General features: G+C 35.7%; 1 pseudogene across 1 annotated transcript; it reads right to left on the reverse strand.

The window, feature by feature from the left end:
* Positions 1 to 41384: 41384 nt before the first annotated feature.
* On the reverse strand, positions 41385 to 44764 carry LOC128563532 (U2 snRNP-associated SURP motif-containing protein-like; annotated as a pseudogene). Its single transcript, XR_008373811.1, has one exon. The product of XR_008373811.1 is annotated as a U2 snRNP-associated SURP motif-containing protein-like (transcript).
* Positions 44765 to 144179: the final 99415 nt, after the last annotated feature.

Below are 144179 nucleotides of genomic sequence, written 5' to 3' on the forward strand. Positions count from 1 at the left end.
GTCAATTCCAAGTTTGAATGTAACATCTCTCTTTTCTTGTTGTCTGTCAAACACAGGCTATGGTCACTAGTTGTGGCTGGGGCACAGAGCCAATTTTAACCCACAGGGCAGCCGCTGAGAATTTCTCAGCCCCTGGTGAAAGATCGACTCTGTCCCCCTGCCTCACCCTGCCAACTAGCCTGTTTACCCTCTCTCTTATATCCCCTATGTCTCCCACTGCCCTTGACATCGCTTTTGGGGCGGGAGTTGAAAATAGCCCACTTGTGGTTGAAAACCCCTTCTTTCTGCCAGGGGGGCCTGGCAAGGGCATCTAGCAGAGCTGGGGTCCCCGGGCTCCATCCAGAGGAAGAGAGAGGCTGCGCTAGCCGGCAGTCAGAGAGGATGGGTTGCTCCAGAAGTAGGGCAGACTCACCATGTCGGTGACTGCACCATCCAGGCCCATCTCGCCTGGCCACAGGTGCCCTGCATGAGGCCGCCCTGTGTGCTCAGACTGACAAATCTGGGAATGGCACCCACCCAGACCTCCGGAAGAACTGTGCCAGGAACTGCAACCAGCGATCGGTGCCCAACCGGACCTCCAGTAGAGCTGGGCCAGGAACCGTGACCCACGATTGGTACCCACATGGACCTACAGAAGAGCTGTGCCAGGACCTGAGACCCGTGATTGGCACCCTCCCAGACCTCTGAAAGAGCTGTGCTGTGTGACCTGCTACCCGCCATCTGCGCCCACCTGGACCACTGGAAGAGTTCCACCGCAACCCGCGACCGGCGTCCACCTGGACCTCTGTAAGAGCTGCGCCACGATCCGTGACTGGCGCCCACCCAGACTTCCAGAAGAGCTGTGCCACCACCAGTGACCCATGACCGACGCCCAGCCAGATCTCCATAAAAGATGCGCACGACCTGTGACCCGTGACCAGCAACCACCCAGACCTATGTAAGAGCTGCACCGTGACCAGCAACATGTGCCTGCCCAGACATAAATCCAAGGGGCTCCATGACCCACTACCCGGCCCGCTGGGTCTCTGCACACCCTGACCAGGCACTCTGAGAGCAGCACAACCCCGTATCCTGCCCCTGTACTCTCCATGCCTTCACACTGGCCTGCTCATCTGAACAGGGACTCTGGTAGCCATGTGCCCTCTGGAGCCCTACCTGCCTCTGTGCAGAGTCCTGCTCCTGGCCAGAGACTGCTGGAGCCTTGGGCCCTCTGTGACAAAGTCACTGGGTGCCAGGCACCCCCAGAACCATGTGCAGCACCCCCAGGCCTGTTGCTGGATCCAGGTGTGTCACACTCAGGTGCTTCTCCCACAACCAGAACACCCTGGCCGGGGCAGCCCCAGAGGAGCTACACAGGGTCACTCCCTACAAAGATCCAGCAACAATAGAGTGATTCCGCTGGAGTCTAATCTTGGAGAGACACCTCCCTAACTAAGAGAACGGCCAGAGGCAATGGTGAAAAACAATCACGAGGCTAAATCAATGAAAAAACTCTGGCAATACAAATAATCAGAGTAGATCAACTCTCCTAAGGAACAATGGGGCAGACACAGCACAGATTCCATGCAAAAATAGCTGAGATGTCAGAAATCGAATTCAGAGTCTGGATAGCAAATAAGATTGAATTAGAATTCCAAGCAGTAACCAAAAGATGTCTCAAGAATTCAAAGTCCAAATAACCAAATATTTTGACATAATGATACAAGAAGTTGCAGCCCTCAAAGATCTGAGAAACACAGTTGAATCCCTCAGTAACAGAATGGAGCAAGCAGAAGAAAGGATTTCTAACATTGAAGACAAAGGTTTCAAATACTCCCAATCTCTCAAATAGGACGAGAAATGGAGGACAAAAACAGATCACACTCTCAGAGAGCTCTGGGATAATTAGAAGAAAACCAATATTCATCTTATAGGGATCCCCAAAAGCGAAGAAGTGGATTCACAAAGCACAGAGTCTCTTCTCCATAAGATTAAGAAAGAGAACTTTCCAGACATGCCAAGAGATTCTGAAATTCTGATAGAAGATAGTTTCAGAACTCCAGCATGACTCAACTTGAATAAGACATCCCCCAGACACGTCAAAATCAATTTCAATAAAGTTAATATAAAGGAGAAAATTCTGAAAGCAGCCAGATGAAAGAAAACCAGTACCTACAAGGGGAAGAATATTAGAATAACTGTAGATCTCTCTGTTGAAACCTTTCAAGCTGGAAGAGGATGGTCATAGACTTTTAATCTCCTAAAACAAAATAACTTTCAACCCAGGATCCTGTACCCAGCTAAACTGAGTTTCATTTATGATGGAGAAATAAACACTTTAATGACATTCTTATGTTGAAGAAATTTGCCATAACTAAACCAGCTCTCCAGGATATTATCAGACCCATCCTCCATAAAGACCAGCATAATCCTCCACCACAAAAGTAAACCCACCCAGAAAATTTTGATCAAATTCCAACTTCCACAGTGCAAAAGGAATAAAAATATCCACCGGATTCTCAAATATTCTCAATTAATGTGAATGGTTTAAATTGTCCTCTACAGAGGCACAGGTTGGCTGACTGGATCTCAAAAACTCAAGCCAGATATCTTCTGCATACAAGAATCTCATTTACATTAAAAGACAAGAATAGACACAAGGTGAAGGAACGGTCATCTATTCTTCAGGCACATGGAAAGCAGAAAAAAGCAGGCATTGCAATCCTATTTACAGATGCAATATGCTTTAAACCAACCAAAATAAGGAAGCATAAGGATGGACACTTCATATTTGTTAAAGGTAATACTCAATATGATGAGATTTCAATTATTAATATTTATGCACCCAACCAGAACGCACATCAATTTATAAGAGAAACTCTAACAGACATGAGCAACTTGATTTCCTCCAGTTCCATAGTAGTTGGAGATTTTAACACCCCTTCAGCAGTGCTGGATAAATCCTCCAAAAAGAAGCTAAGCAAAGAAATTTTAGATTTAAACTTAACCATTCCACATCTGGTCTTAACAGACATCTACAGAACATATCAGCCCAAAAAAACTGAATACACATCCTCTCATCAGCCCACAGAACATACTCAAAAATCGACCACATCCTTGGCCACAAATCTAACCTCAGGAAATTTTAAAAAATAGAAACTATTCCTTGCATCTTCTCAGACCATCATGGAATAAAAATTGAACTCAATAACAACAGGAATCTGCATACCCATACAAAAACATGGAAGCTAAATAATCTTATGCTAAAGGACAGTTGGGTTACAGATGAGATTAAGAAGGAAATCACCTAATTTTTGTAATAAAACAACAATGAAGAAATGAATTATCAGAACCTCTGAGATACTGCAAAGTAGTCCTAAGATGGAAATTTATAGCACTACAAGCCTTCCTCAAGAGAACAGAAAGAGAGGAAGTTAATAACTTAATGGGACATCTGAAGCAACTGGAGAAGGAAGAACATTCCAACCCCAAACCCAGTAGAAGAAAAGAAATAACCAAAATCAGAGCAGAATTAAATGAAATTGAAAACAAAAGAATTATACAACAGATCGATAAATCCAAAAGTTGGTTTTTTGAAAAGGTCAGTAAAATAGATAAAACTTTGGGCAAACTAATCAGGAAAAAAAGAGTAAAATCTCTAATTTCATCAATCAGAAATGGTAAAGATGAAATAACAACAGACCCCTCAGAAATTCAAAAATCCTTAACAAATATTACAAGAAACTTTACTCTCAGAAATATGAAAATCTGAAAGAAATTGACCAAAACTTGAAAGTACGCCACCTACCAAGACTTAGCCAGAACGAAGTGGAAATGTTGAACAGGTCTTTATCAACTTCTAAAGTAGCATAAACTATACAAAATCTCCCTAAAAAGAAAAGCCCCAGACCAGATGGCTTTACATCAGAATTCTACCAAACCTTTAAAGAAGAACTAGTACCTATATTACTAAACCTCTTCCAAAATATAGAAAAAGAAGGAATAGTATCCAACACATTCTACGAAGCAAACATCACCTTGATCCCTAAACCAGGGAAAGACCCAACAAGAACAGAAAATTATAGACCACCACCACTAATGAATATTGATGCAAAAATACTCAATAATATCCTAACACACAGAATCCAACAACACATCAAAAAAATTATACATCATGACCAAGTGGGATTTATCCCATGGTCTCAAGGCTGGTTCAATATACGTAAATCCATAAATGTAATTTAGCACATAAACAAACTAAAAAATAAAAACCATATGATTCTCTTAATTGATGCAGAAAAAGCTTTTGACAATACCCACCATCCTTTCATGATCAGAACACTTAAGAAAATCGGTATAGAAGGGACATTTCTTAAACTGATAGAGGCCATCTACAGCAAACCCACAGCCAATGTCATATTGAATGGAGTTAAATTGAAATCATTTCCACTTAGATCAGGAACCAGGCATGGTTGCCCATTGTCTCCATTGCTCTTTAGCATTGTAATGGAAGTGTTAGCCATTGCAATTAGGGAAGAAAAGGCGATCAAGGGTATCCACACAGGGTCAGAAGAGATCAAACTTTCACTCTTTGCAGATGACATGATCGTATAACTGAAAAACACTAGGGATCCTACAAAACTTTAGCAAGTGATCAAGAAATACAGCAATGTCTCAGGCTACAAAATCAACACCCATAAATCTGTAGCCTTTATATATACCAAGCCAAAAAACAGTCATGGAGTCTATTCCTTTCACAATAGTGCCAAAGAAGATGAAATATTTGGGAGTTTATCTAACAAAGGACGTGAAAGATCTCTATAAAGAGAACTATGAAACTTTAAGAAAAGAAATAGCTGGAAGATGTTAACAAATAGCTGAGATGTTACCATGCTCAAGGTTGGGAAAAATCAACATAGTTAAAATGTGTATACTACCCAAAGCAATATATAATTTTACTGCAATTCCTATTAAAGCTCCATTGTCATATTTTAAAGATCTTAAAAAAAAATAATACTTCGTTTTATATGGAATCATAAAAAATCTCGAATAGCCAAAACATTACTCAAAAATAAAAACAAAGCACAAAGAATCACGCTACCAGACCTGAGACTGTACTATAAATTGATAGTGATCAAAACAGCATGTTACTGGCATAAAAATAGAGAAGTAGATATCTGGAACAGAATAGAGAACCAAGAGATGAATCCAGCTACTTACCATTATTTGATCTTTGACCAGCCAATTAAAAACATTCAGTGGGGAGAAGATTCCCTATTTAACAAATGGTTCTGTGTGCACTGGCTGGCGATCTGTAAAAGACTGAAACTGGACCCATACCTTTCACCACTAACCAAGACAGACTCTCACTGGATAAAAGATTTAAACTTAAGACATGAAAGTATAAAAATACTTGAAGAAAGTGCAGGGAAAACTCTTGAAGGAATCGGCCTGGGTGAATATTTTATGAGGAGGACTCCCCAGGCAATTGAAGCAGTATCAAAAATACATTACTGGGACCTGATCAAACCTCTGCACAGCCAAGAACATAGTAAGTAAAGCAAGCAGATAGCCCTCATAATGGGAAAAAATATTTGCAGGTTATTCCTCCAATAAAGGTTTAATAACCAGAATCCACAGAGAACTTAAACCTATTAGCAAGAAATGAACAAGTGATTTCATCTCAGGGTGGGCAAAGGACTTGAAGAGAAACTTCTCTAAAGAAGACAGATGCACGATCTACATGAAAAGAAAAAAGCTCATCATCCTTAATCATCAGAGAAATGCAAATCAAAACTACTTTGAGATATCACCTAACCCCAGTAAGAGTAGCCCACATAACATAATCCCCAAAGCACAAATGTTGGCATGGATATGGATAAAAGGGCACACTGCTGGTGGGAATGCACACTAATACGTTCCTTTTGGAAGGATGTTTGGAGAATACTTAGAAATCTAAAAATTGACCTGCCATTTGATCCTATAATTCCTTTACTAGGTATATACCCAGAAGACCAAAAATCACAATATAACAAAGACATCTGTACCAGAATGTTTATTGCAGCCCAATTCATAATTGTTAAGTCATGGAAGAAGCCCAAGTGCCCATCGACCCACGAATGGACTAGCAAATTGTGGTACATGTATACCGTGGAATATTATGCAGTCTTAAAGAAAGATAGAGACTTTACCTCTTTCATGTTTACATGGATGGAGCTGGAACATATTCTTCTTAGCAAAGCATCTCAGGATGGAAGAAAAAGTATCCAATGTACTCAGCCCTACTCTGAAGCTAATTTATAGCTTTCATATGAAGGCTATAACCCAACTATAGCACAAGAGCATGGGGAAAGGGCCAAGGGAAAGGAAGGGAGTGGGGAGGTTAGGGTGGAGGGAGGGTAATGGGTGGAGCCACACCTATGGTGCATCTTAGAATGGGTAAAGGCAAAACCTACTCAATGCAGAATACAAATGTCTACATACAATAACTAAGCAAATGCCATGAAGGCTACATTTAACAGTTTGATGAGAATATTTCAGATTGTATATGAAACCAGCACATTGTACCCCTTGATTGCACTAATGTACACAGCTATGATTTAACAATAAAAAAATAAAATAAAAATATAAAAGACAAAAAAAAAAAACGTTACTACAAAGTTTGTTAAAGCTGCTCCTCTCTTTGACTGCTAAAAACTGTGGTTGCTATGTTACAAATAGTCTTGACATAAGGTGCTGGCATTCAGCTGAAAACCCAAGGTTAATTACTCATTTAGAACTAAAGAAAAAAAATGGTCCTCTTTACTTTAAAAACAACAACAACAACAACAAAAACAAAACAAAACAAAAAAAAAACAGCAGCCGCTTGACATTCTGCTGATCCTCAGGCAATCTCCAAGGTGGAGGCAGGCTGAGTCCCTCTGAGGGGAGGCACCCCTGGAAATATTGCGGGGTCCCCAGAGAACCTGGAGCCCCCCAGGTGACTGGTTGACTATCACTCCTAAATTCACCTGTAAGTCCTCCACTGGAGGTAAGCCACTTTTACATCTAATTTTGGCTAATGTCAGCAGACATTAATATGATTATTCATGGTATTTTTGCTATGCTTATTTGTTATGAATTATCAGAAAAATATGTAACTGTTTGTTAAATTCAATTGTTGTAATTTGTGTAGAGCCTCTGAGGGAAGGCCAAAGAGACCGGGACATCAGGTCGTGGGACTATTGGCCTGTCAGAAATTTTTAGAAGCATGAGAAGCCTCAACCCTACTGGTCAGTCAGAGGCTCCTAAATATGTGTTTACACCCATCAACAAAAACACCATTAAAATGAAAGTAGGCATCCAATCAACCCCCAGGGTGTTAAATAATCCACAGGCCTATTAAAAACTATATGAGAAAGTGTTCTAGTTTTAGTTTTGAGAATATAAGAATGTAAAGGTAAATATAAACTGAAAAAGAAAAAAAAAAGAAAAACAAATATAAAAGAGTTTAAAAAGATTCCCTAGAACTCAGTATTCCATGCCTTGAGACACCTAAGTTCTAGTTCTTGTCAGCAATTAGAGGTTTCTTCCTCTATATTGTTAGTATAAATGTTTATCTGTTTTAATTCACTGTTTTCCTTCAACATTCTAGTTCCTTAATGAGAGTGTTCCCCAGCACTCACCTTGACTGACACCATTCCCTAAGAGCCCTCCTGTACTAAGTACACGAAGAGGAGGGCCCCAGCAGGATGACAGAAAGGTCCCAAGGTGGTCCTTTGTGACAGCAGTCCACCAATAGAGGAATGAACATTAACTCCATCTCTGAAGTAAAAAGCAAAATACAACCCCCTGTGTATTCCATAACTTCCTCGCCTCTAGATAGAACCTTAAGGTCAAGTTAACTCCTTTAACATCACAGACTTTTAGAGAAACTTCACTAAAACTTTGTATCTTGTCATAAATTTGTCCTGAAACAAAATAGTTGTATAAAAAAGTAAAAGGCAAGACAAAGATTGAAAAGATCTAAAATATAAAATATCTGTGCAGGTTAAATGAAACTTATAAAGAAGTTTTCATGTACTCCAGTTAACTATATATTTCCTTTAACTTTAATTGGAAAGATAACATATCTATGAGTATTGCTAACCTAACTTCAAACAGAACAGAAATCAGTCATGTGAAACTGAGCTAGTTTGTTATGGCTTTTTGTTTAAAATATTGTTGATTCTTTCTGTGTTCTGTTTTCCAGAAGTCAAGAAAATAATTTTCTGTCTTTTGAGCTATTTATAGCTTTTCAAATATGTACTTGAATGAATCTGCAGAATCTAAAACATGTATTTTTTTCTTTTTCCTTAATTTCTCTGAAATTTAAAAGCCATTTATAAGTATTCTTAATTCCTGACAGTTATTTGCATAAGTTCAGTAAGAATCTGTTTTGTTCTATAGAGCATGATAAAAGCACTGGTCATTTTACCAAGGCTTTAGCTGGAATAGCATTTCCAGAAGTATCCAGACTGCATTAAGGAATCGAATTTGACTTTATAAAGCCAATAAAAAACCCTTTGAAAGCCTGACCAGATACCCATCAGTAATATTTCCTGATCTGTGGTAAGTAATGTAGGTCACTTACTGACAGGTTCAGGAATTGAAATATCCTTGGGAACCTCAAGAGAAGAAAAATTTACCCAATGCATATAGGTATCAAATGGCATAGATGAAACCTGGGCTTATGAAAGGCTTCAAGTCCAACTGAGATTCCTTATAAAAGATTCCAGCAAAGCCAACTTTAAAAGAAAGCCTAAATAAGTAATAATTAATTATTTTACTGTACTCTATGTAAATAGTCAGATCCAGTATACTGAAAGTACACTTTATTTTGGCAATTAAGTTAGTTTTGCTATACTTTGTTTTTAATAAAAAAAAAAATTAGAGAGAGAAAAATAGTTCAAAAAAACGCTGTGACCCACCTGTATTAAATCCCAGCCTTGTCTATAATGTCAACTCATAAAATGAGACATAACTGTTTTTACTAAACTAATCTGTTAAATAAAGCTAAGAAACTAGTCAAAGAATATAGAATTATATACAGTAGTTATATTTACTCTTAGGTCTTAAAACTCAACTAAGATCATCTGTTGACCACACTAGAGAATTTGTGCAGTATCAAATTTTAATGATATAACTGTAATACTACATTCTACTGTGCCTAATCTGTATACTCTGCTGAGTTTGCTGCTAGCAAAAGCCAAGTGGCCCACTTACCTGGACTCAAAGAATGACATCTAAAGATAGTCAACATGCTCTGCTCCAGCCACATACTGAGAGCTGGCTGGTCAACGCATGGCTGAAGCCTGAGGAAACACCTCAAGGGACTTGTCTTATTTGGACTTTTGAACTTTCGGAAAAAGGGGAAAAAATGTCACAAGGAAAAGTATATTAGCCCACCACCATGGTATTGTTAAGGCCTGAGTAGAGAACCAAAGAAGAGTCACGGTCCCTAAAATCTCAGTGCTAAAATATCAGCACTTCCAGAAATAAGCTGATATTGAAACCCTAAATCAGCTCCTTAAACATTAGATCACTGGCAAGTCTATTGAAAAGTATATAAGAGTATAGTAGTGTAATGCGACTGAAAAACTCTGAGGGTAGAGTTAGGCCTCCCTTTTTAGGGTCTAAGGGAGTATTAGTTTGCCTCCTATGACAAAGTGAGAACTAGAGTAAAAATCAAGGCTGCCCTAGTTAAAAAATGAGTTAGAATTGTATACATGTGAGTACTTATCAAATAACTGAGAAGTTCCTGTGAAAGTTTTTTTACCTAATTGTTGTGCAGCCTTAGCTGCTGTGTTCCAGACAGCACTCCTATCTGACCTCCCAACTCAGTGCAGGAGTCCACACTTCACAAATCTTTCCACTCTGCTCCCGCCTTCTCCTGCAAACTGGCAATTGCAATCGGCTGTGGGGGAGGGTGCTGGCTGTTGCCAGGTCGCTGACGCTGCGGTGCACGTGTGAAAACCTTAGGCTCAGTTTTGTGGCTCGAGCCTACAGATATATGAAAAAATGCTCATCATCTTTAATCATCAGAGAAATGCAAATCAAAACTACCTTGATATACCATCTAACCCCAGTAAGATTAACCCATATCACAAAATCCCAAGACCAGAGATGTTGGCATGGATGTGGAGAAAAGGGAACACTTCTACACTGCTGGTGGGAATGCAAAGTAATACATTCCTTTTGGAAATATATTTGGAGAACACTTAGAGATCTAAAAATAGATCTGCCATTCAATCCTATAATTCCTCTACTAGGTATATACCCAGAACACCAAAAATCACATTATAACAAAGATATTTGTACCAGAATGTTTATTGCAGCCCAATTCATAATTGCTAAGTCATGGAAAAAGCCCAAGTGCCCATTGATCCACGAATGGATTAATAAATGGTGGTATATGTACACCATGGAATATTATGCAGCCTTAAAGAAAGATGGAGACTTACCTCTTTCATGCTTACATGGATGGAGCTAGAACATAGTCTTCTTAGTAAAGTATCTCAAGAATGGAAGAAAAAGTATCCAATGTACTCAGCCCTACTATGAAACTAATTTATGGCTTTCACATGAAAGCTATACCCAGTTATAACCTAAGAATATAGGGAAGGGAGAGATGGATGGGAGGGAGGGGGGAGGATGGGCAGAGAAAGGGTGATTGGTGGGATTACACCTGCAGTGCATCTTACAAGGGTACATGTGAAACTTATTAAATGTAGAACATAATTGTCTTAATACAATAACTAAGAAAATTCCAGGAAGGCTATGTTAACCAGTGTGATGAAAATGTGCCAAACTGTTTATAAAACTAGTGTATGGTGTCCCATGATGGCATTAATGCACACAGCTGTGATTTAATATTAATAAAAAAAAAGAAAGAAAATAACTGAGACAGATGACAATAGGTGGGGCTTCGCCACCCCCCACATTCATGAGGTGAAACGAATGTATAAGTGGCCCCTTCTTCCCTGTTCCAACTTTGTCCCTTGGCTATTAGGTCTTTGCTGCAATTTTTGTCTAGGGAGGGGATTACAGTATACACTCTTTAATCAAGGTAGAGTCATCCAAAATGTTTAGAATTTCTTTGTTCCTAACCTTGCTGAGACTCAGAGAATTTATACTTGAAAATAGAAGAATGATACATACCAATTTTCAGCCCCTTCCCAGCAACACAGATGAATCAAGGATTTGATTCTCCATAAGACCAGTGGGGAATGTCTTACCCAGCAAAAGAACCCCTAACAGCCCTAACTGTCTCAGCCTCAGTCCCCGCACATCTCAAACCCCGCCTTGGGTTAATTCCTCAAACAGGTTTCAGAATAGAACAAGGAAGTTCTCTGAGTTCCCAAGAACTCCTAGCAACAGGTAACAATGGTAGAACTTAAACAATGGTGGAAAACTTACCTAAGCAATATTTCCCATAGCCAAGTTTGTCCCCATGCCAGCTGCCATGACACAACCTCCTGACTCACTGTAACCAGTGCCAAGTACTCCCCGAGCCAACTCTGTAACCCCGCCCCTCAGCCATGGAGCCATGTTCTGCTTCTGTTTTTGCTTGGCTTGCCACATAGCACAAAAATGGTGTAAAAATCAGCTTGCTCTTCACCTTGGGGCTGTTCGCCTTTGGGTGGTGGCCTGCCTGTGCAGGTATAATAATAAATCACCATCTGATTTATGACTGAAGTGTGATCTGAGTTTTTCCTCCAGGTGGCAAATAATTAAAACACTAGTACTGGCACAAGAATAGAGACATGGACCAATGGATCAGAACAGAAAACCCATATGTAAAACCATTCTCATATTGCCATCCGATCTTTGACAAGGCAGACAATAATACACACTAGGGAAAAGAATCCCATGTTGATGAAATGGGAAATGATGTTGGGAAAACTGGTAGCCATGTGTAGAAGATTGAAATAGGACTGCACTTCTTACCACTCATTAAAATTAATTCATGCTGGATAATAGATTTAAACCTGAAGTATGAAACTGTAAGAAATCTAGAAGAAACTTTTGGAAAAACTCTTGTAGACACTGGCCTAGGGAAATAATTATGAAGAACTTAACAAAGGCAATCTCAGCAACAATAAAAATTAACAAACAGGACCTGATTAATTGACAAAGTTTCTGCCTATACATCCAATAAAGTGTTGATAATCAGAATTTATGAAGAACTTAAGGAAATAAGCAAGAAAAAGTTAAACAACTTCATACAAAAGTAGGCAATAGACATGAACAGAAGCTTTTCAAAAAGAAGTGAGACTAATGGCCAATAAACATATTAAAAATGCTCAACATCTCTAATCATATCATGGAAAAGCAAATCAAAACCGTGATGAGGTAGAACCTAACTCCAGTGAGAATGGCTTTTATCAGAAAATCCCAGATTTTCTGATGCTTATGTAGAAAGGAACACTCACACTGTTAGTAGGACTTCAAACTAGTACACTCTCTTTGGAAAGTAACGTGGAGATACCAAAAAAAGCAAAACTAGACCTACCATTTGATTCAGGAACCCCACTATTGGGTATTAAGTCAAGGGGGAAAAAGTAATTTTATCAAAACACATGTGCACTCAAATGTTTGTGGCCACACAATACACAATTGCAAATATGTAGAACCAATTCAACTGCCCATCTGTATGTGAGTGAGTTTTAAAATGTGGTATATGTATACCAGGGAGGACTACTCACCCATAAAAAATGGTGAACTAATACCTTTTTTAATGACCTGGAAGAGACTCAAGGTCATTCTTCTATCTAAGTGAAGTTTTGCAACAGTGGAAAAACAACCACCACAGGTACTCACTATTAATTTGGAACTATTCATTAGAACTAATCAATCAATACCCATACGTACATTAGGTTGTAAAAACTCAAGGAAAATCAAGCTGGTGGGAGGGGGCAATGTAGGGGGAGGTGCATGAACTGGGTACAATGCACACTATTCAGATGAGGAGCACACTTATAACTTTGACTAAAATTGTATAAAAGCAATTCATGTAACCAAAATCTATGCACCCCAATACTATCTTGATAGTAAAGAAGGAAAAAAGCAAAGGAGTAAATCAAGCAGGTTGATCTGCTTTTGGTCCCACTTCTCTCTGAGTTGCTATGACCTTGATGAAGGTGGTTGACCTCTTCTAGTATTTTCCTTTCCTTATGTGTCAAATAAGTGTCAAATAAGTGTAAAAATAAAATTTATCACACAAGGCATGGTGAGTATTAAAAGAAATAAATATATACAACTTTTACCACATTGCTTGACATATTAAGTCTTTAATATATGCTAGTATTATTACTATTGCTAACATTCTTAATAATAAAGATAGTGTATTTAACTTCTTAGGAAGTTAACTGTATTGTTGATTTTAAGACCTTTATTTTAAAAAGCTTTTTTAGATTATCACCTCTAAATTATAAACACAAAGAAACATTTACTTAATATAATTTTATCCTCTTATGTTAGATTTTTTTATGCTCTCCACTCCTTTCCCTTTTACTTTTCTTAAGGACCTATTTCCTTGTCAATAGCCATTAAGATGTCAATACACCTGCACAACCTTGTTTTGACTCTTTCAAATAAGGTAGATACTAGTACTAAGTGCTTGACAATTGAAATGACTTTTTTTTAATGCAGTTTGTTTGCTTTAAAAAATGTACAAGTAATGGAAATCAATTTGAAAAGCTGAGAGCAGAATGTTAAAATATTACCTTTATACTGAAGGATATTTAACAAGAGAGTGCATTTATTTATTGTGTCTGGAGTTCTCTATATAATTGCATTGTATTTCCCATTTGCCATTTGTGTATGAATAAAAGTCTCATCCTCACTACAGAGCACCTCCTCTCTCCTATTAGATATTGGGCTTGAGTTACAATGGAAGATTAAGTTTTGACTGCAGACATAAAGCTGCCTCTCTATCTGAAAGTGTGGCTTTGTGTACCCACAGTTTCACTATGCAACTTTCAGCATTCCTTTATGTTCCAGTTTCCTTTTTTCTCCAGAATTCTCCAGCTGCTTGAATGTGATTGTTTATAGGAGGTCTATTTGGTCAGTGAGGGATGTAATACATTTATAAATTACATAGTCAAGATTTTGTACAGGAGAATTCTAGACTTTATAGCACTTTTAAAAAAATCATACTTTTTCTTTAAAAATAAGGATTAAATTATATATTAAAAGCCTTGGATCTCTGAAAACCATGGGTCTTTGTGTTTATAATATGTCTCTAATAATAGTAGCTAACCTTAAGACTGACTTGCTACATTTTTGTACCATTGAGAAAAATACATAAAATCCATAAAGGATTTTCATGTGGTTAGGGAAAGGGAATGATCATAACACAGAATTTTAAGTATTTCATTTAATTCTTATAACCACCCAATGAGGTAAATTGTGTCCTCCATCTTATAAATAAGAAAGGTGACTTTCGACAGAGTTTAAGAAGTTTGGTAAGTGGCTGTCTAGGTATAAGCTTAGGTAGTCAGGCTCTCCAGTGCACACACTTTAAGCAGTAGGTGCAATGCCAAATTCAGAAGTAATGATAAAACTTATGACATTTCAGATCCTACTATGGGCAGGCATTTTTAATATACCATCTTACTCAACCATTATAATAATTCAAGAGTGGATTGCTTTTCTACATTAAGATCCTTAGAGAGGTTAACTCACCGCATTGTTACAAACAGACAGAAGTGCAACTTAAGTCTTAATATTTTTGACTTCAAGGAAAGCAGCCTATTTACACCCTTTGAAGTGAGTGAAAAATCCTTGAATATGTGTGTATTTCACAGGTCAAGGAGACCTCTTTGAGAAATGTGGTCAAAAGAAGGAAAGGAGGCAAAGATGTGAAGATCACAAAAGAGTGCTTTCAGTTCTGTTCAGCTGTTCTAATTTGTTTTTAATTGTTTAATTGGCCATGACTTTTTTTTACCTATTATACCTAGGGTGCAGATACTTTTCCTTGTCTTCTATGCATGGCTGGTTCAGGGTTAAGTTCTTGAAAATACATTGATTTTATGTTAAGCCATCTCAGATAAAATGACTGAGTTTGAGGAAGGAGTTTCTTTGTTTCAGAGCATTAAAGATTCTTATCTTATCCAGGAGAGTATAGATGATTATTAGATAATAAAATTTGCAATAAGAAACAAAAATATATTTAATGTATACAATCAAAGTAATGTAAGTAGAAAATTCTCTCAATTAAGCTCAAAAACTTGCCACAGTGCATTTATATTGGCAGGACTGTACAAACAAGTGGGTAAGATTTTATAACCTTGATAATTCAGTGTCTCACAGTTGTGTCTCAGGAGACGTTGGGCAGTGTCTTGCTGAGTGTCATTCATTATTTTTGTTGCGTGTTTTTGTGTGCCATCACAAGAGTATAGAAGCTTCGTTAGAACAACAAAGAAACATCACATTTCTTTTTACACTTGGTAAGACTGGAAGTGAAATCGGGGACATGTTAGTCCAAGTTTATGAAGATATTGCTATGAGGAAAATGGCAGTGCAAAAATGGATTGAACATTTTTCTGAGAAGAGAGAAAGCATCACTGATGAAGAGAGCTCAGGGCAGCCAGTAACAAGCAGAACTGATGAAAACATTGCAAACATTTGTTGAACTGCATGTCAAATTCGTTAGATGACTGTGAGAAGCCTAGTAGAACAAGTAAACATTGATAGATAAACAGGAAAATCATTTTTTTTTTTTTTAAACAGAGTCTCACTCTGTCACCCTCAGTAGAGTGCTGTGGCATTAAGCAATTCTCTTGCCTCAGCCTCCCAAGTAGGGGACTACTTGCACCTGGGACTACAGGCACCTGCCACAATGCCCAGCTATTTTTTGTTGCAGTTGCTACTGCCACCCTCAGTATATAGGGCCGGTGCTCTACCCACTGAGCCACAGACGCCGCCCAACAGAAAAATCTTAATTGAACATTTGGCATGAGAAAGATATATGCCAAAATGTCCCGAAGGATATCACCAATAAACAAAAGCAAAGGAGCATCAATCTTTATGAATTCTTTTAGAGAGGCAAGATGATATTTTGGGCCAGGTTATCACTGGTGATGAAACGGGGGTGCACCAGTAAGACCCTGAAACAATGCATCACATGCACAATGGAAGTCTGCCGGTTCTCCACAATGAAAAACATTCCACCCATCCGAAACAAGAATCAAAGTGGTGTTGCTAACATTTTTAATTTCAGAAAGTTTATTCATTTTGAATTTGTACCAACTAGAGTAACAGTTAACCAAGTTAACTGTTTGGAGGTTCTGAAAAGGTTGCATGAAAAGTTAGATGAAAACAACCTAAATTTTCATCAGAAATATATGACTGTCACGTCTTAACAATGTACCAGATTGCAAGCACTTGCTATGATGAAATTTTTAGACAGTAAACAAAGACAACCTCCCAACTCACCTGATCTGGCCCCCAGTGAATTTTTTCTTTAATCAGAGATAAAGGAAATATTCAAAGCAACACATTTTGATGACATCCAGGACATCAAGGGCAATACAACAACAGCTCTCATGGCCATTCCAGAAAAAGAGCTCCAAAATTGCATTGAAGGGTGGACAAGGTGCTGGTGTCAGTGTATAGGTATGCAGCATCCTATATCCTTTATCTAGGATGAGTTTGCAAACTTAATTGTTAGTCCTGCTGAGAATTACAGGTCTTGCTGTACCTTTCAACAACTGTGTAAATGGAGAAAGATGGAGAGGGAAACTGAAACTCTCATGTATACAATTGGTGTAATAGAATTTTGGTCTTTAAGATAGCTAACAATCTGTGAAATCATTGAAACAGTTGGAATAAACATACTAATTTATGTTTAAGGAAACATTGAATATGGATAGCATTAGACCTAAGAATCATACTAATGGATATAGTTGTTAAATGTTGCCAGCAACATTTCTTCAACTGATGCTCATGCTTGTCACAATCCATAGGTGAAAAATGTTTGGGGCTCAGCATAATAAAATACATAAAAAGAAGACAAAAATCCAAGTCTTCACTTGGGAGCATTTATCTGGAAAATAAATTCTCTGTCAGACAATCAGAAGATTTCAGCCTGAAAACACATTGAAATGAATGACATGTGTAAAAAAAGATGCTGCCCTGTATAACCTTTCCACGGCATGCCTTCAATATTTATTCTCCAACAGGCACAAAGTCTAAGATTTTATATTATATCTTCACAGACATATATAGTCAATTCTGCTACAATCCTTGTTTTGAAAAAAATATCATTCCATGCATTTGATATATTAGTCAACAATTTGAATGTAATGGAAATTTCATATTGGTTTATACGTGATTTTGTTTTTGAGAAATACAATGTGAATGCAAATAACTGCAGCTAGCTGAATTGTGCTGTGTAGAAATACACAAAAGGCATACATGCACAGACCTTAGACACCTCCACCTACTTTGGTCTTGGATCACGTGTGTGATATTCAGCTGGGTTGTGTTTTGTGATTCATTCACATTTGTGAATAGAGACATGTATCACTCAACAGTCCAACATGTATCATCCTTCTGGTCCAAGAACACCAAACAGTGCATGAAAAAGGATATCTTTAAATGGTGAGAAGATTAATAAAGTGTTGCAGGAGAAAGTACATTACATTTTTTTATCTCTAGGTTTAAGGACAAAGAAATCTACGTGGTAGAACATCAGAGGCAATGCCAGAAAAATAAAAGATCTTCAAGTGATGCAGTCATCAGAACATGTTCTAGAAAGCAGAAAGAAATAACAAGACCATTTGGAGCAAAAGAATTGAAGAACAAATAGCAGTAATTCTGAAACAACCTTTTGTACAATCAAAACAAAAGGACTATCTGTATGTGGAGACTTTAAATCATCAAACTTAATTGTAGATGTGGCTACAATTTTGTGTGTAAAGTGGCTAGTTTAGTGATTTCAAACAGTGCTATAATTTCCAAAGTCTTCAGTTATTGGGCCAAACTCTAGTACATAGGAGATATGGGGGGGAGGGGCGGCGATTCCCAGCCATTATAAGTAGTTTAAAGTCTAAAGCTATACATTAGATGAACTTCAATATTAATGAAACAGGTGCCTCTTAGAGATGCATGACTCCAAGGATCTACATCCAAAGGGAGATAGACAGGCTCCAGGATTATGAATAAAAAACTATTTGTAATTGTGATGTTTGGTACTGAAAAGGAAACCATAAAAAGCCACACACATCCACATCTAGTGTTCTGACTTTACACATCTAATTTCAAATAATGCCCCTGCCAACACCAACACTTCACCAAAACAAGCTTAGTGTCAGCACTTCCTAAAGTAAGTGTCAAGTCTTCTTTAAGACAATCTATTTATTGTAGTATTTATGTATCAGTGTCATTTTTATTAAGTTTCTGACTTTTAAAATACACAGCACAATTCAACATGCTCTTTTTTTCCTGTCTTTCTACTTCTATTCCTTCTTCTTCCTTAATGATATGATAAATATGCTTGTTTGAAAATCTGTTCATGATAAAGAATTGTGTAAAATTTTACTAAAGATAAAAATTGAAAGAAATCCATAACCATAAGCATTCTACCATTTAACCTTCGTCAGATTTTTACATTGTTATCAACAAACAGTTTCAAAAGAGTGTGTTAGGCAAGAAATTGATGGCCAGGAAGTTGGCACCAGATGCATTCAGGTGGAAGAACTTAGGCACTGAGGGCAGGTCTGATGCACGTTTATTCAGCTAGTGGAGGCAGGTGAGCAAGCTTGGGAAGTCTGTGCAAGTGGAAAGTTCCCTAGTACACTTATATCTCCAAGGGAACAACATGGCAGAATGCCAAGAAGCAGCTCTATAATTACATCATTGTGCGCAGTTATGGGTATATAAGGAAAATGTGGCGCCTCCAGCAGAATTTCGCAGAGGAAGCCCAGACAGCTTTATCTTGTCCCACAGAATGTTTTAAAGTCACAGTATATGGATTGTTAATCCAGGTTCACCTTCATTTTTCACATGCAGACAATATCAATTGTAGCATCTAAGCAACTAAAGAAATTCAGTAGAATATCTGTTTATTTTGCCAGGGGGAATACAAACAATTAGTCTAAACCAGTAGATAATTGATTCAACTACATCACACCCAGATATATTGGGAGGATCTTTGCAGTATTGTTTAAACTAGTGACTCTGATAGCATGTTCCCAGAATAACAACATCAACACTGCCTAAGAACTTGTTAGAAATATAAATTATCTGGCAACACCCCCAATTTACTAATTGGAAATCTCTGGGAGTGGGGCCCAGAAATCAGTGTTTTAACAAGAAACCCATGAGATTCCAATGCATGCACGTGCTCATGTGTGAGAATCACTGGATTGAACCTCCAAATTAACCTAAAAACAGATTCTGAGGTCAAATTACCGGGGATCCAAAAGATAGGTGCCGGTACCTTCTGTGGCCGTATAACTTTGTTCAAGTTAATTTAAATGCCAAATTCTCTTTCTTCGGCTGTTTTCAGAATTACATAAAATAATTGATACCAACAGAATACTTAGAACAAAGCCTGGCACTTAGTATGTACTCTATGAATATAACATTTTAATTTCATTTTAAGCAGTTTCTCTTGTGAGGATATACTAGCTTAAATGATCATTTTCCATACTCTTAATCATAATTAAAAGAATTGAGTCAATATATGCTCTTGAGTAATAAAAGAGCAAACAGGGATTGAGAACGTGAAAGGAATATAAAAAAATGTCTTACCACATGTCACAGGGTCTATGACGAAAACTGAGATAGAGTCTGAGATTCTTTAACACCTGTGGAAAAGAGAGGCAGGAAGCAAGATCTGGGTGTGGGAGTAGATGAGTTTCGATGCTGGACGGATGGCAACCTCAACTGATCCCATAGAAAGTTGTCTAGTCCTTAAATGGGCTGAAAGGGGTGGTATTTACATAACTCCCCCATATCAGTCATTTGATGTGGACTATTCCCAGAAGGGTGTGATCCTAGGATTGAAAGTAAGTTTTCTGCAGCTGAAGCCATTGCTGAAAGTGCTGTCAGCTTAACCTTGTTTGCCAGCAGCACCTGTCACAGATGACACAAACTTTTCTTGAAGTGGGATTTGAGTAGCAAATACTTTTTAAAGGAGGAAAATGGACATGGCATTCCTATGTCCAAAACAACTTCCCTTTATGATGAACTAATGCTTTGTCAGGTAGAAAAAAGGTACATATTAAAGTGGGTCTCTGCCCATAAAATTAAGTAAATTTTACCTTAATTTCCATGGGAGAGGAAAAGGGATGTAAAGTAAATGATGACAATAAAATAGATCATGGCAATTAAGTCCTAAGTGTGCCCAAACAAGATTTATTTAATAGAGTGACCATATTTAAGAATAATTTATTGTATACATACACTTTCAAAATAACTAGGGGAGCTGATTTGGAATGTTCTCAACACAAAGAAATGGTAAATGTTTGAGACGATGGATATTCCAATATCAAAATATCACACGTACCTCACAAATATAAACAACTGTTATGTACCCATATAAAGTAAAACTGAAAAAAGAAATAAAAAATAAAAGGACCTATAATTCCTTCTGTAGGTGAAGTAGGAGCTTGGGTGTAGGAGAATTACATTTTTGTTGTTGTTCTGCTGTATTCTGGCATGGATTAAATGTGGTAGAAGCTGTATTTTTCTTGTGATCTGTATTTTTATTGTGTGTCAGTAGTGAAAACCTATCCCATAGGAATATTGGAACCCTGCCTATCCTCAATAAATCAAACTAAATATTATGATTAGCCAGGCATAGTGGCTCATGCCTGTCGTCCCAGATACTCAGGAGGCTGAGGCGAGAAGATTGTTCTTGAGGTTACTGTGAGCTATGATGCCACAGCAATCTACCCAGGGCAACAGAGTGAGACTCTGCCTAAAAAAAACCTAAATATTATGGTAAAGACATATATATTCTCTATCTATAGCAAATAAGTTATTTTACAGATGTGGCATTTTGAAGAGGAAAATCATGATAATTTTCTACTGGGTATTAAATAGTATAAAATTCAGAAAAAGAACTTTTTTCGCAAGATGGAATACATTAATAGAAATTCTAAATTCAAGTTGATATAATAAAATTAAAAGTTAGGAAAAAACACATTTCTGTATTCTACTAACACAGCTGTCTATTGCCTCACAGCTGAGAGTCTTTATCAACATCCTGAACAGAGCCTAAAGATTGGGAGGCTACCTATAGCATTTCTATTCCCAATTCCCCTGCCCATTATACCTGGACCCAAGTAGAATCTAGACCTGGATTTCTGAATAATACCACTGTATGTGAAACTTGATGCTTTTGATTAGATGCTGCTGTGAAAGGTTATCTTATCAAACTAATAAATGAGCTGCTCAGCAAGCTGCCAGACTCTGGCTGGAAATGGCTTTTGCCCCATGGCTCAATTATAAACCACCCAATAGAAGGCAGAAAGGAAAGCTAAAGGTGATTCATTGATTGCAATGTCACTGCCAGCAAGTTAACTCTCAGGGTCCTAAATGTAAGTTGACACTGTAAATGAGAATGGGGAGAAACAAAACAGTATGAAAGCTATCAGAGGGCAACAGAGAACAATTGAGAAAGAAGTAGGGCCTCAATTAAAAAGAACAGGACGTGCTTCCAGAGGAATACAGCATCACCATTTGACTTGATAACAGCTTCTGCCTTGGCCCACCCTTTTCTCTTTATTCTCTAACATAGAAATTCTAGCATATGGAAAAATAGATTTCCCAAAGAAAAGTACTTGAAAAATACATGTAGAAAGATTTGAGTTTCATTAACACTTTTTAAAAGTCTTAAATTCTGTGAAGTACAAAATAATAAACCATCAGGATCTGAAGAGAGAGAGAGATCTTTCCCCACTCCCCCCCAAATAAAGTAGAGTAAACAGGCAGACGACTAGAGTTTTGTTCTACAAAGGCGGTCCTTCTTCATGCATTTCCATTTATCTACTTAAAATGAAATCTGTTTTCCAAACAGCAGTCAGATCAATGAGATCTGCCTACTGAGTAATTTGGTTATCAATATAAGGAGACATTTAGAACGAAACCAAAAGACAAAAAAGAGGAGAAATGAGAAGACAGGGGAAGAAAAGGGTTCAAAACAAGGTTAGAATTCTGTGAAAAGTAGAACTATAGAAGGGATGTGTTAAAAGCCATTTATAACAGGAGATTTTTTTTTTTTTACAATCTTGACATAATGTTGAGGAAGCTGCCAAGAAACTGCAAAAGATAGCGACAATGACAAAAAGGGGAAAGAAAAAGATTCAAAGCCTGTTCAAAATACAAAGATGAGGTAGAAATCCTGAGAACAAAAATTAAAACTCCTCTTATAGGTATTACTAGGAACTAAGGTTGCCGCATAATTCTGATGTCCATATATCAGCTCAAATTTTGACAAGTGAAGCAGAACAAAAACAAACAAACAAAAAAGGAAATAAGCTCTGCATATCCTGATTAATATATTCAGATCTAATTACCCCAGAGTATAAGGCTGTCTGTGAACATTTATCAGACACCAGGTTTGTTAGGGAATGAAAGAGAATTAAACCACTTCTTTAATCCCAAGCCAATGAAAAGTTAGGGACACTCCTGGGAAAGAAAGACTCAGAAGAAGGAAATCTGGCTCAGATATACTTCAGTTAGAGGTTTTCAGTGGAGAAAAAACCTTTCCCATCATTAATACTACAGTTTTTTCTGCCATTCTTGAGACACTTTACTGAGAAGAATATGTTCCAGCTCCATCCATGTAAACATGAAAAAGGTAAAGTCTCCATCTTTCTTCAAGGCTGCATAGTATTCCATGGTGTACATATACCACAATTTGTTAATCCATTTGTGGATCGATGGGCACTTGGGTTTTTTCCATGACTTAGTAATTATGAATAGGGCTGCAATAAAGATTCTGGTACAAATATCTTTGTTATGATGTGGTTTTTGGTCTTCTGGGTATATGCCCAGCAGAAGAATTACAGGATTGAATGGCAGATCTATTTTTAGATCTCTAAGTGTTCTCCATATATCTTTCCAAAAGGAATGTCTTAGTTTGCATTCCCACCAGCAGTGCAAAAGTGTTCCCTTTTCTCCACATCCACGCCAACATCTCTGGTCTTGAGATTTTGTAAAATAGGCTAGTCTCACTGGAGTTAGATGATATCTCAAAGTAGTTTTGATTTGCATTTCTCTGACGATTAAAGATGATGAGCATTTTTTCGTATGTCTGAAGGCCGCTCGCCTGTCTTCTTCTCAGTAAAGTGTCTCAAGAATGGAAGAAAAAATATCCAATGTATTCACCCCTACTATGAAACTAACTTAAGACCTTCAGTTACAACCTAAGAACAGTGGGAAGGGGGACAGTGTGGGGAGGGAAGGGGGAAGGTGGGTAGAGGGAGGAGGATTGAAAGGATCACACCTGTGGTGCATCTTACAAGGGTACATGTGAGCCTTGGCAAATGTGGCATGTAAATGTCTTGGCAAAGTAACTAAGAAAATGCCAGGAGGGCTATGTCAACTAATGAGATGAAAATGTGTCAAATATTCTATGAACCAAGTGTGTGGTGCCCCATGATCATATTGATGTACACAGCTATTATTTAATAAAAAAAAAAATACTACAGTTACTTTAAATATTTTTGGGGCCTAGAGTTGGTTATCCCTTTTTAACACCAAATAATTTAAGTAAGCAACCTGATTTCATATTAATATGAGGTATATAAAAAAACAAATAGGAAAAAGTTAAAATAATAGCATAATATATTTCTTATCTAATGTTATGGGTTATTGCATATAATATGAACATCAGCATTTCATCTTGACTGTCTACTATTCAATTAGTATATAATTATGACTTTGCACAAAAGTCATTTACAAACCAATCTGTCATCTCATTGCAATGTGGTTATTAGTAAGTTCTGACTTTTACCATATAAGCCATGACTAAAACTGTTCTAAATATTGAGGAATGGGATAATTAATCCTTTACCATATGTATTATACTAGGGTTTTATTGTAAATATTTATTCGTTTTTTGTTTTTTTAATTATGCTTTTTATTTTTTTCTTAACAAGTGTTTTATTAAACCATGGCTGTGTACATTAATGCATTTATGGGGTACAATGTGCTGATTTTATATACTATTTAGAATGCTTACATCAGACTGACATAGCCTTCACCTCACTTGCTTATATATTGTGTTAAGACATTTATACTCTACTCTTAATAGATTTGACATATACCCTTGCAATATGCACCATAGGTGAGGTCCCACCAATTACCCTTCCTCTACCCACCCTCTTTCTTCCCCTCCTCCCTCCCCCTTCTCTTCCCTCTTTCACCCTAGGCTATAGTTGTGTTTTATCTTTTGTATGAAAGTGTGGGTGATTATATATTGGTTTCATAATAGTACTGAGTACATTGGATACTTTTCCTCCAAGTCTTGAAGTACTTTACTAAGAAGAATATGTTCCAGATCCATCCATGTAAATATAAAAGAGGTAAATATTTAAATAAATATTTTTATAGTTTCTTTATACAAACTCTTGCAGACATAGAAGGTAAAATTTTGTGTTAGGCAAATAAATTAAACACTGTATCTCAGAAACCTTGTATTTAATAAATTAGTAACAATGACCTCTCTAAAATTTATTTATACTATTGCTTTATGAGAGCCCATTTTTCAAGAAAAATAATCTATTCGTTGTATATTTCACACCAGGGGAAGAAACTTTGAATATAGATTCATTAATGATTTTTTTCATAGTATGTTGCACACATAAGATTTATATTTACCAAAAAAAAATTCATTGAATATGTCATCTATAAAAGCATTTAACAATGTTCTGACAAACAGATATTAAGATGACTATCAGATGACTTTAAGATTACTGTTAGAGTTGTTTGGTATTCATTAAAATCTGGTTTGCATAAAAATATTGGTATATCTGAAAGTAAAAAAACAGTCTTAATTTGCTTCTTTTTTGTAGCAAATCTTTTTAAAAATTTGTTGTATGTCAGTGACATATGGGTGTTACACCAAAGAAAGAAAATATAGAAGAGACAAATATTACAAAAGAGTTATAATTATTAAAATTTTATAATTTAGTTTGCAAATGTTCTAGTCCTAATATGCACATATATACATATGTGTGTTACACATTTAAAATAATATCATTACATGGTATAAAAAGAATAAAATTGGATTTTTTAAAATGAAATAGATAGTGAAAGAAACTAAGGAACTTCTCATGATCATATATATACAAATTGTAAAAATAGTTTTTCATATGTTTTCACCTAAGTCTATCCAATTCCTATTTAATTACATGATATATGTACTTCATATATTTGAATATTATGTTGATTTTATTTTAAGTGAATTTATATGCATTATTACTTTTAATCATGACAGAAACAATTTTACTAGTCATATTCAAATAAATAATATAATATTTTTATCACCATAACTCTTCACATTGTCAATGCATTTTTGATAAAGACCAAATGTAAAATTTAGCTTATTTAATTTGGTATGATCCAGTAACATCAAAATAAAAAGAAAAATTGAGAAAAAAAAAAAGCCACTTCTTTGAAAATGACATCAGAAACAGGTTTGACAATGATTCTCTTTCTTCTTTTATTTTTAACTGACAGATAATAATTGTACATATTTGTGGGATAAAGAGTGATAGTTCAATGCATGTATCCAATGTATAATAATCAAATCAGGGTAATTAGCAAATCAATCACCTCAAACATTTATCATTTCTTTGCATTGTTAACATTCAAAATCCTTCTAATGTTTTGAAAATACACAATAAATTATAATTAATTGTATTCACCCTGCAGTGCTGCAGAGCATCAGACGTCATTTTTCATATCTACCAGTAATTTTGTATCTGTTAACCAACCTCTTCCCATCCTCCCTTCCCCTCTACCTTTTCTAGCCTCTAATACCCACAATTCTATTCTCTACTTCCATGAACTCCATTTATTTATTTATTTAGCTTTTACATAGAAGAACATGAGGTGTTTACCTTCTGTGCTTGACTTACTTCATTTGGCATAATGTCTTCCAATCCCATCCATAGAGCAGATTCTTAAACTAAGTATTAGTTTTTGTGTCATTCAGAAACATTTAACCCTCAAAATTAAATAAAAATATTCTACACCCTTTATTTCCCAAATACTTTTGTAAGCACAAGAGTAGACCCCAAAATACATATAAATCTCATACCATAAAGATAGCCAACTCAATTTAAAAAAAAAAATATATATATATATGTATATATATTTAACACTATAGTGGAGTAAGCATCAGATATTTTTAAGATACCTATGTGTATACCCCATACTCAGTTTTTTATGGTTAGGATACTTTTCCAGAAGAAGTAATATTTCTTTTTAAAGTAAGAATTCATTTATGTATGCAAATAAGTATTTTACACTGGATAATTGCAGAGCGGGTGGAAAGGAAGAGGTGAGTAAGTAGTTAAGTAGATAGGTAGCAAGATGTAGATAAGGAGTAATTTGTATGAAAACAAAATAAACTTTGAGTTCAAAGACCAGCAACAGCAGAGTGTGATGCATTCTAGGAAATGAAAGACCTCTTCCCACCACAAGCTAAATTGCCACTTAGAGCATCAATTCCATGAGGCAGGATTTTTTCTGTACTGCCAGATATCAAGTATCTAGTTAATACCTAATACACATTTATTAAGTAATGTTTGAATTGAGGTATGGTTAGAGAGTAGACATATTGTTTAGAAATAGAAGATAGCTATTAATCCTGTAATTGTAGACCAAAATATAGCCCACTTGCTTTTAAATTCATGAGAGTTTTTATTCCCTTTCTCCACATAATGAATGGTAGGTCTACAGGCAATGTTGAAATTGTTAGCTGTCAAAAAAAAAAAAGTTGTTATATATTAAAACAAAACAAAACAAAACTACTGGGAGAGTTTTTCTCTATTCTTGTTCCTTGGAGATTTATTTTTCATTTTAACCGAATGAATTCTTATTTAATGAATGAAATGATTGAGAGCTTCTGTTAACAGTACAGGGAGCAAGGTGGAATCACATCTGCTGGATGTTTGTTCTTTCTTTCTTTTTTTGTAGAGACAGAGTCTCACTTTACTGCCTTCAGTAGAGTGCCATGATGTCACAGGACTCACAGTAACCTCTAGCTCTTGGGCTTCTGCGATTCTCCTGCCTCAGCCTCCCGAGCAGCTGGGACTACAGACGCCCACCACAACGCCCGGCTATTTTTTGGTTGCAGTTCAGCTGGGGCTGGGTTTGAACCCGCCACCCTCGGTATATGGGGCCGGCACCCTGCTCACTGAGCCACAGGCGCCTGTACTATCTCTTGTCAGTAACTGAGTTTTCCATTTAGTGTTTCATATCTGGGATTATGTACCAAAAATTATGTATTTCTTTTCTGAATTATCCTTTGTTTCTTAACTCAGAGTTACAACAAGACTTTATCTTTTTCCCGTTTTAAGTATTTTATGTTATCTAGATAGCCTGCCTATGGAATGCAGTGGTGAAAACATTAGCTAAAGTAAATACCCTTATGAATTTGTATTTTAGATGTGTTCTATGAGTGTGCTGCCATGGACATAAAAACATTAAACAATTTTTATTGGTAATATAGGGGTAGTTACAAAGCACTTATAAGGGATAAAATGATATTATTTACCATCGTCAAAGTCATTTATCCATCCAATATAATCTAACTCTCTAAAGCAATTTCTAACCGATAACTCTTGAGCATAGAGCTGAAATGCCAGTGCTGCTTTATAACTTCTAACTCTAGAGGTGACCCTACAAAGTAGAGGCTGCTGTAGTGAGCAGGTCAATTTTTCACTGTGTCATTGTCATTGCCTTGATGTGAGACTGATCAGAACATCAAAGATGTGATAGGTGTGATCTCAAATTATGTTATAAGGCAGGGTATGAGATTTAACTTTTTGATGACTGTACATATACTGGGGTGCCCAAATATGTATACATTTTTTAAGCAATCTTGCTAGAAGTAAAATGGATCATTCCCAAGAAGTGTATGAATTGCAAGTAAAATGGATGTATGTAGCCTGTTTAGGTACACTTGACCAGTAGTGAAACCTTTAATGTATCTTCAAAAGGTAACACATAGATAACATCTCTTAACATGTGCTTACATTTTTTGGCATCCTCTGTAAACACACTCCCCCCTCACACACACATATATAAAAAGAGGGGGAGAGAGAGAGACATCTACTACTTGCCTTCTGTATCTCTGGGTTTCTCATTTGTGAATTCAACCAACCATTGTTTTAATATATTTTGTCAAAATGGGTGATTGTGTATATATTGAACATGTACAGGTATTTTCTCCTTGTCATTAATCCCTAAACAATACAGTAAGACAGCTATTTATATAGAATTTACATTGTGTAAGGTAGTATAAGTGATCTAGATATTATTTAAGTACATTAGAGTGTCAGCATAGATTATCTACAAATGTTACATCATTTTATATGAAAACATTTAAGGAGCCAAGGACTTGGTATCTAACAGGAGGACCTGGAATCAATCCCTCACAGATACTGAGATACTGGAGAATGCCACCCACTCTCTCTCTCTCTCTGCATATATATGTATATAGACATATATACATACATTTTTATGTTTATACGCATACATAATACCTCATAACTATATGTTTATCTTATTAAAATTGTGGATGGTCATCATATATTCTCAGTCAGCTTATACTGCTTACATGCCAATGTTTAGCCCCTCTTGGAGTTTATTTATGGCTTTAATTTGCTTTCTCAAACTCTCAAATTCTAGGAAGAATTAGGCCTATATGTAAATATAGGATTTCCAGCTTATTGGCCATAATTGGATTAGGGATAAGGTACATCAATGTGATTTAAAGGAAAAGTTTGACTCAAGTTAATTAATTGTAGTTATACGTAATTATACATATTTTTTTCTGTTTTCATTGCACTTGAATTGAGCAAATACCAACAAAGTGTGAAGAAAAAAAAAAAACACTGCATGGTCTGAACTTCAGATTTTGCCTCCTTGATCATTGTATACTTGGACCATTTTTTTTTTTTTTTAATTTGGATCAACTGCAGCTTATAAAGAAAAGGCAACAAATTATCAGTAATTAACAGATTACTGAAGTCGTTATTCTATTTCAAGCCAAATTAATTACTAAGTTTCAAGCAGATACCTAGATAGAGGTAGCTTCGCTTTTCTAATAATTCCTTTCACATTTGAATCTGAAATCATATATACAGATCGTATTGTTATATTCTATGAGTATATTATTACAAGTATATAAATCTAAGGAAAATGTACTTCCCTACAAACCTCTTTTTGCTTTATTGAAATGCTGCTTAAAATTATCTTACTCTTCTAAATATGGGAGTTTTTTGTAATACAGAGAGATAAATCACATATGATTATAATATACAGAAAAATAAACACAGCACATTTTATGATTTTGAAATTACCAAATCCCTGTAGGACTCATGCATATCTTTGTGTATCACTCAAAATAATAGAAATAGATACTGATTTGAACAATAAATACAGTGATTGGCTAGTTTAATAAAATGAGCTACAGAATGGTGAACCAGTCATTCTATAGTGTTATTAAATACTCTTTTATTTTTTATTTCTATGTGCATTCTGCCATAAACAGTTTTAACTCTTTATTTTTTTTATTAAATCATAACTGTATACATTGATATGATCATTTAACTCTTTCAACAGAGAATGACGTCCAGTGTCAGTTACGTCCTTTCTCATTCACAGGAGAGAGAGGTAGCTTTCCAATTGTTTATTGTTAACATAAAATCTCTACCAGGATCTAACACAAAGATTTACCTATAATCTGTGGGCTTTAATTTAATGACATTGTTCTCTTCTTTTTTAGTCAATTACTGAAAACAGACCAATGGGGATCATTCCTGAAACTGAGGGTGGGACAACATCCCTTGATATACATGAATGACGCCAAGGAAGAGATTCTATTAGAAAAGAGGTAAAGGATCTTGGGTAAGAAACAAACAATCTCTAATATTGTTTGATATATCCAGCAATATATATCATGTGTCTTTTATTTTAGCATTGAAAGTAGTTCATCCAGATGTCTAGGATTACATCTAAATTCACTATAATTATTTTAGTTAGGTGATGTAGAAAATTTAAATACTTACTGATTATGGAAGGCTGAAGTATAAATACTATATCTATCAGTAGGCTATTTAGTGATAAATGTGAAGGAAATTGCTCTGTAAACATTTTATTATATCAAAATTAACATATCAAGGGCGGCGCCTGTGGCTTAAAGGAGTAGGGCGCTGGCCCTATATACCAGAGGTAGCAGGTTCAAACCCAGCCACAACCAAAAACTGCCAAAAAAAATAAATAACATATCACTATTAACCATTTTATAGCATATTTTAAATAAACTTTATTTTATATGTGGTATCATGTATTTTTCTGGAGATAAAGATATTTTCAAAAGAAATTATTATTTAAGAGATTCATAAGATTAATTATTTCAGCAGAAGGTACCAAAAATAATTACATTCTTGCATTTATAAGCCAGAATGGCTAACAGAGAGATAATTTATTAAAATGTTAGAAAATTTATCATCAGTATAGCACATTTGAATAATTTTAGAATAAAAGCTATTGTGTTTTTACTAGTTTTACTAAAGAGAGAGGTTTATAAGGACACTGCATCTAAACATTGAAAATTCTGGCACTGTTTAAGAAATAAAATTTGATATTCTGAAGCTACGCTAAACCCAAAACATTGTTTAGCTGTTTACAAAAAGGATGCATTTAAATGGATATATATAATTGACACATTTCAGATATATTTCCTTCAATTCAAAATCAACAATAAAAGTAACAGAGAATGAGGAATTCAGTGCAAACAGAAAATTGTTCTTTTCAATTAAAATCTAGGAGGCAATTGATTAAAACTGGAACCTTTTAATAAGTAAATAGGAGGTTGTTTAAAAGCAGCTAAATACCATCTATACTAACAAATTATATTAGCTTAAATTTTAGAGACAGTATGGTAGATAACTGTATCTAGACTCCCAAACATTGGTTTTGGTTTTGATACATATGTTTCTATCCTATAAGTTCATTGTGCATAGTATGTTCTCACTGACACTTGTTCCTATGTATGTAGACCTAATTCTTTCACTGCAAGCACTTGCAACTTTGGTTAAGGTCTTTCTCTGACTGCCTGACCCTACTTAGCCCTCCTACCAACCAAATGGAATGCTAGGGAATTATCACCCTTTTGAAGTAGTCATCAACTAGTGATTAATAGGTCTTTCTTCCAAAACTTTCTAGTGATTGATCACCAGTTGCTTGCATGGAAACTTGAAACTTCACCTTTTATAGGCTTGCTTCTTCATTCACCTATGTGAGATCACATTATCATAGAGTCCACTTATGGGGAAACCCAACCAATGACATTTTTCTTTGGGCCATTTACCTCTTTGCACTCTGGGCAGTGATTTAGGTGTAGGTCCTGAATCATTTGAGCTAACAGAAGCAGCATATTTTTCTGCTCACAGTAATTGGTGTAGGAATTACCAAGTGATAATTTTGGATAATAAATAAAGTAAACCCAAAGATGACTATAAAGACACCATAAGTAGCTGTGATTGTGATTTTTTTTTTTTTTTTTTTGTCACAAAGAGAGAAAAAGTGCAAAAACACATTTGTAACTTCAAAACAAAAGCCTAGAGCCAGGCCTCCTCAAACTGCGGTCTGCGGGCCACATGAAGTGGTGTGAATTGTATTTGTTCCCGTTTTGTTTTTTACTTCCAAATAAGATACGTGCAGTGTGCATAGGAATTTGTTCATAGTTTTTTTTCGTAAACTATAGTCCGGCTCTTCAACGGTCTGAGGGACAGTGAATTGGCCCCCTGTTTAAAAAGTTTGAGGATGCCTGGCCTAGAGACATTAGAAGGGTAAATACTCCACTTATAATAATTAATAAAATTTCTAGATGTGAGATCAAAATGGCTATAGAGGTCTTAAAAAAAAACTCTAAAGCAACTGGACCTAAAAGGTTTATGCAGAACACTCCACCCCAAAACAGCAGAATTCATGTTCTTCTAAAGTAATCATAGAGAAGTCTCCAGAATACATAGTTAGGCAACAAAATAATTCTCGATATATTTTTAAAAGATTGAATTCATGTGAGATATTGTCTCCAGCCACAATGGGATCAATTAGAAATCAATACAAGAATGAAAACTGAAATGTTTGAAGAAAACAGGGTAAAATGGTTATTTGTACATTTTCAAATTTATACACTGCTCTGAAGGGTGAGGAAAGGAATAAAAAAGAATCAAAATCAGCATTTTAAAAAGAAGATGGAAAAAGAAAGATTTTGGAGAAATTTTCAAAGTTAAAGAAGTACAACTCTGTTATTAAAGGGTTATAGGCAGTAAGAAAATAGGATAGCCAAAATAAAGTTTCTTTTTATCACTGAAAAAATTAGGTAGCTAACAACAAAGACAGTTAATACAGAAAAAAAAGGATCTTATAAATAATTTGGTAATATCTTATTAAATTCTAAGTATTCATAAAATATTTATGAAAATATGTACATGCAAATATGTATATATATAAGTTTATATATACATATATAAACAAAATTATATATGTACATGCAAATATATATTTATATATGTTTATATATATACATATATAAACAAAATTTATATATATATATATAAACTAAATTATGGCCAAGACTCTGTGGCTTCCTCATTGATTCACAGGAGAGAAAACAACAACAAATGTAGTAGCTTCTTTTCTTTATGTTATCAATGTCTTGCTTCCCATTGCTAGATCTAGCATCTTTCACTCTAGAGTGAACAATCCTCAAGTCCAACTAAGCCTTAATTTATTTAAATGTTTCTGTTGTTGGCCATTCTTCTCAGTGAGAGATACCTACTTCATAATGTCTCCTAAGTGAAGTTCTGGCTATATCACCACAATTATGGTGGATTTGTAGAGTAAGAAAGAAAAAGTGGGAACATGAATATTAAGAAATCAAGTCAAGGAATGAAGTTTGATGATGGAGATTCAGAAGTATTACCTGGAAAATAAGAGAAAACACAGGCAAGAGTCATGTATGTTGTAAAGTGAGAGATGATTGGAATAATGATATCATATCAAACAATCCCTCTAGCAATGGCACAAGTAAATTAAGGATCAGAATGTGTCCTTTTATTTAATAGCTCTGAAGCCATTGTTACCTTTGGGCAGAGTTGACATTGTTAATTTTAGATAGAAAGCCCTGGCATTAGCACAGGTCTGATTACAGAGTATAGACAGTTAAGGTGAGCAGCTTCTCAGATTGTACCTGATGCAGAGGTTCCTATTGCCCAATGGTGCCCTAGCACATATGGGAGCTTCTCCATCTGGCAAGACTCTAGAGTCACCCAAGTTAAAGCATGCTGGAGGGTATCCTGTTTCCTTTCACCCTTTGCGGTCTTTTAGCACCTTGTTCTTAGTCCCAAAATGGATGTAAGGAATTATGCGCAAACATAGATTAGGGAAATTTTAAGTCTTTGACCACACTTCATTGCTAATAGATTTTACAATAAAGCTCTCTGTATTTGTGGAAAGTTTAAGAATCCTAGTTAGGATTTCAAAATTCAAACTTAGGATGGACTCAGGATACCAGTCAAGGAGATAGGCCTTCAACTAGTTTGGTATGCAAGCAGCTGAATCTAGTCCCATGAACTGATAAAAGTTCTGGGGAAAGAAGATAGGTAATGATACAACACAGTTTTCAGTCTATTAAGAAAAAATTAATGCTGTATAATTGGACACTGGATGTATTGCTTTATGTAGTGGCAGCTCCAATAATTTGATATAGGAGTTAATTATGTCAGACATTCCAATTCACAATTGAATAATGTCTGAAATCTTAACACAAGCCCATTGTTCTCATTTAGAGGGTGAATCTATTTGATATTAATTCAGTCAATATTAAGATTTGTTCTAAACCCCAACAAATGACAAGCCTGATGAAGGAATCCCTCTGGCATTATACACTGGTTATGAATTGACATAAATATGATCCTGTACATATTGCTTATCATTCAACCAAAGGGCATTAGAAATGGCAAGGACATACACGGAAGGTTCAACATATGCAAATATATAAATGTGATTCACCACATAAACAGAAGCAAAAGAAAAGACCACATTATCCTTTCAGTAGATGCAAAGAAAGCATTTAACAAAATTCAGCATCAATTTATAATAAGAATTCTTTAAAAAATAGGCATAGATAGAATATACTTCAAAATTATAAAAGACATATATAAAAAACTCACAGCCAACATCATACTGAACAGGGAAAAACTGAAATCATTCCCTGCCTGGAACTGGAGCTAGACAAGGTTGCCCACTGTTACCACTTCTATTCAAAATAGTGCTAGAAGTCTTAACTGAAGCAATCAGACAAGAAAAGGAAATTGAGAGTATTCAAATGGGGTAAAAGAGGTCATACTCTTACTCTAGGCTGACAATATTGTTCTATATGTAGAAAATCACAAAATTCTGCCAAGAGACCATTGGAGTTGATAAATAAATACAGCAGAGTCTCAGAATGCAAAATCAATGTATACAAATCAATAGCATTCCTATACACCAACAACAGTTAAGTTGATAAATCAAATCATAGACTCAATACCTTTCACAATAGCAACAAAGAAAATGAAATACCTAGAAACATATTTAACCATGGAGGTAAAAGACCTCTGCAGGAAGAACTATGATTTATTAAGAAAGGAAGTCACGGTGGATAGAAGCAAAGGGAAAAATATATCATGCTCATACATCAGCAGAAGAAACATTGTTAAAATGTCTACTCCATCCAAAGTGATATGCAAATTTAATTAAACCTCATTAAAATGCCAATGTCGTTTTTCACAAATCTAGAAAAAAATAATTCTATACTTCATATGGAACCAGTAAAGAGTCTGAATAGTCAAAGCAATCTTACACAAGAAAAGCAAAATGGGAGGCATCAATGTATTAGACTTTAAGACAGCATTGATCTGGCATAAGAAAAGCGGCATAGACCAATGCATCAGAACAGAAAATTTATATATAAAACCATTCTTGTATTACTATCTGATCTTTGACAAAGCAGACAGTAGCATTCATTGGGGAAAATAATCCCCATTCAATAAATGGTGCCAGGAAAACTGGACAGCCACATGTAGATTAAGACAGGATATGCACATCTCGCCACCCATAAAAATTAATTCATGATGGATAACACACTTACACCTAAGACATGAAACTATAAGAATTCTAGAAGAATATTATGGAGACACTCTTATAGACCTTGGCCTATGCAAAGAATTTATGAGGAGGACCCAAAGACAATCACAGCAACAATAAAAATTAACAAATGAGACATGTTTAAATTACAAAGCTTCTGCACAGCCAAGGAAACAACCACTAGAGAGAACAGACAACCTACAGAATGAAAGAAAATATTTGCACGATATATATTCAATAAAGGGCTAACAACTAGAATCTTTAAAGAACTCAAGAAAATAAGGAAGAAAAAAATTGAACAACTCCATTAAAAAGTGGGCAAAAGGCATGAATAGAAAGAATTTTTTTCAAAAGAAGATAGACTGATGGCCAATAAACATGAAAAAAAAATGCTTAACATCTCTAATCATGAGGGAAATGAAAATCAAAACCATAATGAGGTATACCTAACTCCAGTGATGGTATGGATGAGGAGAGAAAGGAACACTTACACACTGCTCGTGGGATTGCAATCTAGTACAATTTCTAAGGAAAGTCAATACCTCAAAGAACTATCACTTGATCCAGAAATCCCACTATTGAGTATTTATCCAAAGGGGGGAAAATCATTTTATCAAAAAGACACAAGGCCGGGCACGGTGGCTCATGCCTGCAATCCTAGCACTCTGGGATGCTGAGGCAGGTGGATTGCCCTGAGCTCACAGGTTTGAGACGATCTTAAGCCAGAATGAAACCTCTTCTCTGAAAATACGTGGATGTTGTGGTGGGCACCTGTAGTCCCAGGTACTAGGGAGGCTGAGGCAAGAGATTGACTCAAGCCCAAGAGTTTGAGGTTGTTGTGAACTGTGACACCACAGCACTCTACCGAGGGCAACAAAGTGAGACTCTGTCTTAAAAAAAAGAGAGAGAGAGAGAGACACGGGTGTTTGAATGTTTTTTGCAGCACAAGCCCCAATTGCAAAGTTGCAGAACCAACCCAAGTGCCCATTAATACATGTATGAATTAATATAATGTTGTACCTGTATACTGTAGAGCATTACTTAGCCATAAAGCAATGATGAACTAATACCTTTTGTAACCTGGATGGAACTGGAGACCATTCATCTAATTGAAGTTTCATAAGAATGAAAGAAAGCAAACACCACATGTACTCACTATTTACTTGGAACTAATTGATCTTCACCCATGTGCATATTTTGTAGTAAAACTCAATGGAAAGCGAGCAGGTGGAAGTGGGCCTGAGGGGAGGAGTAAATTCATACCTCACAGTACCATGCCCATTATCCAGGTGGAGGTCATATCTACAACCGTGACTCAAACTCTACAAAAGCAATCACATAACCAAAACATTCTTTCCCCGTAATACTCTGAAATAAATACATTTTTAACTAAAAAATATGTTAAATAAATAAATACAAGTTTTGAAAATAAAACTAAATGTGTCAGTGAAGGATAATTATATCCATGAACTTAGGAAACTCATAGAACTGATTAACTTAAAATATAAATAAATAGCGATTTTGTATTCATGTGCTCTGTGATTATTTACAAACACAGAGGTGGAGATTGAGTTTGGCTATTTGGCTACTTCACATTAAATAACTTATTTAAAATCACTGTTAAGCATTAGGTCCTATCTCAACTTTTGTTTTGTTTCATTGTTGCTGAGAAGGATATTTGAATGATTTTTCTCAGAGAATCAGCTTAATTTTTTCTTCAGAAAAAGTGCTAAAATAAGTGATATGTATTAGCAATCAAATTCAGATCAAATTTTGTCTGATTCATATTGCTAGTTCTTATTCTGTTATCCAGAATATAAAGTATGAAATAATTTTCAGTATGTTGACTTACAAAAAATTAGTTGGGATGTAAGTTATTTATGGCTTTATTATTCTATGTTAAATTCCAAATATTCAGTGCAAAACATGAGTACAATTTGTGAGGATTCAGGGAAAAAATTTTGACAAATTTATTGTGAAATAATCTATAGGAAAATTAAAAAGTGTGCAATAATCTAGCATTTTAAAAATCATACCTCCAAACAATCTCAATCTTTTTTGTAATTCAGTGTGGTCTTGCCTGCCGGGTAATATATCCTATAAATAAGTTAGCAGTTTCACTTAGAAGTCTTAGGAGGCTATTAAACAGACACAGTTTTATGGCAGTTTCTTTCTTATTTTTTGAGGAGGGGTAAGCACTGATCACTGAGGGGTACATATGTGTCCCTTTGCAAATGAAGTTTTAAAAAACTAGACAAACCTTGCATGCTGAAAGATCACTAAAATAAATTTCACAGCCTCATTGACATTAAATTTTTAACCTATGTAAATATCACATACATCATGGATCAGAACCTGTTTAAAGAAAAAAAAAGAAAGCAACTAATAAGCAAAATGATTTTTTTCTTAATTATTCAACTAAATGAGAGTTCATTAAGTTTAGAAAGAAAAAGAGAAAAAGAAAACTCTCTTTGAGAAGCTTTACTTACCAGTGTATATCTATTAAAATGGATTGAATTAATTATAATTAATCATAATTCTCTTCTTTTTCTTAATCAAAAATTATACTCCTGGTTTCCTATGGGTAACTGATTAAGATCCTCTTATGTGTGCTAATATACAGGGTTACATACTAGAAAAAATTTTAGATTTTGGTCATGCTGAGAGAAGGAGAAAAATTAAATGAGCCAAAGAAAATGGGAGGTAAGAGAGGAAAACCAGTTTTATGTATGTGAAGGTTTGATATAGATTATTTAAGGAAAAACATATTTATGTCTGATTCGTAGTTTAGAATTAAAGAATGTTCCATCATTAATCTGGCTTTCTCTATTTGGAACATTGAATTACATAAAAGAGTTGCACAAAAGGTAAAAATAAAACCAGTTTTTGATGTTTTCTGACAAGGAAAGAAATTTCCACCCCTCCCCAACCTCACCTCAGTATTCCTCAACTCATACCTCTGAAATCTTCCAAAAAAGTTTGGAATATTATTCAAAGCTGGAAGCAGAGGAAATGTTTAGAAACTAGCTAAGGTTAGAGACCATAATTTTGAAGTGATGCCTATTTTCACAACAGAGGTGATTCCTGCATAGAGAAACAGAGCTGGCAATTAATAGTGGTCTTGCAGGAATGTGGGAGGATGTTGCTTTTATACTGAAGAAGCTCAGTGTCTTGAAGACACTACTGAAAGGTTTGCTAGAGATGAATCATTCTGGGTTGAGTCTACCTGGGGAAAAACAATGAAGGCAAAAAGGGGGCATAGATTAGGGGAAAAGGAGGAAATAAAGGACTGTGAATCCTAATTATATTTGTTTGTTTTTTATGGCTAGCAAGTTGGATATTTGACTTTAAAATTTTACAAGGGCAGTTATTCAAGATGATAAGATCCAACCTATTTTCATGAAAATAGACTAGATTTGATTAGACATAAAAACAGATAATTGAAATCAAGACATACATACAACTATAAAGCTGTGGGCTAGACAGATGACTCAGACAGACACCTGAAGTCAGTCTGAATAGTGATCGAACTTGGGGTATAGTGTGAAGAAACAGAAACCAACATCTTACGAAGAAGCTAGAGGATAATATACTTGAATGTCATTGAATCCCAAAGGATTAGAGATTTTTTTTTATTTTTATTTCATGTGGAGGGATAATGGTCTCTAGAGTAAGGCAACAGAAATTTGGAAGAATTCTGACTTAACTCTTGACAAAAGATACATGAGGAGAGGGAAAATGACCATCTCAACTGACTCTCAACTGAGGAGAGGGAAAATGACCATCTCAACTCCAACTGACTTTCTCTTGTTCAAGAGACAAGAAGATATGTCACATTTTAGTTAATCCTAGGAAAGTAAACTGAAAATTACTTCTGTAACTCAAGGGAGAAAGTGGAGGGGTTGGAGGTATTATGAAAAACTTATGAAAACTAACTGGTGAATCAACAGTTGTAATGTGGGTCTGGAAAGACAACAGGACGAGGCGGGATGAACTTGCAAGCTTTGTTCACAAAAGTTTTACACTTTGGAAATTATTTCCTTAAAAAAAGGGTATCTGCAAGACAGATTCAAATTTTCATAAACTGACAGATCTATAAATAATTTAGAAGTTAGGAAGAAAATAATTTAAAGGCTACATAGATAGGGTAAAACCTGAGTGTTGTCCTGTGAGAGATGGAGGCTGCACTTATGTGGTCCAGAATTGAAAAAGAAAGGGAAGACACCGATCATTGCATGTAAGATCTATTTGGATGCACAGCCATGAAATAATGTTATTCTACCTTGCTATATTTCAATTACTTGAATTAATACTCATGTAGACTGACCCAGATTGAATTATTTTCTTTGTGAGGATAAGAATGTGATGAGATGTTCTACTTCTTCAATATCATACTAATTTTCTCATCCAAAATTAAAATTAAAATGACCTCAAATGACAATGATCTCAAAAAAATATATACTATTTCTGTAAACAATAAAATATAACTATGTTGTGCTTTTCATATACTATTTAAGAAGAAAATTTTCAATTTTCTACAATTCAAAATAAGGATTTAGTCTTTACAATATTTCCTAATAGATATTTTAGAATTGGAAAGCAGTGACTAGAAATATGTGTGCAGTAGTAACCTTGAATGGCTTTTATCCAATACCAAATCTTTCTATTTTCTACAATGTGTTCAATTTCTTTGTGTAGACAAACTTGTACATATAAAAATGCAAGTTTTAATTATTTATTACAACAAAAACATCTGAATGAAAAATACAATGTCAACTATATAAGTCACTGCACAACAAAAAGGGCATATAGTGTGACATTCAGGTTTTAAATCTGAAGCAGCGGAGGCACTGAATTTAATTAAATCAAATATGTAAAAACAGATGCCTAAGGTAAAGGTGAAGGTAAGAAATATACAGTTTGACTTCATTTATTCCTCCTTTCCCCACCAAGAACAGAAAAGCATTTTTAAAAATTGTACATTTCTTTGAAGGAATAATTGATATTATTTCTATGATTAAGTAGAAAAATATTCATAATTTCCAGAGCTATTCAAACTGGAAAAAAAAGACAGTGAACATTCCCTACCATCCTTCAGATTTCATAATTGAAGAGACAAACAATGGAAAATAAATCTGACTAAACACTAGCGCTCCATTTCTATGTCCATCCTGGCTAGCAATTCAAGGACTTTGATCTAAGCTTCTCCTTGACTTTGTGCCACATATGTGAATTCCCTTAATAATTTTATTCACTTACCATGCCTTTTTAGGCTCCCAATTATTAAAATTGCATAGATAAGAGAGAGAGTGAAAAATAACAAGATACCACACCAGCTGTGCTGAGCTAGCTCAGCTTACACAGCTTGAATATTAAATTATACAGAAGGTAAAACAGTGTGAAAAACATGAAATGTGTCTTCTCTCAGAGACCAGAAAAGTTCTCAGAACTAATAATGGTATTTTTGCCTCTGGTAACTGTGGTAAGTGGACAAGTCAGGTAGTTGGCACATAACGTGTGTGGAAACTCCTTCTTTGTGGCACATATGGCACAACAAAAGCTAACTAAAGGACAAGATTCTCACAGAGCTGTAACTAGACCCGTTCAGAAGCTTTGGAGTTGTTTGGAATCTCAGTGATGATAAGTGCGGCACATTTAATGTGAGGAAGTAAAAATTATATTATGCTCTGGTTAAAGAATTATTCTTTGAAGATAGCATTGCTGTCAGTGTGCTAAATAGGAATACAGAAAACAGAATGAATGAAAACATCTTTCAAAAATGTCTAATTTACAGCAAGGGAATAATTTAGAACAAGAATAATAACTGAAATTAGAAAAAGGCAACAGTGAAATTTTCATATGCAACTGCTCACTGGGATGCTGGTGGTAGAATCAATAATTCAATTAAAAATGGTCTTTTAATAACCATGTCTATTTGCTTTTTGAATCTTATTTTCACTTTACCGTTCCAATAGTCTTTTTTTTTTTTTTTTTAGTTTTCTTTTCAGATTTTATTTGAAATCTAATTCAAATTGTCAAATCTACAAAAGAGGGGGGAAGACATCTGTATTATTTTTGCTAAGTCACAACATCCTAAAACAAAATACTACTACTGCCAGCAGATCCATTATACACACTTCTGATGAAATTCATTAGCACAATAAAAATTTCATCTTGAGTAACAGCCACAACGAACATAATTTACACAATATAAAACAATGACAGATCTACAGATGCAGTCACTCAGGAGTTTACACATGCACTCACAAACAAACAAAAAACCCCAGGAATGCCTTTCATTTGATTTTTGTTTTGTTTTTTTTAAAAAACAGACCATTCAGGCACAAAACAAAATTGCATTTCCAATAGGTGACAGAATCTTAAAAATTTATGTCAGTGTTTGTTTTTCTTTGACTTTTTATGAGACCAGTGTGGAGATCAGGACTGAGATCTGGATTTCTTCCCTGATTTTTTAGGGAAGAAACAGATGGAGATCTTTTGTTTTTTTTGCTAACGTCTCTAGGAGAATCTTTGTGAAATGACCTCGACCGTGAGCTCTCCTTATGAGATCTTTCTGAACGCTCTGATCACTCTGATTTTGGTGATGGGGATTTCACTCATCTACCACTGCTACTGCGAGATGGGCTGGGGGATGTACTGTGTCTCCTTTTTCCTTTCTTTCCTTGTTGGAGTGCATTCATCTTTTTCCTTCTTATCTTTGGATGGAGATTCCAATTTTTCTTTATCCTTCTTGTCTCTTTCTCATTCTTGTTCTAATTCTTTCTCTTTCTCTCATGAAGTTTATCTCTGTAGTGTTCTACTTGTTCCTGAAAACACTGGCCTGGTTTCTTAGGTCTTTTCCCAGATTCCAATTCATCCTAAAACTTCATAACTTTTAGCTCAATTTCAAGAAGTTTGGTACGTTTTTCCTCACTCATTTCAGAGTACTTGGAGAACTTGGACTCAGTCATTTCTTCTTTGAGTGGATTAGAGTACAGATGATGTTCTTCAGATTTAGAACTTTGAGTATCTTCTTCATCTTCACTTTCTTCTTCTTGATTTTTATTTTCCTCTTCTTTTGATTCTTCATGCTGGTCAAATAACTCCCATTTAGAAGTTGTTACAGCCTGTGCTTCCAATTCAGATTCATCTACAGCTTCCCATTTTGATGGGGCTACTTTAAATATAGGCTCATTCCTCTTCGAGTCTTCGGTTGCATCCAAAGGCACACCATCAAGATCATCATCAAGACATTTTATAGGGACTCCATCAAGATCATAGATGGGAGTAGCATCAATAGGAATGCCATCCACATCTTCCAGAGGTGCACCATCAAGCTCTTCCTCTTTCTTCATCGATGTCATCATGTACATCCTCTGTTTCCTTTTCTTCAATAATATTTACAAGTCCTAAGAAAATATTCTGTAGTTTGATCAAAAATGGTTCTGGATAAATTTCCCAATCTTCCCATGCTCTGAAGCATGTCATTACCCATTGCTTAAAGTTTTCAGATTGCAAATGGCCTTGAATTGCACGATAGGTAGCATTGAGTTCTGAAAATATCTGACATAACTTGGTTTCAAAAACTTTTCTATAATATGAAACATTGGCAACTTTGGCTGAAGAATTGTATAAAGCATCAGAAACCAAATATAATCTAGCAATCTTTTTAGGATGGGGTGTCTTTAAGACAGACGATGATTCGGTAATGCAATCCACTATTTCTTTAGCAGCTTCAGCATTATTAAGACAGAAAACCATGGCATCTCCAATATCATTTTTCCTCGGAGTTAATCCCCGCAAGATTTCTTCTAATTTATCCCTCTGCTCTTCCTTAAGTGCTCCCTTTTTGCTAGTCTCCTCTACAAAAGCTTCTGTTTCTTGATCTCCAAAAAGATCCATTTTTGAACATATGAAAATCTTCCATCCACCACTTAGTTGGAGAATCTCCCTAAAGAATAGAATAAAGTTTCCACCTATAGTAAACATGGGCTGGTGTCTGGTTTTCGAATAAGAACCTGAACATAGGATTGTTGATTTCTCTGTTCATAATCATAGCTTCAAACATTGGCCCTTCACGTACAACAAACTCTATCATTCAATGTATCAGGGCGAGCAAATTCCTTTCTGTTGGGATAACCATTTTGACTATGGCTTGCGACAGAGTCTTCTCAAAATCCTCCTTGTTTTTAGGTAGTGGTAACATGGGAGCATTGGGGTTTTTTAAGCACTCTCTAGGCTGTGCATTGAAAGGCAGTACGGATGGAGGTGGGGGAAGCATATGTTCCATCATAGAAGGCGGAATGTATGTTGGATGTGGAGAAATAGGTACAGCTTTACCCCAACCTAACTTCATTTCAAAAGACATAATCATTTTTCCATTTATTTTTGTAAAGCTCTTTCAGCATCTCTTCTATTCATAAAGGCCACAAAGCCACATTTCTCTCTCTTGCTCTTTCTTCATCAGTTCTAGGCCATATAATTTTCACACTGGCTAATGGTCCAAATCTTCCAAATTCTTGGCACAGCATTTCTTCATTCATCTGTGGGTTAATGTTCCCAAGGTACAGATTAGTAGTGCTTAGGTCTCCTACATCACGTGAGCCAGGAGCATAATCATCAAGAACAGATGATCTATTTCTTCTTGAAGGCGCGTCCATAGAACGACGCTGACCATCAGAATCTGACTGAGGAGGCTCAAATTGACTTAACTTGTATTTTGTTTTATGTCTCTCATCATACTCTTCTTGAATTTGTTTTAATTCTTCTTTGAAGATTTCCAAATTGCTTTTTTTCTTTTCTTTCTCCCCTTTCTTCAGTGGAGGTTTTTTGGTTTCTATCACAAGAAGAGACAGTGGTCTTTCATTGGAAAACTGATTTGGAGGATTTTTTTGATCTGCAAATCTCGAAGATGGCTTATAGATTTTACCTCTCTTTTCATCTGTTTCATGCTCTTCTTTAGCTGTATTAACAACACCTCTTCGCACAAATGTTATAACTTTATTACCATCACTTTCTTCAAAAGCAGCAAGAAATTCCTCATAAATTTCAGCAGCTACCTTTTCATCCTCCTTTTTCTTTAATTCTTCTTGTTCATTTTTACTTAAATTTCGTTTAGCTGTACTCATTTTTCCAATACTGAATGCTGTAAGTTTGTTTTCTAGAAGAGGTCTTGAGAGATTCTGATGAGAATCACAAAGGCTTTCATGGTTCCTGGGCTCTTAGGACGTGTCCAACTTGGCATATCACTATCTGAGGGTCCAGACGCATCCATATGTGCATCTGAAGAGCCAGATGAATGAACATCTGATGATCTTGTCTTCGAACTGGCCTTCTGAGATCTGCTTGGCGTTTTGTCCGCCATCTTGAGCTTTGCCTTTCCAATCATCTTTGTGTTCTTCTAGCTTCTTGGCTTTATCTTGGTCCACATACCCAACAGGGGAAAGACAGGCTGGTTGAGTTGGTGACAGGGGAAAGTCAAACTGTTTAACTCAAATCCAGACGAAGCTGTTGATAAAATAACAGCTAATGATACTCTCCTGGATTTTTCTTAGTGTTGGTCCTAAGAGCAAAAAGCATTAATGACCAGAAAGAGGGGAAATAGAGGGAAAAGAGGAGAAAGATAAGATGAAGAAGAAGCAGAAAAGGAAGGAGGGGGAGGAGGAAGAGGCCCCAAAGGAGGAGAAAAGGGAAAACATTAAGCTCAGACACAGTTGGTGAGGGAAGGTGAAGACATTTCTTACTAGGGCCCTGACAATATGAGTAAATTTTAGACCCTGCAAAAGAAAACTGCAAAGAAAGGTGGTGAGTAGATGGGATGTTTACAACTGTATCATGTCTTTAGTCTGAAAAAATGCTCCCAGTGTTTCTTGGATTAAATCTGCTTTGCCTGTTTCCCTGCATTAACTCCTGAATATGCTGTACATTACAGCATAGACATCTTTTCCACTAGAAACTCTTCCCTACCCCTCAAAGGTTGGATAAATGTTTATGTTGTATTCCTATTTTTTCGTTTTGCCCCCACTAGATTTTACTTCCCGGAGGACAGAAAGTATGCGATTCTGAATGCTGCACTTCAAGAAATTTTTAATATTTCCTAGATCACGCTATTTATTTATAAATGGCATTAGAACAAATTATTAAATAATGCATGAGTCTCGGAAAATTTTAAGTATTCATGTAGATTATTTGTTTTCCTACAACTATAGTAGAACAATAGCCTTTTCTATATAATTTTTTCACTTGAAAATTCTTAATAACAATACATTTTTAATTTTGGAATTAAATAGTTGTAGATTAATAGAAATTCTGGGAAAAGGTACATATAGTTCCCTTATACCCCCACACAGTCATGGCAATTATTAACATCTTACATTTGTATGGTATATTTGTCACAAGTAACAAACCAAGGTTGATGCATTATTATTAATTATACTACATATATTATTTAGATTCCATTATAATGACAGTTTTAGGGACAACTGGTTGGGTGTGTGTGGCTTTTCTGATATTTCCTCACCAACTGGCTAAGTTTATAGTGTTTGGTCAGGAAGATCATGTATATATATACATATAGGAAAGTGCCATTCTTATCACATCATATCCAGGGTACATTGTCGGTGTCGCAGGGCCGCTGACCAGCAGAGACGAGGACACCAACGGAGAAGTTGCAGCTGCTTTATTGTTGGGGTGTTACAGCTCTCTTTCTTTTCCGGCACAGCAACCGTTTTTTGCATAGCAAGCTCTCTGATTATATATCCTTCCCACATCCTCCACCCACGCATCCGGTGTATACACCCCAGGACTTTCCAGGCATTCCACCTATGGGCGTTTTAGGGGCCAAAAGCTCAGCAGTTGCTAGGGAAGTAGTTCCCCATGAGGTTGCTCCTCTACTCTCAGCCTAGCACCGTGTCATCAGTAGCCGGGTAATGAACACAGACTCAGGTTAGCGCACCGTTGCTGCGCCGTCATTCAGCCTTCCTTCCGCCATCTGGTATGCAGCCCTCCACATCTCCCCCTTTTTTATTATTTATTCATTTGGGACCATGCCTGTCTTAGGTTGTCCCTGTCTTCAAGCATAGTCTTACCCGTCATGGAGGAAACGGGCAGCACAGGCCCGTCCTCTGTCTTAGGTGGATCTATGTCGGGGGGATCTTACCCGTCTTTGACTACTGGTCCAGCATGCTAATCCAGATCTGGGGGGAACCTCCCTCTTGGAGGGCAAGGAGGGCTTGCTGGACAATCACACGTTCGCGGTGTTGTCGGCGATGGATGGCTAGGAGGCATTTGAGGCTGACGGCGGCGGCAATGAGGAACAGAATTCCTAACCTGCAGTGCCGGCCCAGTTCCGGGCCTGAACAGCGATAGCGCTTAGTAAGTGTAAAATACCCTGAGCTGTGGCCACTGGCACACGAGTGGCGTTGACGGCCGTGATGCTGCGGTGGAGTTGCTGAGTTAGGTTATCAAATTGAGCATTCCACTCACCCAGCAACTGCTGGCCCAACTGTCGTGACAAATTTGCTGCAAGAGACACATTGTGAAACTCAATGGGGGTTACACAGAGACAGGGGAGACTGGCCGGACACCCTAGGGACATAGTACTGACTAAAATGTCCACTTGTTCTTGGAGTAAGTCTACTCTTTGGTTGAGAAGCAGCAGTCCAGAGCGCAGGTGCTGATTAACCAGTGCCTGGGCATCCAAAGCAGCCGCTGTATCCTCGGCTACTTTCGACACAGCTTGCACGGTCGGTATCGTTGTGGCCAAAGCTGCAGTGGCGGCTGCAGCAGCCGCTGCGGACACCGCGACCGCTGCAACCACTGCTGCGGTCACTCCAAAATCTCGCTTCTGGCGCAGCAGCACCGGGAGTGATTCTTCTGACACCTCGACCGGAACGGGTATTTGGGTAGGAACGCGGACTACTGCAGCAAGGGGAAACTGGGTAGCATTCCAGCAGGCACTTAAAAAACAAGTTTGGTTAGTACACTGAATTGTTATGCTATGGTTGAATACGGTACTGTCATTTATCAACAAAAAGAAGAATGGGGGTACCACGCATACAGGCGTGGGCCCAAATTGTAATGTTGTATTAGAGGGGCTAACTCTAATAAGTCACCGGCTACGTTGACTTCAAAGCTGGTACTAGTGTTATAGCTGTAACTGCTATTTTGGAGTATACTACCATTTAAAAACCCAAGGGCGGCTACATCAGTGCAGGCACCAAGGGCATTACACAAAAGCCAAGCACTAAAAGGATTGGGAGTTATAGCTTGTACAGGATTCTGTTTGGTAAAGTTGTAGCCGCCGAAAGTGCTGTTGCTGCGAGTGGGGAAATTTGGAGACAAGGAAAAACCAGATCCCACCCATACGGCCGGGGTGGGACTTTGACACCCGGACCACTCAGGTGGCCAGGACGTCGGGGTGGGGGTCGGCACCGGAGGCCCCAGCGGGGCTGTGATGGAGAGGACTCGTTGGACTATTGTAAGGGAGGCACCAAACCCTGAAATGTTGTGACTATCCCAGAGGAGCCGTTCCCAGAGGTATCCTGGAACACCCCTAATGTCTGATTACCCAAAGCGATACGGGGGGGTGGGGGTGTTATCACCAGGCAGCTGTGTTTGGAAGCACAGGGACCCGGAGAGTGAGATATCTCCTCCTGAACGCTCTCTAGGATCTTTTCTCCCTCCAATATCGCCTCTCAGCATCTGCCCTTGGTAGTGGCGAGGCAACCCTTCACCAAGGCCCAAATGGCCATGGTCCCCGTGGGGAGGGGTTCGAATTGTTCCTGACGCCTCAGGTCTTGGCCTAGGCGCTCCCAATCCCCGGGGGTGAGTTGGCCCCATTCCAAAAACCAAGGGGAGGCCTCTGCCACCGCCTTCACAAAAACCTTAGCAGTTCTATCCTTTAAAGGGGTACCATTACGTTTTAACATTTCTTGTAGAGGGGCTTGAAGCCGCACTCAGTATGTTTCATTACCCATCTTTGTTCAATTGTCTAACAGCCATTCTCGTCTTTCACAAGCTCAAGGACACACAAACAAAACAAAAGACAAAGTAACACAAACAGACATAATCAACACGACACTAGGCTAACACTACACTAAACTACTTCCCGCCACTGTTGTCGTGGCAAATGCCCTCTGCGCAGACCCCCGCTTTGGTCGCGGGTATAACCACCACTCTTATCGTGGTAAATATCCCTGCGCAGACCCCTGCACAGACCCCCGCTCTAGTCACGGGCCTGAATTCCCCCCACCAGATGTAGTGGGCTTCCCCCTGCTGTGGTCGCAGGCGATTGACTTACAGAGCCGCTGTGCTGGTTCGAAGAGCTGTATTGTGAGAGACTTCCGAAGATTCCCAGTTTCGGCACCACTTGTTGGTGTCGCAGGGCCGCTGACCAGCAGAGACGAGGACACCAACGGAGAAGTTGCAGCTGCTTTATTGTTGGGGTGTTACAACTCTCTTTCTGTTCCGGCACAGCAACCCTTTTTTGCACAGCAAGCTCTCTGATTATATATCCTTCCCACATCCTCCACCCACGCATCTGGTGTATACACCCCAGGACTTTCCAGGCATTCCACCTATGGGCGTTTTAGGGGCCAAAAGCTCAGCAGTTGCTAGGGAAGTAGTTCCCCATGAGGTTGCTCCTCGGCTCTCAGCCTAGCACCGCGTCATCAGTAGCCGGGTAATAAACACAGACTCAGGTTAGCGCACGTTGCTGCGCCGTCATTCAGCCTTCCTTCCGCCATCTGGTATGCAGCCCTCCACAGTACGTACTATCAATCTAACTAATTGCTGTTAATGTTAATATTGATCTCTTGGCTGAGGTAAAATGTGTCATATTTCTCCATTTTAAAGTACCCTTCTTCTCTTTCCCTACAATAATATTTGGGAAGAATTCTGTAGGCATAGCAAAACAATGAAGTAGTTTGTTTTTTAGATTCTTGGAGAGTATCCACATAGTAATATAATCTTGAATAAAACCAAGTTTATTTTTTTCTTTCCAACTTACATAACTTTTACTTATTTTTCTTCTTTTTTGTACTAGATAGAACTTCCAGTACAGTGTTGAAGGGTGACGAGAGAGTACATCCTAGCCTCGTTAGACATAGGTTTTCATAAGACTATTTCCTTTATTAGATTAAGAAAATTCTGTTTTAGTTCTAGCTTTGCAAGATTTTAATCATGCAAGAGTGTTGTTTTTTGTGAACTGCTTTTTTGTTTCTATGGATAGGTCATATCCTTTTTACCTATTTTGCTGTATGATGATTTGCACTGACTGACTTATGAGTGTTGAACCAGCATTGTTTCTTGAAATGAAACCTATTTGGCCACAATACATAACCCTTTTTATATATTGTTTGATTAAATTTGTCAGAATTTGCTGTGGATTTTAATTTCTAGATTAATTAAAGATTATGGTCTGTAGTTTTCTTTTCTCGTAATGTCTTTATCTTGTCTCAGTACAAGGATAATGCTGCTCATATACATTCACATTCCATTGGTAGGTGCCCACAATTTAGGATTGTCATGCCTTCTTAAAGAATGATATTGCCCCCATCACTTACTTTATTTTGCTGATAATTTCCCTTATTCTAAATTTTGCTTTTCTGGAGTTAATATAGCTATGTCAGTTTTCTTTTGAATTCCATTAACAAAGTGTATGTTTTTTTTTTTTTTATACCTGCTTACTTTCAAACAAGCTGAATTCTTATGTTTAAAGTGGTTTCTTATGCACAACATAAAATTTACTCTTATCTTTTTAATAATACACTGACAATTTTTATTATTTTTCTCATATTTTGACCATTTACATTTAAAATGATTACTGAGATAGTTAGATTAATATTTCCCTTCTTTGTAACTATTTTTTTAATCCATTGTTTGTTAATTTCTTTTTCCCTCTTTTTCCATCTCTGCTTTTAACTAAACATTTCATATGCTTATATTTTTTTCTGATTTCTTAAGTTATCATTTAAGTTTTTAAAAACTAGTGGTTTAAAACATAGTTTGTTTAATAATGTAAACACATTTCCAAATAATGCTACATGGTTTCACATGAAGAAAAGTTACCTTGTGACAAAGTATTCCCAATTCTTCTCTCTTATGTTTTGTGACATCATTATAATTTATTTCACTTTTTTTGTGCTATTATGACCCAGTACATTGCTATTGTTGTGAGTTTAAACAAAGTTATCTCTCAGATTAGTTAAGAATTAAAAATAAAACATTTTATTTTACTTAAATTTATTCCTTCTTTAATACTCTTTCTTTATAGAGTCACAAGTTTCTGGCCTATTTACTTGTTCTTCACCCTGAAGCAACTCTTTTCATACTTCTTGCAAAGCAGATCTAAAAGAAATACCTTTCTTTAATTTTTACTTGTTTAATGAAGTCTTCATTTACGAAGGATAGTTTCTTTAAATATAGAAACCCAGGTTGGTGAGTACTTTTGTTGTTGTTCTTTCAACATCTGAAGATCCTATTCCATTCTCTTTTTGCTTGCATAGCTTCTGATTTTTTTTTTTTTTTCTGAATTTATAGTCGCATGGCTGCTGTAGTTTCATTCTTTTTTTCTGGATTGGTAGACTATTTTTCTCTTCTCTTTAATTAGTTACCTTAAAGATTTTCTTTTGCCCATTATTTCCTAAAGTTTGAATATGATATGTCTAAGTGTTTTAATTTTGTTTGGGGGGTTTATTTGCTTGTTGTTCTCTGAGCTTCCTAGATCTGTGGTTTATCTGCCAATAATTGTAGGTAGCCCTTCGACATTATTTCAAATATTTCTTCTCAGTGGTTTTCTCCTTTCGTTTCTTGAATTCAAATCACGTTTGTCTTGCCTTCTCATGCTGTCTTACAGTTCTTCAAGGTTTCTACTTTTTTCACCTTTTTAAAATCTTTGCATCTGAGTTTGAGAAATTTTTATTGACCTATCTTCGGTTCATTAATTTTTTCCTCAACAGTGTCTAGTCCACTGTGGGGCCTATTGAAAAATTATTTATTTATGTTACTGTGGTTTTGATATCTAGCATTTCCTTTCATCTTGTTCTTGGAATTTGCCTTTCTTTCCTTACTTTACCCATCTGTTGTTGCATGTTGTCGAATTTTTCCATTAGACTCTTTAACATTTTAATCATAATTTATTTAAAATCCTTGCCTGGTATTTCCCACATCTGTTAAATATGTCAAGTTTCAGCCTGGTTCTGATGATTACTTTGCCTCTTGGCATGGGTTTTTTTTTTTTTTTTTTTAATGAAAGCTGGACATGATGTATTGAATAATAGGGACTCAGATAAATAGGCCTTTAGTGTACAGATTTGTATTAATCTGGGGACAAATTGCCACCTGTTTTTGGTGCAGCTATAGATAACAAAGGTTTTAAATTCCTCTAGTGCCTTTGTTTTTTTCTCCTCTCTTGAATGTATGTCTTGCAGCTTTTCCAGTTCTTATCCACCACTGTTTTCTGAAAACCTGTTGGTATGATAAGATGTGCACAAGAGGGAACATTCTATAATCTTCCAATTAATTCTTGGTCTTTAGTGGACTTTTGTCTCAGGGTTGTGACCTCCACAAATGTTTCCTGTGGTGTTAGCTTTTTGCCTATCTGCTAGTTCCTTCTTTCCCTGGCTGAAGCATCTCATATCTTTTTCCTTGAGGCCCTAACTTTTGTTGATGCTGATCTGAGTTTTGTGTTACTTTGTTCTCCCTTTTAGGTTTAAGGGAAGGCTGGAAGGGACTAGGGTGCTGAGACATTATTTTCTTCCAGGTGGAATAAAGTTTCAGAAGTGAACTCTGACAAGATACTCCCCTCTGGATAGTAGACCTTTTTTATGGAGAGGGAACTGGACCTTTTTCATAAAAGTTATACTTTCTTTCTTTCTGCCAAAATTATGATGGCATATTTTCAGATCTTAACGGTGAGAACCCGATAAGGTTACTAGAGGAAAAGTCCATAAACATGAAAATACCTGCCGAAGACTGCAGTCTTTCTAAATTTCTCAACCTCACATTATTTCACTCAGCCTCCAACAATCACTAAAAACTTCCATATAACTGTTCTTTCCAGTCTATGGCTCCAGTGTTTTCTTCTCCAGGTATATAAATCTTTCTTGTTGTACATCTCTGGATGCTCACAATTCTCGTGACTCTCCAGAGTTTGGGGTGCATTTGCACTAGAAACTCTGTTTTGTGATGGGTGCCAAAAAAAATCACCCATTTATAATTTTGTGTGTGTATATTTGTTTTGTTCATTTTGGTAAAGGCAGGAGTGACGATGCCCATCCTGAAACTGGAAATTTCATATATTTCTTTTTTAAAAGGTAAAAATTTCCCATTTTTCTTTATGAGTAATGTATGGTTTATGTATATAACTCTAAGCCAAAACTTGTCTTTAGTGGAAGATGTTCAACTAACAGACACATGGCTGCTTATAAATGTAACCAGGTTTTTTTGTTGTTTGTTGTTTGTTTTTCCTGGGAGGAAGTTGTTAAAGATGGAACAGCAATGAAGTACTTAGCTCGTTATAATTTTCTTGTGGTACTAGGAGTTTATAGGTGAAGACCTTTTTTTTCATTTTTTCCAATTCCATCAAATGTTGCTCTTTGGATCTTTTCTTTGATTTCCCTGTTGATTTCAGGATGAACTGTCTTGTCATCATGAGAAGCTTTAATGGAGACACTGAAATTAACTACTTTTCCTACTTTCTAGAAATGGTTCTTCAATTACAAATAAATCATGCTTTAAAAAAAATTATTCTCTGTTCCGCATCCTTTCTTACCTGTTTAATATATTAGGTAAATGTCAACCAAGGCCTTTACATGCCAACATTGCATGCACTAATGTGTTATAGTGGGCTGCAATGATTTTTCTCTTGCAAAGGAGTAAACAGTAAGGATAATGCCTATACCAATATTATAAATTAAAGAATTCAGTAAAATATTGACTATAAAATTGGATAAAATTTAACTACATGAGGGGTAATGAAAGGAAAAGGCCAAAATAATCTGTTTATAAATAATTCAAATTTTTCCCATGTCCGCAATATCTTTTCTTCATCCTGAGAACTTGATTGTTCTCAAACTATTTATTGGGAGGCCTGAATTTTGTGCTTTCAACCATAAAGTCTTATGAAACACATATTTTCAGTCTGATTCTTACTATTTGTAAAGGTCCTTACTAAATTGAACAAAATACATGCAGGCCCTTTATCAACTATTGTACATGCAAAGATACAGACTCATATCATTATTTTGCCATCAATTATATCTCAAATAAAAATGTTTTCTATTAATTTTTTATATTTATCATTTCCTTCTCTTCTTATATTAGCACTGTGATGGAAGTGATATTATAACTTTACAGATAAGAAAACTGAGATTTGGATTTTGGACATGTTAAAAGTTACTGATTTAGTATGTGCTAAATATAATCATATTTAACACTAGACTTGGTTGAAATCCCTATTTTCACCTTCTCACAACTCAAAATTAAGGCTAAATATCTGTCATATGACTAAATTAAATGACTCTAACTCATCTACATGAAAATAGTTTTAGATTGGTAGAAAATACAGCTTAACACTGTATATAACAAATAGGCCATCTTTTTTTTTTTTTTGGTTGTTGTTGTTGTTTTGTTTTGTTTTGTTTTTGAGATAGAGTCTCACTTTGTCACCAGAGTAGAGTGCCCTGGTGTCATAATTTACAGTAACCTCAAACCCTTTGACTCAAGCCACCTCAGTCTCCCATATTGCTGGCAATACAAGTGGCTATCACAATGCCCAGCTAGTTCTTATATTTTTATTAGAGATGGGGTCTCACTCTTGCTCAGGGTGGTCTTGAACTCCTGAGATCAGTCTACCCACTCTCCTCAGCCTCCCAGAGTGCTGGGATTATAGGTGTAAACCATCACAGCTGGCCTGGGCCATGTTTTAACTTATCTCAATCACTGCTTTAGTTATACGTTAAGATTTGACCCATTCTGATTTTTTATTTGAATATTTGTTCATATCAGGCAATGTATATTTCAAGCCAAAAAATATTGTACATTAAAAAGGTCAATATTAAATTGCCAGACATCTTTGATTCCCAGATATTAAAGTTGATGTCCTCCCAACTCAGAAAGATACTGTGAAAAATAATAGCCATAAAAGCTATGCCACAAATAAAGAGGAGAAAATTTTATAGACCAAAGATTTAAAAAGATTCAGGGGAATTAGAAACATATTAATATAAGAAGGCAATTATTTACTTTCTTAATAAGGAAAGATCCCTCAGCCAAAAATAATGGAAGTTTAATAATCAAACTTTGGCTCATGAAACACTGAGAACGTATCTCCTTTTATGTATACCTTGAATACATAAAAGGCAGAAATTGGCAATATATTAAAATAAGTACAAACATCGATATCTTCTAAAATATAAAAATGTTGGTTCAGCTAAAGATTGGTGATACAGTTTTTGGAATGCCCTTTTCCTGTCTAGCTCTAGGTAAGAGCTGTGGAACTCTGCAGAAAATTTAAAAGAGAAAAGTAGGAAGGAACCAGTGCTATGGGAAGGTTATGATGATCTGACAAGGTGAGAGGCATAACTCTCCCCTGCTGCAAGTCTAATTTGGTTTCTTGGCTGGTAGTACTTAACTACTGTTCTGATCTTACTACCCTTCTTACCCCACACTTCCAACTGGTGCTGGGCTGTACATTTACCTAGGACGGAGTGACAGACACACAGATACACACAAGACAACTCTCCCAATACTGTCTGCTCAGACTAAGTTCTTGCAAGTGACTATTCTGTGGTATCACTTTGGCAGCTGGACATGCTTAGGTTCTCACATTTTCCCCTAAGTCTAATTTTTTGGTGAGTAATACTGATTTAAAAGTGCTGGTTAGTTGCATTATCTGATTTTGTGGTTTCTTTTTCATACATTTACTTTCAAATTTTAAAGATTAAATTCTAAACTACTTTTTGTTCCTATAATCTTGCATGAATCTTTTTGCCTGACAAGTCTCTCTTTAAAAAGATCCAAGGGAATTAGAATCTTTTAGAATTAGAATCCTAGGCCAAAATGAAAACCATAATTTCTTTTGAAAACAAGTGAGAATACTAAACAAAAATGAACAAAAAAGATCAGGAATTTTATATGATACTTTTACCAGATAAAACAGAATACAAATTCAAGAGTGTAAAAAGAGACAAAAGTTATTATAGAGTGAAAAGTGGTCAATTTACAACAAGATATAATGATTATGAATATCTATATACCCAGGTCCAGAGCACCCAAGTATATAAAGACAGCATTAAAAGATTTAAAAGAAGTGACAGACTGCAATATAATCCAATGTACTCAGCCCTACTATGAAACTAATTTATGGCTTTCATATGAAAGCTATAACCCAGTTATAACCTAAGAACAGTGGAAGACTTTTAACACACTATTATCAGTAATGTGGATACCATCCAGACAGAACATCAACAAGAAAACATGGAAATAAATTATGCCATACAAAGCTGGTATGTGTTAAGATATCTGTAAGATTTACACAAAGATGTTATAATTTATGTCTATTTTGCTGATAAGAAAACAGTCTCAAAAACTTTGTAGCAACTTAATTGAGTTCACAAAGAGTTCAAGTATCCATAAGATTTAGGAAAGCTCAAGATTACTAAAGCATTTTCATATTTCTGTTCTTCAGACAGTATTTCTTGAATTATATGCAAAATTGAGGTATATTTATTAATTGATTAGAATTTGGCTTGTCAGATTCAATAAAATGGCTCCATTTTATCTATCCTTGTATTAGCTAGGTATCGTTTGGGAGCAAAATATTATTATCTACATATTCACAATAAAATTTCTGAAATTTTTTTTATTGTTAAATCATAGCGGTGTACATTGTGTGCAATCAAGGGATACAATGTGCTGGTTTCATATACAATCTGAAATATTCTCATCAAACTGTTCAACGTAGCCTTCATGGCATTTTCTTAGTTATTGTATGTAGACATTTGTATTCTGCCTTTAGTAAGTTTCTCCTGTACCCATTCTAAGATGCACCATATGTGTGGCCCCACCCATTACCCTCCCTTCACCAAAACCTCCCCCCTCCCTTCCCCTTCCTTAGCCCTTTCCTCATAGTCATGTGCTATAGTTGGGTTATGCTTCATGCGAAAGGTATAATTTAGCTTCATAGTAGGGCTGAGTACTTTGGATACTTTTTCTTCCATTCCTGAGATACTTTGCTAAGAAGAATATGTTCCAGCTCCATCCATGTAAACATGAAAGAGGTAAAGTCTCCATCTTTCTTTAAGGCTGCATAATATTCCATGGTATACATGTACCACAATTTGCTAGTCCATTCGTGGGTCGATGGGCACTTGGGCTTCTCCCATGACTTAGCAATTATGAATTGGGCTGCAATAAATATTCTGGTACAGATGTCTTTGTTATATTGTGATTTTTGGTCTTCTGGGTATAAACCTAGTAAAGGAATTATAGGATCGAATGGCAGGTCTATTTTTAGGTCTCTAAGTATTCTCCAAACATCCTTCCAGAAGGAACGTATTAGTGTGCATTCCCACCAGCAGTGCAGAAGTGTGCCCTTCTCTCCACGTCCATGCCAACATCTCTGGTTTTAGGATTTTGTTATGTGGGCTACTCTTACTGGGGTTAGGTGGTATCTCAAAGTAGTTTTGATTTGCATTTCTCTGATGATTAAGGATGATGAGCTTTTTTTCATATGTTGTAGATCGTGCATCTGTCTTCTTTAGAGAAGTTTTCTTCAAGTACCTTGCCCACCCTGAGATGGGATCACGTGTTCTTTTTGCTAATATGTTTGAGTTCTCTATTGATTCTGGTTATTAGACCTTTATCGGAGGTATAACCTGCAAATATTTTCTCCCATTCTGAGGGCTGTCTGCTTGCTTTACTTACTATGTTCTTGGCTGTGCAGAAGCTTTTTAGTTTGATCAGGTCCCAGTAGTGTATTTTTGATACTGCTTCAATTGCCTCAGGAGTCCTCCTCATAAAATATTCACCCAGGCCGATTCCTTCAAGAGTTTTCCCTGCACTTTCTTCAAGTATTTTGAAAATTTTTTTATATTCTTTACAAATTTAATTAACTTCTAAATATACTTAAGAAAGAAATTTACTTTTAGATTTTGCCATTTATATTTTCTTAAATATTAAATAAAATATACAACAATTCTATGGAATTTATTAGTTAATTATGACTGATAAAATCAGGAATATGCTTTTTCATCAGTAAGAACAAAAACTTATTTTATATTTATTTCTCTGACTCTTAACGTCACAAGAAGCCCTCTTATTTTTTCATACACATTTAAATTTCAATTCCAGTTATTTTTTTTAATCTACTAAATGAAAATAATCATAATGAATTTTATTTAATTGTACCCATGTGAAAATATTAAAATTACATATTTGGGAAGAATGAGGATCAATTATCATTAAATCAGTATATTTTATTTTATAAATTTTTAAACATGGAAAATGGTATAAAGAAAAATGTTTTAAACACCAATGGACTAACCAGCTAGTTTAAGTTATGTTATATTTTAGAATTTGTATTGAAATGTTAAATATCTGACAAATATATAAAATATACATTTGTACTTGAGAGAACGTTGGTTACTTTGACTTTTTAACCAAGATATGAAAATGTATTTCACCCCTACAATTTATAGGGTTCTTTTAGTTTTTTTTTTTGTTTGTTTGATTTTTACATAACAGACATATGGTTTTGTGTGCCAAGTGTCAAATTGATTCTTCTTGTCAATTTAGGAAATGACTGAAAATTTACTATTGACCATCTGTTCTGTTAACAGAGTGGCAGGTGTTCCTATTTTGCTTTACCAAATCTTAATAATTTATTGAATAGCTTAATGACACTCCTGGAGTTATAAAGACTGCTCGTTGTAATTGCTAGTTGAACATAGCTGTTTTCATGGAGAAAGCGTACTCAATTTAACTCTAATATAATTATCTGCTTTAAAATAGCTTTGTTTACACATGGGAAAGAAATAATCATTTTTAATGTCTATGTAATACACCCAGATTTTGTAATGGATACAAACTAGAAAAATCACAGTTGATTTTTATGTGACTATATCTATATCTATTTTGCATGTATATGTATTTTTTTAGTATTATTTTCTGAAAGTTTTATAATAATATTTTTGCAGGTTCCTAAATGAAAACCGCTATGCAGGCAGGTCTCCGAAGAACCAGCACAACAATTAATTTATTTTAAAACATAGTAATCGGAAATTACCTATGTAATTTCAGGTAGTGAATAACATAAAAATTTGGACTACAATTTTTAAATTCACAGTGAAAAATTAATTAAACCATATACCTGCTAAAATAGTTATATTTACTAGGATTTTTTACCAGGCATGGTTAAGGATTAGAATAATATTTTCAACCCTACAAGCTGATTTTTAAATTTTTGAAAATTTATTCTTTCCTTTATTTTTAAATTTTTAATTATGAGTATTTAATAATTGTATCTGTTTGTAAGGAACATGTGATATTTTGGTGGTGACATGTTAAAGCATTTAGAATTTAGTGGCATCGTCAGAGCTGATAAAGTATATACCACAGGTGCATACTTAACAGAAACATTTCATCCCTTTGCATATTAAAGGTGTCTTCTTTGGATAGGGAAATCTACTGGCTCCTGAAGAGACAACTTCTGTGCAGTTCAATTAGCATGTCTTTTATTTGACCCATGATAGCATCCTTTGGTTTAAAAAAATAACCCCTAAGGACAGGCTCAACTTCACCCCCTCTCTGAACCTTGTGAATTGGATAGTACAATGACCATAATGATGCCATTAACTACCTTACCTAAGAGAGGAAGGACACAAATCATGTATAATATGCATAAATTAAGCCTCTTTCTTTCTCAGCAATTGCTGTAATATGAAATAAAGGCAAAGATGAGATCACTCAGATTCACCTCTATTCATTCATTGTCTTTTATGTAAACCTTCTAACATAAAGGATGTTGTAATAATGTTACATATTTATAAAATGTCAAGAACATATGGTAATAAAATGTTTTAAAATACAGCAAAATGTTACCATGATAGTACCCAGAAAACTGACGCAAAATGTTTTGCCTTGTTTCTATATTAATTTGTTGTTTGTTCAATCTTAAAATCAATGGATGAGATTTTAGTTCATTTATTTTCCTCCATAGTTCTTGGTACACATTAGGTAAAGGATACTGGCTGAGGGACACAAAATTATATAAACTTTGATATACATGAATTTACACAGCTCCATTCTGGGCAAAGCATGCAGAAAGGATGGTCATGATTTTTTTTTTTTTTTTTTTTTTTTTTACTGTTTTTGGCCAGGGCTGGGTTGGAACCTGCCACCTCCAGTATATGGGACTGGCGCCCTACTCCTTTGAGCTACAGGTACCACCCAATGGCCATGATTTTTGTATTTAAATTTTTATTTTTTGATACTATTCTCTTATATAAAAGGAGAGTAGCAGCATAAATTCTGATATACATCTTATGACAGTTTGAGTGCCTTTACTTTTTTCATTTCCTTTTATATTTGCTAAAATATTTTACATCAACTCTCACACCTCATGTCATTTTGGTCCATGATACTTTATATTCATCTCTGAAACCTATGGATTTTTTTAACATAATTATAATTGTTAATGGGTGGTTACTTAATGCTCAGTCCACATTATAATGCCTAAACTGTACGACAAAAAAAAATGTCTTTTTACTAATGTTTTCTAAAAATCATGTTCAAAACAATGTTTGTGGCATGTTTTTATTGTATTTCAAATGCTGTTTAATCTGTACTATCACTTTCCCTCTGTTACATCTCTTCTTTTTAATGAAACTGGATCCATGGTAGAATGGCCCAGGGTTTGGATTCTGGATTAGTCTCTAAAGACATGAATAGATTTAATTTATGCTCAATTGTTTTCCCTGTGTCTGTGTTATTTATTCAAGTTCATGCTTCCCATATTGCCTTTAATGTCTGGTTATGCCATTCTCAGGGATACAAAGTCTGAAGATTGGCAAGTCAGGCAGCAAATGCCTAATCTGTCCCTTGGAAAGTGCCACAGTGATTTTTTTTTTTTTTTTTTTTATTGTTGGGGATTCATTGAGGGTACAATAAGCCAGTTACACTGATTGCAATTGTTAGGTAAGTCCCTCTTGCATTCATGTAAAGATTAGTAGGAGGCAAAACCTTAAAAAAATCACTGTGGCACAGTGATTTTTTTAAGGTTTTGCCTCCTACTAATCTTTACATGAATGAAGAATTTCATTTAAACTTATTTTTTTCCCTTAAAAATCAATACTCTAAATAGCTTTCAAAATTTCTGTATTAAGCAGCAGGGTAGGGTTTTCTTTTTATAAACTCTTAGAGATTATCATCCTTAATTGTACATATAAAGGCTGATCATCGTGTATTTACTTTTATCAAATAATTAGACATTTACATTAAGAAACTAGTTGCAATAGCGGAATTCCCAATCTTTTAAATACACAGATGTTTTATATTTTTCCAAAATGAAGATTTAATATCTTTTTTGATATCCTATCCAGAATTTTCACCTGACACTTTGTTATTGACAAATCACAATCTCATAAATTGTACCCTGGATAAGGCTATTCTGGGATTGACTGTTTTGACACATTGTTATAACCTTGTGGAGAAATCAATAAGTAATAATAAATATTGATCCCCTTTTGCTTTTGATGCTCTGTACAGAAACAGGTTATCAGCTAAGCCACTAGAAATAAATAGCTATTCATCTGATGGGGGCTTTCAAATACATTGAATGTTAATACACAATAAAAATTAGGGACATGCATTAATTCATTTTGGATCATTCAGATGGTATTTATCTAAATATTCTGGTATGTTAGGAACTGGAATTACAATGGTTAATCAGGTATCATTACTTTTCTCAAGCTACCTACCATGGAATGTGTTTGCCTAACAAAAGGCAATTCACTATCAGTGTGGTAAGTTCTATAACAGGAGGAAGGTACATCTCTATTAAAACACCTGAAAGAAGGTATTTTCCTAGCTTTAGGAGAGAATGGCTAGTCTTTGTTGTTGTTGTTGTTTTGTTTTTAAGGAATAGCGTCTAAGCAAAATATAAAATCCATTTCCAAGTTGAAAGAGTTAAGAATGGTCTCCCATAAAGAGCCATGTCTAAAATACCTAATTGAAAATAATGCATTGTGCCTTACCACACAAGAAAACATTCAGTTCATCTAGTTGGACCTTGAAACATGTGCCATATTGATTAATAAGGCTGGATGGGTTGAGTTAGTTATTTTATGTGGCAACTTGGCACATTAAAACATGTTAAAATTTGTCTGATTTTTATTTGAAGAAACAATCTGAAGTACACTAGTTAGTATGTGAAGAATTCTATGGGTAGGAGCTAGAATTTATCTTAGTAGACAATTATCTATATTACATAGTATTTCCATAAAAGTAGGGTGCGGATTATATATTTCAAACAACAACTTTTGGTAGCCATCTGTCTTAGTTCATTGACTTAGAAATAATGCCATACAATTAGTTAAGATACTCAATCATCTAGACATATATTTTGTGAAAACTGCATTTAAAGAACACATAAAATCATTATATAGCTCAAAGTGAAAGTGTATTTTACAATGATAATTTACTAACAATACAGATATTATCTGATGTTTTTTTCTTTTTTAATAGAGGTAATACTTATGGATCTCTGCTTTCAAATTTTTGCAATATTAAAGAAACGGTTTTTATTTCTTAAGGCTCTAAGCCTAGAAGTCTTAATCACTCATATATATAATGGGTGTCAGCCCCAAATATTTATTTTGTTTATTTTGTTTTGATTGAGAGATGTACATTCCATAGTACGTTTTTAGAGATTCATGGCTCTGCCAAATTGTCGTTGTGTGGTATTCCTCTAAGTCAGTGGTTCTGAACCTTCCTGTGCCACAATGTATTTTCATTGTTAAAAAGGGGTCATGACCCACAGGTTGTGAACCGCTGCTCTAAGTGGTTGGCCTTTCATGTAAGTAATAACTTCCCAAATTGTTCCACATTTTGCATTAGAATATTTCAGTTCCCTCTCCTCATGTTTAGCAGGTTAAAAGTTTTAATAAATAGAAAATAAATCCAAGGATATTAAGAGATGGAAGCATGTAATGTTTATGGCTGGGAAAAATCAACATTGTTAAAACTTCTATGCTACCCAAAGTAATCTATAGATCGAAAGCAATCCTTGTTAAAATTTCAATGTCATACCTTGGAGGTCCAAAAAAACAGCACTATGTTTCACGCAAAGTAGAGAAACCAGAATAACCAATGCAATCCCCAAAATTTGGAGGCATCACATTACCAGATTTCAGGTTATGCTACAAGTCTGTATTGATTCAAACAGTATGGTACTGGCATACAAACAAAGAAATAGACCTATGGGACAGAATAGAGGACCTAGAGATGAAATTGGCCTCGTTTTGCCATCTGACCTATGATAAAACAAATGAAAACATACACTGGGGAAAAAATCCCTACTTAAAAAATGAAGCTGGGAGAACTGATTAGCCACTCATAAAAGATTGCAATGGGACTCACACCTTTTGCTACTTACAAAATTTAATTCGTGATGGATAAAATATTAAAATATAAGATACAAAACTCAGAAATCTAGATGAAAATGTGGGGAAAACTCTTAATAATATCAGCCTTGTGAAAGAATTTATGAAGTCCTCAAATACAATCACAGCAATGGCAAAATATAAGTAAATGGGACCAGATTGAGTTAAAAAGTTTCTGCACAGCTAAAGTCATGATTAACAGACCAAAGAGACAACCTTCAGAGTGAGAGAAGGTATTTGCATTCTGTGGAGCCAACAAAGGGCTAATAAGCAGAATCTACAAAAAGCACAAGCAAATACAAAGAGAGCAAACAACCCCATTAAAAACTGGCAAGAGGCATGAACAGAAACTTTCCTCATGAAGATGGATGAATGGCTACCAAACATGAAAAATTGCTTAGCATCTCTAATTATCAGAGAAATACAGGTCAAAACTACTTTGAGATATTACTTAACTGCTGTGATGTTATGTGAGAAGGGCTCACATTATAAGGTCCCAAAGCAACAGATGCTAGGGTGGGTGCAGAGAGAAGAGAATGCTCGTGCATTGTTGGTGGGACGGCAAATTAGTACAGCCTTTATGTTAAGAAGTATAGAGATTCCTCAAATAACTACAAGTAGACCTTCCATTTGACCCTGCAATCCCATTACTAGGTATCTACTCAAAGGAAAAAAGTCATTTTACCACAAGGGAATTTGCACTTGAATGATTTTAGTAGCCCAATTCATAATTGCAGAAGTGTGGAAACAACCCAATGTCCTTCAACACATGGTTGTATTAATAAATTATGGTATATGTATACCATGGAATACTATTCAGCCATTAAATGGAGATTTTGTAACAACCTGGGTGGATTTGGAGAAACCAGTCCTCAGTAAAATATCACAGGAATGGAAAAACAAGTATCACATGTGCTCAATACTAGGTTGAGACTAGTAGATTAACACTTGTGCACTCACTTGAGATAAAAACTCAATTAAATTCAAGAAGGGGAAAGTGGGGGAGAGGGTTTAGTGAGCTCTTACCCAAAGGGAGCAATGCCTAGGTATAAGGCATTGGGGTGAAGGAAACAACTACAACTTGGATTTTACCTTACAAATGTAAATGCTGTAAGGTAAAATCATGTGTACCCTTATAGATATGAAATTTAAAAAACCAAAGAAAGTGGCTTTGCACCTAGTAAAATTTCATTGAAAGTGAATTATTATTTATCATGATGATGACTATTTGAGTGTTAAAGTACATGACTCTGGTTTCCTGCAAACAGGGAATAGTCACATTCTCAATACTTCTTCATGAAGTGAAGATTCAAATTAACTGCTTTCTAAAACGTTTAATAATTTGGGAGTAGTAGTATCTATGAAACATTGACTAAATAATATCCAGTATATTCTTCTAAATAAGGAATGGCAAATATGTTTTATCTTATGTGGAACCTGAAAACATTTAGCATTGGCTGCCTAGAGCAATACTGATAAGTTTGAGTCCAAGTTCAAGTTCAGAAAAAAGAGAGGAAAGTCAAGAAGCAAGCCACATATATGTCTTCTAATTTCTAAATACTCTGAAATGTATCCTTATAATAGATCAGTTAATTGCCTGACTTCCCTTATTTTGATAACAGAGGAATTTGTTTTACTGAATTTATCTGTAACTTATGCCCTCTAATTAAACAGTAGACATTTCCAAAAATAGTCCCAGGTGATTTGTTGTTGTCTTTATTGGAAGAAAGTTATGAGGGCATTATTCAGAGATTTAAACAATAAGTATAACTTTATTAGAAGTCCAAAGAGAAATATCATTTTTATCTTGCTGCCAGGAGTAACTGGGTTTATCCTGAGAAATTGGGTTAATCCTAGATATCCTGGTAATTCTTTTTTTTCTCTATGTATTTATTTTTCTTTTTTAAATTATTTTTTGTTAAATCATAACTTTGTACATTGATGCATTTATGGGGTTCAGGGTACTGTTTCGATATACAATATGAAATTCTTACATTGAACTAAGTAACACATCCATCATAATTATACTCATTTCTTAACAGTTTTGAAATGTACCATTGCATCATGCACCTTAGGTGAGGTCCCCCCAAATACCCTCCCTCCTCCCATATCTCCCTTCTCCTCCCCTCTTTCTCCTCTTCCCTTCTACTTTCTGGACTATAGTTATGTTTTGCCATTTGTATGAGTGTGTAGGTGGGTATATATTGCTTTCATAGTAGTATTGAGTACATTGGATACTCTTTTTTCCATTCTTGAGATACTTTACTAAGAAGAATATGTTCCAGCTCCATCCAGGTAAACATAAAAGATGTGAAGTAATGATTCTCTTTTTATTTTCACTATTAGATATTATAGAGACAATATTTTGTTGTTGTTCCAATGATAGGGAATGATTTGAGAAAACTTTCTGGAATTGTCTTGTAATTTCTTTCTTGGTTTCATTTCTATTTCCTATGCTTACTTGGCCTTCGTCATTCATTCCTTATTTATAGTACTTATTTTATTTTTCTTGTGTGTGTGTATGCGTGTAATTGTGTATGTGTGAATATTATCACTATAATTTTCCTGGAGACTTGCGTAAGCCCAAGAGCTGGACGTTGCTGTGAGTCCTGTGACGTCATGGCACTCTACCGAGGGTGGTAAAGTGAGACTGTCTCTACAAAAAAAAAAAAAAAAAAAAACTAAAAATAACCTATAATTTTCCTGGAAAAAGGCAGAATTTTCATACATAAATAAAAAATTAATAAATTTGAGATTCTTAATAATTTCAGTGCAGGAATTTTTTTCTGCAGTGTGAGTTTTTATAATACATGTAGAAAAATCTGCGGGTACCAATTCTTTTAGGCACTTCTTCAGATTCTGGGACAGCAATGAACAATTAAGATAAAACCAATTAGTAAAAAGTGAAAGCAAGTTCAAGATAGTATTAGAAGAAATGAAACACACTTTGTTCGCTTTTAAAAAATTTCTTAATAATTTGTGCCAACTTAATAAATTTCATAAAAATAGTTATGTATGACTGTGTTGATGGTTCTTCAAAACATAAAGTCTTAGAAAATGGAAAGAAGTTACACTGTGCAAAAATCCATTATTAACTAACAGAGGTTTACTGAAAAGTGTTTATTTTTGTCAATGTAAAATTATGGCCATATTAAGAAAACATAGAGGAATTATTAAGTGAAATAACTGAGCAAATAACTTGCTTTTGGTCTTAGTTTTCTCGCTGAAACATTTTGACACACTTTTTGCTACACTGCTGATTATTATGAATGAAATTATCATATCAAATTATGAGTGAAGGATATATTTGTATTAAATATAATTGCTATTTTTGGCTATTCAGTATAAAAATTGAGGAGAAGAAAAAAGAACTAAAATATTCAAGTTCCCAGTATTTGATTTCCCATTCAATTATTAATCATTTAATTGTATTAGGTGTTCTTGGGTCATTTTCCTTTTAATATTTAAGTATTTTTTGGGGGAATAATTTTAGATTTACCAAAGAATTAAAAAAAAAAAAACAGGGCATTCTAATAGGTCTTTCATCTAGTTGTCTCTAATATTATCGTCTCATACAATCATTGTACATGTCAAAACCAAGAAGTTAATATTGGTATATTATTGCTAACTAAACTACATCATTATTCAGGTCTACTATTGACCTTGGTTTACCACAGGATTCAGACTAGTGTATCACATTTTACTTAGACCTTAACCATTTGAAGGAAGTAGAGTGAGCATTTGAGAGAATGGGATTCATGCCAATCTGACCTGGAGTTCAAGATCTTTTATTTTTTTATTATTATTTTTTTTTATTAAATCATAGCTGTGTACATTGATATGATCATGGGGCATCATTCACTAGCTTCACAGACCATTTACCAAGTTTCACATATACCCTTGTAAGATGCACCGCTGGTGTAATCCCACCAATCCCCTTCCCTCTACCCATCTCCCCCCTCCCTCCCCTCCCTTTACCCCTTCCCCCTATTCTTAGGTTGTAACTGGGTTATAGCTTTTATGTGAAAACCCTAAATTAGTCTCATAGTAGTGCTGAGTACATTGGTACTTTCTCTTCCATTCTTGAGATACTTTACTAAGAAGAATATGTTCCAGCTCCATCCATGTAAACATGAAAGAGGTAAAGTCTCCATCTTTCTTTAAGGATGCATAATATTCCATGGTGTACATATACCACAATTTATTAATCCATTCATGGATCGATGGGCACCTGGGCTTCTTCCATGACTTAGCAATTATGAATTGGGCTGCAATAAACATTTTGGTACAAATATCCAGCTACTTACCATTATTTAATCTTTGACAAGCCAATTAAAAACATTCAGTGGGGAAAAGATTCCCTATTTAACAAATGGTGCTGGGTGAACTGGCTGGCAACCTGTAAAAGACTGAAAGTGGACCCACACCTTTCACCATTAACTAAGATAGACTCTCACTGGATCAAATATTTAAACTTAAGACATGAAACTATAAAAATACTAGAAGAGAGTGCAGGGAAAACCCTTGAAGAAATCAGTCTGGGCGAGTATTTTATGAGGAGGACCCCCCGGGCAATTGAAGCAGCTTCAAAAATACACTACTGGGACTTGATCAAACTAAAAAGCTTCTGCACAGCCAAGAACACAGTAAGTAAAGCAAGCAAACAGCCCTCAGAATGGGAGAAGATATTTGCAGGTTATGTCTCTGACAAAGATCTTTTATTGCATAATGTATACATTTGGACAAGTAGGTCAACTACCCTGAAACTTATTTTCTTCGTTGGCAATGCAAATTGATGTAGCATGTAGTAATATCTTTTTCTTTTTCTTTTTTTTTCCAGAAAAATGGCATAATATTTTATTAACAGGATGACATATGACTAAAATACTTTTTCCTACTCTTTTGGGCCACAAACTGTGTAGAGCACTCTTTTTTTTTTTTAATTATTTATACTGTGTACATTGATATGATCATGGGGCATCATTCACTAGCTTCACAGACCGTTTACCAAGTTTCACATATACCCTTGTGAGATGCACTGCTGGTGTAATCCCACCAATCCCCTTCTCTCTATCCACCTCCCCACTTCCTCCCCTCCCTTTCCCCTTTCCCCCTATTCTTAGATTGTAACTGGATTATACCTTTCATGCGAAAACCCTAAATTAGTTTCATAGTAGGGCTGAGTACATTGGGTACTTTTTCTTCCATTCTTGAGATACTTTACTAAGAAGAATACCATCTAACTCCAGTGAGACTAGCCTATATCACAAAATCCCAAGACTAGAGATGTTGGCGCGGATGTGGAGAAAAGGGAACACTTTTGCACTGCTGGTGGGAATGCAAATTAATACATTCCTTTTGGAAAGAGATATGGAGAACACTTAGAGATCTAAAAATAGATCTGCCATTCAATCCTGTAATCCCTCTACTGGGCATACACCCAGAAGACCAAAAATCACATCATAACAAAGATATTTGTACCAGAATGTTTATTGCAGCCCAATTCATAATTGCTAAGTCATGGAAGAAGCCCCAGTGCCCATTGATCCACGATTGGATTAATAAATTGTGGTATATGTACACCATGGAATATTATGCAGCCATAAAGAAAGATGGAGACTTTACCTCTTTCAGTAATATCTTTTTCAAAGGAATGTTATAAAGTCTCGATAAAGTGATCAATGTAAACTATTTGTTAATATTTACACAGTGCCTGACACATAAGCTCTCAATACGTTCAATCCTTAGTGAGATCCTAAGTTTTCTTTTCAGAAACTTTCAATTCAGCTTCCTATGGAAATACTCAGCCAGTGCACAAGATTAAAATCTATCAGCATGTGCTAAAAAGGAGAGTGATGATATTAGGGGGTTGGGGATGGATACAGCGCTGGCTGCAGTGGCCTGAGAAGATATTCATTGATGAAAAATGATAAATTGAGCAAAGTAACCTGTATGATGAAGGTACTTTTTTTGGCATCCCAGAGTGCTAGATTATAGGCGTGAGCCCTGCCCTCAGCCTCTACAATGAAGGGGGCCGTGGTTCACACCTATCTTCTCAGGCCATTGCAGCCAGCACTGTATCCATTTGTTACTTTAATATTTAGTAATAAATAATAAAGAAATTGAGTTTCTTTTTAAATGCTTCTTTTTAACAAACAACTGGCAATGTTTGTTTTTAAATTCAATGAACTAAAGGCTAAACTGGCAAAGGGCATCACAATGCACAATCTTACTGTATTATATAGAAATGGCAGTGCATAGTCCTGACCCATGACTGACTTCTTCAGTCATTGGATAGAAAGTCATAATTTAAGCAACAACACATAAAATGTATTTTTTTCTTCTTATGTGTTATTATTATACATATTTCTGATTGCACGGTGCAGTATGCTACCTAAGTTAATATTTTAAAAGTTCAGTTCAAATGCAATGTAAAATATACATTTTCTAGCATTTTAGATTATAATTACTTATGTAAATCTAATACTAGAAAGTTTAAACACATTCAATATTTTGATTTTTTACCTAATTATTTAGGTAAATAATTCATCTGCATACAAACAAAACATTTAAGGGTCTTAAATCATGACCTTTGAGTGGTACTTTGGGCTGTTACTTAACATTTTAGAATTTCCTTTTGGTCTCATCTCAAACCAAAAAGTCACATAGGCTCTCACAGCCCCTGACCCCTACATTGTATTAGTTAATGTTTCTCAGGTCAAAACTGAATTGTTAATTAATCAAAACTGTATTGTTAATATGTTATATGAAGCTGATGCTGTCTTTCACACATTTTGTTGTCTTTCTATTGCAAATTAGAAAGGATTTATAAAACAATCTATATTAAACTGAAATTGAATAATATCATTTCATCAAAGTAAAAATAAAATAATCACGCATGATGTGGAGAATCACTTGCTGATTGTAATAACTTCATGCTTACTGAGTTTGAAGATTGTTTCATGTTTCTATTTGAGGAACAATATTGCAAACAATAGATGAAAGTTGCTACCATAGGCATCATCTAGTAATGGTTGAAGTTAGAGAAAAAATTCATTATTTGATCAAAATAACCATTTCACATATAATTCTAATATAAAAACTAAATGATAAACCAGTCTTAATTTATCTGTAATATTAGTATTATGCTAGCAATTTGATCAAAGATGAAGTTACAAGTTGTACTTATGTTTTGCACTAAAAATTGTTCTGTATAGTGAATAATAAAATTTCTGCTTTGAATAAAAATACACTTTTGTCTTCCATAAATCTAGTAGTTATTATTTCAACATAGAAACAAATAATAAAGAAATTGAGTTTCTTTTTAAATGCTTCTATTTACTTTCCTTATTTCATTACAATAAAAGCTGTTATTTCATGAAAGTTTTCTAGACTATAATAGATACATGAATTTTCATTATATTAGAACACATTCCTGAGCAATTTTCATGTAATTGTGGCAATTTTTCCTATTTATTAAAAAATGTTGCTTGTCCCAATATATTTCCCCCCAAAAGCTGTTACTGTGATAAATCTATTACATATTAAGAATGGCCATTTATGTACTCTAGAATAACAGGGGAAAGTTAAGGAGAAATATTATAAGGAGTGACTGCCTAACAAATATCAGGACAGAGTTAGCAGGAATTGCAGGACATAGTATATGGAATTATTGTTTTGGAGGCAATGAAACACAATTGTATAAAAAAACATAAGAAAACACCGTTATACTCTATATGAATTTAATTATCCACTCAATTATGATATGAATACTGAAAACTATCATCACTAGACTGAGGATAGCAAAATATTCATTAATTTACTCTTATGTACCTTTAAATTATTTGAATTGTTACTTTGATTATATATTGCTTTTATAAAAAATGTGTCAATATCATTTTTTTCAACAAACAGGAATTTGTGATCATCTATCAGAGATGCTTTTAGGAAGCTTCCTAAAGTTATGAAATTATATGATGTTATTTTAAAAAAACTCTTTGTTTTCACTTTTGTTGTTGTTATTTGTTTGTTTTGAGACAGAGTCTTGCTCTGTCTCCCTGGATAGAGTGCCATCATAGTTCACAGCAACGTCACTCTCTTGGACTCAAGTGATCCTCTTGCCTCAGCCTCCAAAGTAGCTTGGATTGTAGGTACCCACTGAAGCAGCTGGCTTAAAAGTATCTTTTCTAATATAAGATTTGAATAGTTTATGTTTCTCTGCAAAATAACAGCAGCAGAAGAAACTTGTCTATAGAAATCACTATTTATTTATTTCTTACTATATTCAGCATATTCCACTAGGACTCCAGATGCTGTAGGAACAACAGTTAATAATATTGTTCACAATATGGAACATCAGGGTTATAACAGAATCACCGAAATATTATAATATACATCTAGAAAATAAATGCATCCTGCTAATATTACTTGGTACTCTTGTCAGCTTGCTAGTACACAAACACCAGAAATAAAGAATATGTTATCCTCTTCATCTTCATTCACATGTATAATTGTACATTAGGCAGTATTATAGGGATGTTCAAATTCTTTGAGTTAAACTATTTATGTTCAAATTTATTAAGAAATATAAATTTGATTTTCAACAAACAAGAAACACAGAATTTGACTAGAGCTTAATACCTAACATATTAAAAGGGTATAAGAAATAATTAAGAATAAAGCACACGTTTTTGTAAAGCTTGTTTAGATCTGAAATCTTTGACCAGGCAAAACCATACTTGCTCAGTGCTACCTGAACTTTAAAGTCTTCCCTTCACACTGTAAACATCACATTGTAGTGATGTGCTCAGGCACTTTGGCTATATCTACACTTCCTGGTACACAGACATAGTCAACACTAAGTAAAGCCTGGGTGATTGATCAGGGAAACACCCAGTGATAATTTGATACCATAAGAACCAACAATTGACCAACTGCTTAACTACCCTCCAAATCTGAACTTCCTCATACAAACTCTTTATTAAAATACATCTTCTTCCTGCAATTCTTTCTAGGAAGAAACGTCTCACAACCATATAATCTACTAATCAAGTTTAGCCAACAAGATAAATAGTTAAATTAAAATTATAGTTTATACATTGAACACTTCTGAATTTAGGTGATGTGAAGCAGACTTTAAGAAAGCAATAATATGTGTTTGCCTAGACTAAACATCACTTTTTAATTTCTACAGTCAAGAACTAGTTCTAAATGCTCTGGTAAAAAGATTGTCACTCTTGAGAGCAGTGATTGAGATATCAGCTTTATCTCACCTAATAATTTTTAAGTCAATAACTGTCTTGAGAACCAGGAAAAAGCCCTTGAACTTGCCCTTGGAAAAAGAAGTATGCCTGTACATATATACATTTAAGTGAGCCTAAAAATGGTATGTGTATATGTAGGTGTGAATTTGGAAGGGCTTTATAAATTCTCTGATTGTCACCTATTAAAAATTTTTAATGAAGTCTTTTGGAAAATATTGTCAAAATGAGGCTAATTATTTTTAATTTGATGAATTTACTTACTAAGACAATGTCACAAGACTGCATAACACAATGTAAATGTGAGGTTTGGAAATTATCTTGCATATTCAGAAACCAAACTTAATATAAATAATTGAAAATGAACATTTTCCATTTGCAAAGTAATCCATCTTTTCAACGGCCAACATCATCTATAATGGTAATTCAACTAGAAACAGCTTTCACAGTTTTTATTTATTCAAATAATATAGACTGCATAAATTAGCCTGAGACAGAAGTAACTTGAGTTCAATGCATGTAAAATGTGGTAATAATTTGAGCCTAGGCAATTGTTAATAGCTGATTGTGTCCCTCCCTGACAATTTAATGTTGATATCATAACCTTCAGTACCTCAGTATATAAATGTATATGGAGATATGATGTATAATGAGATAATTAAGATAAATTGACATGATAGGGGTAGGCCTAACAAAAATGGCTTATGTTCATAAGAATTAATAGGATGTGGAACCACAAAGGAACTATATGCAAATGTGGCAAGGAGACAGTTGTCTACAAGCCAAGAACAACGCCCTAGTGGGAAATGACCCTGCTGAATCCTTGATCTTGGACTTTTCTTTAGTTTCTAAACCTGAAAGAAAATACATTTCTATTATTTAAGTTGCCCAGACTGTTGTACATTGTTATGCAAGCCCTAGCAAGCTAGTATTATAGCCTTTCTTTTAGATGATAAATAACTGACTAAACAAATAATCATTACAAATACCTGTATTAAAAGAGGATCATTCCATAACTGAATTTGATCCTCTTCCTCTTCAGATATTTTTATGAAGCAGCCTACGAGCCCTTGCTGTTGATAAAATATCTATAAATTTTAAACTGTAAACAACATTAAATCTCACTTCCCAAAGATAACAGAGTAGTGAATCAGCTCTCCTAAGAACCAGAACTTGGTGGATCCTTTCCTTCACTTGATGGATTACTTTACCATGATAAAATGTCCTTTATGACACAATGGACAGAAATACACCAAAGAAAAAGGAGAATTATCTCTCCTGAGCCAAAGAAGGACTGCATTCAAATTTTTCTTTATGTTCAAGGGAAAAGCAAAGTGTTATAGTAGAAATGGATTAGAAAAAAATTCCTAACCTTCTCTGAAGCCTTAAAACTTGTTTATTCACTATTTCCATGTACCCCTACCAAGACAAAGGAGAATATAGGGACTTTTTTTTAGATTTGTCATTTTGTATTGTTTTAAACCCTGTCTCTAAATTTTTTATGAAGGTGTCTTGAATTATTTGTATCATTCCATTTGCCTTTTGTCTACTCAAATTATTTCAAGGTTAGCCTCTCTGAATTCATTAATGTTTGTGTTCAATATAATCATTTTTGATTTCCCTGTTGTAGTCAAAGAAGCTGTACCATTTCTTAATGTCCACAAGTATTATATTTCTCCAAGGTTTTCTCAATAACTTTCTAAGGAGATTGAAAACAGCAATGACTGTAGTCTTCTCTAACATTATTCATCACTTCAGAAATCATCTTCAACTAAGAGAAATCCAATATCTCTAAGTTCCCTCAAGAAGCTTGTTCCAAAGATAACTTTATTAATTTTCTAGACAGATTGAAAATCTCTATTTAAAGTTTAATCTATAAATTGATTTAACAAAAATTTACTGCACACCAATTTTTGCATGAAGTAGGGAAACAGTAAAGCTATCACAGAATCTGCTCTCAAAAAACAAAGGCAACAGAAAGACAACAACAATATGGCTGCCAGGATTTAAAAACATTGTGTAATTTTTGTTTGCAACATCACTGAAAGGAGGAAATGACCTTGCCTTAGTAGTCTTTTCAATCTTTTGTTGGTTATGTCATGAGCTTTCATCATGCAGCTTAATTTACAGTTGTCTTAATGTTCATAGTATTTGTAGCATAAATACTCTAGTTTCTGCATCTTATTTTATATTCAAAATAAGATTAATTTCCTTTATTGAAAAACAGAGACTATAAGGCCCATCTTATGGATTTTTATTTGGGATGAATGATTTTATTATGTGTGTGTACATGAATATAAATACATATACAATATATGTGTGCATATGCACAGGTGTGCATGTATGTATGTGTATATATGTATACATATATGTGTGTATTTATATATATAGATACACACACATACATACACAGAACCTATGTATTTTTTTCATGGAAATTGGTTGTTAAACATTTATCAGAGCCTCACTCTTTGTGTGCGTGTGCGTGTGTGTATGAATGTGATGATGTGATGATCTGGAACATGTTTAACAAATAGCTTTCCAGAAAAAAAATTCCTGGTATGGTGTGTTGCTAACTTCCGTGGTATAAGCACTCTCAACATGGCTAATTTCAAGCTACCAACCATCTGCCAGTTCCAAAAATCTCTGAAAGATTCACAATTGGGTGTGGGACCCAGCACAAGCCACTTCCAGCACACTGCTGTACTGTGACCCAACCCCATGCTATAGCACTTGGGACACACTACATGTTTCATAAATGCTAGCCTTCTATTAATAACTGAAATATAGGCATGTAAAGAAAAATAAATATATTGGATGTTGTGTGTCCTTTGCTTATTATTTACAATGTGGGATTGGAAATTTGTTTTTGATCACTCCCTTCTAGTGGCACAGGTGGATGTGAGGTAGAATGCATCAGAGGACGATATTTTTTAATAGTATTACAATATTCTCAAATCTTAAGGGTTGAAAATGAGATAAATAAACATTAAATAATACACCCTACTATCATTAAGTAGGATGTCCAACCAAAATTAAAAAACAAAATAAAATAAAATATTATTTTGAATATTTTGTTTATGTTTGTTTTTGACCAATTTATAGTATTATCAACCCATTTCTAAGTGCCATAAGAAACAAAGTATAGGTAGAGCCATTTCATAGCATTGTGAATGGTATAAAATCTGTTGTATATAGTCATATTGTTAAAAGAAGGGTAGGCATTTGAGTTCATGATTAAGCAGGTACAAAATAGCAGTGAAAAAATTTCATTTGAAAAGGAGCCTACGTTAGAGACGGGTTTGATTTAAGAAAAATTAACAATTACGAAAGAGAAACATTATTATCATTCAGGTAAAGACAAGTAATTATTTTATTTGGCAATACACTTTGAAAAAAATCTTAAACTGTAAGCAGCAAACATGCCCTGTGGAGAAAATTGTATTGTTATCAGTTCAAGATGCACTCTACAGTGTATCTTGGGTAATAGGAAGGGGGTCAAGAGGTCTCTGCCAACAGAGAGCCAATTTGGTTTCCATGCCATAAACTTTCTCAGGTAGTTCCAATAGAAGGAGAGCTTACCAATTTAAATTTTCATTGTGGAGAAAAAAATCAATTCTAAATTATGTACTAGGTTGAGAGGAGGACCATTTGACACAGCAGGGCAGCGGGGAGCAAATAATGTACTGCTTAGGTCTCAGGTTAGAGATTTCACCATGATCTCCCTGGTCTGTGTCAGCCTCCTCTCCTTTATGGTCACATAAAATCCTGTGTTTATTGCTCCCATTACATTTATTAAACTTTATTAAAATTACATTTTAAGTAGTGTGCATCTTGTATTTGATTGAATTCCTGAAGAGAATAAGGCTGCTCAGATTGAGTGTAGGGACAGAGCCTGTCTCTAGCCAAGAGCTGAGGAGATTGGTCAGTGGAAAGTCTTAAACCTTGTTCCTCTTCCCTCCCCAAATTTCCCTGCAGTGTTCATTAGTTCTCACTTTGCAGAGATGTGCTGCCACTGAGGCTAGTGTTTGAAGGGTAATATCAGGACAACTCACATTTCTCTTGGGAGAGGAGTTGATGTAACAGATACTTCCCTGAAGTGTTCATTTCCACATTGCATCCTCCTGAAAGTCAAGACTCATGTATTAAAATTAAAGTTCTCTACCTCACTACTGCTGCATAACAAAGTACCTATTTCTGCAGGCTGGGATGTCAGGATCAAGGTGCTGGCAGGTTAGTTGTCTAGTGAGGACTACTCTTGGCTTCCAGGGTGGCATCCTGTATCTGTGTCCTCCAGAGGGTGGAACACTGCATCCCAAATAGCAGAAAAGCAGAGAAGAGAGTGAATCGAATGCTACATGACATCTCTTTTATAAAAGTGTTAATTTCATTCAGGAGGAAGGAACGCTAATGGCTTAATCACTCTTAAAGGTCCCACCTCTTAAATACCATGACACTATACCTGAATTATATAGGAACATGTTCAAACCATTGCACCTGTCCAGAGGTCTTGCATGTGGTGGAGCAGTGACTCTGTGATGTCTGGAATACACAGTGCTTAAATACTTCTTACCTGACAGGATGAGCCAAAAGTTGCACTAGAGTCTATTCCTTAGCCCTAAAAGGTAAAGCAAGGATGGAAACTCAGTATATTGAAAGTATGTAGGGCTAGAAGGCAGGATATTAACATGTAAGAAGAGCAAGAATCTTTAATAAAGAGCCATGTAGAAATGTGAGATCTGAAAAATATAATACTTAAAAATAAAATGGTTTTAAAAGCTCAGTAAGTGCATACATATTGGGGTAGGAAGGGTTTGTCTGGATATTCTCTTTGTGCTCTTTCTAGATCCGCTCTCTGGAGTTGTCTACCTTGGTCGTCTTCTATGAATTGTATAATTAAAAAAACACACCCTCTTACATTTTCTCAGCATAAGTCAATAGTTTGCACAGCAGGAGAGCAGAAGAAAAGATAATTTACATGTTTTCATGGTTCATTTACTGCTTACAGTTTTGCAGTAGCTGCTTGCCTCTGTCAGGTTGGATCTGGCTCTGTTAACTGCTCCCTTACCTCGCCTCCTCCAGAAGGGAGCGGGAACCAGGTGTTACCACTGGCGTGGTTCATGGTGCCTTAGTTGTGTTCTTCACCCTGCCTACACCTTGAAAGAAACCTTTGCATTAAACCATGTTCAATGTTCGTTGAAGGTGCACTTATTTGCTTCTTGAACTTTGACCAATTATCCCTTGGTATCATTAGTGACTCATTAAACAAGTTTTAAACAGAGGATTTCGAGACTTAGATTTCACATATTTGAAGAGTATGTGAATTAGCTCTTTATTCAGAACAAATAGAAACTTATAAATTGTCCACATATTGACATGAGATAAAGTACAAGTGGAAAGAAGGTGACACCAGAGACCAAGTGACGGAGGTGCTTAATCACAGTGGTGACACAATGATTTCAAAGATTGTCATGAGTTACATGTATTAGCCCTAGAAAGAATAGATGGGGTGAAAGCAAGTGAACATTATGATGGATTCCTGGTTGCTGTGCTAGGCTGTGGCTACCTCATGCTGCTATTGGATAGAGAGAAACCAGTACAAAGACTGAGAGCAGCGATGCTGAACTGGAACTACTCCATGCAATCAAATCAGTGGAGTAGTTCCAGTTTCCTTATCGCTCTTTATGACAAATTGTAGGAGGGAGTTGCTTCACTGTGCCATTAAAGGAAGCTTCATGGGTGAAGTAATAGCCTCCTTGGAAATTTCATTCAGAGTGGCTTATAAAAGGGAGATATAAGGCTGAAGATGCTGCAGCGACATTGGACTCCCTGATGCCAATGGGAATGCAGGGATGTGGGGGCCAGATGGCTGTACTTGACCATCAGAAACGAGAACTAGAGATACACAGGACTCCTCTGGGAGTCTGTGATAATTACTATTTGATCATCTGGAAATGAAACAGATGGACCAAGGAGGAGGTCCTGCCAACATATATTAACAGAAAAATAGGTTTGGAGGGAAGACATCAAACTGGAATCAGCCTCTTACTCTATTCTAGAAGGAAGTGAGACCTACAGGCCCTTGATTGTCTAAAGGGTCATAGTCCTCTCAGGATAATTCTAAAACACTGCCAGATAGATATACATTATGAGATTCTTTCAAAATTTTCCTCAGGAGGAGTGGTGGACATTTATTACAATGACTTTGTATTAAAGAAAGGGAAACGTTCAGACTTTCTAAGAGATGATAGATAATGGCTCTGTGCTAGGACTAATTTCTATAGACCCAAAACTAAAGTTGATCAATTAGAGTTAGATTTGAAGTTATAAAATGAATGATGGTTTAATTACTTTTCTTCTTCCATTTTGCCAGTATTATTGGTCCCCATCCACTTCTTCGCCCAAGACCTGCTAAATTTACCAGTGAGAAACATTCATATGACATATATACAAAAATACATACAGGTGTTCCTATGTACACACATTTGTGCGTTTATGGTTTTATTGTTAGATTGGTGATAAGTAGAACGTGAATAAAGGAAAATAGAGGATATCCATAACATCTAAGATTACATGTTTAAACCTGAAACTTATAAGTAAGTACAGGAATAATGGAAGAAGGTAACCAACACATCTGTAAATGAAATGTAATGAAGTAGGCACAATTTAGTTGGCTTTTACACATTATGACATGCTGAATATTTGTACTCCAAAAATAAAATACAATAAACCTTCTGATACTAGAAATTCCAGATTATGTGTTCAGATAAGGGAAATTTGTGCTTTGTTTTTTCTTAAAAACTCATGTACATAACTTTATTTAAATCCACTTTGATCTTTTAATAAATGTTCTTTACATATTTGGAGTTGAGAAATACACCAGAGTTTTTATGTTATTATAGGGAATGCCTTCTTAATCTAATTGCCAATAACTACATTGTTCCAAATAATTTGTTCCCATATTTTTGCTCTGAGTCTTCACTTTAAGTTTCTAATAGTATTAAAGACTATATGACATAGTATTCTGGCATCAAACTGTATTCTTGGCTTCATATAAGTTTCTAATAGTGTTAAAGACTATATGACATAGTATTCTGGCATCAAACTGTATTCTTGGCTTCATATAAGTTTCTAATAGTATTAAAGACTATATGACATAGTATTCTGGCATCAAACTGTATTCTTGGCTTCATATAATACTGTATAACTTGAAAACTTGACCTCTATGGGTTTCAGTTTTTATTTGAAAAGTGCTAATAATTACTTTGCCTAATTAGCCTTTGCTTTATATCAGTTTAAAGTACATGAAACCCTGTTAAGACAGTGTTTGTCACATAAAGATCAGTCTGTAAATCTGTAATTTTTTGACACTGTAAGACTTACTGGTAGCATAAAGATGAACATGAAATACCTCCTGCTCCCCATAAAGACTGATTTATGGATTCTTAAAGGGCAATATATATTGCAGGTGTGTATCAATATACTGGATGGAGAGAAGTAAAGTGGGAGAAAAGTCTGAATCAATACGGAGATATTAAACATAGCTCCACTGAAAACTTTCCTGATAGGAAGTAAGATGGATGAAAAGACATATGTTGAAAATAATGAGGAGGCAGACAGCATTCCTATCTCTTTCTTGATTTAAGAAGTGGAAAGAGGAGTATAGTTAGCAACAAGCTTAGGAAGGTCATTTGTGTTTTAATGACAGACTTTTTCAATATTTGCTGGTTTGGTCTAATTTATATACAAATTAATAGAAAATACCTTGTCCCACTATTCTAAAAAAATTACAGATTTAATTATATTCAGGACCCTTAAAAATAATGATTTAAGTACATTTACAAATAATAGTGATTGTTCAAACTTGACTATTATTCCTTTCATTTTATTATTAATTATTACTGACTTACAAAGATAATTGCTGATTATTGCAGTGAATCAAATAATATGTGAGATATTTTAAGGTTTAATTTTTTCTCCATATCCTCCCCCAAACACTCTATCACAATAACAGAGATTAATATTTAATATTTTGTATATGAATCTTTCATTCCTTTTTCTGTGATTATAGATTCTTCAGTAAACATAGATCTATAGAAAATACTCAGGTAAATAAATGCATGCATATTTATAGTATTTTCTTTTTTTGTTTATTTAAAAAATAAGATTATACCATACACAGCTTGTTATTTAAACTTAATGGTATCTTAAGGTATGTTTCCAGGGCAATTTACACTCAGACTTGAATGCTGAATGATTTTAAATACCTTTGTTTTCTGTTTTGTTTGTAATGTCCATAGAGTTTTGAATAACATGAAGTAAATAATATTACCACATGTAATTGATATCATTTTGGCCAAGAGGAAACTTACTTGGTATTTTTAATATCATTTCTATAATTCTTATAGCTTCTGGAAATGTTGAAAATAGCTTGAAGGCCATTACTAATTTCTCAGTCTCTAAAGGTATTTATATTCATACTATGTACTAGCAAATTTGCTCTTTTAATTATTGAAAAGTATAGTGAATAACAAGCGCTAGCAAAGGAAGTTGTTAACTTTGAAAATTTTGTCATAATTCCAGCTGAGCAATACAAAAATCTCAAATGAAAAAGCAGTCATGAGCTTTAGTATAGGAAATAAATTCTGGGAACTGCTCCTAGAAGATTATGGTGATTATGTTTCCTTAAGGGAGTGGTTAGATGACAGGAAGAATGCAGTGACAAATTTCTGCATCCTCTGCTGCTGCTGGTCAAGGCCTCAACTGGTAATCATCTGCCTCCTCTAATATACATCCTTGACACTAATTGCATGCAGCTAACAAGCACATCTACAGGACTTGGGGACTAACTTGGTGGAAAATCCCAGATTGTTATTGTCATCCCTGGGTAGTTAAGCCTTATCTTCCACAAGTTTTCAAACCAAGGATGCTCCACCTGTGTAGAGTGGCAAACAGAGTAAACTGATGTCAAAGTGGGTCTGCTGGATGCCAACCACATTTATGATACCAAGTTAAACAACATAGATGAAATGAACAAATTCTTAGAACACATAACATCAAAAGTCAATCAAGAGAAAATAGAAAATCTTAATATATTTATAACAAGCATGTAAATAGAACCTTTCCTTATACACATGTAAAAAAAAATCCTAAGACTTTGTGAATCAAACAGTGAATTCTAGCAAATAATTAAATGATAAACAATTATAATCCTTTACAAACTCTTTTATAAAACTGAAGGGATATTGTCTTCCCACACATTATAAGGTCAGTATTACCTTAGTATTAAGGCAAACTTAGAAATTTCAAGAAAATCATAGACAAAAAACTCTCTGGAAAATATATGCAAAGATACAGTTATATTTAATTTTTTATCAAAATACATTGTTTTATGCTATAGTTACCATGATGTACAATAGATCTCTTGAACTGGAATTTATAATTTTTTCTTCCTGCCTAACTGAAATTTTGTGACCTTTGACTACCTTCTATATAATCCTCCACGACTCAGCACCAGTAACTGCCCTTCTATTCTCTAATTCTATGCTATGAGTTTGATTTTTTTTTTTTTTAGACAGTCTCACTCTGTTGCCTGTGCAAGAGTGACGTGATATTAACCTAGCTCACACCAACCTTACACTCCAGGGTTCTAATAATCCTCCTGCCTCAGCCTGTCGAGTAGTTACTTAGTAGCTGAGCCAATAGTCCTATGCCACCATACCTGGCTAGTGTTTCTGTTTTTAGTAGGGTCTCACTCTTGCTCAGGCTTGTCTCAAACTCCTAACCTCAAGCAATCCACCGGCTTCCTCCTCCCAGAGTGCTGGGATTACACTCTGTACCTGGCCACTCTATATCTGCGCCACTATACCTGGCCTGTGCTTAGTGGTTTTGTAAAATAATTCTTCCTCATTCATTTAGCCTCTTTGAGTACTTTTATTTTTTTATTTTTATTATTTATTTATTTATTTATTTATTTATTTTTCTTTCCTGTGTTATCTCAGTTACTGTGCCAAAACATTTACATTCTACCTTTACCAAGTTTCGCAAATACCCCTGTAATATGCAATTCAGGAGAGATGGGATCTCACTCAGGCTGGTCTTGAACTCCTGAGTTCAAGTGATCCTCCTGCCTCAACCACCAGAATATTAGGATTATAAGCATGAGACACTGTATCCAGCAAATTTGATTTCTTTTTTTGTTGTTGTTGGGGATTCATTGAGGGTACAAAGAACCAGGTTGCACTGATTGCATTTATTAGGTACAGTCCTTGTTATAATTGTGCCCTGTTCCCAAGAGGGGACACCCATTACCATCCATCCCCCTCCCTCCTGCCACCTCCCTACCCTTCCCCACTTCGGTCTCCCTACACACCCCTTCCCCCACTCCCTACCATGTCCTAAGCTCATTGATTCCACTACCGTGAGAACAGGTAGTATTCATCTGTCAATGCCAGGATTATTACACCTAACAATTTCCTCTGAATTCATTTAGAGAACACAAATCATAAGATTTTCTGAACATTATTGTATCAAACTGTGCGTCAGAATCATCAGCTGACTATAGAGCATAACTAACCTAGTAAACTCGATGAGAAAGGTTAGGAAAATCTTAACTGAAAATCATGGCATGAGAAGGTGTATACAAAAATGGTCCTGAAGGATCTCACTGATGAACAAAAGCAAAAGAGAGGTGAAGTTTGCTAAGACATTTTGGAGAGGCAAAATGATGTTTTGGGCCATGATATCACTGTGAGGAAACGTGGGTGTACCAATCGACCCTGAAACAAAGCATCAAAGAGTATAATGGAAGTCAGTCAGTCCTCCATGGCTAAAAATGCTCTGTCAGTTCAAATCAAGAGTCAAAATGATGTTGCTAACCGTTTTTGATATCAGAGGGATTATTCATTATCAATATGTATCAACTGAACAGGTAAACAAGTTTACTAATTGGAAGTGCTGAAAGGGATGTGTGAAAAAGTAACTCATAGCTCTTATATCATTAACAGTGCATCACTTCCCATGGCACTGTCTGTGAGGAAGGGTTTTTAGTCATTAAACAACTGCATTGGAACACCCTCCCTACTCACCTGATCTGGCCCCCAGTGACTTTTTTCTTTACTCAATGATAAAGTAAATATTGAAAGGAAGATATTTTTTTTTTTGGGCCGGAGCTGGGTTTGAACCCACCACCTATGGCATATGGGACCGGCGCCCTACTCCTTGAGCCACAGGCGCCGCCCAGAAAGGAAGATATTTTGATGACATTCTGGTCATCAAGTATAATATGATGACACTTCTGATGGCCATTCCAAAATTGCTTTCAAGGGTGGACTAGATGCTGGCTTGGATATACCTTCCCAAAGAAAGTACTTTGAAGGTGACCATAGTTGTATTCAGCAATGAGGTATATAGCACTTTTTCTAAGATTAGTTTACAAACTTAGTTGTGAACTAATTAAATATGTGTTTATAGATACACACACATATCTATAAAATATCAAATTTTATTAATCTGCTCAGCAATTGATGAGCACTTGGGTTGAATCCATACATTCACATTCATGAATTTTTGCATATGGTGAGAGATAGGGATCCCATTTCACTTTTCTGCATGTGCTTATCCAATTTTCCCAGAACAATTTATTGAATAGGCATCTTTTCCTCCAAGTATGTTTTTGTCTGTTTTGTTGAGAATCAGTTGGGAGTTGTTAAATGGCTTCATTTTTAGTTTCTCATTCTGTTTCATCAGTCTTAGTCTTTTATATCAGTAACATGCTTTTTTGGTTACTATAGCCCCATAGTGTAGTTTGAAGTCAGGGAGTATGAAGCCTCTAGATTTATTCATTTTGCTTAAGATATCTTTGGCTATGTAGGTTCTTTTTGGGTTCCTTATGAAATTTAGAAGCTTTTTTCTAGATATTTGAAAATGATATTGGTATTTTGATAGAAATTGGGTTGCATGTGCAAATCACTTTGGACAGTGCGGACATTTTAGCAAGGATGACTCTGCCACTCCCTGAGCACGGAGTGGGAGTGAGGGTGAGTTCCATTTGTTTGTGTCATCTATAACTTCTTTCATCAGTGTTTTTAGTTTTCCTTACAGAGATCTGTCTCATTGTTCGATAGGTGCGTTCCTAGGTTTTTTCTTCCTTTGCATCTATTGTAAATGGTATTAAGACTTTGATTTGATTCTCAGCTTGACAGTTATTACTATACAGCAGTGCTACTGATTTGTGTGCATTATTTTTATAAACTGATACTTTGCTGATTTTATTTATCAATTTTAGGGTCTTTTGGTGGGATCTTTAGAGTTTTCTGAATACAAGATCATTTAATCAACAAGCATGTGCAGTTTAACCTCTAATATGGATTTCTTTTATTTTTCTCTCTTGTTTGATTGCTCTGGCAAGGACTTCCAGTACTATGTTGAATAGAAATGGTGACAGGGGGCACCCTGGTCTTATACCACTTCTTAGGGGAGTGCTGTCACCATTTCTTCATTCACTGTGAGGTTGGTTGTGGGTTTGTCATATATAGATTATATTATTTGAGGTATATTTCTTCTATGCCTAGTTTGTTGAGGTCCTGGTCATGAGGAGATCTGAATTTTACTGAATGCTTTTTCTGCATCTTTTGAGATGATACTATGATCTTTGTTTTTACTTCTGTTTATGTGGTAAATCACTTTTTTTGATGTGCATGTATCAAACCAACCTTCATCTCTGGGTTTCAACCCATCTGATCATCATAAACTATCTTTTTGAGATGCAGTTGATTTCAGTTTACTGGTATTTTGTTGAGTATTTTTGCATCTACATTCATAAAGGTTATTGGTCTTCAGTTTGCTTTTGTTGTTTTGTCCTTTTCGTGGCTTTGATATTACAGTGATCCAGTGTCATAAAATGAGTTATGGAGTATTACCTACTTCTTGATATTCTGAAGCAGTTTCAGTAGAATAAATAAGAGATATCTGTCCATCTGGTACTATTCAGAGTGATTCTGTCTGATCCAGAGCTCTGTTTTGTTGGGAGATTTTTTACTGCTGATTCAATCACCTACACTCTGGTTTCTCTTCAAATAGTGTAAATCTTTTGCCTTTTACGGTTTCAGTCACCCTATTCATATTGGTATTTTCAGGATTTCTATTTCTTCCTGATTCCAGTTTGGGAAGTTGTTCATTTTCCAAAAATTGTGGCCATTTTTTAATTTGTGTGCATAGAGGTTTTCTTACCAGTCACAGATAGTATTTTGTATTTCTGTAGTAGTATCAGCTATGATATCTGCTTTCTTATTTCTCATTGAGCTCATTTGAGTCCTTTCTTTTCCATTTGGGGGCATCTAGCTATGGTCTATTAAATCTTATATCTCTTCCAAGAACCAGATTTTGTTTCCTTGATACTTCTCTTTCCCATGTTGTTTAGTTCTGCTCAGACCTTTGTTATTTTTCTTCTGCTAGATATGGAATTGATTATTTTACTGCTTCCATCAGGTATGAAATGAGGTTATTAATTAGTATCTTTCTGTCTTTTGGATATAAGCATTTTAGCCTAAGAACTTCTACTTTAGCACTGCCTTTATTGAATCCCATAAATTTTTGGAAGCTTGTGTACTGTTTGTTTTTCAGTTTGAAATATCCTTTGATTTCTACCTTTATTTCATCATTGAAACAAGGACTGTTCAGAAGCTGGTTTATAATTTTCATGACTTTACATAAATTTGAGAGATCCTTTTGGCTGTTGTTCATTTATTTGCTTTTATATAGTAGAATTCATTTTGTGACGCACATCTATATGATTAAAAATTGCTATATCTTCTTGATCAATTTCTCCATTTATCATTATATAATGACTTATCTTGTTTCTTTAAACATTGTTGATTTAAAGTCTATATTCAAGTCTCCTACCAAAATATATTTAATTTTCTTTTTGATTTCTTCTTTGATACATTTGTTGTTTAAGAGTATGTGTTCATCTGTTCTTCATGCCTTTTACTTGATTTGAAAAAAGTTACAAAATTCTTTATGAAGAAACAGCAAATTCTTATTAAAAATAAGAGCTGGTCATAATAATGCACATAATTGACATTATTGGTATACATATCATATGCAGTAGATTCATGTGAGAGGTCAATCGTATCATTTCATATTTAATGAGTTTTGGCTTTATTGTGATAATATAATGAACTTTTACAATTAGATTTTTAGGAACAGAATCTTCTTTTGGCAAAATCTTAAAGTAAAAAATAAAAATCTTGAAGTCAGAAAAAAATACAAATATCTGCAATATAATTATTTAATTCATAAATAATGTCAGATTTAAGAGAACAGATTTTAAGCAAAGTCTTTTTAACTCATTTTTATATTTATAACTTAAGTAATAGGACAGCTTCTACAACCTAAGATAGCCAAACCAATTGTTTTTGAAGGTTCTTTTGAATGTATGACAGAAATAATGGGGGAGTAGTGGTTGCTTTGAGACACTTTTGGAAGATCTTGCTGAAAAACTGGGATATGCATAATGCTCATAAGATTTCTTTTAGGGTTGTGGTAGTGCAAAATTTTCAAATTTTAAAAACTGAAAGTCTTTAAGATTCATGTTCAGGAATGGCATCCCATCATTTATATTACATATTATTTTTTAGAAATAATTCAGTAGATTTGGCCAACATGTGTGAGTGGAATTAAAAAAAGGAGATGGGGATTATTGGGAAACTTCTCTGTTCAAAACTATCCTTTGTCTTTCCTTCCACTGGGGCAAAATGCAATTTTTACCTATCATCACTGAAGATGTTCATAGTTTGAATATTGCCTTCCACCCACCATCTCTATGATTACATCTTTTACCTGCCTCCCCCTTAAACACCACTCTTCTCATGCTGACCTCCTTGTTTTTCTTTGAATATTCCTATTGCTTCAGGCATTAGCTCTGTCTGAAAATCTCATTCTACAGCATCAATGTGCTCTTGTCCTGATTTTCTTATGATTTTGTTCAAAGTATGCTTTGGCTTAAATGTGTCCTTACAAAATCTGGTATTGCCAATGCGATACTCTTAAGAGGTAGGGCCTTTAAGAGATGATTACTCATGAAAGCTCCTCCTTCATAAATGGGATTAAGACCCTTATAAAAGAGGTCTTACACATTGCAGAGCTTGTCCTCCTACCTTATGCCATTTGGAGGCACAATATTTCTCCCACTCAGAGGATGCAGCAATAAGGTACCATGTTGGAAAGAGAAAGCACCTTTTACCAGATAATCAAATGTGCTAGTGCCTTGATCTTGGACTTTCCAGCCTTTAGCACTTTCAACAATAAATTTCTGTTCTTTATAAATTACCTGGTTTGTGACATTCTATAACAGCAGCATAAAATAGATGAAGACATGCCTTAACATAGAAGTTCTTCCTGACAGCTTATTGATAAAAAGAAAGAAAAATGAAGAAAGGGAGGAAAGAAGGAAGGAAGGAAGGAAGGAAGGAAGGAAGGAAGGAAGGAAGGAAGGAAGGAAGGAAAGAAGGAAGGGAAGAAGGAAGGAAGGAAGGAAGGAAGGAAGGAAGGAAGGAAGGAAGGAAGGAAAAGACAGACCAAATTCACATTAAAATGTGAATGCCCTTAAAATACTTGTTTAAGTGGACTCAATACCAAAAATATATTCTGATTGTATATTTCTCAAGTTTGAAAGCAGCTTTCAAATCTTTGGAATATCATCAACTTCCCATTTATTCTTCTAGTATCAACTTCTCCTTCTCTTCCTGACATATTTAGAGTGGTTTCTATTTTCCTGTTTTTATACTGACCAATGAGGTCTTTTGTCTCAATAATAAACCTATTCACATATTCTGAAGAATAGGGTTTTCTTTTCTAACCAGATATGGTTTAAATATGTTATCACATTGCTGTTGGAAATGAGATTTTGGTAGTACATGGCATATAGTGGAAAAATAAATTAGATTATGAATTTTGATGACCTAATATGAAATCCATTAAAGCATTAATGCCTTAAAAGCATTATTTTGGGGTGTCCATTGCAGTGACTACCATTGTTTGTTGAACAAGTACTGTAAAGATGATGCCATTGTGCTTTTTCCAAATAATAGCATCCAAGATCTTACATTAAGAAACGACAAGCTTACATCTCTCAAATGTCAGTACATGACACTCAGAAAACAAGGAATTTGGTATAATGACCACAATATTAATGAGCGTAATATGAATGTAATTAAGACTCAACTGTTTACTACAGAATGGATTGTAGGAATTCTTTTAATTATTGTACCTTTTATTTTTATAAACACTTTAAATTAATTATTAAACATTTCATTAATTACACTGAAAAAAAATCTTCTGCATTGCAGGAATTGTATTATCACCACTCTAAACACAAAAGCAAATAAAAAAATGAAAACCATATTTTTGAGTTATTCAAAGTCTTGAGTAAAAACAATTATGAAAACAAAAAATTCCAATGTAGAATCTACCAGTAGTTTTTAAGCTGGGATATATGTAACACATAAAAATTACTAGACATTTTATAAATATCATATATTCATGAAAATTTTAAAGAAATTAGTTTTTACAGCTGTATTTTATTAATACATAACCTGTACTAGATTAATCTTACTAGTGACATATCTAAAATGGAATTACAGACATGCAACTACTCATTCACTTTTATTTTCAAATTCTTTCCCACTTTTACAAAGTAAAACCCACTTCTACATAACGATATGACTATAGTGCATAGCCCTACAGTTTAACATCATAAGCCCTATACCAAAAAGTGAGAATTAACTTCATCTAATGTCAATTTAAGAAGAGTGAGAAAAGCAGGCATTGAGAAATCAATGTAGAGAGCAAGATGTCAGATTTAGATTGACAGGCCACTGACAGCAAATTGGTCAACAGACAGCCAACTTAACACAATAAAATATGTCCAAGTAAATGAAAATGGGGCCAATCCAAGGATTATCTGCAATGTGTTCTTATTATTTTTTTCCAAAATACCTGTTATGTTCTCATTGTGAGCTAATGATATCAAGACTAACAGCATTTCTAGTAGGGTTGCTCGAGGACATTGTCATTTAGCAAGTCCTTGATCTGAGATAGAGGAAAACAGTAGAAACTCTGGGGAAAGGAATGATAGACAGTTGGTAAACAGTGGAGATGTGGAGAGCAAGCTTGATGCACAAAGCAAATTCAGAACAATGGAATAAGCAATGTGTGCCTGGGGTAAGATTGGAGATAGACAGGGACAACACAGGCATTTACATTGTAATCAACATTGTATGGACTTATAGTAGGCAGTCATTACAGACTTTTCTTAGGAGATAAGTGGTATTTACCTTCATGTCCTTAAAAACTGATCCTAATTTCCTTCACCCAACTTCACCTATGTATAAATGTTTTTATCTTTCTAAAGTACCTTACAGATGTCCAAAAATTTGCTTTAAAGATTACCAATACTTCTTTATTTTCAACCTTGAGCTAATTTTCTAAATTGCTTTCTGGAGAAAATTCATGTAACAGAGAAATATTGAAATTTATATAGAATTAGAATTTAATTTTTTAGTTACTTTACAGAAATAGTCTCATACAGACATATGTAAAATACACACAGTCAGTTTCTAAGTTGGTGCAAATACAGCATTTGACAAAATCACCAATGTCACCAAGAAAGAGTATCTTTTAACTACATTGTCTATTTCTGTAACAGAAACATTCATTTCCACGAAACATAGAACCAGCTAGCTAATATACAGCTCAGTAATCATATTGCAACTGACAAATTTTATATTAAAAATGAGTATGATTGAAACTGTGACCCTGAGTTGAAAAGTCTGTGTATTATATGAATAACCACAAGTATTTTTCTTCTTTCTTCTTAATACTTATTTTTCACCATAAGTGGCATGAAATGGTCTATATTTATCCTAAAGCAACATATTATTATTGCTATATGTTTTCTATGTTAATATAAATGAAATATGGCTGATGTTGTATTATTAATGTTTATATTGCAAATACTCTTTCACTTGTCCATCTTAGAAAGTTTCACTCGTACTCGACGAGGCAAACAATTCAGCCTGTCAGCCTACCCCACAGATCTAGAAATAATGAACATATTGGATGCTGACCTCAAGCAATATTCCTTCTGATTTGTTCCCTTTCACAGCACACTTGGGTTATATACTCCATTAGTTTCCTTGCATTGTTTCATCTCAGGAGTTTCTCTGAAAATAGAGAGGTGGGGAAGAGGGAAAAACAGAAAAGAAGATGAATTTTCAAGTTATATAAAAATCCATAGCAACTCTTTGAACAAGAAATAGATCTCATGTTTCTTCAGGTTGCTGTGATCCTATTGTTCATTTTCTGCACTGCTATCTAAACTAATTCTGAATATTACAAAAACAGTTGGTAGCCCAGATTAATACTTTTTTTTTTGGTTTGGAATATTTATATCCATTGCTGTTCTTTTATTTGTAAAGTCAGACTTAATATAAAAGCTAATATACTATGCAATATTAATTTTGAGAATTATTAAATGCAATGAGCCTTTGTGAATTAGTTTTTATTTTTGTTTTGGGTTTTTTTGTTTGTTTGTTTGAGAATATCATAAATGTCTTTAAGTATAAGTGTAACTCCCTCATAACATGTGCATTTATAATTTTGTTGAAGCTAAAATAATCTATCTTAGTTTTTGTTTCATCTTATTCTCTCTGCTTTTATTTAATATGTAATTCTCTTCCATTTTTGTCTGTTCCTATGATTCACAATTGTCTTCCAAGAGTAAAGTGTAAGAGAGACCAATAAAATTAGGCCCTCTCACTCCTAAGCAAAGTAAATCAGAAAAAAGAACATGGTGGCATTGATGAGGTTTTGGTCTCTGGCTTTATTTCTAATATATTATGCTAAATTCCTTACTTGCTTTCCCTTTACAGCAGAATATTTCACCATATCAAATCCAGTTTTAGTCGCAGTCAGCAAGACAGATGTTATATAATAAAGAAAAAGTTTTATTTTTAGGCATTTGACTTGAAGTTACCATTAGTATTGTGTAGAACTTGTATGTTTGTACCATTCTTACCTTAACCAAATATGTAAACTTTATGCAGCTTTTTACCTGGGAATATTGATTCTTTTTAAAATTAATTAAAGACCCTATATTTGGAATAAATATATTGATTAAACTCATAAAAGTAAGTAGAAAATATCCGTATGAAATATGTTGCATGCAGATTCAAAATTAGCTGCCAACTCTGATTTGTAGAAATGATAGTTGTGAACAATGAGAAATTAGTCAAACAAACCAGGCACTGTGGCTCATGCCTGTAATCCCTAGCACTCCAAGAGGCTTAATTGCTTGAGCTCAAGAGTTTGAGACCAGCCCAAGCAAGAGCAAGACCCCTTCTCTACTAAAAATAGAAAAAAATTAACCAAGCATTGTGGGGCATGCCTATAGTCCCAGCTATAGGGCAGGAGGATAGCTTGAGCCCAGGAGTTTGAGGTTTCTGTGAGCTGCGATGCCATGGCCCTCTAGCTGGGGGCAACAGAGTGAGACTCTGTCTCAAAAAAAAAAGTCTAAAAATGATTATAAAATAAAATAATTTGATATAATATGTTAGATAACTTTTGTTAGAAAGCAAGATATAGGTGAAGGAGGGGGGAGGTGGGCAGAGGGAGGGTGATTGGTGGGATTACGTCTGCGGTGCATCTTACAAGGGTATATGTGAAACTTAGTAAATGTAGAATGTAAATGTCTTAACACAATAACTAAGAAAATGCCGGGAAGGCTATGTTTACCAGTGTGATGAAAATGTGTCAAACGGTCTATAAGACCAGTGTATGGTGCCCCATGATGGCATTAATGTACACAGCTATGATTTAATAATTAAAAAAAATAAATTCTAAAAAAAAAGAAAGAAAGATATAGTTATAATATTTTTCGAGTAAAAGAGGAAAAAAATTATAACTTCTTTTTTCGTGAAACAAGCCAAAAATTATGCAATGATACATAACCATTGCAATGCTAAAAAGATAAAAATAAAAAAAGGAGAAACAGTGGAAAGATAATATAAGAACCATAAGAGACTAGTAAAAGTATAACATTTTGATTGGATGCCCAGAAGAAGTAAAAAGCAGGAACAAGGCCCAGAAAATACGTAAAGAGACAATAGTGAAGTGCTTGTCAAAATGGATGCAGGGCAATGAATAGCAGATCCGTGATGTGTGTGGATGCATAAGATGATAATTAGAAACCAAAACACAAGTAAGCACGTAAAGAAGAAATCTGAAAAGAAGACAGTAAAAAGAGACAGTATAATAGTATATAAAATTTATAAAGTGAATAATTTGTTCAGTTTAAGTTCATGCTGAGTCTTCATTTGATTTAACTAAATCAAGAATGTAGAAACAAACTCATTGTCACTGTAGTTATAGTGGAGAAATAGGTAAATTTGTCAGATAATAGTGCTATCAGGCACTACCAATCTCCCTGAAATAAAAATATTATTTCTTGTGCTGGGAGAAATATATCATCCTATATATCAACCATGTTATAAATATAACTGTTAGGAAAATTTATTTTTCCATTCAATATTAGAGGAAGAAAATAGACAGTGGTTAACATTTTTAGTATAATTCCAATAGCTAAGAACACAAGCTATAGCAATATCTTTTGGCATGTGTATCTTTTGCTGGTAATTGAGTTTATTGAATTCAGAAACAGTAGACATTTTTTATTTCTTTCAATCAGAGCCATTGTGTCTGTCTTTGTGTGTGTGTGTATATATATATATATATATTTTTTTTTTTTTGCAGTTTTGGGCCAGGTTTGGGTTTGAACCCTCCACCTCTGGTATATGGGGCTGGCACCCTACTCCTTTGAGTCGCAGGTGCCTCCCTGTCTTTGTATATTTTTGAAATAAGTTACTGGACTTTGCTGCATGTAATACCACAAATTCAACAAATAATTAATTCTTAATTACATATGATTGCACATTGTACAAGAATGACAAAACCTTGATAAATGTTTGTTCACTGTTAAATCAATGAGTAAGATTGAGTTCCTGTTATTTATACAGAAATATTAGAAATCATAGGGCACGGTCACTTACAACAGTAAAGTGCCACTTCTTCAGGTCAGTTTCTAATATTACTTGATGGGATTATTGCAAGAGCCATCTAACAGTACATCTTGCATAAATCATTGCCTCTTCTGGTCTGAGCCAAATTAAGTTTTCAGAATCCTGTTTTGGTTTATGGTTTAAAAACTTAGAGTGAGTGATTCAATATTACCTTCAAAGTAAAGACTTGAATCCCTACAATGGATAGAATATGCATGTTGTTTAATCTTTAGCTTCTACAGTCTCAGCTTTGTATGAATTCTATTTTGAATTTCTTGGTTCCATCAGTAGAGTGCACCAAGAGTAAATTACTTCCTCACAGGTGCATAGATTTTTTTTTTTTCTATGAGGCCTGTCTTCTGAACTTCCCCTGAAGGTTAACTGGTTCCTTTTAATATTTTCCCATGGCAATTAATGTTGTGAATATTGCAGTAATAGATTAAAGGTGCCAGATGTACAACTTCTCACAAGACTAACTTTCATGAAGGAAGAGGTCTCATTTTACCCATCTTTTTCCCCATTGTGTAGTAAAGTCTTGGCATATTACAGATATTTGGGTATCTGTGAAAAGAATAAAGCCTAGGTAAGCAGGCTGTAGATCTCCTGATAAGTGGTTTTGACTCTTGCTGTGTTAGAAATATTGAAAGAGTGACACAGGAAATTAACACAAGTGAGAGGAGTGCAATGAAGACACTCAAAAAGACACTCACCCCCTAATGAAAACACTTTCCTCCTGAATGCTGATCCCTGAAACAAATTTGAGATTTATTAAGATAAAGAAGTCTGTAGCAAGATAACTTTTCTGCTGGAAGAAGACAATTTTTAACATTTAAGCAAGGCAACACTTGTTGATGGATTAATAATAAAGTTCTGATCTGGAATTTGTGAGTAGTTTGCACAGAATTATGGACTGTCGGAGAGAAAAGAAACCTGTGTCATGCCCTCCTGCCTGTTATTTTTTCCTGCCTCCTATGATTACAGAAGAACAAACCCTTTAAAAATGGGAATTTTCTAACACATTTTGGAGTTGATTCAGCAGATTTAATATTTGGTCCATGAGCATATTTTTCAACTTCATTGATATTGATAAAATCACCAAATACCTTAAGGCATTCCCTGCATGTTCCCAAAATCAAAACAAACTAAAATGAGAAAACCACCAATCAACCAAAGTAACTAACAGTAACAACAACAAAAACAAAAACCCAGCTGCTTTCTTGAAGTGCTGGGAAATGATGATATAATATGGAACTACAAGATGATATTAGTAAATACAGAATTTCATGAGATCACACATCAATGGCCAGTATCTCAGAATAGTTGAGATATATATAGCACATATATATTAGCATATATATATGCGCGCATATATGTATATATATATGTATGAGCTAGAAGCTTTGACATATAGATTTAAAACTTTGGCCTCATTCCACTTTTATCTACCAAAACGTAGGTGCAGAAGTTGGAAAAACAGTCCTAGGGACAGACACAGTTTTTAGGTGCATAATTTGTTTAAAATTATAAATTCTACAGAATAAAATTCATATTATTTGAGTTGTTTGTTTGAATGGTGATATCTATTTTCTTGGAAACAGGTTATTAGTATGAATCATAGGGAAGACAGAAAAGAATAAATCAATAATAATAAATCCTTGGACATGCAATTTAATGATATTTTTGGTTTTTAGTCTATCAAAGAGTATACAAAATAAATAATTTCAGATTAAAAAAATCTCTTGCTTTGCTTGTTATATAATATCTTTATTAAGTTTATCTTTATAATATGTTTTTCTTACAAAACTATCCTCAACATAGCAAACTCATGAATAATCCTAACTATCTTTGATTGTAGTACTTACATATTGGTAAATCAGTAAATTAATTTAGTCCTTAGTTTACCATATTTTAAGTGAGGGAATAAAATATAATGCAAATGCAAGGTGGGCCATGGTACATGACCACAACGTCAAGGGATGGCAATGTTTAACGTGATGACAGAGGACATAGAAAGAACAAAATAGATACCTTCTAAACATTGAAAGTCTGTATTGTGGAAGAAGGAATAGATTAGATTGTTAACTGTACTTCAAACAGGCCAGTCAGATTAAACTCCTTATGAAAGTTAAATATACATAAAGAAGATTTCCTTGATAATTGATGCTATAGTTTGGCCCAGTGGCCAAGATGTGGTCTCTGGCACTATCCTGCTGGGGTTTGAATCCCCACATCTTGATTTATGAACTGTGCAACATGCACATGTCTTCACACCTCCTTTCTATTTATAAAACTGGAAATGGCAATAATTACTAAATTGCATTTGCAGATATGAGATAATATTTAGGAATGTTTGTAAAAGTATTTACAACACAGGGAACTATTAGATATGATTACTGTAACTTAACAGATACTGTGTAAGGTAATCAATTCTATTCTTTTAGAATCAGAAAATATAAGTAGATGTATTTTAGGAGAGATCACTACCTTAGTTAAAATAATTAAACCATTTGATGTTTAAATAATCACCATCCAAAGAATCTAGTAGTAACTCTTTGGATCAATGTACTAAATGCGTTGCCTTTGCTTGAACAGAAAATATATAATGTAGATGGCTCCATAGGAAAGTACATTAGGTATTAAGATACATATAATTCATTAAGTTTCCAGTGTAATGGAATAGGTAGGATAGATTTTTGTGGGTCTTTTAAGTTGCCTTTTATTACACCTTTATGTGGAAAAAATAATTTTTAGCTCTATAATAGGTCCTTCATAAACACTTTCCGAATTATTGGCTATATAAACAAACAGGGATGGTCACAGGTTTGAGTAAAGTTCTCTGTTTAACTCCAGTGGTGGAATATCCATTATTTTTCTTTTTCTCTGAATTCTGAAGCAATAGGCCAAGACTTCTTACAGTTAGGATTTAGACATTTTACACTGAAGTCAGTATGAAGCTCAATAACGTTATTGAGAGAAAACAACCAGAAATAAATTGTTACAAAATCAATTTTCCAAAAGAAAAGCTATCAAATTACTATGTAGCAGAGCAAACTCAAAATGCCAGCGAAGCTGTATGCTGTATCCTCATTGAAAAAGAAGTTTGCTGTTTGTGTAAACTGTTAACTTGAAAACTAATACTTGATCCAATCTATTTTTTATCTGAGAAAATAAAATTCCACTTTATTTTAAATTATATTTACAAAATTCACTATGTGATGATTTTAAGTTGAAATTTGTCTGAAATAAAAAATTAAAATGCTTATGAAAATAGGTAGTGAGTACTCTGTTTTCTGTGAAATACGATTTAAATAAAAAGGGAAATTCTTCAGATCCTAAACATATTTACAACATAACATTATTCAGTTTATTCCAACTAAAGAAAAGAATGAAAACATTTTAGTTTAGTATATTATTCCATTTTCTATTGAAACAAACCAAAGCTTAAATGTGTAATCTCACTTTTTTTCCATCTGTGATTCATTGAGGTCTCAGATTAGCAATTATGTCTCACATTGTCTTGCCTAGGCTTTGGAAGAACAGTCCCACACAAAAACTTGAGAAACACTGTGAAAGACACAATTGTCCATCCATTTCTTAACAGGGAGAGAATGAGCAGAAACACAAATTCACAGTCAATGGGCTTCCTTTGGCAGGGTGTCAGTCATTTGCATGTGATTTTAATGTGATCTAGTATAGAGCTTTTACTTCCACTTTAATAAATCTTACCAGTGGGAACATGTATGTTTTAGGAAGTCATACTGAAGGACCCAGTGATGCCATTTTTGTGCTTTTCATCATTTCAGGCTTTTGTCCTCCATTTTAAAAGCAACCTGAAAATCCTTTGTTTTGTTTCTTAGTAAACTACACCCCTCCCTATCTCCCGGGATGTGTCCCTCTCCCCGAGTGCATCAGAACCCTCCCCCACACCAGCCATTGAGATTGGCAGGACCCTATCAGCCTTAAATTCTAGTGTCAGCATAAGAGATAACCGACCCAAAGGCCACGCTTTGTTTCCCACGCCCTTCACACCATAACTACTGCATAAAAACCCCGCAGGTGATGAGCACAGTGCTCTCCGTCCTACCTGCGAGGCCGACAGCCCTGGCTTGAGCCTGAATGAACGCCCTCATGTGATTTGCTTCCGTGTCTGGCTCTCTCCTATGGTCATTGGGGATTCCGATTCTCGGGTGTAACATTGGTGCTTTGGCTGGGAATCCCCAAGACCCGGAGAGACTCCACCTTCCACCTGGGGGGCCGGTAAGTGTACGTGTCTTTGTTTGTCTCTGAATTCTTTCTCTACTGTGCAGGTTTTGGGTTGCGGTTGGAAGACGGCCTAGGTGGATACACTGGAGGGCCACTGACTGGAGGCAGTGGAAGACGTTCCCACCTCCTGTAGGGAAGACTGGGATGTGGAATCCCCAGCCTCCTACAGTAGGGATCACGTGGAATCAAACCCCTTAGGGCTTTTGAGTAAGGGCAGGCTATGCCCTCGGATGAGGGCCAGGCCTTCCATTCACTTTCAGTTTTGCTTCACTTTAGTCCACTGACGTGTCTGCCTTTTGGTTTTGTATTGTGTGTGTTGTGTTGCGCATTGGCTGGGCAACTCTGAGGATGGGACAGACTCAGTTGATTCCCCTTTCACTTATCCTTGACCACTTCCAGAACCTGGGTCTAGTGGTAAAGAAAACTAAACTTGAGACCTTTTGCAGGAGGGTTCTCAGCGTGGAGCAGAGCAGGCTGGTGCAGGGGTACGGCCGGGCAGGGAGCAACCAGGATGCCACGGAGAGAGCCACCCCCACTGCGGTGGACTGGGCCCCAGCGGTGGGGGGGCTCGGTCTCCCACAGCAGGCCCAGGCACCCAGGGGGCCAGCAACAGAGGCAACTCTGGATGGGAGCCGGGCCCTTCCCGTGGATCCCCTCGGCTGTGGCAGGCATCACAACTGCCCCCGGGGAACCTACCGCCTCAGTTGGAGAAAACCAAGGCAAGCACAGTGTTTGCCCTGCGGGAAATGCCTAAACCTACAGAGACTAGCCCCCCTGTATCCTGTTTTGCCCAGGGAGACCAGCCCAGAAGAACTCCCCCCCCCTTACTTTTCTTTGTTCCAGGCACGCCATAATGCTCAGTAGGTCCCAGGAGAGGCTGAAGCAATGGCAGCGCTGCCTGCCAGGCAGTCCACTGCATGCCTGCAGGAGGGCCTTACCTGTGCATCTGGGCAGCCTGGGCAGGCTGTAGCCGACTCGACGGCCTTATAGCTCCAGGCGGTGGGCCCTCCTGAGAAGGGAACTTTACACTATTGGCCCTTCATCACAAATGACCTATACAACTGGAAAATGCAGAACCCTAAGTTCTCAGAAAAACCCGCCACCCTTATTGACTTATTAAATTCTGTCCTTTTCACTCATCAGCCCACTTGGGATGACTGCCAGCAACTGCTACAGGTCCTCTTCACTACCAAGGTGAGGGACCAAATTTTGGCCGAGGCACGGAAGTCGTCCTAGACAACAATAGGCAGCCTACCACAAATCCAGCACTAATTGAAGCTGTATTCCCACTGATGGGGCCAGATTGGAATTTCAAGATGGCAGAAGGTAAGGAGAGACTTCAGGTTTACTGTCAAACTCTAATGGGGGGTCTCCATAAAGCGGCAAGGAAGCCAACTAATTTGGCTAAGGTAGTAAATGTACAGCAAGAGAAAGATGAATCCCCTTCCACCTTCCTAGAGCAGATCATGGAGGCGTTCCGCACTTACATGCCCATGGATCCAGAGGCGGAGAGTAGCAAGACAGCTATTATGATAACTTTTGTTAATCAGTCATCTCCAGACATTAGGAGGAAATTTCAAAGAATAGACAGGTTGGCAGAGAATTCCCTGCAGGACTTGCTGGTGGTGGCTGAATGAGTATACAACAACTGAGAGAGCCCAGAGGAAAACAGACGCATGCCAGTAACAAGCAAACCAAGGGCCTCACTAAGATCCTGCTCACCACCACGGTAAGTGGCTCTGAAGAGAAGGAGTGGAGGCTGTAGAAACTGGCCGCTGGAGGAGGTAGGGAGTCGCCCAGAGGGGATCAACCTTGGCTACAGAGAGATCAGTGTGCATACTGCAGGGAGACTGGCCACTGGGCCAGAGAATGTCAAAAACAAACAAACAAACAAAAAAAAAAACGGAACAAACAAACAAAAAAAAACCCAGGACAATGTGTCCTAGTGGGGAAGCATATTGACCTTGATAATGAAATAAGTAACATTAGTATATATATATGCCTTCATGAAAACACCATTTTCAAGGACAGATTAGAGGACACACGAGTGCCTGGATGGAGATTGGCCACTAGCATCTGATGTGAATTCAGAGACCACAGTCTTTAACTTAATTACACTTAGCTCATGCCAAACGCTAGTTGAGTGAGTGCATGCATAAGTTTGCTTACTTCTTCCTGTTTTCTTTAATATTATTTAATGAATTCAAACTGCAGGTAATGGTTTTATCTTTTTGTAATAGTTAATAAGAAAATGATAAAATGAAGTCCTCAGCATAAGCTAAAAATCATTCTTTGTGTTTCCCCAATATATTGTATATGTGTATGTATAGACTGAATTGCTTAATATATGAACAGAATTGTTGAAATCTAAACTACTTGGTAGAGACCTCCTTAGTAAAATCGAAGCACAAATTTCTTTCAAACAAGGAATGCCACAGGTTACAGACAGACAGGGACATCCTGTCCATGTTCTCACTCTGCACTTGGAAGATGAGTATCAACTCCATCAACAGCCTCTACCACCAAGCCAAGCGGATGTCTCTGAGTGGCTGAACTCTTACCCATCAGCCTGAGCTGAAACAGGGGGAGTGGGACTGGCAAAACACCAGGCCCCCGTGTGGGTAAGACAGTACCCCATGACCCCCGAAGCCAGAAACGGAATCCTGCCACACATTCGGCGGTTACTGGACACGGAGATTCTGATCCCCTACCAGTCCCCATGGAATACCCCCTTGTTACCAGTTAAAAAGCCCCTCACTAATGATTACCAGCTGGTAATGGACATTCACCCAACTGTACGAAACCCCTATAACCTCTTAAGCTCACTGGCCCCGTCCCAGACCTGGTATACAGTATTAGATTTAAAAGACGCTTTCTTCAGCTTGTCATTGGTGCCCCAGAGCCAGGCTCTATTCGCCTTCAAGTGGAGTGATCCAGAGAGTGGCATCAGCGGACAGCTAACGTGGACCCGCTTGGCACAATGGTTTAAAAACTCTCCAACTATCTTTGATGAGGCCCTGCACGAAGACCTGGGTGAGTTCCACAGGCAGCACCCCAACCTAACTCTCTTCCAGTACGTAGATGACATCCTAGTGGTGGCCACCAACGAACAGGACTGCCTGCAAGGCACATGAGACCTGCTCATCACACTGGGGGACCGGGGATATCGATCATCGGCAAAGAAAGCCAAGATCTGTCAGCAAACTGTAAGTTGCCCGGGATACACCCTTAAAGATGGTCAAAGGTGGCTCACTGAGGCCAGGAAGCAGATTGTACTCAAGATCCCAACCCAACCAACTCCAGGCAGGTGTGAGAGTTTCTGGGGTCTGCAGGATTCTGTCGACATTGGGTACCACGCCTTGCTGAAATTGCAAAATCCCTCTATGAAGCCACAAGGGAGGGGCATCCCTTCAAGTGAACGACAGAAAGAGAATTAGCCTTTTGAAGACTTAAAACTGCTCTGCTTTCTTCCCCCACTTTGGGGCTCCCTGACATTAAAAACCATTTCATCTCTATGTAGATGAACATAAAGGGATAGCCAAGGGGGTGCTGACCCAGACTTTGGGGCCCTTGAACTGCCCAGTAGCCTACTTATCAAAAAAACTAGACCCGTAGTGTCAGGATGGCCCTCTTGCCTCCACATTGTGGCAGCCACTGCACTGCTAGTAAAAGATGAGACAAACTCACCCTGGGGCAGGAACTGTTGCTGACCACACCCCATGCCATTGAAAGGGTCTTGAAACAACCCCTAGACCAGTGGATGAGCAATGTGCATCTGACACACTATCAGAGCTTGTTACTAAACCCACTACGAATCCAGTTCTTGCCCAGTAACTGCCTTAAATTCCGCCACTTTCCTGCCCAACCTAGATATGGAGACACCACTCCACAATCGCCAGGATATCCTAGCCCAAGTCCAACCACTGCGGGTCGCAGAGGAAACCTGGTTCAGAGATGAAAGCAGCTTCATTAAAGATGGTCAACGGTATTCGGGGGCAGCGGTGGTCTCTGAGGCAGGTACTTTGGGCTGAGCCTCTTCCGGTCAGAACCTCCGCCCAATGGGCTGAATTAATTGCCCTCACCAAGGCTTTAGTTGTAAGCCAAGGAAAAAAACTTAATATCTATACTGACAGTCAGTACGCATTTGCCACCGCTCATATATACGGGGCCATCTACCAGGAGAGGGTGTTGTTGACAGCAGAAGGGAGGACTGTTAAAAACAAAGAAGAAATATTAGACTTATTTACCGCTATCTGGCTGCCAAAAAAGCTAACCATCATCGACTGTCCAGGACACCAAAAGCCCACTACTCCAGTGGCAAACGGCAATCATCAGGCGGACAAAGCCACCAGAAGTGCAGCCCTCAGAGCCACACCAGCCTTGACAGTTAACTTACTCAACACTGGGCCTCTAGTCCTGCTAGAAGAGCCTGAATACACCCCTGAGTACTTGGCATGGATCCGCACCATCCCTCAGGCACATAACCCCTCCCATTATAACGGCTGGTGGCGCATAGCTGATGGAAAAGCTATCCTCCCCTCGAAGCTGGGGTTAGACATCTCACAGCGCATGCACCAGACAACCCATATGAGCAGCAGAAAGTTAAGAGATCTAATCCAACATGCACGGATTAAGATGGAGCAAATGGATGCAAATGTGGACCAGATAGTAAATCTTGCAAAGCTTGCCAGCTCACTAATGCCCAAGCTGGGCTTAAGACTCAAGGCACCCGTACGAGAGGGACCAAGCCTGGTGCTTATTGGGAAGTGGACTTCACAGAGATTAAGCCTTGTTGGTATGGCTACAAATGCCTCTTAGTCTTTGTAGATACCTACTCAGGGTGGGTAGAAGCCTTCCCCACCAAAAACAAAACCGCACAAATCGTGGTGAAAAAGCTGCTTGAAGACATTCTTCCCAGGTATGGACTGCCAGCTTTAATCGGCTCAGACAATGGGCCAGCCCTTATTTCTCAGATAACTCAGGCGGTAGCCACTGCACGGGGAACAACCTGGAAATTATATTGTGTGTACAGGCCCCAGAGCTCAGGACAGGTAGAAAGAATGAATAGAACCTTAAAAGAGACCTTAACTAAATTAATCCTGGAGTCTGGCAGAGACTGGGTGACTCTCCTTCCTTTTGCCTTATATAGGGTCAGAAATTCCCCCTATACCCTAGGTCTCTCTCCCTATGAAATTCTCTATTGGAGATCACCTCCTATTATTCCAAATAACCACATAGATCTTTTAACAGAGGCAAATGATGAAGATTTCTCCTTTCCCTCCGCTGTTACTAGCAGGTTCAGAAAGAGAATTGGAACCACCTAAGTGCCACCTCCGCGGTGGGCCCGATCCCAGAGCCCCACAAGTTCCGGCCAGGGGACTGGGTCTATGTCAAGAGACATGGGCAGGAAACTCTCCAACCCCAGTGGAAAGGGCCTTACACTGATTCTGACCACCCCCACAGCACTCAAGGTCGACGGTATCTCCAAGTGGTATCGCCATCACACCCACTTCCGGTTGGCAGACCTGTTTGCCATCAAGGAAGATTACCACGAGCAAGACAGAGATTTAAAAGCACAGGCCTTCATTTCAAAAGGGAACCAGTGGCGACACTCACCATCTCTGCTCTGTCATGACTGGGGTTAGCAGGGGAGGGCACTGGGATCTCAGCTCTAGTACTCCAAGATAAAAACATAAAAACTATGGGGTGCTAAGAGTGGCCATTGATCTAGATAAAGAAAGAATAGAAAAATCCATTACTCTACTTCAGGACTCCCTCAGTTCCCTTTCCGAAGTAGTGCTCCAGAACCGGAGGGGGCTTGATTTGTTGATTCTGCAACAAGGGGGATTATGTGCTGCTCTGGGAGAGGAGTGCTGTTTTTATGCTGACCATTCTAGAATAGTTAAAGAATCCATGACCCTAGTATGAGAAGGACTATAGAAATGCAGACACAAAAGACAGCAAGTTCAGAGTTGGTACGAAGCTATGTTTAATTGGTCCCCGTGGCTCACCACCCTTATTTCTGCCATAGCTGGACCCCTAATTCTGCTCTTATTTGCCTTAACAATAGGACCATGTATAGTTAACAAACTTATAGAGTTTATAAAAGAACGAATTGAGACTGTGCAACTGATGGTTCTCAGGGCCCAATATCAGCCCTTGAGCCCCCCCCCAACATCTCAGACTCACCAGGAGGTCCTATGATTGGGTCCTCCTTGTTACAATGAGAAGGGGGGAATGAAGGACCCATGATGCCATTTTGGACTTTTCATCATTTCAGGCTTTTGTCCTCCATTTTAAAAGCAACCTGAAAATCCTTTTTTTCGTTTCTTAGTAAACCACACCCCTCCCTATCTCCTGCAATGCGTCCCTATCTCCCGGAGTGCGTCAGGACCCTCCCCCACAGCCATTGAGATTGGTGGGACCCTATCAGCCTTAAATTCTAGTGTCAGCATACTAGATAACCGACCAAAAGGCCACGCTTTGTTTCCCACGCCCCTCACCCCTTAACCACTGCATAAAAACCCGCGGGTGATGAGCACAGTGCTGTCGGTCCCACCTGCAAGGCCGACAGCCCTGGCTTGAGCCTAAATAAATGCCCTCATGTGATTTTTATCCGTGTCTGGATCTCTCGTATGGTCATTGGGGATTCCCATTCTTGGGTGTAACATACTGTAATATTCTACAAATGACAATGCATAAAAGATTTTCTGAAGAAAAATATCTGAATCAGGAAAGCTGTAATTGTTTACATATTCAGTTTTGAAAATAAAAGATTAAGAATGTGGTGCCTGTGGCTCAGTGGGTGGGGCGCCGGCCCCATATATGGAGAGTGGCAGGTTCAAACCCAGCCCCGGACAAACTGCAACAACAACAAAAACAAAATAGCCGTGTGTTGTGGCAGGTGTCTGTAGTCCCAGCTACTCAGGAGGCTGAAGCAAGAGAATCGCCTAAGCCCACGAGTTGGTAGTTGCTGTGAGCTGTGACATCACAGCACTCTACTAAGGGCAAAAAAAAAAAAGAAAGAAAGAAAAGAATAAGAGTTCACCATTAATTACAGGTTAGACTTCTGGCCAAAAATTGTGACATTTTCATCAATGTTAATCAGAATTTCATGTTTTTTACTTTTATTGCTTTGAAAATATATTCTTGTTTAAAGGTCATGTTTTATTTTATCATGATTGCTAAGCATTATTTTAGTTTTAATATCATAAATCCACACAATTTATGTTTTGATGATGTAATTCAAAGCAATGATTAAAGACAAACACGTTTTTTAGGTTTAACCTTAGAAAAGAAAAAAGAGAAACTCTGAGAAAACATTTAGCACTTGTATAGCCACACAAGCAAACACTTAAAATATATAGGAAGAAAATTAGCTTTGGTTTTATTCCTAATATTGATAGAAGAAGAATTAGCAGAGTTCAGAAAGTAACTCACTTTATATATATGAACATATGTCTTTGTATTTAAAATAAAAATAATTTATTAGTATGTCTTATGTGTTTGTCTGTTTACTGAAATCCCCAGCTTGGCTGTTTTTCAGGCTGAATCAACTGAAGCATTCTTCTATTTCTGAATCATATACTCACAGTCCCTTTAGTGATTATATTTCTTCCCTTGAATTTTACAGGACACTAGAAACATGGTTTATGATATTTCATGGTGTAAGAAAGTCGTTGTTTCAACTAATGCTGAGATGGTTTATGGAGACATGTTTTATTTTAGAAGAATGTAATTTATGGGAAATCACACGCTGTGCTGTGAGTGCTGTAAGGGCAGAAACATCTCGTTATTCACAGTCTGTCTCTCAGCGTTCTGAAATGTACTTTCTCATTTTATTAACATATTCTGACCTATAATTTCCATGGAGGTAGGGAATGTATTTTTATACCCTTTTGTATCTCTGCCCCATGGAAGCTGAGGTTTTAGTCATTTTTTCAGCAAACATTCATTTGTGTGCCAGCACCAGGTATGAAATTCAAAGAAATTTTTAAAAAAGTTCATGAGGTCTCTTCCCTAACATATTTTAGAAGGTATGAAGGCTAATTTTTTCCATTGAACCACTATTCTTTCATTTTGTAACAGCTCAGCAAACAGGTGAGGCAGACATTATAATACTCATGTTGTGGATGAAGAAACTGAAGCAAAAACAAGTTACAAACTTTATTCATGGTCACAGAATCAGCTGGTGGCGATCCATTGGAGTTCACGTATTAAAGACATCCTCTCTATGACTTTTTCAATGTCACTAAATTTATTTTTGTGCCCTTTGTTACTCTGTTTATAAATTTAAATTCAAGGCACTTAATTTAAATTTACATATTAATAATAGCAAAAACTTCATAAAGATGAAAGCTTCCCTAGATAGCAAAGGCCAAGATGGTCAAGGGAACATCAGAATGGAAAACGTTGCTTTGAAATCACTTTATTGCCTTCATATTTACAGCAAAATCTTGAATCTTACCTATATATGAAATGGGTATGGAATCAAAGGTTCCAAATGTGCTTATAAGACTTTTAGAACTATCTAAATGCATCTATCTAAATGTTAAAGAGAATGATATTTAATATAATACAGTGATTTAATGATATTTTGGAATAAGATATTCTACATTAGGGGATTTTCTGAATAGCCGAAATCCTCCTAATCATTCATTAATACATTAGCTTGTGGAAACCTTGAAAATGCTTATTGTTATTTTGCTTTTCTGTGATTCTTTGCACTCATTATTTTAAGCATATCTTATTAAACACTATATGAAGTTATCTTGGCATGATATGTTTTCTTAGTGTTTTTCATTTCTTTTTTTTTGACCAATTTCTTAATGTTAGGCTTTTACTTTTCAAAAACGTATGTCTTCTCTAATAACACTTCATCATTACAATTCTTTCCTTATCTATGTATGTAGGCTTGGGCAGGAAAAGAACAATCTTATTTCTTAAGTTCTACCTTTACAAACAAGAAGAATAATATAAAATTGTCATCTGAAATCTATATATCTCCCCAGTGAGAAAAAAATGGAATAAAATTCATGCATATCCTTTTTGCTACAAAGGTCACTTGTAAGAAATTTCTGTTTTTTTGTTTTTTTCTACATTTTCTACTATATCTTAAGACCCTGAGTGCTTTAACTGACTAAAAATATGCATTGGAAATTGGTTTATAGAAACATTAATAATGTATGTTAACTCTATGGATGCATTCATGCATGAACAGATAGTAGAGCCCTGTACATAGCAAATTATTTGCCTGTTGAAACTAAAAATGAAAACAGAAGAATTACTGGTGACCATACAATTATAGACTAATGTTACTGTCGTACACAAACTACATAAAGAACCTGTATCTATTTATCTTGGTCTCTTACAGGGCACCCATCATCATAAAGATATTCTATGCTGCTTTCTTCATATTCATTGTGTCACTGAACTAACTATAATTAAAATTGTGAGTGATATCATATTTGCTTCTAGTCAAGACTTGTAAAATACAAAAGAAGAGCATGGAATAAATTGTTGTAAACAGAGTGGGAATAGCCTTCAATCTAGAGCTGTTGAAATATCTACTTTACAGATGAGCAAGTCAAATGTGGAAAAAATTATAATTATGTGGATGTGGGAGTGATTATGAAAGACAATGATGAATTTAAATTATGAATTTAATCTTTAGTGTACTGACTAGTGTTTCTTTGCTGTCCTTCATATGTGTGCCTTTAAAAATCTTATATTCTTCATGTTCTACCATATTGGAATTGCTACAAAAAAATTAAATTAATTTCATAGGTTTGAGAGAAGTACTCTAATTTTAGAAAACATTCTGGTTGTTCAAAAAAATAAACAGAATTTTCTGAACATATTTTTCTCCAAGGGAGCTACTTAACTGAATATGGCAATATGAGAATGAAATGAACTTCTTTCCTGACCTGACACTATTAAAATATCAAAACATAATATTTCATAGCCTTTGCCTCTCTTTCATTATATTTAACTAGAGATTTTGTTGATCATAAAACTATGTAACCTTTTTTAAAAGCTACCCATATAAACTCTTGGAGCAATTTTTTTCATTTTTATCATTTAAGCAGTCCGTGAGATTTTACCTCTTCTCAGAAATATTTTTGAATAATAGAATAATGTATTGTTCTTATAATAGTAGAAATATTTTTAGCATAATAAAATAATAGAATATTTTCTATCCACATCTACCTTAATATATACTAATTTATTAACATACAACTACAGGAAATAATTTTCATTTACTATCTGCTTTTTAGTGTCTCTTTTTAAAATCACTATGAGCATCAATATCGTCAATTATGCATATTTAATATTCAAAGCATAGTAAAATATTTAATACTTTATAGTATTAAATACTATCCATTATTTATTTATAATTTATTTATATTTATTTATATTTATGATTACATGAACATAATCATAAATATATAGGCACTTTTAATAATTCTTAATAATTATAGTTTGGACAAAACTCCAAACAAATGTTTCCTTGTTTATTTAGCTTAAATTCTTCATATATATTCAGTAACTCACTTTCTCCCATGATTAAAAGGAACACATTCCTTTTCAGACACTTTAAAAATGTAATCCACTTTAACTCAATTCTGCATGCAGTGATTTTTAATTTAAAAAATCTTTGTCTTATTTATATTAGGTTATCTTAATATTAAAAATTTTATTCTTTTATTACAGGCTGTGGTACCATCAAACCTCTTCAAAGAGAAACACATAATATTAGTTTAGAATTTTTAGACATTGTACAAAAGGAGAAACCTGTTAATTAAATCTTTGCCCTCTTTTTTCACAAACTCATTTGTTTCATTTCCCAGTAGATTATATGAAACATGAAAAATGAAATGGAAATCAGTCTAAGGAATTCTTAAGTTCTAAATAATAGCAATTGGTAAAAGGAAAGTGGAAATATCATTATAAAATTTGAGGATTATGTGAGCATGTCATATTATCAATAAAAGTTTTGAATCCTATGTGCATAGTTATTAATGGTTTAATATTAAATAAAATTTTCCAAATAATTAATCTGGAGCACACATCCCAATAAAATGAGAAACATAAATAGCTGACTTTTTTTTTTTTTTTGTTGTTGTTGTTTTTTTTTGTAGAGACAGAGTCTCACTTTATGGCCCTTGGTAGAGTGCCGTGGCCTCACACAGCTCACAGCAACCTCCAACTCCTGGGCTTAAGCGATTCTCCTGCCTCAGCCTCCTGAGCAGCTGGGACTACAGGCGCCCGCCACAACGCCCGGCTATAAATAGCTGACATTTTTTCTCTAAACTCCTAAATAAATTATCTATAGTAAATGCAAAAAATAAAGCAATCCTACATGTACACTGCTCTGAGCCCATTTCTACCATTAACTGTGTCATCATGGGAATTATACATGGCCTAGAGAACAAAAATCACATGCTGATTGCTGGCTTGAATAGAGATGTCTTCTAAAACGTACTCAATTATTTCTTGTTTCCAATTCCAAATTTCCTGCATTCTACCATAGATTATTCTAATAGACATAGAAAATATGTTTTAATATATACATACACACATGTATATGTGTGTATATGTATATGTGTATATATGTATGTATCTGTATACTTATAATTGCTTTTCATAAAATGTTATGTTACACATATTTATTTTTCACGTAATCACGTAAAAATTCTTTCACAATGAATAAAACATAAATATTTTGCTTAAAATAAAATGTTTCTCATTTATACAATGGGCAATAATATATTATTTAATATAAAATTTTAAAGATTGAGTAAAAAATGAAAAAATTCCAAATTAATTTTATTGCTTATCATCAACGCTGGTTCTTCCTTCTTTGAAATCATCAGTTATGCAAATTTACCTTTTTAGTTATTTAAATTATTTCAGTTATTTATTTTGACAGTCATATTGAGTTCCTTTTTACTTCACGGAAAAGTGATTAGCCCCTAGAGAATTTATATTTTATGCCGACTATTTTTGGACTCAGTTTCCCTTTAGAAAGAAAAAGCTTGTATTAGCAAGAACTTACTTCCCTAGACATGTGACATAAGTTAAGAGCTTCTGCATTGTCAGGGAATCATGAGCTCCAGGATATCTTCTGGTGATAATTAAGAGAAAAGTTCTAGGGTAAATAGAAGAATATCCGATGAACGTAACTTCATGCTCAACAGATAACTGAATAAGCAACAAGTGTCTCCTTGACATTCCTCTTTATTGGCCAAGAAGATATGTACTCCTTAAACTGACTAATAATGGTGAATACTATTATTTATGAAATATCCAATTTTGAATCAAACTTTAGTTGTTTATATCTTAAACAAGAAACAGTACATTTAAACAAAGTATGTGCCTAAACAATCGATGCAATTCTTTCATCTTAATGGTAGTTTGTGTATCCCAGCAGCAAAGAAGCCTAGGGAGAAAATGGTGGTGACATCATAACAAGTGTTACCACAGCTTGTTGAAAATGAAATGATTTTCCTTGCAAGAAGTGTTCCAAAACCGGAAGAAATGGTAGTCAGTTGGTGCGAGGTCTGGTGAATTTCCAAGGCCAGATTCTATAGTTTGAGCAGGGCTGTTTGTGTGACACCATAGTCTTACCAGAGGGTTGACTTATCTCTGTTGACAATCAGCTGCTTGATCACAAACATCCCCATTATTTCATGCAGTTGGTGGCTGTAGTCATCCACTATAATTGATTGACAAGTTTCATGAAACTGTAGTGGATAATACCAGCACTGGACTATTAGACACCATTGGCTTTTTGTGATGAATATTTGGTTTTGGATTGTGTTTTTGGCACATCATCTTTATCCAACCATTATGTTGAAAGTTTGCAGTTGTCAAAAAAAAATCCATTTTTTATGACATATAACAATACAGTATAGAAATAGTTCACCTTTGTGTCATGACAGGCAAGCTTGAAGATGATTTTTCTTCTAATACTAGTTTAATTCATGTGGAACCCATCCACCCCACATCTTTACCTTGACAATTTGTTTCAAATGGTCCAATGTTGTTGGTGGAGTAATGTCAAACTATGCTGCTAATTCATGTGGTTGGAATGGATCTGCGTCCACTACAGCCTTCCACTCGTCATATCTACCTTGATCTCAAGTTGCCCATGTGGTTCATTTTTAAGATTCAAATCACCAGAATAAAACTTTTCAAACTATTGAATACTGTGCATTCATTAGCTACATTCTTCCCAACACTTTGTTGATATTTTAAGGTGTCTGTGCTGCATTGGTTCCACTACAGAATTCATATTTGAAAATAACATGCAATTTTTGCTTATCCATGGTTTCCAAAAAATTGCTTTAAAATTTTTTGAAATATAATCATAAGCTAAAACATACAATGGTAAGAATAAGGAGGTGCCTTCTCAATAAAAATAAAATAAAAGCTGTCAAAGTGAAGTATCAGCGATATCAACTATCAAACTTAGTACTTAAGGAAATCAGACATGTAGAGAAAACCCTGGTTTTCCCAAAGCATACTGCCAAATTTTCTTTGTGGTTTTCTTAGGTGAATATGCAAAACACTAGCCATGTAGGCCTCATTTATTTAAAAAAAAATGAGGCCAAATGATGCTGTCTCACACACTGTGATTATTCAGGTATACTAGAAGAACACCTTTATACTGAATTAAAATAGAGGAATTAAAATAGAACAGATCAATTAAAATGAGCAAATGACTCAAATACCCACAGGGCCTGACTTAATCTCATAGAGTACACAATGCCTAGGCAGAAATTAATTCAATTTTCTTGCATCTGTGTGTGATATCATGGAAATAAACATGATCTCTCAACTTTTTGAAGTCGTTACTTTGTTACTGATTCTCTACTGTTATGGACATGATTGTGTCTCCTCAAAATTAAAATGTTGGCATCCTAACTCCCAGTGCCCCAGAATGTTACTGTACTTGAATATGTGGACTTTAAAGAGATAAGTAAGGCTGAATGAAGTTATCAGGGTTATACCTAATCCGATGTGACTGGTGGCTTAAGGAGAAGCGATTAGTATACAGTCACTGACTCAAGAAAGGCTGGAAAACACCAGAAGTAGACAACTATCTACAAGCCAGGAAGAGAGTTGAGTGTCTCGGAAGAAACAAACCCTGCTGACTACCCGATTTTGGATTTCCATCCTCCAGAACTATAAGGAAATAAATTTCTGTTGTTAAGCCATTTATTCTTTGCTACTTTGTTGTGGTACCCCTAGCAAACTAAAACTTCTGCTGAAATAATTTCCTCCTGGAAATATATATTATTATATTCATCTTAAATCCAATTGTGTTTATCAAAAGCTCTTTGTATCTAGTAATCTTCACTGATATCCTGGTACCACCACTCACCTCTGAAAATTGCCTGCCCTGGATAGTTGGGTGTCTCAGTACATTTACAGATTGGTGGTAAATGACACCAGAATCATTTTTACTATAATAACCTTCGCAGAAACTAGACAATATGTTATGAACACAATATGAAAACCATTAGTTTTATGCCCTTTATTATGAGACATAGACTATATTGGTAAGGAAAAAAAAATCATAATGTTGTTATTATGTGTCTGTCTATGTTTTCCAGTATCCGTTTAACTTCGCGAAACACTTATAAATCATTCTATTTTTGTGCCTCAATCTTTGTTGTTTCTAGGCATTTGGGTTTTTTTTTTATGGTTCTGAAAAAAAAGAGGTAAGTTGTACTCTATATTAATCTCATCTCAGATTATCAGAAATAATATTAAATTCCATCACATTGTTCCAACTAAGTGAACAAACCAGAGTATAAAGGCAATACAAATTAACTTCAAAACTGCAAATTTTATTTCTTTAAAACAAAAAAAATAACTTATAAATTTCAGAAAAAAATGCTTTATTTGAAATTATTAGCATATCCACATAACATTTGATAAATGTTTATTCAGTATGTCCCAATATTTCAGAATTAAATATTTATTATAGAGTAATGATTAGATAGATAAATGTGCAAAAAACTTGAGGACCAAAACACAATTGGATTGATGAACCACTCAGAATAGTTCTATGAAGAAAACAGCAACATCATGCAAGTTTAATTTATGATGAGCCAAATAAACTGAGGAATTAAAAAATCAAAAATAATTATAAGAGCTTCACCTCTTAGAACCTCAAAACTGACAATGGATCCCCAACTCTTAGATTAAAAATATATTAATGAGGTGGTGCGGTGGCTCCCACCCATAATCCTAGCATCTGGGAGGCTGAGACCAGTGGATTGTTTGAGCTCAGGAGTTCGAAACCAGCCTAAGCAAAAGCAAGACCCCATCTCTACTAAAAAATAGAAAAGCTAGCCAGGGATCAAGGTGGGTACCTGTAATCTCAGCTAGTCGGGAGGCTGAAGCAGAAGGATTTCTTGAGCTCAAGAGTTTGAGGTTGCTGTGAGCTATGATGACCTAGCACTCTCTACCCAAGGCAAAAGAGTGAGACGGAGACTCTGTCCCCCCCACCAAAAAAAAAAAAAAAAATATATATATATATATATATATAAATGAAGAACCAGAACTTTGGATCAGATTTTAAAGAATGGATTTATAAGAGGCCCTCCACATCCCTTTAACACAGGATGAAAAAAAAATACACATATAGATTTCCTCAGCTTCTGTTTAATCAATTTCTTTGATTAAATATTTAATAATTATACTAAATGGAGAATTATTTGAGAGCTAAAACTACAAGTAATGGATATCTTATTGTCTCTAATACTGATTAACAATTAATGTTCAGAAAACCTGTTTTTTATCTATCGTAGAGCAGAGAGAAGACAGGAGACACGGTAAATTTGCAAAGAAAACAGTGAAATATGTTTTGTTTTTTTTCTTACTTTATATATTAATTCAAATAATCTTTACAAAAATAATATGCACACATGTAATATTTCAGATATAATGTACACATTTGTAAGCAGCTTAAGTATACAAGTATTGGCATATTTGCCACATATTTACTTTTGGTGTGAATCTACAGTTTTCTTTCTCTAAATTTAGTATTATTTCCTTGGAAAACAATTTTTTTATATATATGAACTCAGGGGGGAAAGCATAAGTTACTAAAAAATAGTCTATTGATGTTAGCATTTAACCAAAAGATATTATGTCCTTTTTTACCTCTTTTAGAGCTTAAGCTTTTTATCTATTTAGGAATATAACAAGAACTATTTCAACTAAATAAGTCTTCTGCATTGTTTTATTCACTGCTCACAGTAAAATTATTATATATTAAAAGTTATTCATCTTAGGAATGTGTTTTAAATATAAAAGTAATAGAACTGAGAAGGGAGAAAAGCATTAAACATAGAAATTCTTAAATTGAAATCTATGTTTTCAAATAGTCAGATTGATATGACTGCATTTTCTGACACTAGAAAGCTCAATTGAAGCCTCCCTTGTTGAATGTTCCTTTTCAGCCAATATTCACCCCAAAGAGCACTCTTTTCAATTGCCCTTTTTAAGTGCACCTATAAATCAACATTATGAGAAATGTCTTCAATGTGTGTAGAAAGGCCCTGTTTATGAATGGTAAACAGTGAATTGAGGCCTTTCAATTGACCTCAAACCTTTCCTGTAAAGGCTACCAAGGAAAGTAGTGTATTTATTCAGTACCTTAAGTGAGAAATTATTGATTTACTTAAATGACTTTCTTAAAGAGCAGCAAACTCCTCAGATATGTTTTCTTTTCCTATCTATCCTATTTGGTGTTTGCTGATAGCTTAGGTTTTTATTTAAATTTAGAGATGTTTGTCCCTTTACCTTTTCAATAATTGAAATGTTGGAGATTTACTGTAAACACATTACATCAAAGTCTGGAAAGTCCTTTGTTTAAAAAAAGAGTCAGTGTTATTGAAATTGAATTCTGCAAACAAAATACAAGAGCAATTGACCAGTTTAATGGGGTTGTTCATAGATTAATGCTTTACCTCAAGATCCCCTGCTGTCTAGATCCTCAAACTGACTTATTAAAGTCAGGAAACACTCTTAAAAAATTAGAATGTTGTGGGTGGTGCCTGTGGCTCAAAGGGGCAGGGCGCCGGTCCCATACGCCAGAGGTGGTGGGTTCAAACCCAGCCCTGGCCAAAAAAAAAAAAAATTAGAATGTTGTGGTCTGTTACCTGCTTTGGTAATGTTGAAATAAGGAAATCACATCTGGTCTATACTCTTCCCAACTCAGAGTGCTTTTTAAAATAGTCAACAATAGTAAAGAAACAATAGCAGATAGAATTTTCTACTTTATGACTGTTGTCCATTCAGCAGAAAGCAAAGTAACAATTTTGTCAATGCCTTCTAAATTCTGCCAAATTAATTCAGTACCTATTGGATAATAGTACTTGACAAATCTAGTTTGATTTTAGTTATAGATAATTTTTAAAAAATCTGTTGTATATTTTTTATGTTCATTTATGTGGAGAAATTTTATTTACTTTCTTATTTTTAAAATGATAAAAATTTCATGAAACTTTTGTCATTGTTAGAACTAGATGTACAATGTCATGAACAATTTCTCAAAATTAATATGCAACCTCAAAAAAGAAAGGCAATTATACTTTATGTTATGTCAGTGAGGTTTAAAGGAGTCAATACTCATCAACATATTGGATGGAGATTGATGAGTATCATATAAATTGAAAATTACAGCTAAGAAATAATGAATGTACTACAATACCTATAAAATTAAATATGCATTAATTAAATTTAGTAAATAGATAATGAATAATTAAATTTAATAAGCAGATATAAATAGAACAGTAATCTCTGTAAATAAAGAAAATTGTCACAAGACACTGTCAAATTATCATAATGGTCAACTAAAGCTTAATGTTCCTGGTATCCCTGAGATATAGTATATCTAAAAGAGCCTCCTATGGGTAATTCCAGTTGGAGAGAAAGGGAACTGGGATATTTACATACCAAACATTGTCAGTTAGTAATTGAGGGTTCTTATTGGAGTGAATGATAGGGTGTTAATTCACAGGCATTGCTGATATGCTGCACCCTCAAAAGAGCAAGGTCCTGGAGTTAAAATAAGTGCAAAAAAACTGATGGAGTTGCTGACAACAGAGAGAAAGGCAGAAGTGCACTAAAATAATAAAGGTGTACGGCAAGGCATGAATAACACTTGTTACATAGGGAGAAAGTGTGTTCCAAGATAAAAATCTGTGTACGAAAGAAAATCTCAGGAACAGTATCAGACACGCTCCAATAACAAAGCTGACATTGTCTACAGAGATGCACAGAAACACACTGCAGAAATAATAATCTCTGAACAGAGCCTTATCTATAGGCCTAACACAAAAGCAAAACTCACTAAAATAATTTTATGTGGTTGAATTGCTTAACAGCAACACTGCACTTTATATGAATAATATTTTATATTTTATAGCAGCTGCTCTTATATAGTATAAGAACATTTTAATTTGAAAAACAATGACACATCAATATAGCATAGATTATTGTCCAATAGTTATCTATAGGTAGAAATTTATTGAAGTCATCACTGAAATAGATAAACACCTACACAACCCTTAGTGTTCATTGTTAGTGTACTGACAATTTTGTCTTGAATTATTACACTAAATAAAACTAATATGATGACATGCAAACATTCATTGTTACCTCTGTGTAGCAAGTATATATTAAATGTGAACACAATTTTTGTTCTGTAAGTCTCAGAGATTTTTCATAAAATGTTTGAAGCTAATTGACTACAATAAATATTTGTTTTCAGATACTATGACCATGAATATGTTATCACAATTAAGATATGCTAGAAACTGGATGTAATTGCTCACGCCTTAATCCTAGCACTCAGGTAGTCCAAGGCAAGAAAATCCCTTGAGCTCAGGAGTTTGAGACCAACCTGAGCAAGCACAAGACCCCATCTCTACTAAAAATAAGAAAAAATTAGCTGGGCTTTGTGGTGGGCACCTATAGTCCCAGCTTTTGGGAGACTGAGGCAGGAGGATTGCTTGAACCCCCAAATTTGAGGTTTTTTTCTTTCTTTCTTTCTTTTTTTGAAACAGAGTCTCACTTTGTCACCCTTGGTAGAGTGCCCTGACACCATAGCTCCCAGAAATCTCAAACTCTTGGGCTCAAGTTATTCTCTTGTTTCAGCCTCCCAAGTAGCTGGGACTGCAGGCATTCAGACTTATTTTTAAGAGATGAGGTCTCCCACTTGCTCAGGCTGGTCCCCAACTTGTGAGCTCAGGCAATCTACCCACCTTGGCCTCACAGAGTGGGAGAAATATAGGCATGAGCCATCATGCCCGGCTTTGGAATATGAGGTTTCTGTAAACTAACGATGATGTCATGACACTCTTGCCTGGAAACAGATTAAAATTCTTTGTTTCAAAAAAAAAAAAAAAAAGATATGCTCAGGAATGAAAAATGTCCTAAGGAAGAATAACAACTAATACCAACTAATTAGCAACACTTCTTGGGATTTTTTTTTTTTTTCTGCTTCTTAAGAAAATCCAGATAAATCTGATTTTACATTCTTTCTCATTACCTTTGAAAATGTTCAAAACTCCAGGTCAGCTTTGAGATATGTTCCTTTTATTTCTAATTTGTTAAGGGTTTTCATTAAAGCCTGCTGGTTTTCTTGAATGCTTTTTCTGCAGCTATTGAGGTGATCACGTGTTCCTTGATTTAGCTTCTGTTTATGTAGTAAATTATACTCAAACCCAACATTATACTGAATAAAGTTAAAAGCATTCTCCCAAAGAACTGGAACGAAACAAGGGTGACCACTGTAACCATTTCTATTCAGCATAGCTCTAGAAGTCCAACCCAGAGCAATCAGACTAGAGAAAGAAGTAGAGGGTATCCATATCAAGAAAGAGGAGATTGAATTATCCTTTTTCACTGATCATATGATCTTGTACCTAGAAAAATCCAAAGTCTCTACCAAGGGACTCCTGGAACTGATTAATAAATTTGGCAAAATCTCAGGTTACAAAATCAATGCACACAAATCAGAACATTTTTATATACTAGTAACAGTCAAACTGAGAGTCCAATTGAAGATTCAATACTATTCACAATAGTCATAAAGAAAATAAAATACTTAAGAATATACTTACCAAGAAGGTGAAAGATCTCTAGAAGATAATTACAAAACAGTGAAAAAAATCACAGATAACACAAACAAGGTGTCTTTGAATAAACTAGCTTTGGTTTTATTCTATTATCTCATTTGCTTATATCAATTCTTTACATATGTGTTCACAGAGAATATTTCTAAAACATTATATTTTTTCTTTATTCTCCTTTATGTTAACTCATATACTGTTAACAAAAGGAAAGGACATATACTGATCATAAACAGTGACAAAGTATAACCAATTTTCCTGTCAATCTGTGATGAAAAAAGGCAATAAAACATTTCTCTTCCCATTGCTCTTTTCACAATTCACCCATCTCTACTCTCTCCATGGCTGTTCACCTACCTGAAAACTTCCATGTCTATAAAGAATCAGATTTGTTATATTGTGAGGAAGTTAGTTACCTTATAGTGATATTCACTTTCATCATTTGAATGTTATTTTCACTGTAAATATTTATAATAAAAATTGTTTCAGTAGCAGTTTTTCTATGAAATAGGTTCCATGTGGTTTTTTAATTGCGTGAATTACTGTGATTGTTACTATATATAATTAAGACTTGAATTAGGGATAACTTTTGTAGGCAAATAAGGTAATTTGAAAATGTCCACATAGGAAACAACCATAACACTTGTAGATTTTTCTACTCATCTCAAAATCTTTGGAAATAGGAACAAATAATTTCATAGTAAGACAAGAGGGATGTTGTTTTACTCAGAGAGAAGGAGGAGGGCTAAACAAAAAGAGCACAAAAAAATGTTTGCACACATACACACACACACACACACACAGAGATACAGTCAAATGCAAGAGTGCCAAACACTTTATATATCTAATAACACTAATTTACCTTTGTATCTCCAATATGAAGCACAGTTAGGATATATGAAATACAATACTATTTTTTGGATATGTGCCGAATCTCATTTTTTGTCTTTTTCTTCAATTTCAAATATTACTAAAATTGGCAAAACTGAAAGTATAGTGGAAAATAAAGTGAAATAAGATAAAGATTGACTTCAAATTCTTTCCTTTTACCTCTCCTATTCTTAACATAATTTTGCATGTTAATAATTTTTATTTCAAGTTGAGATACTGACTGAACAAAATTCCTTTTTTCATGCAAATTCAATTTCTAATGCTTATCTAATGAGTGTTGATTTTCATTTAACACCAAGGAAACCTGTTTTAGTATTATATGCCTGAAATAGAAGTTGTTTTCTCATCTAGAACAAACAAATATAATTCTTTGTTACTAGAACACTCTTGCCTGAGATTTGATCTCATACACGGAAAATGGTTTGACAGCTAAGGTTCATATTATCTGCTCTTGATCTACACTAGCGCATATTAAAATTCAATTTGCCTTTTGAATACTGTCATGTTTTTGTGCATTTCCTCCTGTATGAAATTTTTGACAGTGAATAACTGTATAACTCTGATCTTGATTCCATTATCTATCTAGCAAATGATGACATTTTTCAATGTAGATGAGTTTAAATAAATGATATAAGCCTTTCCACATCAACACCATCTAACCGAGACAACCACTTGGAATAAAAGCTTCAGATTCATAAGGAAATAGGATTCAAAGAAAATAAGGACTTTAAACAAAGGAGAAGGTAGAGATTTTGGCTTTATGGGAAGCTGTCAAAAATCTTGAAACTATACAGATACACACACACACACATATTTTGGAAGTCAGCATAGTTAGGAGAAAAAATAGAAATGCTTTGCCACATCTAGAATGCAATACTTCTTTAGTTTAATCTTTGCTTTGTGAATCATAATCTGTTACATCTTGCCATTTGACTACTTTTAAGACCTGCCATTTTAGGTTGTTAATTTTTATTTTCAGTAGTCATTAAAATGCCTCAGATGAGTGAAGTAGAGAGGGAAATGTTGCCAAGGTGGGAAACTCATTTTCTTCTATTATAAATTATTATTATACCTGATGATAAATGGAAAGTTGTTTTAAAGTATTAAAATATATTCAATGTACATTCTTTTAAAGTATAATATAGGTATAGGATAATGTTCAAATTATATTAGATCACATGAATGCAGTGGTCACATTCATGGAACCACAGTCCGAATTAAGAGAGAGAATGCCAGCACTCCCAAAGCTGATATATTTATTTCTCTTCTGTCCCAAAAGGAAAAACTATACTGATTTCCTGGAGATAGTTTTGCTTTTCTTGGTACTTCTCACATATGAAATAATACAGCATGGATTATTTTGAGTCCAGTTAGTTTTATTCACATTATTTTATTTTAGTATGTATTTAGTATGTCAAATGATGTAATAGCACATTCTGTTTCATATTGCTGTATATTTCATAACTTTAATATGTATGAATATATGTTTTATACACCCATTCAATTAGTTACATGCTTCATGGTTTCTAGTTTTTGCCTATTTTGAATACTGTTATGAACAATTTTATACATACTTTTTAATATTCATTTCTACACACTTTATTTTGGTTATAATCTATAAATAGGAGTGGAACTGCTAGGGAATAGTGTAAATATATGTTTAGGTAGCAGTGAACACTGACAAAATTTTTCCAAAAATGGTTGTAAGAATTTAAATATGACCTGTGACCCAATTAGTGTATGAGAGTTCCAACTGCTTGAAATCATAGCTCAAATTCACATTGTCACTATTAAAAATTGTTAGCTAATCTGGTCTTAGTGTAGTGATATTGAACTATGTTTTTAATCTGCAGCATTTTAATGACAAATTGTTGAGAACATTTTCATATTTTTGGTCCCCATTTGGCATACTATTGTGTGAAATTCGTATCAAGTCTTGGACATTCTTTAATTGATTTTCGGTCTCTCCCTTATAGATTCATAGGACATATTTATGCATTTTGAATACAAACCTTTTGTTGGTTATTTTTACATGACTACAATCTATTGACACATTTAAGATTGATAAGAGGTTTTATATATAATTACACTGAGACAATGGGCAGAACTCAAATCTAATCAAACAAAAATAGAATGTATTGTGGTTCTTGTTAGATGAAAAGCAAGTAAATTTTTCTCTCAGTTACTTGCCGTTCTTTTTCTCATTAAGAGAGAAAGAACAAACTCTCTTAAATATAGTCTAACTATTTTGTGTTCTTTGCTTTAAATCCTGGCTATTACAAAACTCTTCATTTTTTTGGTCTATTTTTCTATTCATGCACATTCTCTTAATTACTATAACTCCACAATAGATTGAAATTCAATAGTGTTTTCCCTTCAGTGTATACAAACATACAAACATGTATTAATATATGTGTATATGTATGTGTGTAAGTATGATGTATATAAAATTTTCAAAGGAAAATTCTGAGTACATAAATGTTTGTACTTACTAATGATGATAAATCTTTAATTTAGTGAATTGTGTATCTAAATTTATTTTATAGGAGCAAATAAGAATACATACTAAAAATATCCTAGCTGGATAAGCAAACATCATATATTACAATACTGAATACATAAATTTATAAAGCATCTCAATTGTTACAGACACTAGAGAAAATTATTCCACAGGCAGCGCAGACAACAAGCCATTCTGAAAGCTCCATCAATCTCAGACATTCAGACACATTTAAAAAAAAAGAGCACACTTCTATAAATGATATGACCTTGCCCTTGAGAAGGCTTTGCTTATCTGTCAGTTTGAAATTCACTCCTATTCAAACATATATTGAGATCATGATAGACATATTTTTCTTAAAACAGAGAATTTAAAACAAAATTCACATGGTGAAATTCATCCCATGAAAGAAACTAATAAACATTAAATTTTATTTTCCTCAGAAGAATAAATAATTTGGGAGACAAAGAAATACCCAGGTGTGCTTATAGTTTTATAAAACATGAATTTTATATATTCTGAAAATAATCAGACTTCTTAAAAAGAATCTTACAGTTTTGATTGGAAATATAAATATTGTAGAATTTATATTCAAAGTTACTGAAATTCCTAGATATGCAAAGCGCAGCAGGTTTAGAAGTTATTTATCTTATACCTCCTTGTGTACTCATGAGCTCCTTATCATTTGGAGATATTTAGCCTGTGGTGCATCTCAGGAAGTGTCCTTAAGTAGTATAAAAAATATTTCCCAGAATTGTATTATAGTATTCCATTCCTTTATTTTTTTCTTTTCTTGTCAGGTCTTATTTTTTCCTTTTTTTCTCTTTTCTTTTCTTTTCTTTCTTTTTTTTTTTTTTGAGAAGAAAAGGAAAATTTATTACATTTTGGCAAAGGAGGAAAAATGGTAGACTATTTGTTTCAAAATACCAGTTTTTCCTGCACATAAACAGAAGCCCAGAGTTTTTGAAAGGAAGAGCCTATTTATTTTATAGCTTGGAATCATTGTACAGGTGCTGGGAGACATCTGAGACCAGTGGCATGCTTCTAAAAGTCCTAAATAATATTTGTGAGGGGATAACCTCTTTGCCTCAATAGCTACTTTCATAAATTTTTGTTAAAGACTATGTTTATTCATATCCAGAATAATATTTCTGACTAGGGATAAGATGTCCGTTGAAAGAGAAACTGTACAAAATCATGTGCCATAGCAATAATACACTTTTGGTTATAATGAACAAATTTGATCACTTATAAGTAGGTCTAGAAAAGAATACTTATTAAAAATTTACTTATATTTCGTAAGTGTTATATATATTTTGTAATTATTTTCATATTGCTTTGAAAATTCAGATTCCTTAACATGAATTGATACTCTTTTTTTGCTGCTTAAGAAATTAAGACCACAGTTAGGTACAGAAAGAGAGAGAGAAAAAAAAATTAGAGAGTAAGAGAGAGGGAGAGAGGAAGAAAATATATAGCTGAGATATATTCTCTAAGTAGATATTTCTGATTAAAATTTTTTCAATGGGCACCTTGCTAGCATCCCCATGTCCTCCCCAGCACAGAGGACTGTGAGCCACCAGCACCAATGCCAACACCAGCCAGGAAGTGAACCGCTGGATCATTCCTTTGTAAAAAAACCTCTAGGAGGGGGTGGAGACAAGATGTCTGACTGGATCCAGCTTTCCACAGAGGCTACTGTCCAGAAGAAGACTTAAAAGACAAAAGTTTAGCAAATAAGCCAATGGTGTGGAGCTGAGCCAAGAGATAAAGTTGAAGAATGCACATCAACCCTCCTGAGGTAAGCTGCAACCCCAGAGAAACAAACAATAGGTACAAAATCCATCACCAAGTGGACGGAACTCCCCTCCCCTGTGAGAATGGCTCACAGTATACTCTATACAAACAAGGGAGCAGAGTTAAGATCCCCTCCTATTTTATTCCAGAGAAGAGACCCTCTAAAAACCTGAACTCCTTCCCCAGAGAGGACTTATGAATGTACCATGGCACTCTCCTGTCAGGCATAAAACTGTGGAGGGAGGGTGATTGGTGGGATTACACCTGTGGTGCATCTTTCAAGGGTACATGTGAAACTTAGTAAATGTAGAATATAATTGTCTTAATACAATAACTAAGAAAATGCCAGGAAGGCTATGTTAACCACTATGATGAAAATGTATCAAACTGTTTATAAAACTAGTGTATGGTGCCCCATGATCGCATTAATGTACACAGCTATGATTTAATATTAATAAAAAGTAAATATATTGTCTACCTGCAATTCTGAACTCCCAGCCTCCCCTCCATTTCTCACCCTGAGGTCTGGAAGCCTGTCCCCCACAGAATCCACATTCTTGGGCATTTTCTTGAGAGGTATGGTCAGGGTGTGGGCTGCTGTTGGTCTTTGCTGACTCTGTGGCACAGGAATAAGGAGAAGACTGTGAACTGAGGCTGTGGGAACCCTACGGGAGAAGGAGAGGCGGTGCCCTGTGGCACAGAGAAGCAGCGTGCTGGTGGGAACAATAGGGCTCACACCCCTGGGGATATTTTGAACAGACACTCCCTGATTCTCTGGGCAACAAGACAAAATCAGGCATCTTCTCTGGTGGCAGCCACTGGCAGAACAGATCAGGAACAGAAACTCAGGCCCGTGAATAAAGGGTATGCCTGAGGCAGTATCTATGTGGACGGGGTGGGTCAGGAATGGAGAATAGAAAATATGTGCACAGAGATAGCATACTCCCAGGGCAGGGCTGAACAGAAAGACTACTTTAGTGAGCTTAAGATGCATCTGGCCCTCAGGGAATCATAGCTGAGACAAAGGCAGGCAGGCAGAGGCTGGAACAGACAGCTGAGTGTGAGCTGTAACTGGGCCCACCCCAACACAGACTGCAGCCAAGACAGACACACCAGTTCCAGGCAGTGGCACAGACTGGGCCTGAGTCACAGTTTCTGTGAACTCAAACAGCATCTAATGCTCAGGGGAATATAGCTAGGACAGAAACAAATTCTTTGGAATTGTTTTCTCAGCAACATCAATCATGAATGGAGTTGGAACAGAATGAACTGCCCCAGCCTCCATTAAGCACCCAAGGTTGTCAGGCTCAGCTCCCCTTGCTGGGTAGTAGCAGAGAGCAACAAACTGGCAAAGGAGACATAGATCTCCCTGTGATTCAGGCAGGCACAACCCCGTGGAGTATCTGCTCATTGGAGGGAACTGAGTCACAGCCCTGTGGGGTTACCAGTGCCTAGGTGTGACAGAGGTGCAAGATGGGGAAGGAGGCTTCAATCTTCCTAGACTAATTCATTTTATGGGTGGGTCCTTATGATCTCACAGAGCACCAGAGCGAGTTGTACTTGGGCTGCCAGCAGACCCCTGCTATCTACTTGCCAGAGACATTTTGAACTCTTCAACCTGAGACAGGTGCTGACTGGGACAATTGATTTGGACCTCTTAAATGGGACCAATCACCTGAGGACTATCCAAACTTGTAACCTGTGTGTTTGATTGTGGGCAGGTTTGATTTTCCTTTTCCAGTTGTTGTCCATGGTGGGCAGGGTGAATTAATTGCTGGTATTTCTCCACAGCTGAAACTTCACATCAGAGTAACTGATTCCTTAGAGTAGGACAGACACCAGCTGAAAACAAGACAGAGCCACTTAGCCCCACAACACCAAGCAGGTCCCCAGTTTCTCAGGAAGTAGCACTGTATAGGTCATTGGCAAAGTGCTAGGGGAAAAGGTACAAACACCAGTTCCAGCTCTTGGGAAAAGGGCTGGTTAATCTACTCCAGGAGGCTCCAACCAAACATCACCTTACCTGCTCATCTAGCCAAATGGTTTAAAATAATCATGGGGTGGAATCAGTGGAAAAACTCTGGTAACATGAATAAGCAGAGTAGATCAACTCCCTGAAGGAATGACATTGCAGACACACTGAAGATCCCATTCATAAACAGATGACTGAGATGACAGAAATTGAATTCAGAATTTGGATTGCAAATAAGAATAATAGAATAGAGGTAAAGTTGGAATTAGAAATTCAAGGAGTATTTCAAAAGTTGTCGCAAGAATTCAATGAATTCAAAGACAAAATCACCGAAGATTTTGACAGATTGAGACAAGAAGTGCGCCCTCAAAGATCTGAGAAATACAGTAGAATCCCTCAGTAACAAAATGGAGCAGGCTGAAGAAAGGATTTCTGACATTGAAGACAAAGATTTTGAACACTCCCAAACTCTCAAAGAGGAAGAGAAATGAAGAGCAAAAGTGGATCATTCTCTCAAAGAGCTCTGGAATAATTTGAAGAAAACTAACATTTGCCTTATAGGAATGCCTAAAGGTGAAAAATTTGCTTTGCAAGGCACAGAGTCTCTTCTCCATAAGATTATGAAAGAGAACTTTCCAGACATGCCAAGAGATTCTGAAATTCAGAAAGCAGACAGTTTCAGAACTCCAGCATGACTCAACCCAAATAAGACACCCCCCAGACACATCATAATCAATTTCACTACAGTTACTATGAAGGAGAAAATCCAGAAAGCAGCCATAAGAAAGAAAACCATTACTTACAGGGGAAGAATATTAGAATAACTGCAGATCTCTCTGTTGAAATCTTTCAAGCTAGAAGAGGATGGTCATCGACTTTTAATTGCCTAAAACAAAATAACTTTCAACCCAGGATCCTGTACCCAGCTAAACTGGGTTTCATTTATGATGGAGAAATTAAATACTTTAATGACATTCACATGTTGAAGAAATTTGCCACAACTAAACCAGCTCTCCAGGATAGCCTCAGACCTATCTTCGATAAAGACCAGCACAGTCCTCCACCACAAAAGTAAATGCTCAGAAACTTTTCAACAAATTCCAACTTCAAGAGTGGCGAAAAGATTAAAAATGTCCACTGCACATTCAAGAAACTCTATACTCAAACTTCTACCAGGCTTATCAATATTTACGATTAATGTGAATGGCTTAAATTATCCTCTAAAGAGGCACAGGTTGGCTGACTGGATAGAAAAACTCAGGCAAGATATCTGCTACATACAAGAATCCCATCTTCTCATAAAAGATAAATATAGACACAGGGTGAAAGGATGGTAATCTATACTTCAGGCAAATTGAAAACAAAACACAGCAGGTGTTGCAATTTCATTGGCAGATAAAATAGGCCTTAAACCAACAAAAGTAAGAAAGATAAGGATGGACACTTCATATTTGTTAAGGGTAACATTCAACATGATGAGATTTCAATTATTAACATTTATGCACCAAGTAAAATGCACCTCAATTTATAAGTGAGGCTCTAACAGACATGAGCAAGCTTGATTTTCTCCAGCACCACAGTAGTCAGAAATATTAACACTCCTTTGGCAGTGTTGGATAGATCCTCCAAAAAAAAAAAAAAGCTAAGCAAACAAATTTTACACTTAAAATTAACCATTCAACAGTTGGATTTAAAAGACATCTACAGAACATTTCATTCTAACAAAACAGAATACACATTCTTCTAAACAGCCAATGGAACATCCTCCAAAATTGATCACATCTTAGGTCACAAGTCTAATCCCAGCAAATTTTAAAAAATAGAAATTATTTTTTGCATCTTCTCAGACCATCATGGAATAAAAATTGAACTCCATAACAACAGGAATATGCATGCTCATACAAAAATATGGAAACTAAATAACCTTATACTGAATAACAGCTGGGTCATAGACGAGATTAAGGAAATTTCCAAATTTTTAGAACAACGGAACAATGAAGAAATGAATTGTCAGAGCCTCTGGGATATCGCAAAGACAGTCCTAAGAGGGAAATTTGTAGAGCTGCAAGCTTTCCTCGAGAGAACAGAAAGGGAGGAAGTTAACAACTTAATGGGACATCTCAAGCAACTGGAAAAGGAAGAATATTCCAATCCAAAACCCAGCTAGGAAAATAATTAACCAAAATTAGAGCAGAATTAAATGAAATTGAAAACAAAAGGATTATACAACAAATCAATAAATCAAAAAGTTTGTTTTTTGATTAGGTCAATAAAATAGATAAACTTTTGGCTAACCTAACCAGGAAAAAAAAAGAGTAAAATCTCTAATTTCATCAATCAGAAATGGTAAAGACCAAATAACAACAGATCCCTCAGAAATTCAAAAAACTCTTATGAATACTATAAGAAACTCTATTCTCAGAAATACAAAAATCTAAAGGAAATTGACTAATAATGGGAAGCATGCCACCTTCCTAGACTAAGCCAGAATGAAGTGAAAATGTTGAACAGGCCTATATCAAGATCTGACATAGCATCAACTATACAAAATCTCCCTAAAAAGAAAAGCTCAGGATCAGATGGCTTGACATCAGAATTCTACCAAAACTTTAAAGAGGAACTAGTATCTGTATTATCAACATTTTTCAAAATATAGAAAAAGAAGGAATACTTTCCAGCACATTCTATAAAGCAAACATCACCTAGATACCCAAACTAGCTAAAGATGCAACAAGAAAAGAATATTATACTGCAATACCACTATTCAATATGGATGTAAAAATATTCAACAGGATACTAACAAACAGAATCCAATAACGCATTAAACAAATTATACACCATGACCAAGTGGGTTTTATCCCAGGGTCCATAAATATATTAATATATACATATAAGTCATCACATAAACTAATAAAAAACAAAGACCAGAGCGCCCGGACCTCGTAAGAGCTTCTGCGATCAGCAATCAGCGCCTGGATCTCTGAAAGAGTTGTGCGCGATAAATCAGTGCCGGGACCTCCATAAGAGCTGAGCATAATCAGCAATCGGCACACTGACCTCCATAAGAGCTGCACCATGATCAACGATCTGCACCCGACTGGACCCCGATAAGAGTTGCACCCACTGGGCCTACACATGCCCTGACCAGGTACTTTGGGAGCTGTGTAACTCCACATCCTACCTCCTGTACCCTTCTTGCCTCCACACCAGCCTGCTTGTCTGGCCAGGGACTCTGGTAGCCGAGTGCCCTCCAGAGCACTCTCTGCCTCTGCACAGAAACCTTCTCCTGGCCAGAGACTGCTGGAGGCCTTTGGGTTTCTGAGCCAAAGTCACTGGGTGCCAGGTACTCCCAGAACCACCCCCCCCATGCCCTGTTGCTAGATCTGGGTGTGTCACACCCCAGAGCTGCTCCCACAACCAGAACTCTCAGACTGGGGCAGCCCCAGAGGAGTTACACAGGGTCACTCCCTACAAAGATCCAGCAATAGAATGATCCCACTGGGGTCTAATCTTGGAAAGACACCTCCCCAACTCTGAGGGCAGCCAGAGGAAACAGTGAAAAACAATCATGAGGTGAAATCAAGGGGAAAACTCTAGCAATATGAATAATCGGAGTAGATCAACTCCCCCTAGGATCAATGGGGCAGACACAGCACAAGATCCCATGCACAAACAAATAGCTGAGACGTCAGAATCGAATTCAAAATCTGGATAGCAGTGACCCAAAAGATGTCTCAAGAATTCAACGAATTCAAAGACCAAATGACCAAAGATTTTGACACATTGAGATAAGAAGTTGCAGCCCTCAAAGATCTGAGAAACACAGTCGAATCCCTCAATAACAGAATGGAGCAAGCAGAAGAAAGGATTTTTGACATTGAAGACAAAGCTTTGGAATGTTACCAAACTCTCAAAGAGGAAGAGAAATAGAGGGCAAAAACAGATCACTCTCTGAGACAGCTCTGGGATAATTCAAAGAAAACCAATATTCATCTTATAGGGATCCCCGAAAGTGACATAGTGGCCTCACAAGGCACAGAGTCTCTTCTCCATGAGATTATGAAAGAGAACTTTCCAGACATGCCAAGAGATTCTGAAATTCAGTTAGCAGTTTCAAAACACCAGCACAACTCAACCCAAACAAGACATCCCGCAGACACATCATAATAAATTTCACTAAAGTTAATATGAATGAGAAAATTCTGAAAGCAGCCAGATGAAAGAAAATCATCACCTACAAGGGGAAGAATATTAGAATAACTGCAGATCTCTCTGTTGAAACCTTTCAAGCTAGAAGAAGATGGTCATCAACTTTTAATCTCCTAAAACAAAATAAATTTCAACCCAGGATCCTGTACCCAGCTAAACTGAGTTTCATTTATGATGGAGAAATTAAATACTTTAATGACATTCACATGTTGAAGAAATTTGCCTTAACTAAACCAGCTCTCCAGGATATTCTCAGACCTATTCTTCATAAAGACCAGTGTAATCCTTCACCATGAAAGTAAACCCACCCAGAAAATTTTGATCAAATTCCAACTTCCACAGTTGCAAAAGGATTAATAATGTCCACTGGACTCTCAAAAGGCTTATCAATATTCTCAATTAATGTGAATGGTTTAAATTGTCCTCTAAAGAGGCACAGGTTGGCTGACTAGAAACAAAAACTCAAGCAAGATATCTGCTGCAGACAAGAATCTCATCTTACATTAAAAGACAAATATAGACTCCAGATGAGGGGATGGTCATCTATACTCCAGACAAATGGAAAGCAGACAAAAGCAGGCATTGCAATCCTATTTGCAGATGCAATAGGCTTTAAACCAACCGAAGTAAGGAAGGATGAGGACGGACACTTCATATTTGTTAAAGGTAATACTCAATATGATGAAATTTCAATTATTAATATTTATGCACCCAACCAGAATGCACCTCAATTTATAAGAGAAACTCTAATAGACATGAGCAACTTGATTTCCTCCAGTTCCACAGTAGTTGGAGATTTTTAAGACCTCTCTAGCAGTCCTGGATAGATCCTCCAAAAAGACGCTAAGCAAAGTAATTTTAGATTTAAACGTAACCATTCCACATCTGGACTTAACAGACGTCTACAGAACATTTTATCCCAATAAAACTGAATACACATTCTTCTCATCAGCCCACAGAACATACCCCCAAATCGACCACATCCTAGGCCACAAATCCAACCTCAGCAAATTTAAAAAAATCGAAATTATTCCTTGCATCTTCTCATACCATCATGGAATAAAAGTTGAACTCAATAACAGCAGGAATCTGCATACACATACAAAAACATGGAAGCTAAATAACCTTATGCTGAAGGATAGAGGGATATAGATGAGATTAAGAAGGAAATCACTGGCAGCACCTGTGTCTCAGTGAGTAGGGCGCTGGCCCCATATGCCGAGGGTGGCAGGTTCAAACCCAGCCCTGGCCAAACTGCAACAAAAAAATAGCCGGGCATTCTGGTGGGCGCCTGTAGTCCCAGCTGCTCGGGAGGCTGAGGCAAGAGAATCGCGTAAGCCCAAGAGTCAGAGGTTGCTGAGAACCATGTGATGCCATGGCACTCTACCCGAGGGCAGTACAGTGAGACTCTGTCTCTACAAGAAAAAAAAAAAAGAAAGAAAGAAATCACCAAATTTTAGGAACAAAACAACAATGAAGACACAAATTATCAGAACTTCTGGGATACTGGAAAGGCAGTCCTAAGAGGGATATTTATAGCACTGCAAGCCTTCCTCAAGAAAACGGAAAGAGAAGAAATTAATAATTTAATGGGACATTTCAAGCAACTGGAAAAGGAAGAACTTTCCAACCCCAAACCCAGTGGAAGAGAATAAATAACTAAAATCAGAGCAGAATTAAATGAAATTGAAAATGAAAGAATTATACACAGACCAATAAATCCAAAAGTTGGTTTTTTGAAAAGATTAATAAAATAGATAAATATTTGGCCAATCTAACCAGGAAAAAAAGAGTAAAATCTCTAATCTCATCAATCAGAAATGGTAAACATAAAATAACAACAGACCCCTCAGAAATTTAAAAAATCCTTAACGAATATTACAAGAAACTCTACTCCAAGAAATACGAAAATCTGAAAGAAATAGACTAATACTTGGAAGTATGCCACAAACCAAGACTTAGCCAGAACAAAGTGGAAATGTTGAACAGGCCTATATCAAGTTCTGAAATAGCATCAACTATACAAAATCTCCCTAAGAAGAAAAGCCCAGGAACAGATGGCTTTATGTCAGAATTCTACCAAACCTGTAAAGAAGAACTAGTACCTATATTACTAAACCTCTTCCAAAATATACAGAAAGAAGGAATACTATGAATACTACATTCTGTGAAGCAAACATCACCTTGATCCCTAAACCAGGGAAAGAGCAAAGAAAAAAAGAAAATCATAGACCATTTTCCCTAATGAATATTGATGGAAAAATACTCAATAATATCCTAACACACAGAATCCAACAACACATCAAAAAAATTGTACACCATGACCAAGTGGGATTTATCCCAAGGTCTCAAGGCTGGTTCAACATACATAAATCTATAAATGTAATTCAACACATAAACAAACTAAAAAATAAAGACCATATGATTCTCTCAGTTGATGCAGAAAAAGCTTTTGATAATATCCAGCATCCCTTCATGATCAGAACACTTAAGAAAATTGGTATAGAAGGGACATTTTTTAAACTAATAGAGGCCATCTACAGCAAACCCACAGCCAATATTGTATTGAATGGAGTTAAATAGAAATCATTTCCACTTAGATCAGGAACCAGGCAAGGTTGCTCATTGTCTCCATTGCTCTTTAACATTGTAATGGAAGTTTTAGCCACTGCGATTAGTGAGGAAAAGGCGATCAAGAGTATCCACATAGCGTCAGAAGAGATCAAACTTTCACTCTTCGCAGATGATATGATTGTATATCTGGAAAACAATAGGGATTCTAATACAAAACTTTTAGAAGTTATCAAGGAATACAGCAATGTCTCAGGCTGTACAGATTTATCTACACCCATACATCGGTAGCCTTTATATATACCAACAATAGCCAAGCTGCAAAAACAGTCAAGACTCTATTACTTTCACAGATGTGCCAAAGAAGATGAAATATTTGGGAGTAAACCTAACAAAGGACGTGAAAGATCTCCATAAAGAGAACTATGAAACTTTAAGAAAGGAAATAGCTGAAGATGTTAACAAATGGAAAAACATACAATGCACATGGCTCGGAAGATTCAACATTGTTAAAATGTCTATACTACCCAAAGCAATCTATAATTTGAATGCAATTCCTGTTAAAGCTCTATTGTAATATTTTAAAGACCTTGAAATATAATACTTCATTTTATATGGAATCAGAAAAAACTCAAATAGCCAAGACATTACTCAGCAATAAAAACAAAGCAGGAGGAATCATGCTACCAGACCTGAGACTGTACTATAAATCGATAGTGATCAAAACAGCATGGTACTGGCACAAAAACAAAGAACTATATGTCTGGAACAAAATAGAGAAGCAAGAAATGAATCCAGCTACTACCATTATTTGATCTTTGACAAGCCAGTTAAAAACATTCAGTGGGGAAAAGATTCCCTATTTAACAAATGGTGCTGGGTGAACTGGCTGGTGATCTGTAAAAGACTGAAACTGGACTCACACCTTTCACCATTAATTAAGATAGACTCTCACAGGATAAAAGATTTAAACGTAAGACACGAAACTATAAAAATACTTGAAGAAAGTGCAGGGAAAACTCTTGAAGGAATCAGCCTGGGTGAATATTTTATAAGGAGGACTCCCCAGGCAACTAAAGCAGTATCAAAAATACATTACTGGGACCTGAACTAACTGAAAAGCTTCTGCACAGCCAATAACATAGTAAACAAAGCAAGCAGACAGCCCTCAGAATGGGAGAAAATATTTGCAGGCTATACCTCTAATAATGGTTTAATAACCAGAATCCACAGAGAACTCAAATGTATTAGCAAGGAATGAACAAGTGATCTCATCTCAGGGTGGGCCCAGGACTTGAAGCGAAACTTCTCTAAAGAAGACAGATGCACAATCTACAAACACATGGAAAAAAGCTCATCATCCTTAATCATCAGAGAAATGCAAATCAAAACTACTTTGAGATATCACCTAACCCCAGTAAGAGTAGCCCACATAACAAAATCCCAAAACCAGAGATGTTGGCGTGGATGTGGAGAAAAGGGCACACACCTACACTGCTGGTGGGAATGTACACTAATACGTTCCTTTTGGAAGGATGTTTGGAGAATACTTAGAAATCTAAAAGTAGACCTGCCATTTGATCCTATAATTCATTCACTAGGTATATACCCAGAAGACCAAAAATCACAATATAACAAAGACATCTGTACCAGAATGTTTATTGCAGCCCAATCCACAATTGCTAAGTCATGGAAAAAGCCCAAGTGCCCATGGACCCACAAATGGACTAGCAAATTGTGGTACATGTATACCATGGAATATTATGGAGCCTTAAAGAAAGAAGGAGACTTTACCTCTTTCATGTTTACATGGATGGAGCTGGAACATATTCTTCTTAGCAAAGTATCTCAGGAATGGAAGAAAAAGTATCCAATGTACTCAGCCCTACTATGAAGCTAATTTATAGCTTTCACATGAAGGCTATAACCCAACTATAGCACAAGAATATGGGGAAAGGGCCAAGGGAGGGAAAGGCAGGGGGGAGGTTAGGCTGTAGGGAGGGTAATGGGTAGGGCCACCTCTACAATGCATCTTAGAATGGGTACAGGCAAAACTTACTAAATGCAGAATACAAATGTCTACATACAATGACTAAGAAAATGTCATGAAGGCTACGTTGAACAGTTTGATGAGATTATTTCAGATTGTATATGAAACCAGCACATTGTGCTCCTTGATTGCTCTAATAATGTACACAGCTATGATTCAACAATAAAATAAATAAATAAAAAAGTTACCTAAAAACAAAAATACATAAAAACAAAGACCATATGATTGTCTCAATTGATGCAGAAAAAGCTTTTGATAATATCCAGCCTTCTTTCATGATCAGAACACTTAAGAAAATTGGTATAGAAGAAACATTCTTAAACTGATAGAGGCCATCTACAGCAAACCCACAGCCAATATAGTATTGAACGGAGTTAAATTGAAATCATTTCCACTCAGATCAGGAATCAGGCAAGGCTGCCCATTGTCTCCACTACTCTTTAACATTGCAATAGAAGTCTTAGCTATCACAATTAGGCAAGAAAAAGCGACCATGGATATCCACATAGGGTCAGAAGAGATCAAACTTTCATTCTTTGAAGATGATATGATTGTATATCTCAAAAACACCAGGGATTCTTCTACAAAACTCTTAGAATTGATCAAGGAATATAGCAGCATCTCAGGTTACAAAATCAACACTCATTTATAGCCTTTACATATACCAACAATAGCCTTCTGTAAAAACAGTCAACAATTCTATTCCGTTCACATTAGTGCCAAAAAAATATGAAATATTTGGGAGTCTACCTAATGAACGACGTGAAAGATCTGTATAAAGAGAACTATGAAACTCTAAGAAAAGGAATAGCTGAAAATGTTAACAAATGAAAAAACATACCATGCTCATGACTGGGAAGAATCAACATTGTTAAATGTCCATGCTACCCAAACTAATATACAATTTTAATGCAATTCCTATTAAAGCTCCACTGTCATACTTTAAAGATCTCAAAAAAATAATACTTTGTTTTATATGGAATCAGAAAAAAACTCAAATAGCCAAAACATTACTTAGAAATAAAAACAAAGCAGGAGGAATCACGCTACCAGACCCTAGACTATACTATGAATTGATAAAGATCATAACAGCATGGTACTGGCACAAAAACAGAGAAGCAGAATAGAGAACAGAATAGAGAACCAAGGGATGAATCCAGCTACTTACCATTATTTAATCTTTGACAAGCCAATTAAAAACATTCAGTGGGTAAAAGATTCCCTATTTAACAGATTGTGCTGGGTGAACTGGCTAGCAACCTGTAGAAGACTGAAAGTGGACCCACACCTTTCACCATTAACTAAGATAGACTCTCATTGTATTAAAGATTTAAACTTAAGACATGAAAATATAAAAATACTAGAAGAAAGTGCAGGGAAAACACTTGAAGATATCGGCCTGGACGAATATTTTATGAGGAGGACCCCCCCACCACTCTGGGCAATTGTAGCAGCCTCAAAAATACACTACTGGGAACTGATCAAACTGAAAAGCTTCTGCACAGTCAAGGACACAGTAAATAAAGCAAGCAGACAGCCCTCAGAATGGGAGAAGATATTTGCAGGTTATGTCTCTGACAAAGGTTTAATAACCAGAATCCACACAGAACACAAATGTATTAGCAAGGAAAGAACAAGTGATCCTATCTCAGGGTGGGCAAGGGACTTGAAGAAAAACTTCTCTAAAGAAGACAGGCGCACAGCTTACAGACATATGAAAAAATGCTCATCATCATTAATCATCAGGGAAATGCAAATCAAAACTATTTTGAGATATCAGGTAACTCCAGTAAGATTAGCCCATATCACAAAATCCCAAGACCAGAGATGTTGGTGTGGATGTGGAAAAAAGGGAACATTTCTACACTGCTGGTGGGAATGCAAACTAATACATTTCTTTTGGAAAAATATTTGGAGAACACTTAGGGATCTTAAAATAGACCTGCCATTTGATCCTACAATTCCTCTACTAGGTATGTATCCAGAAGACCAAAAATCACATTAATAACAGAATGTTTATTGCAGCCCACTTCATAATTGCTAAGTCATGGAAGAAGCTCAAGTGCCCACTGACACATGAATGTATTAATAAATTCTTGTATATGTACATCATGGAATATTATTCAGCCTTAAAAAATGATGAAGACTTTACCTCTTTCATGTTTACACAGATGGAGCTGGAACATATTCTTCTCAGCAAAGTATCTCGAGAATGGAAGAAGAAGTATCCAATGTACTCAGCCCTACTATGAAACCAATTATAGCCCAAGAATATGGGAAAAGAGAATAGGAAGGGGAGTGAAGTGGGGAGGATGGGTGGAGGGAGTGTAATTGGTGGGACCATACCTATGGTGCATCTTACAAGGGTACATGTGAAATTTACTAAATGTAGAATAAAAATGTCTTAACACAATAGCTAAGAAAATTCTGTGAAGGCTATGTAAACCAGTTAGATGAAATTATTTCAAATTGTATATAAAACCAGTACATTATACCCCACCATTGCATTAATGTTCACAGCTATGATTTAATAAAAAAAAAATCTTGTCAATGTGTACATAGATTTAAAGTTTTGAGTTAGTAGATACGCATTCACAAATCTATTCCATGACTTTTTCATTTTCTTGAACAAGTTATTGATATTCTTCACTTTTCTTTGGGTAAGTTGGACTAATAAATTTTATTTGCTTATATGAATACAAATGTGTTATTTCACTTGAAGTCCTTTTCTCAAAAGTGGCTTTATAAACACGTGTTTATTAGAAATTATGATTAATAGTTGGTGGCACCTGTACCTCAGTGTGTAGGGTGCCAGCCGCATACACCAAGGCTGGAGGGTTTGAACCCATCCTGGGTCTGCTAAGACAACAATGACAACTGCAGCCAAAAAATAGTCAGGCGTTGTGGCGAGCACCTGTAATTCCAGCTACTGGGAGGCTGAGGCAAGAGATTTGCTTAAGCCCATGAGTTTGAGGTTGATGTGAACTGTAACACCATGGCACTCTACCGAGGGTGACATAGAGAAACTCTTTCTCAAAAAAAAAGAAGAAGAAGAAGAAGATACTAAGATTAATACTTTTAATGTAACAATATTTATACGTACATAAGTCATGCATTTTCTTTTTTTATTGTTAAATCATAGCTGTGTACATTTGTTCAATCAAGGGGTACAATGTGCTGGTTTTATATACAGTCTGAAATATTCTCATCAAACTGTTCAATGTAGCCTTCATGGCATTTTCTTAGTTATTATATATAGACATTTGTATTCTGCATTTAGTAGGTTTCTCCTATACTCATTCTAAGATGCACCGTAGGTGTGGCCCCTTCCAGTAGCCTCCCTCCACCCTAAACTACCCTCTTCCTTCCCTTCCCTTGGCCCTTTCCCCATATTCTTGAGCTATAGTTGGGTTATAGCCTTCATATGAAAGCTATAAATTAGCTTCATAGTAGGGCTGAGTACATTGGATACATTTTCTTTCATTCCTGAGATACTTTGCTAAGAAGAATATGTTCCAGCTCCATCCATGTAAACATGAAAGAGGTAAAGCCTCAATCTTTCTCTAAGGCTGCATATATTCCATGGTATACATTTACCACAATTTGCTAGTCCATTCGTGGGTCAATGGGCACTTGGGCTTCTTCCATGACTTATTAATTATGAATTGAACTGCAATAAACATTCTGGTACAGATGTCTTTGTTATATTGTGATTTGTGGTCCTCTGGGTATATACCTAGTAAAGGAATTATAGGATCAAATGGCAGGTCTATGTTTAGATCTCTAAGTATTCTCCAAACATCCTTCCAAAAGGAACGTAGTAGTGTGCATTCCCACCCGCAGTGTAGAAGTGTGCCCTTATTTCCACATCCACGCCAAAATCTTCGATCTTATTTGCTTTCCAGGTTCTGAATTTGATTTCTGACATCTCAGCTATTTGTTTGTGCATGGGATCTTGTGCTGTGTCTGCCCCATTGTTCCTTGGGGGAGTTGATCTACTCTGATTCTTCATATTGCCAGAGTTTTTCCCTTGATTTTGAGTCATGATTGTTTTTCACCATTGCACCTGGCTGTCCTCATAGTGGGGGAGGTGTCTAAGATTGGGCCCCCTGCAGGATCCCTCTATTGTTGCGTTTCTTTGTAGTTAGTGATCCTGTGTAGTTCCTTGGGGGCTGCCCCAGCCAGGGAGTTGTAGTTTTAGGTTTCTGGTGTGTGACACATCTAGATCCAGCAACAAAGCGGGTGTTGGTGCACATGGTTCTGGGAGTGCCTGGTCCCCAGTGAGTTTGGCAGAGGGCCCAAAGCTCTTGTAGTCTCTGGCCAGGAGAAGGGCTCTGGAGGTCACGTGGCTACCAGTGTCACTGGCCAGACAAGCGGGCAGGTGTGGAAGCAGGGAGGGTACCCAAGGCGAGGAAACGGGGTTGCGCAACTCCTGGAGTTCCTGGTCAGGGTGTGGGGAGGCCCAGTGGGCTGGGTAGTGGGTCCTGGCACAGCTCTTACTGGGGTTTGGTTGGGCGCAGCTCTTCCGGAGGTCCGGGAGGATGGTGATGGCGGGTCCCGGCACACCCCTTCTGGAGGTCTGGGAGGGTGCCGATAGATACTCATGTATTTTCAAGGGAGATAGTTATATAACTGAAGACCGGATAAGAAAAATATTGTTTTTTATCCAATTTCTGAATTGAAGCAAAGGGATATAACCAAAGGACAATAGTAAACATTGAATTAGTTTAGAAAAGTTGTTTCTTAGCCTCTTCATCTAACAACATAAGATTTGCTGTTATTTTAGGCCTGGAGCTTAAGCAAGTGCTCTTCAGTAATTCCCTGAAGTCAGAGATTTACATAATATTCTGTATGTGTTATTAATATATCTGGAAAAACTTTTACCTATATTGTGTTTTGTGCTTCCTTTTTAGATCTTAACTACATGATGAATTTTCCATTAAATAATGTTGTAATGCAATTGAAGTTATTTGATAAACATTAAAGTTACCTAAACTCATTTGTTTTAGTAAGTTTAGCACACAATTTACCCAGCTTTGAACACTCTGATAAACTCTGGGAATTAGATGATGGAGGAAATACCAAATCTGGTGAAGTATCTTAGTTGTTGTAGTTAATGGACAAGTCATGAGTCATGAGTGTTTGAGACAGTGTGCGGCAATGATGCACTTTGATGAATGTTAACAGAACTGCCCACAAGGGTTAGAAATAGCACAGAGAAGGCACTAAGGTAGAAAAAGGACAAGGAGGAGATGAAAATTTCATTAAACATTAAAAGGAATTGAGACCCATTAATCAGATGAGAATGAAGGCATATTCTTGATTTTTCGCTTGTAATTATAAAATTAGATATGAAAACAGCATTGTTTTCATGAAATAAATGTATGTTTATGCTTAAGTCATATCTCTGACTTTTTAAAGTTTTCTTTTAGTTTTAAGATTCACATAAATATGTCATCATTGATGAAATATAAAATGATATTAACTAAAAGATATTATGCAAAATGCTCTTCCCAATATATCATTTTTACTTTCACAGCTGCAAATTATTTTAAAAAACTGTAGATTAAATTCTGCTCCTAACTCCAGATATAAGCCAATCATTCTTTTAAAGTACATAGACATACAGAAGTCAGAATACAAATGATTAAGATGACAATGCTCCTCGATGTTCCAAGCAAACTGCAATCTTGATCATTCCGTCAAAGGTCTTTAGTACTACATCTATAGCAAAAACACATTTTATACCAAATATATTTCATATGTCTTTTTAACCATAACACTTCAGAACATTAATTAATTTACTTGTTTAAGAAACATTTAATAAACACCTTCCTTTTCTAGGTATTATTACATACTAGGGAGATAAAAGATAAGTAAAACTTAGTCCTTTTTGTCATAGACCTTAAAATCTAGCAGGTTTAATATATAAGAAGAATGTAAGCACTGCATCATTCATCTATTTATTCTTTCATTCAGTTACTCACTATTCAATACAATTTTTTTTTTTTTTTTTTGTAGAGACAGAGTCTCACTGTACCGCCCTCGGGTAGAGTGCCGTGGCGTCACACGGCTCACAGCAACCTCCAACTCATGGGCTTAAGCGATTCTCTTGCCTCAGCCTCCGGAGTAGCTGGGACTACAGGTGCCCGCCACAACGCCCGGCTATTTTTTGGTTGCAGTTTGGCCGGGGCTGGGTTTGAACCCACCACCCTCGGCATATGGGGCCGGCGCCCTACTCACTGAACCACAGGCGCAGCCCTCAAAACAATTTTTTTAAGTTTCTACTGTATGTCAGGCACTGTGTTTGGTTTGGATTTTAACATAAAAGATACTGTATGTTGCCCTTTCGTGAACTTTTCAATCTATAGAAAGATTTAGGAGTGAAATCTCAATCAAATTTTTAGTGTGTGTGTTAAATAATATTCATATAATACAGAAGAAAATATGTAAGTGGATCACCCAGGGAATTGTAATATACTGGTCAACATACAGAGGTGGTCAACATAAGGAGATAGGCCTACTGTACTGATACATACACATAGTATATGTCTAATTTATGAAAATTAAGTCAACTTAAGGAGATAGTCAATATCGGGAGGTAGGAAACTATGAAAGTTCTACTGTATATGTAATTATATATGTTATATATATTATAATGTATGTTATATACAAATATATTATACATTCATATATGCATAGCATACATGTATGTTACATACCATATACATGTGTATGTCATATATTTAAATGTTTTGTATAATGATACAAACATGTGTAAAATTAAGTGCTATGAAATATCAATATGTTAAAATGGAGGTTTGTAACATATTGTGAGATTTCAAATATTAATTATGCCAGTGCATGTGCAGGAAGGCTGCACAGCAAATAAATGTTAAATAGTCATTCTTAGCCCTAAAGAATTGGTTAAGATATTTCTTAGATTAAATCCAGATGGAAGGAATGATCATAAGAAAATATTTGGAGGATCATGTTGTGAAATGGTTATAAATGCACCATGGATAGAACCTTGGGACAGATTAGGTCTATGGTTTAAAAAAATAAAAGCCAACTTACTTACAAGTGACCCAAAGGTATATATGAGAGGGGTGATACAGTTAAGTGTTGAAAGTCAGGATCTGTGGATTCAGGTTCTTTATTACTATTTAAGATTGAACCTTTCACAAGTAACTTAAACTTTCTAAGCACCATCATCTGAAAAATGATGAACATGAAAAAGAATAGCTAGTACTCACTATGATTGTTTACTATGGACCAGGACTTATCCTATGCCTTTCTATTCAAATCTGTTTAAATTTGGTCTTCATTTAATTGTTACAAAAACATGAAATATTTTTATCTGTAATTTATATATGAGAAAAGTAGTGCATATAAAGTTTAAGCAACTTGCCCTAAGTCATACGAATTAATAAGCTGTTAGGTCAATTACCTTCAGTTTTGCTATTAAGTATTAACAATTTAGAAGAGAAGCATAAAGCTTATTGTAAAAAATCTGAAAAAGATTTTTTTAAAAAATCTTATTATGGCCCACATCACAAAATCTCAAAACTGCAGATGCTGGCGTGGATGTGGAGAGAAGGGAACACTTTTACACTGCTGGTGGGACTGCAAACTAGTACAACCTTTCTGGAAGGAAGTATGGAGAAACCTCAAAGCACTCAAGCTAGACCTCCCATTTGATCCTGCGATCCCATTACTGGGCATCTACCCAGAAGGAAAGAAATCCTTTTATCATAAGGACACTTGTACTATACAGTTTATTGCAGCTCAATTTACAATTGCCAAAACGTGGAAACAGCCTAAATGTCCACCAATCCAGGAATGGATTAACAAGCTGTGGTATATGTATACCATGGAATACTATTCAGCCATTAAAAAAATGGAGACTTTACATCCTTCGTATTAACCTGGATGGACGTGGAAGACATTATTCTTAGTAAAGCATCACAAGAATGGAGAAGCATGAATCCTATGTACTCAATTTTGATATGAGGACAATTAATGACAATTATGGTTATGGGGGGGAAGCAGAAAGAGGGTAGGAGGGAGGGGGTGGGGCCTTGGTGTGTGTCACACTTTATGGGGGCAAGACATGATTGCAAGAGGGACTTTACCTAACAAATGCAATCAGTGTAACCTGGCTTATTGTACCCTCAATGAATCCCCAACAAAAAAAAAAAAAAAAAAAAATCTTATTATTTCCATGCTCAGTTGAAAAGGTCTTCCTTGTGTTTGGTAACATTTTCTGGCAATTATTTCATATATGAAAGTTGTTAAGAAATATTTTGATTAGATAATTAAATGCCTTGAAGCCAAAATGAAAAAGACAGAAAATCATTTAATTAATTTTTGAAAATAGAATTTATAGAATTTTATAATCAATAAAATACATGAAGAAAAATAATGGGAGAGATATTAAACAATACTGCATACAATTTTCTACAAAGCAAAATACCCTGATGAAAAGTACTATTTGTGAGATTAGTGTTTGCTTTTGGTAGCATGCAATCCTTGGGGTTTGACAAATGCACAATAACATATTATATCCACTATTATAGTATCATACGGGTGTTTTCACTGTTCTAAAATTCTTCGTGCTCTGCCTATTCATCCCATCTTCCTTGTCAACATCCACCAATTCAAGAACAGAATGAAACATGGTCACAATTAATGAACTGATGAAGAATCCCATCAGGAATGGACCCAAAAGATTAATAATATTTCTAATTTCAAAACCCTTTAACATATTTATAACAAAAAAGAGATAATCTAATCTGATAGTGTAAAAATACTATTAAATGTCACATTTCACAGCAATAGCTATCATTGATACTAGGAGTAAGGCCAGAATATCAACTTTACCACTTCTATTAGACATGGAAATGGAGGCTTCAGCTACTTAAATAACATCAGAACACATAAAAAAACATAGAAATGTGTAAGAAACAATTTATAGCATTCACAAATGACCTGATTATGGACATAGAAAAATTAGAAAACTTCTGAATAAATTAGGTCAGTGGGCCCAAGATACACATACAATTATTTCCTTTTACTATCAAAATTCAATTTGAAATAAAAAATAAATCAATGGAAAATCACTTAGAATAGAAAGTAAGCATGACTATAAATAAATTAAAAAAAAAAAAAATTGTGGCCTGGTGGCTCAGGTGGCTCAGGTGGCTCAGGCCTGTAATCCTAGCACTGTGGGAGGCCAAGGAGGAAGGATCACTTAAGATCAGGAGTTTGAGTCAGCCTGAGCAAGAACAAGACCCCATCTCTACTAAAAATAGAAATATTAATCATGTTAACACATGGTATGCATGTGTAATCTCAGGTACTCAGGAAGCTGAGGCAGGAGGATCACTTGAACCTAGGAATTTGATGTTGCTGTGAACTGGACTGATACCATTGCATTCGAGGCTGAGCAACAGAATGAGGCTCTGTCTCAAAAATGAATAAATAATAAGTAAATAAAAATAAAATAAACAAAAAATAAATGAAAGATTTCTGAGACTTACACAAATAAAACATAATGCATTTTATTGATTAATTTTTTTTCAATCTTATATAAAGTTTTTACTATGTTCATGGATTAGAAGACTTAAATATGTAATTTCTCCTCAAATTCATCTGTATTACTGCAAACTTAGTTGATACCATAAATGATTTTTTTTAAAGATTTGACCATCTACTTCTAAAATTTATTTTAAAATGTTATGGACCAAGAATAGCAAATAAATATTTTAAAAGCTAGATGACTGAAACTACATGATAATAAACATTATAAAGCTACAGTGAGTAAGATGTTATGGTACTGGCAAGAATAGAAAACAAGCTCAGTGAAACCAAATGGTGTATCCAGAAACAGATGTGCACATATGTAAGTTTATAACAAGTAACAAATAAAGCTCTGTAGAGCAGAGGGGAAAACCAATGTTTGTAATAATTGATTGTGGGTCAACTATGTTTAAAATTGGAAAAAAGTGTATCTTAAACTCTATTCTATCTAAGTATCAAGCACCAGAGGATTGCAGACCTAATATGAAATGAAGAACAACAGATTTTCCAATGATGACTTTGGAGTTTTCTTTATGACATTGTGATTGGCAAATAATTTCAAAACTAATCATGAAATATATCAATTATGAGAGAAGAGATTGATACCTTTGTCTTTATTACAGTTTTCTGTTCTTCAAAAGAGATTTAACAGTCAAGTTACAATATGATGCAAGGTATTTATACTACTAATTATAAAATGCTTAGTAACTAATAACTTGAGGCTATTTTTATATATTTAGTCATCATTTATAGATTCTCCTT

The sequence above is a fragment of the Nycticebus coucang genome, chromosome 13 (genome assembly GCF_027406575.1).
Source record: "Nycticebus coucang isolate mNycCou1 chromosome 13, mNycCou1.pri, whole genome shotgun sequence".
Taxonomy (NCBI): Eukaryota; Metazoa; Chordata; class Mammalia; order Primates; family Lorisidae; genus Nycticebus; species Nycticebus coucang.